Below are 135,490 nucleotides of genomic sequence, written 5' to 3' on the forward strand. Positions count from 1 at the left end.
GTAAATTGTAGTATACTGTAGTAGTATAATAATACTACACTACTACACGCTGTAGTATTAGAAATATTTATAGTAAATTGATAAATTGTAGTAAATACTTTAATACACGTTAATATTTACTATGGTATGGTTTAAAACATTTTACCACAGTTTAATAGTAAATACTAAAATGGTTGGTAAAAATATAAAAAGCTTATTAACTTTTTAAATATTCATATACTGTACCTAACAAAAGTAATCTATTGAAAGTTGTATCAACAATGCCTGCATTACAACTAATATTGGCTAACGTACTTACCACAATGTTGTTCTCTAAGAATAATCACCTCAGAAAAATGTACTCATTAGAGCTTCCGCAAATGCAATACACACACAAACTTGACCACATCCAAAAGACAAAACAATATACAGCATCAAATAAAAAGGCAAAGCTGAGCCACACATTTGTGAACATGCAGCTTTAGGTCGGAGAAGAAGCAGTGGCCGTTTCTCAATCGGAAGGCTGCAGCCTCCGGAGGTCGCATATGCAGGCTACATACAGGTCCGTTATCAAGCCTGATTTATTTAAGTTAACTGCGCGCTACATTCGCAAATCATAAGCATATTAGAACAATTTACGATTTACTAAAATTAATAGTTTATTTTATAATTGCTAGTATATTGAAATAAGGCAGTCTGGATGACGTATGCACCCTACAAATGCGACCTCAGGAGGCTGCAGCCTTCAGACTGCTCGCATGACCTTGCTGGGTCGCGTGACGTGATCTGGCAAAGACCGCCATCTAGAGTTTCTGGCCAATGCAAAACTTTTAATTAAATTAAAATAATAAATCTATATAATTTTTAGTCATTTTAAATTAATTTCACAAGTCTAGTTGTTATAAGTAAATTAAAATAACTGAGATTTTAAATACTTTTACACACTAACGTTAGCTAATACAAATTCGATTTCTTTTCCTTTTCGGTTTCCTTTCACCGCCTTTCGTCAAGAACATTCGAACCTTTCTTAAAGTTTACTTAAAATGAAAGTTATAACATGGCAGGTGTTTCATGCTACTTCAAAATGAATTTTGATCGATTTCATCGCTACTCTTTTGAGCAGGTCTATCTCAATTGTATCGTCTATGAGCTAGTCAGGTCTGAACCAACATGGCGGCCCTCAGCACGGAGTAACGCGGTGGTTGAGAACTACCATGTCAACATGTCACTGTTGAGACTGTGTGCCTTTACAAAGGGTTTAACGCGCAGTTTTGCGGTTGACAGATGTGTGCGACTCCTGGATGCGGATTATTGCCGCCCGTGTCTCAAAATCCGGAACAATGGAGGGAGACAAATAAAAGGTAATGATAAAACGGTCTTATTCGTGACATGTACATGCTGTCATGTGTCATGTCCTTCAGATCATATTAGTAGTAACTTTTAAGTTTTAATTGAAACAAATTATACAATATATTAGTGTATGAGGATGCATATTATATATGCTAAATGTTAGCCGCAAAGATAAGTAACGTTAAACTCAAAGAATGTTTCAAGACCTTTGTTTACAATATTCAAATTATTGGTGTCGATAAGATGTTAGACTGTAACTGTTTGTCACCACAAACGATAACAGACTAGATATATTTGAGTCTTATCAATATATTAAACCTTTGTATTTGATCTATTTTTCCTTTCCAAGGCAAACCATGGGCATCAATTTACCAAAGAAACTATTCTGCCATCCCTAAGAAGGAGGATGGGAAAAGAAGATTGTGGGAACAGTCTCAATTAGTGGATGGTATGGTTGTTTTTCCTTTTGTTTTCTTCTAATATTTCCATACATTTACAGAGGTTTAAGGTACAGTATTATAATCATATTGTCAATTGTCTATTAAAGTACTTGGTTTTGCAAGAAAATTATTACATTTTATAAGGCTTGTTTGGATAAATCTGCGATATGTTATTTCTCAATTAACATTATTGAGTGTTTTGCATTAAAGTAACTTGATAATGTGAAATAAAAGGTTAAAGGTGGCAGTAGCTGGTTTAAGCCGGTCCTCCCAGCCTGGCAAAGTGACAAAAAGTGACCAAAAGACAGCTAAACCAGCTTGCTACACCAGCTAAAACCAGCTCACCAGCTTATGTTAGTTTTTTTAGCTGACATATTCTCAAATTTTTTTCTCACAGTTCTGGAGGCCAGAATCCAGCAGCTGCAATGCGACGTCGTTGTAGACGTCAAACATTCAAAGGTTCAACTTGTCAAAGCCCAGCAAAAAGGAAGGGGGATTTCACATGGAAACAGTCCGAAGAATTTGCCGCCTGCTAAAAAGGGAAGCGCCGAAAGTGGCTTGTCTTTAAAAACCCACGCGAGCCGCTGGATGGAGAAACTCAAGCGTGAAAAATGGAATCAATCCAAAAAACAAACTGCACATACGCCAGCTGTGGGTAAAAGCAGCAAGGGGAGTTTGATGCTTCCTGCTACATCGACAAAGACCATCACAACAGTTAACAAAAGTAAGATGAAACCTAAAGTAGAAGATTTAAAACCTCCAGTAACATCTTCCAAAGCTAAAGAAAGAAGCCTCCAGAAAAAGTCTAAACAGAAGTTTTCAGGAATGCAGAAGGTCTCAAACATCTCCGGCAGTAAAGTTTCGGAAATGTCCACAGAGAAAGAACTAGCATTGGCTGTCGATAAAGAATCGGCGGTGGAGGAGGAGCTAGATTTAGATAAAGAGCACCAGCGACAGAGTGGAACGACTGCTCCAGAAAAGCTCCTGGAGGACAAGGAGGGGAACCGCTACGGAGATCCCCAGCTCAGAGTGCGCTGTTACTTGGAGGCATGCGTGTTCATTGATGATGTCGCTCGAGCTCAGAACTGTCTTCTGTCTCATCATCGACAACTATCAAGACGCAAGCAACTGTCGATCGGAGCCTACAACATCGTAATGAGGATGTGGGCCAAAAAAGTATGTACCTGTATGCAAAAAAAGTATAGCTCACTTTCATTTGAACAAATCCTTAAGTGTTTAACTTTAACTGTTTGGGCAATAGACATGATGAGTGATATCTATCAACCAGAATATCATAGATATACCCTTTAAATGTCAAAAATTTTCTCTATAAATTCTTTTTTTTTCTATCTGCGCTTTGCAGGGTTCCATCAACCACATCCGTCGCCTGTTCATTCTTATCGAAGAAGCAGGTCTCAAACCCAACGTCGCATCTTACTGTGCGGTGCTGGAGTGTATGGGCCGCATGCACGAGTGCTCATCATTGATCATTAACAGGTGACCATAATTTTTATGCTTTTCAGTCATAACCAAGTGTGGGTGGAGCCACCAGATGATGTCCTCAGTCCTCACTCTGATGGATATATGAAGGAGGTTTCAACCTAGATTTGTGTCTTTTTTCTGTGTTATTGATTAAAGGCGGGGTGCATGATCTCTGTAGGCCAATGTTGACATTTGAAATCACCTAAACAAACACCCCCCTATCCCAATAGATTCAGGACCTTCTTTTGATAAACCCGCCCCACACATACGCAACCCAGGCAATGATGTTGGTTAGTAGACACGCACATTACTGCTGATTTGCTACAATGTGTTTTGCTGGTCAGCCCGACTCCCTTTACCAAAATCCAGTTTTTAAAAAAAAATCATGCACCCCACCTTTAATATCCCTATAACTTACAACTTTACACCTCACTTTATAAGCATTTAAATGTTAAGCAGCCTTTAATGTGCTAAGGAGGTTCATGCACAGCATTTAGAAATGTGCATTATAACATAAACATTGGTTTTCAATCATGGTTATTGTGTTGTCGCTCTCTTGGCACAATTTCAGGACATATCACTAGATGTCAGTGTTGCAGCATCAGTTGGAACAAAGACTGCCTTGGGTTTTTGTTATGGTATTGTCACTCACTGTAAAGTCAATATAAAAATTTTAATTGAACTCATAAACATGCAATTTGTGATGGCACTCGCATAAAAGTCTTTCGGGGAATGCATTTCTTGTGCTAATTCTTTCCTGCATAAGATTATTCGAGGCCCGCCTTGACCGTATCTAAAAATAGAAAATGAAATTGTGGTCATTCATCTAAATAGCATTAACTCTGTGCCCTGCCAGTTTCTCTCTGGTCATCTATTTGTTTTGTGAGCTGCTCATCTTTTGTTCGAAGAATTTAGCTTTGCACCTCATCTTGCATTCGATAAGAGCTTGACAGAATGAGGTCAGATCAAACCAACATTATTTTGACTTCTTTTTTATCCTTGTAGCTTAATTTTTTTGTGGTGCAACGTGCATCCTGTATTTTAATTTTCCCCATTATAGAATGGGATTTTTTGCATTAAAAAATTATCTTGGTGCTTTTCTGTACACAACTCACTTGCATGATGCTCGGATGTTCTTGGTCTGGTTAGTAAGAAATTGTAATGCTGTTGCTAAGGTCTTTTGAGGGGCTGCTATCCTATTGGCAAGTGGTTGCTAGGATGTTGCTAAGATATTCCAAAGATATTCCAGGCAGTTGCTTACTGGTACAACCCCCAGAGTCAAAGTCTTTGCAATATTTTGGTTCATAATAATAATTTTACGGTGCTTTTCACTGCAAAAAATGATTTTCAAAAAAAATCGTAGTATTTTTGTCTTGTTTTCAGTAAAAATATCAAAAAATTCTTAAATTAAGATGCTTTTTCTTGATGAGCAAAACGACGAAGAAAATAAGTGTGGTTTTTAGACCAAAAATATCAAATTTAAGTGATTTTGTGCATAAAACAGGAAATAAAATCTGCCAATGGGGTAAGCAAAAAATCTTCATTTCTTGTTTGTTATGCACAAAATCACTTAAAATTGATATTTTTGGTTTTGAAAACAAGACTTTGGGTCGTTTTGCTCATCAAGAAAATACATCTTAAAGGTGCAGTGTGTAATTTTTTGAAGGATCTCTTGACAGAAATGCAATATAATATACAAAACTATGTTATCAAAGGTGTATTAAGACCTTTTATAATGAACCGTTATGTGTATATTACCTTAGAATGAGATGTTTTTATCTACATACACAGAGGGTCCCCTTACATGGAAGTCGCCATTTTTGGGCCACCATGTCTCTACAAAAGCCCTTAACGGACATTTTTTTTTTACTAAGTTGTCTCGATGATGACCTGTTTGTCCGGTGGTGGCTACTGTAGCTTCTCTATGTGTTTCAAAAGCCAGGGGTGAGCAGTGAACTAAAGGGCTCGTTATAGTCGTGCGTAGGTCCTACGGCGTAGCAGCGACGGCGTAGGTTCCGCGTCGGTTTTCATTTATACTTTTGCGTCGTCCGCGTCGACGTGCAAACACACGCGCGACCGCTGGTAGGCAGTATCCACGCGTGTAACCACAGTAGCAGCACAAACGTGAAAGAAGAAGAAGCTTAGCAAGTTAACCCACAAACGAAGAAGAAACAGCAACTTGTTGTGTATAATTTGGGAAGACCAGCAATGATGGAAGTAAATAAACAGCGACTTTTCATGAAGTTTGAGTTAAATCATTGCTCAACTTGCCTCATCTTTGTTTTCACCGTCACAAACGGACATACCTATGACGCAGTTTTTTTTACCTGATGGGAGGGGTTCTGGTGGACCAATCACAGCGCTTGCGGTCCGTGTAGAACTGACGCGCTGTTAAAAATTTTGTGAGGTGCGCGTCAGGCTACGCAGAGCTACGCACAGGCTTCCGATAGCTACGGTGTAGAACCTACGCACGACTATAAATCGCCCTTAAGCCGTTGGTTGCAAGTCGCAACCTCACCAATAGATGCTGCTAAGATTTACACACTGCACCTTTAATTTAAGAAGTTTTAGATATTTTTACTGAAAACAAGACAAAAATGCTAAGAATTTCTTTCTTGAAAATCATTTTTTGCAGTGTTGGTCATTTTGGAACCCCAGTCCCCATTCGCTTTTGTGATATGGAAAAAAACAACAAAATCACCTTTTGTGTTCCATGGCATAAAAAGTCATATTGGAAGCAAGGGTGATTAAATAATGACAGCATTTTCATTTTGGATTTTTGTGGTGAAATATTTATTTGAATTCATTAGTCTGGCTGTTGGTAACACTTCACAATAAGAAAATGTATTTGTTAACAACATTCTGGCATCATTTACTCACCCTAAAATCGTTTTAAACCATAGACTGTAAAAAAAAGTTGAACGACGCCCGTTCGCTCTCTTCCATTGGTGAAAAGTGAAGCCGCCAGTGTCCCAATACAGCGCTGACATCTTGGGTCTTCAGTCTGCGCAGTAGCGATTTCGGGACCAGTCCTGCGCAGTAGTAAGCAGGAAGTAAACCTGCGAAAGCAAGGCCCCGCCCTTGCAGAATGAGCATATCACAGCTGTCAATCATGATGTGACACTACCGTTTTTATAGCATTAAATAACTAACTAAACACAAACTTATTTTAAAAACAAACACTTGAGTTTACATCAGCGTGATAGAAACTACAGTAAATGACAGAGAAAAAGATAATTGAAGTGTAATTAAATTGTTTAGTTGGTCTCAAGTCCCATTGAATAACATTTGGAGGCGGGGTTTATGACCTATACTGGGATCAGTCACTGGGGGGCAATCGAGACATTTTGGCTTCACTTTTCAGGGCTTGTGCGGCCCGCTTGTTTCAAACCTGTATATGCTGAAGATATTCTGAAAAATGTTTGTAACCAAGCAGATCTGGGGCACCATTGACTTCCATAGTAGGAAAAAACAATACTATTGAAGTCAATGGTGCATTAGATCTGTTTGGTTGCAAGCATTATTCAAAATGTCTGCAGCAGACCAAAACCATTTATACAGGTTTGTAGAATTTTTGTTTTTGGGTGAACATTAGTTAATGCACAGTAAAATAACATAAACAATTGTCTCGCTCATTGTTAGTTCATGATAACTAATGCATTTAATCACTAATATTAGAAACTACAGCCTTACTGTTAAGTGTTACCTGATTGCTTGTAAGCCTGCATATGTGCTTCAGTAAATGCTAAAGGTGACAGCTTTTATGGCAGATGTGACAGATGGCTGGGAGATCGATCACTGTAAGCTGATGCTGTAAGCTGCAGTAAAAATCACCTTTTTACAACCCTAATGGAGTCGTCTTTTTGACCCATCTGTCTCTTACTGTCTCTTACTGTTTTCCAGCCCTTGTCCTATTTTTCCGGTTTGTAAGACTGCCATGACTACTTACTGAATAGTCATGGAATGTCTAAAACGTCTCGGTCTGTAGAAAGGCAGGTTTACCTGACCCGATCAGATGGCGGGTTTTGGAGGCGAGCAGCTGTCAGTGTGGAAAGAGAAGCTCAAAAAGCAGTCAAAACTGGAAATTTTGACTTCTCATGTTATACATGTGCAGTGTCTCAACTTGGGACAGACACCATATTTATGCAAATTAAAATGACGCTGTGTCTATATTATTTCTATTGTACTGTTTATAAGTTAAAAATACATCTTTCACTTAGAAAAAAAACTTAGCATTTAGGAACTTTATATAACCTAACAAACTACTTTATGTTGATCCATCACAGCTCTGTATTTTAGTTTCTCGTCCACATTTGTATTTGTCTCCTCAACCTAGAATGCTTCAGGTTTATCATGCTGACAAAATTAAATGTATGCTACATATCCTATCTCCAAATGAGGTAGAGATGTAATTGTACCTCATAACCATATCCTTACAAGGCCTCGTAACCAACCTGAATGAATTCATCAGCTTGTTATGCATCCACTAGAGGGCACAGAGGATTCATTGTCTGTGTGTTTTATTGCCAAAAGAGCCTGTTGCTTTGGACAACCATTGAGACATCACTTACCATTGAGACATACAAGCCTTAGGAATAACCCTCTGTCTTGCAGCCATTGAGAAATGGGAAATATCCCCGCGGGTTATGATAAATAAAGAGGACTGTTTGCAATGGACTGTTCTGTAGACTGGCATTCTTGAATCCTTGATTCTGATTGGTCGACTGCACAGCTTTGAAATAGTTGCAGCTTTGTTGATTGCATTACAATTTCATGTCATGGAGTGTTCATGGTGGATTGTTTTTAGGCAAAATAATTTATTTGTTGCATAAGTAGGTGTACACACTAGAATAGAAGGACGGTCAAATAGTCATCCAACAGCTAAGGTGGATGACTAGTTTGTCAGGTTTTTTTGTTTTGGAATTAATTAATTAAACTGATGTTTTAACAATATCACGTCTCAAGGCTGGGTATTGCAATTAAATTGACAGTTCGGTTCTTATTTGTGCTTTTGGTTCGATATCAATTCGATGTGGGCATTTTATACTTTTTTTTGCACATTAGTAATCAAATCAATAGGGCTGTAACGATTAATTAAATGCGCGTTTTCTCAATAAATTAATTTGAATGAATTACGGTGAAATTCCGGCACATCCGAACGCCAGGGGGCGCTCTCATGCAGAAACTCCCTTTGTGGGACAGAAGTAGCAGCATTACAAACGCTATTCTAGGAAATGTAATATTTATATCGCTGTTCTTCAAATTGTTTCAAGTATTTTCATGATAATAAAGAATATTTTGAATGATTTTTATTTAACGTGTTGCTTTTTCAAATGCACATTATAAAGGACTCCGACTCATCATGATTTTAGATTGATAATGACTTCCTACTGACCAAATGCCGTAGTACACGCACAAGCTGTGCATGAAACAAATACCGTAATCGCAGCCTTGCGATTCAGAATAGGTTTCAGACAGGCATTTTTAATGGGACAAGCGATTTAATCGTTACATCCTTACAAATCAAGGATTTCCTGAATCGATATTGTTTTGTTAAATAAAAAAATGCACATCATTAGTAATGAATTCAAGGATTTCTCAAATAAAATTTTTTTGTTAAAGAAAATATATATATATATATATATATATATATATATATATATTAGGGATGCACCGATCCGATATTCTGGATCGGTATCGGGGCCGATCCGGCCTTTTTTGCTGGATCGGATATCGGACTAACAGGACCGATCCAGTTCCGATACTGCGCGTTACGCATGGTTGTCACTGACAAGCGATTAAAACGACAAAGTATTATAAAAGCACCATAAACGTTTTTATGTACTATAATCAAAGTCATCTTACACTCAATAGCTTCATATGAAGGAACAAACGCACATTTAAAGAACCAAGATATTAATGTTCACAGAAACACTGTAACTTACATGCAAACTGAGTTAATCCACTGATGAGAAGCGGATGGATGAAAACGCGTCATTCAACACACGCACACACACAAGATAACTGTAACGTTAGGCTTTATTAAAGATCTGATTTCATAAAGTCTCAGTAAGCTGTTGGATGGATGCAATTCACTATGTGCTGAGTTAATGCACAGGTGAAGCGGACGGATGAAACGCGTCATTCAACACACGAACACTCAATAACTGTAGTCTGTTTTAAAGATCTGATTTTATAAAGTCTCAGTAAGCTGTTAGATGGATGCAATTCAGTATGTGCTGAGCACACGATGCCTCTAATCTCTTTGTTTTAATAGTTATGAATGTAACTTTCCATTGCGGTGCGAGGATTCCCATGTGAGTGTGAGGACGCTTCTAGAGCATCAATGCTGCACCCAGGAAGCACAGTATTGCGCAAAATGCGCACTCAATATGATTTAGGCGCATCAATTCTGCACCCGAAATGTGCATAAAAGGTCCGGTTAAGTGCATACTTCCCAAAATAACCATCTGCACACTAAAGCTTTTTCACTGTGACTTTTTGCGCAATTAAGGAAAATATATTTAGCATACTTATTTGATCAAACGTGCCTATTTTATTTTCTCCTAAACACTGCCATGGTTAATATAATTACTAATGTTCTTGTAACTTGTAAATCATTTTAAATTATTGGTTTTTACTTTAAAATTATAATTATATATTATATAATTATATTATGCTAGATTTAGCAGAAAGCACTATACACATTTATATTGTGTGTGTGTGTGTGTGTGTGTGTGTGTGTGTGTGTGTGTGTGTGTGTGTGTGTGTGTGTGTGTGTGTGTGGGTCTGTGTGTGTGTCTGTGTGTGTGTCTGTGTGTGTGTCTGTGTGTAATTTAAATTGCTCGAGAAAAATACAGTAGTATCGGATCGGCAGGTATCGGAATCGGCCGATACTCAGAATTCGGGTATCGGAATCGGATCGGAGATGGAAAAAGTGGTATCGGTGCATCCCTAATATATATATATATATATATATATATATATATATATATATATATATATATATATATATATTGATATTGTTTCGTTAATTTAAAAAATATATATTAAAATTGCCCACTGGTATTCAATTCAAGGATTTCCCGAATGATAATGATCAATATTGTTTCGTTAATTTAAAAAAATATATTAAAATTGCCCATTGGTATTCAATTCAAGGATTTCCCGAATCGATATTTTTTTGTTAAATTAAAAAATATATAAAAATTGCACATTGGTGATCAATTCAAGGATTTCCCGAAACAATATTGTTTTGTTAAATTAAACCAATATAAAAAATTGCGCATTAGTAATCGATTCAAGGATTTCACGAATCGGTATCGTTTCTTTAAATTGTATAAAAATTACGCATAAGTAATCAATTCAAGGATTTCCTGAATCGATATTGTTTTCGTTAAATAAAAATATAAAATTGCACATTAGTAATCAATTCAAGGATTTCTCAAATTGAAATAGTTTTGTTAAATAAAAAATATATAAAATTGCACATTAGTAATCAATTCAAGGATATCCTAAACCAATATTGTTTCGTTAATTTAAAAAATATATTAAAATTGCCCATTGGTATTCAATTCAAGGATTTCCCGAATCAATATATATATATTTTTTAATTAAAAAATATATATAAATTACACATTGGTAATCAATTCAAGGATTTCCAGAAACAATATTGTTTTGTTAAATTAAACCAATATAAAAAATTGCACATTAGTTATCGATTCAAGGATTTCCTGAATCGATATTGTTTTCGTTAAATAAAAATATAAAATTGCACATTAGTAATCAATTCAAGGATTTCCAAAATCGATGTTGTTTCGTAAAATTTAAATTGTACAAAAAATTGCACATAAGTAATCAATTCAAGGATTTCCTGATTCGATATTGTTTTCGTTAAATAAAAATATAAAATTGCACATTAGCATTCAATTAAAGTAATTCTCGAATCGATATTGTTTTGTTAAATTCAAACGGTATAAAAAATTGCACATAACTAATCAATTCAAGATTTTCTTGAATTGATATTGTTTTCGTTGAATAAAAAAATATAAAATTGCACATAAGTAATCAATTCAAGGATTCCCTGAATCAATATTGTTTTTGTTTAATAAAAAAATATAAAAATTGCACATTGGTCATCAAGTTGTCTCTCTTCATTCATTGCCATGTCATTTTTCTAATTATTTGTAACCTAATATCGTGCTGTGCAATAAAAGTGCAATACATTTTGTTTTCTTATTGAATATCTGTCCGTGAAGGCGGGCTTACATCAATTATTCTTTATTCGCACCAACTACACCACTTTTTTTCTTTCCAAGTGATTTAATTTATATTCTGCCCACAACTGGAACATAGCTTTACTCCACAACACCCAGCAGTCCAACTGCATGGGTATCTGACTTTATATACTTTTAAGGTGAGTAAACACAGACTTGTAATTCTTGGATATATGGCCGTGGCCTATCTGACAAGACCAGAGGTAGCAGAACGTTCTGTTCAAAATTGCTCCGTGTCAATGCAAATATTTGATATTCCACTCCTGCACCCTGCCAGTCTCAATGCTGTGAGGCCAGGTGCTGCGACCGTGGACGTTTTATAATGTTTTCCTCTGCATTTGGATTATCAGTGTCACCATTTTTTTTCAACAAATGACTTACTGTATTTGCCTACTTTTGCAATTCATCCTACAATTGAAACGAACTTGAAATGGAGTGGCTTCATGGTCCAAGAAGACCACGGAAATCTTAAGTGCCCTTTGTGAAGGTTAAATAATCACCATACATGATAAAGCTTTGAGTGAGCTGCATACTAAGTCATTTAAAATTCAAGACTATCTGAGCATAAAACTGGAGGAATGGCTTTTATCTAGTGTTTGCTGTACAGTACAGTATATTAAAGCTGAAGTGTGGCATTTCTGTGGCACTGAAATGACCAATTAAAACTGCCAGCTTTTCAGGCAGATTTCCTAAAGTCACATGATTTGTTAAGCTGGTTGAAATGCTCACACAAACAAAACAATGTTTTGAAAGCGTAATAATCCATGGCACACTTAGCCCACAGCTTTAATTGTTGTTGACCAAATGATGTCTGTTCTGGTCCATATAGGTGCCTGGAGCAGATGGCGATGGACGGCATATCAGTGGATGACGTGTTCAGAGAGTGTGTGTTCAAACAGGATGAGAGAGATATGGTTCTGAGAGCAGTTCGATTGGTGCAACCCGAATACCAACCCCACTTATCCAAAGATCAGCCGCTCTGTTCCCTACCACTGGTGAAACAGTTCTATGCTAAGGTAACACTTTCTTTGTTATCTGCATTCTGTCGGTTTATTCTGTTGCTGTTATATTCATTTTGTCTACTTTGCTCTACTCTATTATATTCGGTTAAACTCTATTATTTTTTTTATTCTATAATATTCTATTTATTTTATCTATTCAGTTCTCTTCTGTTGTTCTCAATTCTCTCCTCTTTTATTTTTCTATTCCTCTATTCTATTCTACTGTATTGTATTCAGTTAACCAAACACTATTCGGTTGTGTTAATTTTGCCTACTCTACTCTACTCTACTCTACTCTACTCTACTCTACTGTATTGTATTCGGTTAAACTCTACTCTGTTCTGTTCTGTTGTATTCTGTTCTATTTTGTTCTATTCTGTTTAACTCTATTATGTTGTTTTCCTTAAGTCTATTCTATTCTATATTATTTTATTTGTTTTATCTATCTTGTTCTCTTCTGTTGTTCTCAATTCTCTCATATTCTCTCCTATTCTCTTCTATTCTCTTCTATTCTATAATATTTTATTTGTTTTATCTATCCTGTTATCTTCTGTTGTTCTCAATTCTCTCCTCTTCTATTTATCTGTACATCTATTCTATTCTATTCTATTCTATTCTATTCTATTCTATTCTATTCTACTGTATTGTATTCGGTTGTGTTTATTTTGTCACTTTAACTCAACTTTACTCTACTCTACTCTACTCTACTCTACTCTACTTTATTCAGATAAACTCTATTCTGTTTTGTTCATTTTGTCAATTCTATTCTATTCTGCTGTATTCTACTGTATTGTATTCAGTTAAACTCTATTTTGATGTGTTAATTTTGTTTATTCTACTCTACTCTACTCTACTCTACTCTACTCTACTCTACTCTACTCTACTCTACTCTACTCTCTTTTATTCTGTTTTACTGTATTCTTTTAATTCTATTATGTTGTATTCATTTATTCTATTCTATTCTATTCTATTCTATTTGTTTTATCTGTCCAGTTTTCTTCTGTTGTTCTCTATTCTCCCCTCTTCTATTTTTTTGTTCTGTTGTGTTATTTTCTTTTCTATTCCATTTTACTGTGTTCTGTTTAACTCTATTATGTTGTATTAATTTAGTCTATTCTGTAATATTCTATTTGTTTTATCTATCCAGGGTTCTTGTGTTGTTCTTAATTCTCTCCTCTTATATTTTTCTGTTCTGTTGTGTTCTATTCTTTTCTATTCTATTCTGTTTTACTGTATTCTGTTTAACTCTATGTTCATTTTGTCAATTCTATTCTATTTTATTCTATTCTGATGCTTACTAAATTATTCTATTCTATTATACTGTATTCTGTTAACCTCTATTACGTTCTATTCTATTCTATTCTATTCTATTTTATTCTATTCTGATGCTTACTAAATTATTTTATTCTATTATACTGTATTCTGTTAACCTCTATTACGTTCTATTCTATTCTATTCTATTCTATTCTATTTTATTCTATTCTATTTGTTTTATCTATTCAGTTCTCTTCTGTTGTGCTCATTCTCTCCTCTTCTATTTTTTTGTTCCTCTATTCTATTCTGTTATACTGTATTATTTTCTGTTAAACTCTATTCTGCTGTGTTCATTTAATCTATTCTATTCTATAATATTCTATTCTATAATATTATATTTGTTTAATCTATCCAGTTCTCTTCTGTTGTTCTCAATTCTCTCCCCTTCTATTTTTCTGTTTCCCTGTTATGTTGTTATGTTGTTGTGTTGTGTTGTGTTGTTTTGTGTTGTGTTGTGTTGTTGTGTTGTGTTCTGTTCTATTCTATTCAGTTCTGTTGGACTGTATTTTATTATGTTAAACTCTATTCTGTTGGGTTCATTTTGTCCATTCTATTAGATTCGATTCTATTATATTGAATTCTATAATTTTCTATTTGTTTTATCTATTCGGTTCTCTTCTGTTGTTCTTATTCTCTCCTCATCTTTTTTTTCTTCGTCTATTCTGTTATATTGTATTATTTTCTGTTAAACTCTATTTTGTTGTGTCCATTTAGTCAATTCTGTTCTAACCTATTCTATTTTGATGTGTACTATTTAGATGCCTCTATTCTATTCTATTATATTCTGTCATGTCATTTCCTGTCATATTTTGTTCATGTCAACTCTATTCTGTTGTATTCATTTTGTCAATTATGTTCTACTATTCCTCTATTCTATGCTTCTACTGTTCTGTTCTGTCCTGTCCTGTTTTGGTTTGTGTTGTGATTTATATTTTCTTTTTATATTAATTTCTATTTATGCGTTCAGTCATTTAGCTGGAGCCGTTTATGATCTACATATATCACCCAAATATCCTTAGACCATGCACATTTTATCACTCATAAAAGACCTTGTTCTTCTTCACATACTGTTCTTTTGGGAATATAAATCCTGTCTTACACAAACACCATCATCTTTATCATTCAATTACTGTAATTACTTTGTTAGTGAACCGGTCGTAAAAAACGTAATTGGACCGCAAAAATGTCGAAACTAAGACCAGGGAAATAAAACACCAGATGCTTGTCACCTGTCATCTTGGGTTGCATTAAAAGACCTGCCTAAACATGTCTGTGTGACAAAAAGCCGAGTCTTACAACCATGGCAGCTGTCATCTGCTATGAAATTCCTCCAGACAGAAGTATCCAGACTATTTTTTTGCCCCACCGCATATTGTTATAAAGCCAGTCTACCCCACAACCAATTTCCCACTATGCCCTTTTTCCCTGTTGATTCATTACCGCAGGTGCACATGAGCCCATTTGTAACTTACACCTACAACTTTTTATTTGAATACAAACTTCCTGGGAAGTTGGCAGAAATTGGGTCATCTGAAGGTCTGAGCTGAAAGTGACCAAGCTAGTTGATGTGATATTAGTTTATCACAGTCTCTTAGTCTGTTAGCAATGCTACTTTACTGTATAGGCATCTGTATAATATAGTACAGATTAGAATATGGTTACAGGTGACACATTGCCCTTTCTTGACCCTTAGTCTTACAGAAGCCCACAGAAGCATCTGCGTCTACATTGGGATCAAAATGACACAGAGGTCCGCACGTGTTCCTGTCAGGCGGCAGTTTTGTGGAAATATGGGCCGTCCCTGTACACAACACTGAACCTTGTGTTCCTCCTGGCCGGGTTGTAGTAGTCATCGCCGCCGGCATTATTTATCCTGCCATAACCTTTTGCTTACTTTGGCCGCCGTCCATGTGATCTCTGTCGAGGACAGATTTAGCATTCTTCCTCTCCGTTCCTGCTTCCCTGGCGAATATTAATGCCCAGACCGAGTTATCCTATCGAAAGTCTTCCATGATTTGTTTGACTAATTTTCAGATGTCTGTGCAAACCGCTGACTCAAATAATAAACGGCTCTACATGTCAGCGCGCGGTTCGCGTTGACGTATTCTCCGTACCGCTTCACAGGCTGTTGCAGTAATATATGCTTTAGTTACATATACGACCACCCATTTGGCTGTCAGCCAGACCGCTCCATGAGTTTGTGAGATCATATCACGAGTCCAGGGCCGCCACTAGAAACCATAAGGCCCAAATGGGTTTAATCACCCAGGAAAGCTTTACAGGTTACTAACAATGATTGGTTATGCTAGTAACTCATATATGCACTTGCTCTGCTCGTATTTCCTCTAGGCCTGGAGCAGTTTCATATTTTTATTTATTAATGAAGTGTAAATAGGAATTGCATTAGTCTGTTGTATGTTTGTGTTAATGAGTTTTAAACCCTTTTAGGCTTCACATGCAGTTATGCGTAAGCAAGCAGTAATATTCAGTATAAAGCCTTTGGCTGTTATCATTCCCATGCTCATTATTTAGCGAATCGTCTAGGGTTCACTTATAGTATCACTACACACGCACAGCTCACTTGATCTGCCAGGAAACGTCAAAGGATTTGCTTTTCTCATAATGTTATGCAATCTGATACAATGTTAATAGTAGTTCAGCTTACATACACATCAGTGGGATTCACATGGTCATGGCAAACGTATTAAATTAAAACTGTATCTTGAAAATACTGCCAATTCATTGGAATTTCTTTAGTAAATATAGATTTTGCTAACTGTGGTATTCAAATCGAATTTAACTCTTTCATTGCTTTCAGCTTTTTTTTAAAAAAAAGTTGCCAGCCAGCGCCAGCATTTTTTATATTTTTAACAAAAGTTTAAAGGTCACATTCTTCCTGATCCCATTTTTTAAACCCTAGTTAGTGTGTAATGTTGCTGTTAGAGCATAAATAATACCTGTAAAATGATAAAGCTCAAAGTTCACTGCCAGGCGATATATTTTCGCCTTTCAAAGCCTACAGCAAACGGCTGGTTTGGACTACAGCCCTCTACTTCCTGCTTTAATGACGTCACTAGAACAGTTTTTTGACTAAACTCCGCCCACAGGAATACGTCAGTCGCCAGCTAAGCTAACGGCAAGCTCTAAGCTGCTATCGAATCACAACACACTATACAAACTACACAATCAGAACTCGATACGTGTTTCTGAAGGAGGGACTTCATAGAACAAGGAAGACATCAGCCCGTTTTTAGGACAGTGAAAACCGCGGTATACAGATAAGTCAATTGTGTGAAAAATACTGTTTTTTTCCATGTGAAACATGAACACATGTTATATTGTGCACTATAGACACAATCAAAGCTTCAAAAACACAGAAAGGACAGACCCTTTAATGATTTACATAAATGTCTTTTTTAAATATATAAACATACAATATATCAAAATAAACAGACCCTCTGCTTTAAAAGAAAAAGTTCATCCTATCTTCATTTGTTCTCTTTTTATCACCTCTCAAATATGGATAGGTTTCTTCAGAAATACCACATTTTGAGAACAAAACTGAGATAATTGCAGTTTTCTAAAGGACTTTTGTTAGAAATTAGATTCAGAACGATGATCAAAACATACACAGAGTTTTTACTGTTTTTGGATCAGTGGATGCTTCAATGTTTTATAAGTTTTGTGAGAGCGCCACCAGTGTTTTGGGTAACGCATTACAAGTAACGCGCATTACGTAATAATATTACTTTTAGTAACGAGTAAAATAACGCATTACTTTATAAATGTACATTAATATTTGAGTTACTTTTTAAAAAGTAATGCAAGTTATTTTTTAGTTTAATTCATCCAATTTGAAAAATAAAATAACATACTGAATTAAACTGAACATATTAACGTAGAATTAAATTTTTGCGATCATAAAAAACACCTGCAAGGCCTGAAAGAGATCAAGCCTCAGCCAAGTAAGAAAAAGTAACGCAAAAGTAACTTAAAAGTAACGTTAGCATTACTTTCCATGAAAAGAAACCAAGTAACGCAATTAGTAACTTTTTTGTAATTTAGTAACTTAATATTGTAATACATTACTTTTAAAACTAACTTTCCCCAAAACTAAGCGCCACCTAGTGGATAATAGCGGAAATGGATTGCTGTAAAAACTCATTCATTGGCAGGGAAGCGTTTTCTCGCAATTAATGAAATAACTCCTCAATGGCGGGGAAAGAGTTAAAGGTGCACTGTGTAGATTTTAGCAGCATCTCGCGGTGAGGTTGCGAATTGCAGCCAACGGCTCAGTCCACAGCTCAGCCCTCCCTTTCGAAGCACATAGAGAAGCTACGGTAGCGTCACAGTTGTCTGACGCTACCGTTTAGGACTACTGTAGAAACATGATGGCACAAAATAGCGGCTTACATGTAAGGATGTATGTAGATAAAAATGGCTCATTCTATGGTAATAAAAACATAATGGTTCATCAAACCAGCATGGACCAGCATGGGAATTATGCTGGTCTATGCTGGTTTGATGCTGGTTTATCTGGTGGTCACTAGCATACCAGCACCAAAACACAACATATGCTGGTCTTGCTGGTATGACCAGCATGAGATGCTGGTGCTAATGCTGGTTTGGTGCTGGTTTAGCTGGTGATGATGCTGGTGCTGGTTAAGCTGGTGTTCACTAGCAAACCAGCACTAAAACACAAAATATGCTGGTCTTGCTGGTATGCTGTTTTTTCAGCAGGGATTGTGTATATTATATTGCATTTCTGTCAAAATATCCTCCTTAGACTTACACATGGTACCTTTAAATCTCACATTTGACTCTAATGGCTTTCCTCCTTCCTATTGTCCACCTCATTTGCCAACCCTTTGTCTTATAGAGAGAAGGGGTCACGTATCCTAAGTTGGACTTCAGCCTGGCAGAGCTGCAGGATCGGTTCAATCATCAGCTGGCTATGGAGTCGGCAAACACTGTCACCATCGACTCCGTGGAAGCCATAAAGCCTGTCACCAGCCACATGGCCAAAATGGTACGAAACCAAGATGCACCAAACATTTTTAAGAGCAAAAGCACATACACCAAATATTATATACTGTAAATAGACTGTATAGTAGTTAAGTTTGTTTTTATATGATAGCGTATTGTGCAAGTATTAGGCCACAACCAGCTTTGTTGTTTTAGCAGAATGTCCGTCTACATGTGTTTTTCACTTAATTTATTAATATACTAACAGAAAATACAGGAAAAGTACACAATCTACAGAACAAAAATGTTTCTTTAGGCAAAATGTTGTATTTAGTAAGCCAGTGTTTCCCATACATAGGCTTTACTTGGGCGGTGCGCCCAGGTAAATTGCGACCCGCCCAGGTAAAAAAAATCACTTTACGAATTTCCGTATTTTCTGAACTCGACTGGATGACCCGTGTTTTGGAGAGAGCGAGAGAGAGAGAGCGCGCGCGCGAGAGATAGAAAGGTGGGGGCCGGGTGACCGCGTGAAGATGATGCATGCGTCATAAACTCATCATCCAGCGCGGCAAACTGGATCAACTGCAGCACATACTGAGGTAACTGAGCAGCCAGGGAACTACACTGCGACCAAAATGGTCGCATATGCTTATGTGCATATGTGTTTATAGCATCCAAGTTGGCTTCATTTTGCGTGCAAGCACGTTGTGTCTCTCCCGTTGAGTGTCCGTTCACGTGCTCTCTGTTTCTCAATGAATTGGGTGCGACGCGAAGCAACCTCAGTGTGTCACATTGTATCCTTTCATGTTTCTGAACTTGAGCAGAGTTTTACCATTAGAGGTCTTTCTTCACTAAGGACGCGGGACCCGTACGGTTCCGGGTTTATATTTTAAATGGTCAGCCGGGTCGGTCCTAGTTCATTACTTCGGGTCCCAAGTCTGATTAATATTGTGTGTAAAACCCGAGTCGATCGGAGAACGGCCGCTAGCGCAAAGCTCGAGTGCTGTTTCAGCGTGCCTCCGGTTTCTTTGGCGATAACAGCTGGCTCTTGTCACGACCACGCGCCGCTTCAGTTTTTCTTTATCCCATTTTTTTATAATCTTACAATTAATAGACCATATCTTTACTAAAATCTAAACAGTTTGCACAGAGATTGTAGCAAAAAGCAGTGCTAATACTGAATGAGCAAAGCTCTAGCTGACTCAGGATATAAAAAACGCAAAGCTGTAATGTAAAGTCTGTCATCGGGACAGCAAGTAGACTTTTAAATCTGAAATAATGAGAGGATTAAGCTTTTTTAATCGGCAAATGAGAAATAGAAAGCAGAAGCAGTAAAAGTGCCTAACTAATAGAAATTATTAACATTATAACATCAGTCACATTTATAATCTATAGACCTGCACTGTCTATTAATATACTGTACATAGTATTGTATATAATTGAGTTTGATAAAAGGGGTCATCAAATTGCTTCATATATCAGTGCAAAAACATAAAGTTTTTTCGTGGTGCTTTAACAAACAGTGTCAGCTTTGTTTATGGCAAAGAAAGTTTGGGGTGGTTAGATTAATGAACTATAATGTGAAATTAATATTAATGTTTAATAAATCAAAGTATTGTGTTGTGTCACACATTATTAGTTTTTTGTCACATGTATAGTAGACCATTTTTTGTCGGTGGATATAATGATTGCCCTTTTCACGAGCTACCACCACAAGTAAATTTCAGATCTGTGGGAAACACTGTAAGCACATGTTAAACTCTTTTGATTAAACTGAAGTCATTAGATTAGATTTCACTTCATTAGGTTTAAAATGTCCTCCATGTTCCTGTGTTTTTTGATTGTATTTTAATAAAGAGATTATTATATATGGTCATTATACCATTGCAAAAACAACAAATCTAATTGTGGCACGTGGCCTTAGACTTTGCACAGTACTGTACCTTTATATATTAGTGACTGTTAGCTTTGGTTTTATATTGTATGATTAATGCTGGTTCGTGGGCCAGCATTAATATTTGGTGTGACATGAACTGAAATATACGTGGCGTGAATCCTCAAACATAGGAAACTATTATAAAAAGGCATTTAAAGGTCTCATACATGTGTGGTGACTCCCAGATGTTTCTTGCAGTAGTCAACACATCGTATTTTTTCAAACATGCACCTACGCTGTCATACTGTACGTTGTCTAAATGCAGACATGTGTGAAAGTTTCCACCTTGTGCGTTGGCATATTTTCGCACAGTCCAGTTTTTTTCTGCGTTGGCATTTACCTCCACTGCCATCCTCTGCCTGTTTTTTTTTACTGTAAAGAGAGAAAGGTCCCCGGCGGTCCTGCAACATTTGCAGTAGAGTCTAATGAAATCGAAATGCATTGTAATGCGTCCCCCTTGAGCCTGGTAAAAGCGTCACCCTTGCGTTGCGGGGTCATCGTGTCTGATCCGTGTCATTTCTGAGGGAAAGAGAAAAGCACCCCATTAAAGAGATGGCCCACTTTCGCTGGGCGGCAACGCCTGCCTGCTGGACCCAAAACTGTATTGCATCTACATATACATGAGATTTTAATTTAAAGTCGCAATTTGTATGAATGGAGAGTATGTAGAGTATGGAGAGTATGTGGTATAATAAATATGCTGCAGACAGCAGCTGCATAGAGTAAATTTTACAAATTATTAAAGGGCACCCATCATGGCCTTTTTGCAAGATGTGATATAAGTCTCAGGTGTGCCCAGAATGTGTCTGTGAAGTTTCAGCTCAAAATACCCCACAGATCATTTATTATAGCATGTCTAAAATGCCCCTATTTGGGCGGGAACAAAAATGCACGTTTTAATGTCTATACCTTTAAATGCGAATGAGCTGCAGCTCCTCAATCCCTTACAAACATACATTGAGCACTTTCAGTTCAAATATATCAGATTAATACAGTCTGAGACAATAGTATCTCACTATTGAGATACTGCGAACAGCGTAAAAATCTCTGAGGGCAGAAACTATGGTAATGCAGGACTGTAAGTGGGCGGGGCTTTATCAATGTGACCTTACATTGATAAGAGAATCAAAAGGCATGTCTACTGAGATTGCTTTGGTTAAATGAGGTTTAAAAATCGTAGGTTGGTTGTGTTCACACACTGCCAACACACATCATGTCCAAGCACCTTATAAAAGTGGATTTTGTACAATAGATGCCCTTTAAGAAATATCTGGGTTGCATTTTACATTAAAATGCAATTTAAGCACATTTCCACCCCAATTTTCAATTGTTATTTGAATTTTTTCCCCGTTATGCTACAAAAATATATTTTTTAAATATATAGTTTTTTTTATAAATATTGCTTAACTGTACTGTATATAAGATGGGGTAAGGTACCGTAGTTTGTTATTAATAGTGAATTAATGTCTATTATTAATGTCTTCTGTGCTCAGTGATGTTTTAAATGGTACTAAAAATAGACTTTATTATGCAAAATATTATTTTCCAATTTAACCACCCATCCATTGCACACATCCAAACATCTTTTTTCCAAATCCCTGTGCAAGTCCAAATGATGCAAGGCTCATGAATTTTGTACTTTTGAATGATGTTACACGTATGCAATAAAGCACAGAACATCAATGTATATTTACTTGTATATTTGTACAGAGAGAATTATTAGCCACGCAGCGGACGCATTGGGAAAAAGTTCTGCTTCAGGCTCTGAAAGACAGGAAACAGATTTTAGCCAATAACAGCCAGAGGTGCTGGAGTACCTGTATATACCCTTATATGTGTATCCTGGATGACAAAGAGTATGTGAACATCATGCTACAGGTATTAAACTATTTGGCATTTTCAAACTCTTGTTCAGTATGATATTAAAGATGCATAATTATTAGGGCTGTCAAAAGATTAATCACGATTAATCACATACAAAATAAAAGTCTGTTTTTGGATAATAAATGTGTATATATTAGGTATATATAAATACACACATACATGTATGAATTTAAGGAATTTAGGTATATTTTTTATTTAAACTTATAATATAAAATATATCAAAATCTATATATTTATACATGTAAATGTTTCTTAAATACAAACATTGTGTGTGTATTTATATATAAAATATATATTATAAATTACACACAGAGCACAAACATGAATTATGCAAAAAACTTTTATTTTGTATGCGATGAAGTGCAATTAATCTATTGACAGGCCTAATAATAATATTGTTGACTCATGTCGGTGTACATAAAATAAAAAATATTTGTCAAGAGTATTAAGCTGTAACCCTATTACATAAACCCTATTCATAAATTATTCATTGCACCTTTTAGACAATGTTTTACTTTAAACATTCTACTTAGTTGTTCTATAGAGATCCACTAACTTCTGTTTTCAATGAATCGTCCTGTTTAGACTTTAGTCAAGCTGTCACCCAGCGGTGAATCTTTACTTGTCATGGCTGAGGAGATGGGAACCAGAGTTCACAATATGTACTGCATCCGTCAAAAGAGCCATAGCCAGATGACAGAGAAACTCAGGAACATCTACAGCTCGTATGCTGAGCTCCTGGCAAACGATTCCAAGGTACAAGCTTCACAATCGGTTCGATTGAAAAATGCATACTTATTTTTAGTGTGTCTACTCCAGCATCAAATATCACTTTATATCGTTATGTACTTGTGTTTGCTCTTATACATTGTCATTTGCAGATCAATCACCTCTTGCCACGGGAATTTTGGGAAAGTCTGGAGATGGAGAGGTCCAATGGCCCTTCCCTTTTAAATGATGACACCCCTTGGCCACAGATGCTAATGGTACAGTTGGGGGGCTTACTGGTTGACATTATGGTGCGTGAGCTCAAAATCCAGTCCAGTATCCTCAACTCCACTCCAGAGGAGAGGCTCATTCCAGTCCTATATCACATGTACACGTTTCGCAGCAGTCGTAAGGTAAGTGCGTCTTGGGACGGTTCACATTTCGCATCTAAAAACGCAACCGCACCACTTCCCCTCCTTCTTTCCAACGATCTTTTGACGCAGCATTCTGAAAAGTTTAAGTATTTTAAAGAGTGCATCTCACCGTGTGTGGTCACGACCGTATCGCTTTCTATTTTAGCCTGCTTGCAGCGCGGCTACATTTAAGATAACGTATTTGCGTGCTCAAAAGACCCGAAATGCAAATGGCCCCTTAAAGTGTCCAACAACTGCCTACTAAATCAAAGCCTCTGACTGACATGAAAAGTGACCAGTGATGTTTGTTTTTTATGTGCCATTTGGGGGCAGGATTATCAGACATATATAATAAGATGGATAGATCAGTCGATAGATAGATAGACATGTAGACAGACAGATGGGTAGATAGATGAATGGATAGACAGATAGATAGACAGATAAATAGGTAGACAGATAGATAGAGATATAGACAGACATGTAGACAGACAGATAGGTAGATAGATGGATGGATGGATGGATGGATGGAAGGGATAGACAGATAGATGGATGGATGAATGGATGGATAGATGGGTAGATAGATAGATAGAGATATAGACAGACAGGTAGATAGATAGATGGATGGATGCATGGAAGGATGGATGGGATAGACAAATAGATAGATAGAGGGATAGACAGACAGACAGACAGACAGATTGGTAAATAGGTAGATAGATTGGTAGACGGATGGACTGGTAGCTAGATAGACATACAGACCGACTGATGGAAAAGTCGATAGATAGACAGACAGACAGGTGGATGGATGGATGGATGGATGGATGGATGGGATAGACAGACAGGGATAGAAAGATAGATGGATGGATGGATGGATGGATGGATGGATAGATGGGTATACAGATAGATATATAGACAGACAGACAGGTAGATGGATGGATGGATGGATGGATGGATGGATGGATGGATGGATAGATGGGTATACAGATAGATATATAGACAGACAGACAGGTAGATAGATGGATGGATGGATGCATGGAAGGATGGATGGATGGGATAGACAAATAGATAGATAGATGGACAGACAGACAGACAGACAGATAGATGGGTAAATAGATGGGTAAATGGGTAGATAGATTGGTAGACGGATGGATTGGTAGCTAGGTAGACAAAAGTCGATAGATAGACAGACAGACAGGTGGATGGATGGATGGATGGATGGATGCATGCATGGATGCATGAATGGATGGATGAATGGATGGATGGATGAATATGGGATAGACAGACAGGGATAGAAAGATGTATGGATGGATGGATGGATGGATGGGTATACAGATAGATATATAGACAGACAGACAGGTAGATAGATGGATGGATGGAAGGATGGATGGATCGGATAGACAAACAGATAGATAGATGGACAGACAGACAGACAGATAGATGGGTAAATAGCTGGGTAACTAGGTAGATAGATTGGTAGACGGATGGATTGGTAGCTAGATAGACATACAGACCGACTGATGGAAAAGTCGATAGATAGACAGACAGACAGGTAGATGGATGGATGGATGCATGGATGGATGGATGGATGGATGGATGGGATAGACAGACAGACAGACTGATAGATAGATAGGTAGATAGATTGGTAGACAGATGGATTGGTAGCTAGATAGACATAAAGACCGACTGATGGAAAAGTCGATAGATAGACAGACAGACAGGTAGATGGATGGATGGATGGATGGATGGATGGATGGATGGATGGGAAAGACAGACAGACAGATAGATGGGTAGGTAGGTAGATAGATTGGTAGACAGATGGATTGGTAGCTAGATAGACATACAGACTGACGGATGGAGAAGTCGATAGATGGATCGACAGTCCAATCGACAGTCAATTCACTGTCAAAAAATGGACAAGTATTAGTCCTTGGCTGTCACTGGGGCAGTACCCTTTAAAAAGGCCCTAATATGTACCTTATAGATGCAGATATGTATACATTTGGTACCAGTAGGTACTAATATGAACTATTTAGGCGCAAAGGTGTACTTTTCGAAAGTGTACCGCCCCAGTGACAACTAGGGAGAATTTTTTTGACAATTTTTTCTGACAGTATATGGTACATTATATCTAGATTCTAGAATCTCAGAGCAATCAGCTTAGTGGTTACAAGAACGAAAAGACATTTTCCAGGTTTCTATGTGATATGGATAAAAAAGTAAGCAAACCGTCTGCTGTTGGTGGTCAGTATTTGTGCTGTCTTAAATCTTTCAACTCAATCCTACTCCCATAACCTCTCACAGTCACAAATGTTTTCATGAATTATAAAATCACTTTTCTTGCGTGAGCGCTCACAGGCCAACAGAGGAAGAATAATTACTCTGAAACTAATCTCTTTTTTAGTGTCTCCTTAATTGCCCGGCAGATTAACCTCCAAGGGATATGGAGTGTGAGATTTTTCCATTTTGTCTTCAGTGTCTCGTTCCAGACATTGCCGTGTAGTCTCGGCATAGCCATGCTCTCAAAAAGTCATGCGCATCTCCTCAGTAAGGCCAGTTCCTGGATTAGTAGTAAATCGGCATCCCCTGCTTTCAGATGGAGCAGCAGTTACTAAACAAAGTCGTAGTTCCTGACAGGCTGGGCCATATTGCATACATGTCGCAGGCAATACATTCACGATAATTAATGAGAAATTGTCCTGATAGTAAATGATGCTCCATCTGAAAGCAGCTGATGGAGATTTATTTCTAATTACAGAACCGACTTTACTGACGAGATGTGCATGACAATCAAATGCGAATTATATTGCAACCCTACATTTAAAGCTATTTCATGCATTCTGACTTATTAACAGTGTTTAAAGGATTAGTCAATTTTCTTAAAAAAAAAAAATCCAGATAATTTACTCACCCCCATGTCTTCCAAAACGTTGATGTCTTTCTTTGTTCAGTCGAGAAGAAATTTACTGCGCTTTACCTTTGTAGAGCAATAATGTTGTAGACCATTTGTGCCATTAGTGTAGGTATATTTGCATTTTGTGTGTTTGTGTCTATGTCGATTTGGATAACAGTGTCTGCCAAATTCATAAATGTATTGTGAATGTTATCTAGCTGTCTAAGCACACATCCATCACCTTTAATGTGTATTTAAACTGGCATCACAGGGCTGATTGAGAGAGCTATTGACAGGATATAGTTATAAGCATAGATCTGTCACACCATGTGCTATTTAATCATGTGTTTATTGTGCATTTTACAACATGCCTGTAAGGTAAACTTTAAAAATATAAAGCTGTTCAAGACACTGTTGTGGGTTCCTCACCTTGACATGGCATCAAGAAGTCATCTTTAGACACAGGTGGGTGTTTCTCCCGAAATTAGACTTATGAGGTGTCATTAAACATTTTTAATAAAAAAAGTAAATGCTATTAAAATAAGAAGCATACAGTTACAAACATCTCTTCATGTACTATTTTGCACATGATTTCAAATGGCATCATACAAACCAATTTTGTTGTTTTTCCACATTTAAGGGAAAAATGTTCATTACCGCAACGCGTCCATGCCTGTATTTGGGTTATTTGACATGGAAATATTTATAATTAAAAAAAAAGCTTCAGTGCATGTTATACTATAAACATTTACCGTAAAGAAACATGTGGTGTTTGGTGATCATTGGTAAATGTAGAGACAATAAGGAATAGAAATGTGTCCAAGACCAATTTTCTCATCCGCCACAACAATTTTCAATCATTGTTTAAGCCTTCAAGGAACTAACATTTTAAAAACAAATTGTTGGAAGGGACATAATTGACTGTGACATTCAAGATTGTTTGTCATAATACCTAGACAACTTTTTAGTTCTCATTACCGAAACATGAGTTTGTAAATGCATATATTTAATGTAATGTCATGTTGCGGTAATGATAATTTTTGATAATGATAATCTAAAAAAATGTAAATAATTCTATAGGAAATATTTTTAAATCATCTAAAAACAATGGTTATAGTAAGTTCAGACCATAATCTTATATGTGCAAAAAAATTGGCTTCAAGGGCTTTTTAAAAATTCTGATGCTAAACACCTTCTAAATCTGGATTTCGTGAGAATCACCCAGGTTGACAGCCAATGACTACGCCTTCGAAGGTTTACTACAGCGTCTTCTATGGGTTTCTCTAGTGTATCATCTTAAGGAACAATTTTAAGGATGTAAGATTTTATTTTTGATCTCCCTTCATATCCATCAGATCGGCTTCATCAAGCCGCACCCTATTGTGACCCAAATGCAAAGGGAGGCGATGGAAACCACACTTACATTCGACTCCTACGTCATGCCCATGTTGTGTCCGCCGGTACCCTGGACCTCCCCAAAAAGCGGCGCGTACCTCTTATCACCCACAAAGCTGATGCGTTCAACCGAAGGAGCCATCCAGCACCAGCTTCTCCTGGAGAAGAGCCGATCAGAAGATCTCCACGCCGTCCTGGACTCCCTCAACCAGGTGGGCAACTGCGCCTGGAAGATCAACAAGCCCCTCCTGGACATCATCATCTCCATCTTCAACGACAAGGGGAGCGACAAGCTCTGCATTCCTCCGCCGTTGTCCGAAGCACCCGAGATTCCACGCTTCAGCCCTCACGATCCTTCGTACACCCAAGCCGAGAAGGCGTACATGAAGCGGGAAGGCATTAAAGCCAAAAAGAAGGTGGCGGAGATGCACAGCCTCCGAATGGATGCACTTTATAAGCTGTCTATCGCTAATCACGTGAGAGATGAGATCTTTTGGTTTCCTCACAATATGGATTTCCGCGGTCGTACGTACCCTCGGCCGCCATATTTTAACCACCTGGGTAGTGACGTGACCAGGGCCTTGCTGCTGTTTGCCGAGGGAAGACCTCTCGGCCCTACAGGCCTTGACTGGTTGAAGATCCACCTGGTGAATCTTACTGGTTTGAAGAAGCGTAGTTCACTAGCAGGAAGGCTGGAGTATGCAGAGAGTATCATGGAGGACATCCTGGACTCAGCAGACCATCCTCTTGATGTAAGTTATGATGTCACGAGACACGAGCATAGGTTTATTATACGCTTCAGTGGTCACAATTTATATAATGGAGCATGTTTGCCTCTGTAGTGTATTTATTCAAATCAATTTAGTCCCATTATGTAGTAGATAATCTGTAGCAGAATGCAAGCGTTCAGTTATAACTAAGGCATATGTTTCGTTAAAATGTTTGTCACACTTCACGGCCCCTAAGATTCATAACTCTTTTTTACAGGGTCGCAAATGGTGGATGAATGCAGATGAGCCGTGGCAGGCACTGGGTTGCTGTATGGAGATAGCAAATGCCTCACGCGCACCCGACCACACTAAATACATCTCCTATTTCCCCGTACACCAGGTAGGAACTGTCTCACAAATCATTGGATATTGAATAAATGCTTTCTTTATAACTACGTCTTCTGTCTCTGCTGGTAAATTATGAGCATTAAACATTAACGTTTTATTTGCCAATCCAATAAAACCCGGCTGCGGTTGCCAGCTTGGTCACTATAAAACATCCTGCCATCTTTTATGCTTTTTAATAATACTCAAATGATGGTTTAAAGTCCCAGATGGACTTTAAAATCAAGATTAAAATTTGTGCCTGTTTGTATTTGTCTTTGTGATTAATGCTCACATGAGAATAATCGTTCTTGTATTCTGCGTCCCTTCAGGACGGCTCCTGCAACGGTCTACAGCACTATGCTGCCCTCGGGCGGGACGTGATAGGCGCGACTTCTGTGAACCTCATGCCATGTGAAATACCTCAGGACGTCTACAGCGGTGTAGCTCAGCAGGTCAGTTGCACTGTGGCACCAGGGGGCGGCAGTGCCAATTAAACAGATGTTTTCAACCTTGTTTATCTTATGTAATACAACAGACCCTTCAGTGGACTCAAGAATCATTGATTTTATGTAGAAATCAAAAATAATGAGCTGTTTTCACAGACTGGGTCACATATTTGTGACCCTGTCTGGACCACAAAACCAAGTCACATGGGTATATTTGTGGCAATAGCCAACAATACATTGTATGGGTCAAAACATTTTTAATGCCAAAAATCATAAGGGGAATTAAGTAAAGATCATGCTCAATGAAGATAATTTTGTATATTTCCTAACGTAAATATTTATAAAAAATGTATTACCGGTAGTATTATGTGTTGTTAAAGCATAAGTCCATTTTCTTAAAAAAAAATCCAGATAATTTACTCACCACTATGTCATCCAAACTGTTGATGTCTTTCTTTGTTCAGTCGAGAAGAAATTATGTTTTTTGAGGAAAACATTCCAGGATTTTTCTCATTTTAATGGACGTTAATGGACCCCAACACTTAACAGTTTTAATGCAGTTTAAAATTGCAGTTTCAAAGGGCTCTAAATGATCTCAAATGAGGCATTAGGGACTTATCTAGCGAAACGATTGTCATTTTTGGCAATAAAAATAAAAATATGCACTTTTATGAAACGCACATTTGCGGACCATTTTAAACATTAAACTGAAACAAAGACATTAATTAGTATCTTGTAAACACTGGGGCGTAGTTTCGATACGTCATCCGTGAGCTCTTGACATGATGACGTATTACGTGAGGTCGCGCTGGCATGTCACAGGACCGGAGGAAGACGAAAAGTTGTGGTTTAAAAGTGCATATTTTTACTTTTTCTTGCAAAAATGACAATCGTTTCGCTAGATAAGTCCCTTATGCCTCGTTTGAGATCGTTTAGAGTCCTTTAAAACTGCAATTTTAAACTGCATTAAAACTGTTAAGTGTTGGGGTCCATTAAAGTCCATTAAAATGAGAAAAATCCTGGAATGTTTTCCTTAAAAAACATAATTTCTTCTCGACTGTACAAAGAAAGACATCGACATTTTGGATGACGTGGTGGCGAATGAATTATCTGAATTTTTTTTTTTTTTTTTAAGAAAATTGACTAATCCTTTAAAGGGATAGTTCACCCAAAAATGAAAATTCTGTCATAATTTATTCACCCTCGTGTAGTTACAAACCTGTATAAATTTCTTTGCTCTAATGAACACGAATGAAGATATTTTGAGGAATGTTTGTAAGCAAACCATTAGTGGCCCCATTTACTTCCATAGTGTACTTTTTTCCTACTATGGAAGTGAATGGGGTCCACGAACAGTTTGGGTAAAACATTTGTCAAAATATCTTCCTTTGTGTTCATCAGAACAAAGAAATTTATACAGGTTTGTAACAACATGAGAGTAAATGGTGAACTATCCCTTTAAGGCAGTGGTTCTCAAACTGGGGGCCGGGGCCCAGGGGGGGGGGGGGGGTGGTTTGTGCGAGATGGTGCCAGCGGGGGCCCCAGTTTTTTGACATTTTATAAAATACATTAATTTATCATGAATTCTGTGTAATTAAACCTAAAAAAAATAAGGCTACTAACCAACAGCACTACTTTGTATAATTGAATATGTTTTGTTGAATGAAAATGTTAAGTTTTAGAACTGTTTTTTGTCATAAATTTTCTTTGGGGGGGCCGCAAAGAAATGTGCCGTACACAAGGGGGGCTGCACACTGTAAAGTTTGAGAACCACTGCTTTAAGGCCTTCATTTGGACAACTTTAAAGACTATTTTCTCAATATTTCGATTTTTTTGCACCCTCAGATTTCAGATTTTTAAATATTGTCCAATCCTAACAAATCGTGCATCAATTATTTAGCTTTCAAATTATGTATAAATTCAAATTTAAAATAATGTTCCCTTACGGCTGGTTTTGTGGTCCATAGTCACATATATCATTTTTGGTAATCACTGGTTGCACTTAAATACAGGTGTAAACAAGGGTTTGTACTGTAATGGGATTTTAACCACGTTCCGAGGCGAGCCAAAAAAAAATCTTTGCACATTTGGTCACAGGAGACGCATTTGAGATGAGGATTATTTATCCGTCTTCAGTGTATAGTTCTGGGAAGACTGTGTAATTTTAATAGAAGATGCCATGACCCAGCTATCGATTTCTCTACATTTGGGAATATAATGTAAGCAAGTAAACACTCATTGCTTTGATCCTAGCACAGTGCTGAAGTTGTAAAGTAGCAAAGTTTGGCCTCATTGTTCTTGAGCCCTTCAGGAGGGCTGTTTCACCGGATAAGCTCTCCAGAGTCCCAGTGAGACCATCAACAACTTCTGCAACTCGTGTGTGATTAATGATGCTGCTCTGTCCTTTCGTGTAAATGAAAGTTCTGTTCATTCATGCCCTTGTGTTCGTGTAGCTCAACTAGTAGGGCGTGGTAGTAGAGGTTGTGGGTTTGATCCCCAGGGAACTCACATGCTGATAATGTATACCCCAGAAGTTGCTTTGGATGAAAGCATCACTTTATGTCATGCGTGTAAACCCTGATCTTTTGACTTTGTCTCATAGGTGGAGGAGTTCAGGGTTCGAGACGCAGAGAAGGGTCTGAAGATCGCTCAAGTGCTGGAGGGCTTCATCAGCAGGAAGGTGGTGAAGCAGACGGTGATGACCGTGGTCTATGGCGTCACCCGCTATGGGGGGCGTCTACAAATCGAAAAGCGGCTGAAGGAAATCGATGACTTTCCCAAGGTGAGGTTTCTCACGCTTCAATGAAGTTTCCATAGATGTAGTAACAAACTCCAGGTGTTTGAAAGTTGGCTCGGTTTTTAACTTGACATGAACCTTGTCCTGTTTGATGTTTGGATGAAGGTGGTCTGTAACTTTGTTCTTGGTCTTTAACACAGTCTGGTTAGCATCTGACAGTATGAACGCTCTGTACGGTTCTTATGGTGCATTCATAGTGCATTCAGGCCGAGGGGCAACCTTTCCGATCTCTCTGATGAAGCCAATACGGAAATGACTAAAACTGCAATTCATTGACTGCCCGCTTGAGGGTGGCTCCAAAAGAGAGTCAATTCCCATATACCTTCATGTTAAAATGCCTAACTTTACAATAGAAAATAAAGTTTACAGCCTGGTACAAAAAGTGTTTTTGGTATTTATAGCTAATTTTGCCCTTCATGACAGCTGTGAGGGGGGTGAATGTTTTTGTAATTCATCCGTTTAAATTATATTAAGCCTTAAACTTCTGAATAATTAAGGGCGTGGCCACTTGAGTGAAGGGTGAACTGCTACTGCTGCCAGTAGAATCGAGCTAGGCGGGCGTGGTTTGAGCAACCAGCCAACTCAGCTTCACCCATGTCCCGCCTCTTAACCCATTTTTGGTTATTCACGAGTGATTCGCGGTGATGCGTTGCCAAGATGGCGACGGCAGGCAACGCCCAAGTCAGGTGCGACTTATATGTCAAAATTAATTCATACTGCCTAACATGAACCAAAGGACAACATTACTGTCTACAGCCATGAGAGGGCGCTATATGTTGCTCCTGTAGCCTACCCCTGAAAAAACTGTTAACTGAAACATTAACTTAAAGACAACGGAGAAAGTATTAGGGTGTCCGCGGATCCTTAAAAAGTCTTAAAACGTCTTAAATTCCGTAGTATGAAAATAAGGCCTTAATAAGCATTAAAATGTCTTAAATCCGGGTATCAAAGGTCTTAAAATGTTGTCCAACCAACACCGCCTAGAAGATTGTAACTGTTTTATACATGTTCGTCTCATGTGTCAGGAAAAACTGAATAGGTGGAATCTACTAAAGCACAAGTTTGCGGGGAGTTCGCTAAAGTGCGTGGACCAGGGTATAAGCAAATGGAGAACAGTGTGAGTTTTAGCTATGGGGAAGTGCACATTTAATGAAAACTGGTTACTTAACCCTGATTTTGCTCCGTGGTAAAGACAAGTTAGCGTACGGGGTCCGTTGTTTATTTTGCAAGAAAGTTTTAAAATTCAGAACAATGGGCATCAAAGCTTTAGTGTCACACATGCAATGTAAGAAACATAAAGCCGCTGCAGAATGCAGAAACCTGTAAAAAACATTCGGCATTTCTCCGTTCTGTTGTGCCTACAGCAGTAGCCCTAAAGAGCATCACGGCATGCTAAACATCTGCATCAGCAGTTTTAAGCACCACGGCTTCTGCTCCATCAGACATCCGATAAACGTTTGGCTCCACTGCCAAGCCCAAAAACGAACGAAACCTGTCTTCTTTTTTTCTTTTAATGGCGGTTGGCATCTAGCTTATAGGTGCATTAGCGCCCCCTCTGCTCCGGAGGGTGGATCTACTACACTCTTTCCCTTACTCCTGGTCTCATCAATTTAATTATTTCTATTTTTGCCATAAAATATTTAACTGCCAATGTTTTGTCTCAAGATGCACACCAGTAATGTATTTTGTAAGTTATATTTAAAAAAAAAAAAAACTCCTTAAATGTCCTAATATAAATAAGACCTAGTCCAGGTTTAATCTGGGTAACCACACCTAATATTTTAACATTGTTGTTACATAAAACCATGTGTTTATTTTATGCACATTATACATTATTTGAACCAATTATTATTGTCTCATCACTATTGTCATCGTAAATGCTTTGGCCCATTTAGCTATATTTTTATTACCAAAAAATATCAGATTACTTGATCATCATCCTTACCAAAATAATTGTTAGTGAAACCCCTAGATTGGTTAAAACATTTTAAAATTATGTGATTTTAGTTAATTATAATGCTTTTTTCTTCATATATTTTATCATTGGGGATTTCTTAAAACTTCGTATGACTTTATAGGTGAAAAACTTGTAATATCAGCAAAGTGTAAAAATCTTGTCTGATCTTATTCTTGTGAACCAGTCTCGTTTCATCTTGCGGAACAAGTGTCTTGTCACACCCCTAGAAAATACTGTTTTTTGTTAATAAAGATAAAAGGTTCTAAAAAACACATGAATGCATTCACACTGGACTATAAAATTGGACTTCATTGTCGTGATATAGGTCTTAAATTTAATTCATTATGGTCTTAAAAAGGTCTTAAAAAGTCTTAAATTAGACTTGGTGAAACCTGCAGAAACCCTGAGACTTAACAAACAAAATGTCCCCCAAAAGAATAATAATTTTCTAAATAAATGCGACTTATAGTCCAGTGCAACTTATGGTTTTTTTCCTCTTCATGATGTATTTTTTGACTGATGCGACTTATACTACGGAGTGACGTATAGTCCGTAAAATACTGTATCTTTTTTCCGAAGCTGCCTTTTGTCATTTACTGTAGTTTTTATCACGCTCATGTAAATTCGAGTGTTTGTTTTTAAATAAGTTTGTGTTTAGTTAGTTATTTAATGCTATAAAAACAGTTGTGTCACGTCATGATTGACAGCTTTAATATGCGCAATCTGCGAGGGCGGGGCCTTGATTTCGCGGCTTTACTTCCTGCTCACTATTGCGCAGGACTGGTCCCGAAATCGCTACTGCGCAGACTTAAAGGAACAGTATGTAGGATTGTGGCCAAAACTGGTATTGCAATCACAAAACTTGTGGCTAAAACGGGTACTGCAATCACACAACTGGTGGCCAATACACAACATGACAACATAAACATCAGTTGAGGGCTGCAATTCCACTTTTTAAATGACAATATTCTGGCCAGACCACTGTTGTGAGTGAAATAAGTATTTGAAATGAAAAGGATTTCTTAATGTCTAGTGACATATCAGGGTCATTTTATGATTCATTGATATAAATTTCTTACATACTGTTCCTTTAAGACCCAAGATGTCAGCGCCGTATCACTTTTCACCAATGGAAGAGAGCGAACGGGCGCCGTCCATCTTTTTTTACAGTCTATGGCAACGCCTACTATTATATATGTTTTATTTTATATATATATATATATATATATAGCCCGGATATAGTCCCCTTGGTAACTTTTAATAGCAGGGGACTATTTTCGGCCACAGGATTATGCTAAACTATGCTAAAAGTAGTACGGCCAGACCCGGAGATCAGCTGAATGGATTTCAAAACGGTAAAAATCAAATGTTTAACTCTAGGGGAACTGGAAAGTGGAGTGTCCCTTTAAGTAAATGATGCGTGGCTTTGCAAAAGAAACTTTGCATTTCTGTGTGGACAGGATTACATTTCTCAGAAGTAATTTGCTTAAAGATTTTCAGGAAAAAAAAACTAATGTGTTTTATTTAGACCGGCTTACAATCACAGATTACACTTTTAAGACCCAGGTGACCTCCTCAGGTCACAATTCCATTTAAAAAAGCATGTCCTCTTTTCTTCCTGGATTGTTTCTTTTAAAAATACCATCTGTCTGGTGTTTTCCTCGAGATAGATTTAAAGCGAGATTAAAGATTTAGGTAGATTATAAGATCAGAAAGTCAACTTTTTTTTTGGTTCGTCATATGGCCTGCTTTGCTTAAGATGTCTCCGCACGTGACGATGTGAACGATAAGGATTTAGTTTTCTTGCACTTGCGTCAGTCTTGATTTCCCAAGTGTGATCCTCTGTGGGCAACCATAGGAACGAGTGATGCTCCTATCCATTTTTCCGTAGGGAGTACAAAAGGGGATAGAATTATCACCTGTAGAGTCAAGGGATCTTATCTGCATACATTGCTTGGTAAAGCAAAACCAATGTTGATCATTTGGGATTATTCGTTGTTTTTAAGGTCTTTCTGTTGATGTTTCTATTATTAAACTCTTTATGGGTGACGTAATTGTAGATTCAACCCATGTTGGCTATGGCTGAATGCCGCTGTCATGTCTCTGACAGTGTGTCTCTCAGGACTGGAGGTCTTACCCAGACTCTCATCCTTCTTTCACTTCTGAATTTAAGCATAGTTTCATAGCTAAATTGTTCCCATGTTTCCATTTGAAATACTTCTGTGTATCCCTGGGTGATATCTAGAGGCAGTAATTTGGAAGGAGAGTTCTAAATATATTGATCTTTGTCTGGGTGGTCTTGTAGCTCAATTGGTAGAGCATTGCATTGACAACCCAAAGGAAGGAAGGATGAAATACTGATGAAAATGTGTAGCTAGAATCCACTGTAAAAGCTACAGCTTAAAGGAAAACGACACCGTTTTTCAATATTTTACTATGTTCTTACCTCAACTTAGATGAATTAATACATACCTATCTTTTTTCAAAGGTGCACTTTTAATCTTTGCACAGCGCTTCGTGAATGTGTTAGCATTTAGCCTAGCCCCATTCATTCCTATGGCTCCAAACAATAGTTTTATTTTGTGCCACCATACTTACTCGTGTAACTACTCGTGTAACAGTCTTTAAATAGGGAAAACATGGTGTGTTTGGTGGCTTCTAAATTCCTCTCTGTTTAGAGCCAAAGGAATGAATGGGGCTAGGCTAAATGCTAACACAGTCATGATGCGCTGTACAAAGATTAAGTGCATGCACCGAAAAAAGACAGGGACGTATTACTTCATCTAAGTTAAGGTAAGAACATAGTAAAATATTGAAAAACGGTGTCGTTTACCTTTAATGCATAAATGTATTAATGTAAAGATGTATGTTATCTATCCACAGGAGTACATATGGGATGCTTCACATTACCTGGTGCATCAGGTTTTTAGCAGCCTGAAGGAAATGTTTACTGGGACAAGGGAAATTCAGGTATATAATATCAAAATATATACTAATATATGACATAATATATGTGATACTGCTGGTGTCTTCTATGTATTTTTCATGTCGGCCATGTGCACCTCATGAATTATAGCTGCAGGGAACTGAGAAACAAAAATTGCAACTGATCAAGAGCCATCCGTTCACCATCTCCTGTTGCACCCCCCTGGGACACAACCAGACAGGCAAAGCGAATATGAAATATCCGCCGCCTCACCTACAGACGCAATCAGCGTCCTATATAGGTCAGGTACTAGAGAACCAGATAAAGTGACTTGAGTTCAGGCAGTTCATCATTCCAGAAACAACCCCACCCACTCGACCGGGCAGGGCATGGTGGGTGCTTTGGGCCCAAGCTGTTGGTGAACGGTCTGATGAATGGATCCACTTCAGGCCCGGCCTGATTCCAGAAGAGCAGGGAAATTTATCTCCCACAAAGTGTTTCCGGAAAACACCGGGGACCTTGCGACTGCGTCTGCCAACCTGCAGAGCCAGCACTGTTGCATTCTCTCCAACAACTTTCCACCTGTGCACCTGGGTATTTACAAATACCTGTAGCAGCGCTAAAGACTTTTGGCTGTGTTATTTGTTACGTGAAGTTAGCACAGCGAACAAATAACATCTGTTTTTTAATCACGGTTGGGGTTTTCAATTTCGTTTTCAGCATGGTAGATTGGTTCAATCTGTTGTGCAAACTTTATCCAATGTCTGAAAAGTCCAGTGCAGTTGTTAATATATGCAAACTGACTTGGGTTGATTGGCTGATGCTGTTGTAACTCTTAATCTTCGGTTCTCAGGATTGGCTGACGGAGAGCGCACGGCTAATAGCAAAGTCTGGGCGAACGGTGGAGTGGGTGACGCCGCTGGGACTTCCTATCGTTCAGCCTTACCACAGAATGAAGAACCAAATGGTAAGTGTCAACACCGAAACATATCAGAGAGAGATTAAGATTCATTCATCACCACTTAAGGCCCTTGTAGTAGACAATTTCCTTCCTTTATACGCTACACTTTACCTCCTAACCAGAATTAAGCAGGGTGTCTGTCCTCTCTCCATCCCTGCTTGCTAAGGGATGTAAGAAAGGTCGGGAGTGAAACGATGAACAAAAATGCAGGGTTTTGCATGCAGATGACCCGTGATGCTGTCAGATAGCATCAGCCACATAGCTGAGGTGGCACAGCGGTGGTCCATAGCGTGTGGGGGATCCAGTAGAGAGCATCTGGCAACCCGTCAGTTTCACAGTCACTGAGCATTTGCTGCTGCTGCTGCTGCTGCTGTTGATGGGTGTGGCCTAATACCACATTATTGCCAGATGAATAGATATTTGGTTTTAATAAAACTCGTTTAATAAAAGTTTGAAGTTGACAAAAGCTTTTTGCTATTGTATTATGATTATGAAATTAAATTTGCGTTGTTGTTTGCTCACCCTCATGTCATTCCAAATGTGTTAGCTATTGTTTGGTGAAAAACAGCAGGAATCATATTTGCCCTTTGGTTGCCTTTAAAAAGTATTTTTAGACAAGGTCTACCATAAAATTTGTCCAAGCAAGTCAGGCCCTGGATTCATAAAGTCATGCAGGCAAGCAAATAAAATGTGGTAGATGGGGTAAGAAAAAAAATCTGGCAATAAGTTAACTGTTTTGTAAACACTTCAAAATCAAGAATACGGAGCCCCTAAGGGGACATAGAGCAAAAATGAAATAAAGTTTAGTTTCGCATGCGCTAAATTTTGCTCATCAAGAAAATACATTTTCATTTAAGAATTTTTAGATATTTCTACTGAAAACAAGACAAAAATACTAAGTCATTTTTTTGACACGTGAAACTTTCATGTGCTCACGCGAAACCTTCATGGGCAGAATTTTTTTACGTTTAGTTTTGCGTGCTCACGTGAAACTTTCGCGCGCGCACGTGAAACTATCACGTGCGCACGCGAAAGTTTCACATGAGCATGCGATAGTTTCACGTGAGCACATGAAACTAAACTTAAGATTTTTTTTACTCCAATGTCACCTTAGGGGCTCGGTAAAAAAATTCTTAAATGAAGATGTATTTTCTTGATGAGCAAAATGACCTAAGAAAATATGTCTAGTTTTTAGGCAAAAACTATATAATTTAAGTGAATTTATGCTTAAAACAAGCAAAATTATCTGCCAATGGGGAGAGAAAATTTCCTTAAATTAAGTGTTTAAGAAAAAAGAAAACTTATTTTTTTTCTCATCCCATTTTCAGATATTGTTGCTTGTTTTAAGTTTAAATTTACTTAAATTATATATTTTTTTGTCTATCAACTAGACTTATTCATCAAGAAAAAGTAGGGATGCTCCGATCGATCAGCCGCCGATTATAATCGGCCGATAACGGCATTAAATGACGCGATCGGCACTCGCTAAATTTGCCGATCTCATGAGCCGATCTTTTTGTTTATTTTTGTCATCATAGCGTTCCTGATGCGGCTGCAATTAGAGACCATTTTACACAGTGCGAGCATTTTGTAACCCGTTGCTCATGTGTGACGTGCAGATTTGGATTTCTCTCTCTGTCTTTACAGAGATATGTGTATTTTCTATGAGGACGCGCTCCGGTCCTCAGCGCGATGCGTCTTCACATCACTATCAAACAGCGTATACAACACATATCTATCGCGGACAATTGCATCCTCATGCCGAAAGTTTATTACTTGCATTCGTTTTAAAGTTTAGAAGGTTTAAACTTCCATTTTCTCACAGCTGCTCTTGTTTGCGGACACCCGCCGCACGCATACACAGCAGCCGCTCATCAGTGCATGTGAAGAGAACGATCTCTTCCGCGTCTTAAAGCTACAGTATCCTAATTCATCTCTTAATAAAATGACTCTCTGCTCATCAGTGAAGAACTGTTGTACTTCATACTAATGTGTGTATATTTAATTCATACAGTAAAGACTGTGAAGTGTTTTATTTTAATGACTTTTAACAGACACAAACCTTTTTAAAGGCATATTACATTTCTCTTTGCAAGAAGAAATATTTGTTGTGCTTATTTATTTGATTCTCTATTAAAACAATAATATACCTAATTTATAGTTAGTTTCATTTCTACAAATGGTGCGAACTCTGCTAGATTATAGATAAAAGATTCCCATTCCACTGCCATTCTGTGATCGGCACTGATCGGCAGATCATGATCTTGGTGATCGGCCCCAAAAATGCTGATCGGAGCACCTCTAAGATAAAGCATCATAGTTTAAGAATTTTTAGATTTTTCTACTGAAAACAAGACAAAAATACTAAGTAAGAAAGTCATTTTTGCAATGTCCCATTGGCAGATTTAATTTTTTTTGTCTAAAAACTAGACCTATTTTCTTAGGTTATTTTGCTAATCAAGAAAATACATCTTGTTTAAAGTACAAATATCTAAACATTCGTAAATCAAGACAAAAATACTAAGCAAGAAAGTAATTTTTGCAGCGTCCCATTGGCAGATTATTATTATTATTAAATGCTTGTTTTAAGCAAAAAAGTGTTTGTTTTTTTGTCTAAAAACTAGACCTATTTTCTTAGGTTATTTTGTTCATCAAGAAAATACATCTTGTTTTAAGTACAAATATCAAAAAATTCGTAAATCAAGACAAAAATACTAAGCAAGAAAGTCATTTTTTTGCAGTACACTGTAAATATAATCTTAGTATTTTTGTTTTGTTTTCAGTAAAAATATCTAAAAAAATCTTAATTAAGATGCTTTTTATTGATGAGCAAAATGACCCAAGAAAATAAGTCTAGTTTTTAGACCAAAAATATCAAATTTAAGTGATTTTGTGCATAAAACAAACCAAAAATCTGCCAATGGGGTAAGCAAAAAAACCCCATTGGCAGATTTTCTGGCTGTTTTATGGACAAAATCACTTAAATTTGATATTTTTGGTCTAAATACTTATTTTCTTGGGTCGTTTTGCTCATCAAGAAAAAGCATCTTAATTTAATAATTTTTAGATATTTTAACTGAAAATACTAATAAATTTTTTTCTTAAATCATTTTTTGCATTGTAATCAATCAAAAATATGTCAGTATACTTAGTTTTATCCTGTATACAGTAATCATCTGGCTGTGAATTGTTTAGTCCCCAACACAATAACCAAGACCTATCAATGTAGGTCATTAAATTTTATGGGATTTTTTTATGGGTCGTTAATCAAAGGCCGGTGCTCCATTTAAAATTCTTCACAGTTTAAGCTCTTTAGCCGTGCAAGAGCTATGAAGGTCTTCTCATATAACCACATAACGTGATATAATTAATGCTCAGCTCTTATGTTTCAGCTTAATTATCATTAGCTTCTAATTGTAATGGTCCACGTGCTAAATTTAGCATGAAAACATCAGCTTAGCTGAAAATTTATGCCGCGTGACCCTTTGTATGCAGCTTTTCATATCCAAATCCCGCTACAGCCCTTGATTTCATACTCTACTTCCATTGAGATATAGATGTATCATAGCAGCTGAAGGTAGTTGATATTGTGATGTATTACATCGACCTGCTCTCTTTCACCTTTTTAGAATAGTTCCCTGATGCGGGAACACCCAGCTTGTCGGAAAAGCTAGGCATGAATCGCACGCCCCTTTATCCTCAACACACGGCTGATGGGTCAAGGTCAGAGGTCAATGATGTGCAGCACCATTTAGAGTATAAACCTTGGTACAGCTAATCTATATTTATTTCGCCCAGTGATGAAGACAACCCTTGCTTAGGCAGTCACACCAGGGGTTTGCGGTTCTCCTGTAAATGTCACGCTGGCGAGATTAATGTAGCACCATTAAGACCTCTATTAATCACCACGGAGCCCCAGCTCTACCTTCACCTGTTTGCCGCACACGGATGAACCGGCACGATGGATCTTAATGATCTGTAATGATGTCGCGTAAGGGGTGTTTTATAGACCTTTTTATACAAACGATATCTGTTAATATCTCCTTATTGCAATTTTTGTTTTATTGTCATTTTGGGTTATTTATGTCTGGTGGTTCCCAAAGTAGACTGTTGGATTGTGAATGTTGTGGTTTTCAGGTGTTTCTCACAATGTGCAGTTTGATCATGAGTATTTTGGTGGATGTGGAATCTGGTAGATAAAGAGCAGTAAGCTTAGCAAAAAAAGACGTTCACCCAAATATGAAGTTTAAACATAACTTATTGCTTGACGTCCTGTAAACACAAAGCTATGCACAAGTTTTTTATAAAATTATCCACCAATTTATTCACATACAGTCAGTGGTGTGAAAAAGTTTTTAGATGCAGTTTTTACATGAAGGTTTTTATTATGAAGTGAAAATAAAATTCAAACCCACATGGCCCTGTGTGAAAAAGTGCTTGCACCCTAAACCTAATATCTGGTTCGGACACCCAACTGCAATTGGGTGATTCTCACGAAAACTTGGTTTTAAAAATGTCAAGCATGAAAATGTAAAAATTGCTTAAATTTACTTTTTTTCCCACCAGACATTGAAAAACAAAGTCTGGAGTAAATGGGAACATTAATTTGAAAACTTTTACTTATCATTTAACACTTTTTGTAACATAATTAAAAAATTAGTCCTAAAAAATCTCATTACCGCAACAGTCAGAAAACATCAACACTGACATATTTTCAAAATGACATGACAAACCTGAAAGAACATAATTTGGAGATTCTGCAAATGCATTTAAAATCAAAGTATTATGCTTCTATTAATTAAATGAACATTTAATAAGCATCTGTTGCGGTAATGATAATCAAAATGTCGTGTAAGCATTCTGACAAGACAATATTTCAAATTAACTGTAAAAAAATGATCTTACCTGGTAGCCAACTTGAAGTAACTGGTCCATGTGCTTGGTCACTCAAAATCAAACTTTATTAAAATTCTGTATGTTTGCTTAAACTGTTCTCAAAAAGTGTTGCGGAGGATGAGAACATCAGGCATGGACACATCATTTTCCTAATTTTTCTTCATTATTATTATACATGAATATTCAGTAAATATTTTTTCTGTCATCTAAAGTAGTCTAGCAAAACATCCATTTATTTTTTTCTTAATATTTTTGTGTTAATTTGATTAAATTACAACATAACACATGTTCAAACACAGCCGGACACATTGCGGTAATGAGATTTTCAGCAGAAATTAGATACAATTTCCAATTATAAATTCTTTTGTTGAAATCACACATTGTGCAAGGTAGAACACAGTATTGTGTTAATTCTGATGCTTTTTAATGTTACTATATTACACATTTTAAGCTAAAATCATTATTGCCGTGGTGTTTCAATGGTTTCGTGAGAATCACCCAATTAAGCATTTGTGATAACTTGCAATAAGTCTGTTACAGTGCTGTGGAGGAATTTTGGTCCACTCATTTTTGCAGAATTGTTTAAATTCAGTCACATTTGAGGATTTTCAAGCATTAACCACCTTTTTAAGGTCATGCCAAAGCATCTCGATAGAATTGAGGTCAGCACTTTGACTAGACCACGCCAAAGTCTTCATTTAGTTTTTTCCTCAGCCATTCAGAAGTGGACTTGCTGGTGTGTTTTGGATTGCTGTCCTGCTACAGACCCAAAGTTCGCTTCAGCTTGAGGTCACGAACAGATGGCCGGACATTCCCCTTCAGGATTTTTGGTAGACAGCAGAATTCATGGTTCCATTTATCACAGCAAGTCTTCCAGGTTATGAAGCAGCAAAACAGCCCCAGACCATCACACTACCACCACCATATTTTACTGTTGGTTTGATTGCTTTTTTCTGATATGTTATACTTTTACATCAGACGTAATGGGACACAGACCTTCCAAAAAGTTCAGCTTTTGTCTTGTCAGTCCACAGAGTATTTTCCCAAAAGTCTTGGGAATCATCCAGATGTTTTCTGGCAAAACTGTGACTAGCTGTTTTTTGCTCAGCAGTGGATTTCATCTTGGAACTCTGTCATGCAGGCTATTTTTGCCCGGTCTTTTTCTTAAGTCATGAACACTCACCTTAACAGAGGCAAGTGAGGCCTGCAGTTCTTTGGATGTTGTTGTAGGGTGTTTTGTGACCTCTTAGATGAGTCGTCGCTGTGCTCTTGGGGTAATTTTGGTCGGCCGGACACTTCTGGGAAGGTTCTCCACTGTTCCGTGCTTTCGCCATTTGTGGATAATGGCTCTCACTGTGGTTCGCTGAAGTTCCAAAGCTTTAGAAGTGGCTTTAAAACCATTTCCAGACTGATAGATCTCAATTACTTTCTTTCTCATTTGTTTCTGAATATCTTTGGATCTCAACATGATGCGTAGCTTTTGAGGATCTTTTGGTCTACTTCACTTTGTCAGGCAGGTCCTATTTAAATGATTTCTTGATTGCGAACAGGTGTGGCAGTAATCAGGCCTGGGTCTGGCTAGAGAAACGGTTTGGGGGGCACTGAGACATGCAGAACCAATGAGATTTGAAGTTATTGATATGTTGCTATATTTAGCTCTTAAATGTGACCCTCGACCACAAAACCTCATAAGGGTCAATTTTTTATATTGAAAACTGAATAAATTAGCTTTTTGAAAATCTAGAATCTGAAGGTGGAAAAATGTAAATATTTAGAAAATTGTCTTTTAAGTTGTCCAAATTAAGTCCTTAGCAACACATATAAATACATCCCATTCCACCACATCCCAAAGATGCTTTATAGGGTTGAGATCTGGTGACTGTGGGGGCCATTTTAGTACAGTGAACTCATTGTCATGTTCAAGAAACCAATTTGAAATGAGTCAAGCTTTGTAACATGGTGCATTATCCTGCTGGAAGTCGCCATCAGAGGATGAGTACATGATGGTCATAAAGGGATGGACATGGTCAGAAACAATGCTCTGGTAGGCCGTGGCATTTAAACGTTGCCCAATTGGCACTAAGGGGCCTAAAGTGTGCCAAGAAAACATCCCCCACACCATTACACCACCACCAGCAGCCTGCACTGTGGTAACAAGGCATGATGGATCCATGTTCTCATTCTGTTTACGCCAAATTCTGGCTCTACCATCTGAATGTCTCAACAGAAATCGAGACTCATCAGACCAGGCAACATTTTTCCAGTCTTCAACTGTCCAATTTTGGTGAGCTTCTGCAAGTTGTAGCTTCTTTTTCCTATTTGTAGTGGAGATGAGTGGTACCCGGTGGGGTCTTCTGCTGTTGTAGCCCATCCGCCTCAAGGTTGTGCGTGTTATGGCTTCACAAATGCTTTGTTGCATACCTCGGTTGTAACGAGTGGTTATTTTAGTCAAAGTTGCTCTTCTATCAGCTTGAATCAGTCGGCCCATTCTCCTCTGACCTCTAGCATCAACAAGGCATTTTCGCCCACAGGACTGCTGCATACTGGATGTTTTTCCCTTTTCACACCATTCTTTGTAAACCTTAGAAAGGGTTGTGCGTGAAAATCCCAGTAATTGAGCAGATTGTGAAATACTTAGACCGGCCCGTCTGGCACCAACAACCATGCCACGCTCAAACTTGCTTAAATCACCTTTCTTTCCCATTCTGACATTCTGTTTGGAGTTCAGGAGATTGTCTTGGCCAGGACCACACCCCTAAATGCATTGAAGCATCTGCCATGTGATTGGTTGATTAGATAATTGCATTAATGAGAAATTGAACAGGTGTTCCTAATAATCCTTTAGGTGAGTGTATTATGTTTCACTTGGAAATACATTGCATTCCAAAAGTGAATACCGTCGAAACTATCTTTAAGGTGTTCCCCATTACGAACGGATGTTTTTCAAGAAAAGTCTTTTTATCTTTTCTGTAATGCAATTTTACACAATGCTTACCCAGATTCAATCATCTCAAAGTCATATAAACCCGCATAACCTCTCAGATATTCCTTCTGACGCAAATCCAAATCAGTATTAATCTCATCCCCCTACTTCAAATGTAATAAAGCCGGCGTTTTATCACGCCGCACCGATGCGACTCCTCAATCGAGGTCACGTCTCTGTGATTTCATCCGTCCAACCCACCATTGATCTTTCTTTACATGGGAAATGGCATATTAATTAGATGCTGAGGAAATGGGAGCGCGACACAGTCGTAACAAAGTCAAATAAATAAACTGGGGTATATTTATTCACTCACTGTGGTCTCCTGATAGGAGCTAAGGAAATTGCACTTGGGAAGGAACCAGACTGTGGATATGCATCGGTTACGCTAACTAATGCCATTGTTTACCGCTAATCACTTTAGGGGTCACTTTTGGATACTGAAATGTTTCTTTCGCAGGCCATACATCATGGGTCTGTTCATACCGTAAGGACGACGGCCAGCGGGGGTGAAAGCCGTGGGGAATGGTGGCGCCTGTGCTTTGGTGGACAAACGCTCGAGGTGCCCTTGAAAAGAGTTAATGTGATTTCCCACAGGGGTTCTCCTGTAGGCCCTGTTTACAGCTTGATCCCTGAAGTATATAAAGCCCTGCTGAAATTCAGTGCTAATGCTCTTATGATCCAAAATGTTACTTTTTGACATCCACATCATGTTAATTGGCTGAGGCTGACGTTTTGTCTGGACTGAAAGAGAGATCAAAAGCTGGGTGCTTTAGCATGCACGCTGCGAGATAATGATTTTGGGAGGATCAGGGCCCTGGCCTTCACTGCGATACATGATGAATCATCCATTTTAATTGATCTTGTAGTAAAACATGCTCTTGTTTTTGTAAAAAGATTGAAAACTGCAATGCATGCTAGCCTTGAAACTTTTCCTACAGTAGTAAATTTACATTGCTGTCAAGATGGTTTTGACGGGGCTTTACTGTATACTGCAAATTTATTTTACATTACATTTATGCATTTGCAAGATGCCAGTGCAGTGCATTCAAGTCATACATTTTTATTAGGATGCGTTTACCAGAAATCGAACTCACAGCCTTTGCTTTGCAATGCTAATGCACTACCAATGAGTTACAGAAAGGAGCTACAAGTTTATGCAAGTTTGCTGGTCGTCTTCTAGTTCAGGATTAAAGAGCACTACAGAATAAGTAAGGGAGATACTGTCCGGCTTCTCCAAAGTGTGTCCTGATCAAGAGCAGGGTGTACACAGAACCAGGAATTATCACATTATAGATAGAAATCCCATCTTCACTGCCCGGGCATTACGCCAACGTAGCAAGACAGCTCGCTTTGGTCTCGAGGCTAGCCCCCCATTTAATGTGAGTTTTAGTTACTCTGTGCAACCAAAAGAAACAGATCAGGAGTATGTAACACGGATTATTTCAGTCTTTGATGTTGATTGGTTAATAATTTACTTACTTGATTGGATTATTTGGTTTATTGCATTTTTACAATAACTTTACAAATACAGTACTGTGCAAAAGTTTTAGGCGGCCACCACCAGACTTGTTGTTTTAGAAGTTTTAATGTCCATCCATATTTATTTTTCAATCAATTTTTTTAAGATACAAACAGAAAATACAGGAAATATGTACAAAAAAATGTCTTCCAGGCATCGTCTGTGTTTAATGTGACCTCTTTTGGCACTAAACACATCTTGAGTGTTTTTGAGCAGAAGGAAGTAAAAAGACAATTTTTTTAAGATTTGAAATTAGGATTTAATTTTATTTAGGTTTAAGAGATCAAGTAAAAGGTGGGGGTTTACCCTAAAAACTTGACACATTGATACATTTCCTGTATTTTTTGGATGTTTTCTATTAAAGGGACAGAGAAACAATTATATATCTGAGGAACAATTGACGACGGGCCGTGGAATTATAAGAAAATAATGCACACCCAATTCGTGTCGTGCCGTTACACTGCGGGTGTGTATTATTTTCAAATAATTCAAAGGACCGGAGTCAATTATTCCTCTTATACCACGGTTACCACAAACATTGCTCTGGTGCCTATTTTTAAGACATTTGACGAGTTAGGTGTGCGGTTATAGAAAAATAATGCATACCCACTTAACATTTCTCAACCAATCAGAATACAGCATTCAACAGACCCGTCTACTCACCCTCATGCTGTTTCAAATTTTTTTGTTCTGCTGAACAAAATATTTTGAAGAATATTTGTAACAAAGCAGATCTGGGGCACCATTGACATCAATGGTAGGAAAAAATAATACTATGGAAGTGAATGGTGCCCCAGATTTGTTTGGTTATTACAATTTAAAAAAGATATATATTCATGTGTTTAGCAGTACAAAAAAGTTCATAAAGGTTTAAAACAACTTGAGTGTGTGTAAATAACAGGGTTCCCACGGGTCCTTGAAATCCTTGAAAGTTTGTGAATCTGGGGGGAAAATTCAATGCACTGGGAAGTTTTTGAAAATATACATACATAGATACAGCTCATTGAAAGTGCTTGAATCTATTTTATGCAAGAAGTTTTATGAAAAAAATCCCTGTGTAGTGTAGGATAATATCTAGACTTTTTAAGCACACGTGCTAAACTGTTTGCTTTAAATGCTTATATCTTCAGTATTCGAATGTTGACTCATACCAAAATGCTTTTTTGCATAGTTGTGTTTGACACATGAAAACGTCTCTGGTTACGTATGTAACTGTTGTTCCCTGATAAGGGAACGAGACGCTGCATCTCCCTTGCCATTGGCAATGTTTGAGATAGCAATATACTTCCTGGCTCCCGCGTCACCCTGTCTTTGTCATTAAGCCTCACCATTGGTTGAATTTGATATACACATTCAGATGCACTTACCCCTAGAGACGTCTCCAAAGTGTGACCGCAGTGACACAGCGCGAGTTCCCTCGAAAGGGAACTTTAACAATGTATCTTAAAAGGTAACACAATGTAACCTTGCTCTCACTTAAAATGTGTCCCCACATTTAGTCCTTGAATTTGAGGCTATTGGACCTGGAAAGTCCTTGAAAGGTCCTTGAATTTGAAGTTAACTAAGGTGTGGGAACACTGAAATAATGATAGAATTTTCTGTGAACTGTCCCTTTAACGTAAGGGAGGTGGTGCTGCTGAGCTTTGCCCTCATATCTTTCTCTGCCGTCAGCTTTTTTTTAATATCTCATGTGAATTTTGTTGTTAATGAGCTTTAATAGAGTCATAAATCTTTGTAATTGAAAGGCCCCGTCTGGTTTCACCCTACACCATTCCAGAAATCCAGGTTGCACATATGAACCCAAAGGTTTACAACCATTGGTCAGCAGAGATGTAGGTTTCTTTAAACTTAGATTTCTCATATATTCAGCAGTCCTGGTGTAAATTTGGTTTATAGTGATAGCAAATATCCAAAATTGATGCTGACTGATGTAGTCCCAGTATGCTTTTGTGCTCAGTGACCCAATTTTGGATGTGATGCACTCAGGTCACAGCGACCCCTGTGGTTCGTCGATGAAATCTTATATCTCACCTTCTCATTCATCACTTTTCTTGTTGTTTCACTTTTCTAATTCAAAAGTGAATGAAGCTCCAAGATCTCTGACAGCTCCTGTACTAAGAGAAGTCATTCGTCTTTTTTACGATTATGTGCCAAAAGTAGCAGATCGTGCGGGTTTATGGGAAAACGTACTTGTTTGTTTGCTGACTTTGTGCACAGCAGTCTGATCATTTTCTGATTGTGAGTCTCCTTCTCAAATTCCTGTCCAATGTCTTTGAAGAAGATCAATAGGAAATTCGAAGGGCGCATTTAGAAAGAGAGGAGACTGACATTTGTATGCATCAGTTCATACTAGAGGTCAAAGTAGGTTTGTTGTAGTTAACCTAGTTCAGTAATATCAGCTTTCATCATGTAACTGATACAGTAATTGCTTGCTTATTTCATTGTTTAAAACTCTCTCATCTCTATTGTTTTCCACAGCTTAAGAGCGCCATGCAGAATCTGAACATCCACATCGGCCATGATGCCAATGAGTAAGTCTTTCCATCACACCATTGATGCTGTCCTGACCTCTCTCCATATTTTAATGGACTCTTGTTAATGTGTTGTGTTTCAACATGCATTATAGAGGAGAAAAAGAGGGCGCTTAATTTTCAGGTTTTGTTCAGGGGACATATTATGAAAATCTGACTTTTTCCATGTGATATAATTGGGTCCCCAGTGCTTCTATCATCCTAGAAAATGTGAAAAAGATCAACCCAGTAACTTAGTTTTGGTAAACCATTCTCTGCAAGCATGTGAAAAAATAGGTAATTGTAATTTGGCTCCTACTGTGATGTCAGAAGGGGATAATACCGCCCCCTTTATCTGCACTATCCAACCACAGCACAGCCATTTAGTGCAGAGAGAAAGTGAGAGAGAGAAAATAATTCACAGCACAATTGAGTTTCAATTGCAACAAACCACCATCATTGTGATTAGTGTTTGCACTTCATCCGCTCATTTGCATTTTAAATGACGCACCCAAAACGGCACACTTTTGCTCAAGCCTACAAAGTGGCAATTTTAACATGCTATAATTAATTATCTGTGTAGTATTTTGAGCTAGATCTTCAATTACGCACTCTGGGGACCCCAAAGATTTCGTTTACATCTTAAAAAAACTTCGTAATATGTCCCCTTTAAAGTCCCCTTGTAGGCATTAATTTTAGACCTTAAAGAGGTAGTTCACCCAAAAAAGAAAGTTTTGTCATCATTTATTTACCCTCATGTTGTTCCAAACAGGTATAATTTTTTGTTTTGCTGAACACAGAATGTTTGTAACCAAGCAGATCTGGGGCACCATTGACTTTCATAGTACTTTCTATATAAATAATTATTTATTTCTAAATGATGCGTATTTGAGCGATTATTATTATTAAAGAGATTATTATCATTTATGCGTAATTTCTTTTGTGTCTCTTCTGACTTGGTGGGCCAGCCGTCAATCTGAGTGGGCCAGTGCCACCCTGGCTCTTATGTAGCCTCGCCACTGCAGGTCACATATCTTTTTAGTTATTAACTTTTGGTTTTTAACTATTTTCATTTGTGTTCAGCAGAACAATGACATTTATACAGGTTTTAAGGAACTTGAGGGTAAGAAAACAATGACAGACTTCTCATTTTTCGGCGAAGTATTCTTTTAAAAGACTTTTTTAAGATGTGAAATAAATCCTTGGTGTCCCCAGAGTACATATGTGAAGTTTTAGCTTAAATACCATATAGATAATTTATTATAGCATGTTAAAGTTGCCACTTTGTAGGTGTGAGCAAAAATGTGCTGTTTTTGGGTGTGTCCTTTAACATGCCAATGAGTTGATCTCTGCACTAAATGGCAGTCCTGTGGTTGGATAGTGCAGATTAAGGGGTGGTATTATCCCCTTCTGACATCACAAGGGGAGCTAAATTTCAATGACCTATTTTTTCACATGCTTGCAGAGAATGGTTTACCAAAACTAAGTTACTGGGTTGGTCTTTTTCACATTTTCTAGGTTGATAGAAGCACTGTGGACCCAATTATTGCACTTAAACAAAGAAAACATCACATTTTCATGATTATATCCCATTTAAAGCTTTTTCCATCATTACATTGACAAGAAAACGTTTTACGTGCAAAAGTAATTAGTTTATGCCTAAAAATAGCTTACATGGAACTCTACTCCACTGCTTCATTTACTGTACATGCATTCATGAATATGCAAATTAGTCCTCGCCTCCATTCGATCACACTAGCTCGGACAAACTGATCCATTTAGTCAAAAAATTGATGTGATTGGTTACAGCATACTTGTGTCTAGTTTAAAAAGCAATTTTTGAGATAGTCTTTGGTTTGCATTTATTTAAATATTCAACAATGGTTTTAACTAATGCATTTGCACATGGTTTGTCTTAAAGCATATTAAAACACCATATAGACATATACATTTTCACCACAGGTGGACTTTAATATTTTCATAAAAGTGCCAGTTTAAACAATTATTTGTTTTGCAAATCGTGATTAAAAGGGTCCTATTTTTAATTGAAAGGGAATTAGATTCACTTAGTTTTGACTTAAACAGCATCCTTTGTCATACAGGTATAGCGAAACATTATTATACTATAATTCAGTGAAAAACAAGTCGTAGTCATACATCAGGCTAATTATGTTTTCTGGCCTTAAGGGATCTGAAGAGCTCATGTATCATTGCAACAAACCCCACAGAGTCCGAACCATTATACAATCCAGAATTAATAGCTGTTAAAAATGTTAAGTGTTATGCTGCGTTCACACCAGCTGCGGTAGAGGCGTCAAGCGCGAGTGATTTCAATGTAAAGTCAATGTGAAGACGTGTTGACGCGTGTATGGAGGTCTCGCAGCGCTTAGCGCAACGTGAATTGTGCGTTGCCGCGGAAAATGCGAGAGTTGAAAAATTTGAACTTTGGCGGAAAAACATGCCACGTTAACCAATCAGGAGCTTGCTCTAGTAGTGACGTGATTACAGGAAGCGAGCGGAGTCGCAGAAGCCCCTCCCATAACGCAAATTTTTGCGTAAATATCTTGATGACTAGAACTCGCGAATGAAGCGAGTAAACTCACAATGTTCAAGTGGCAAACTAGACACGGTAGACGTGAATTTTACACCTCAAACGTGGCTGGTGTGAACCCACAGTTAGGTTTATAGACTGGAAGGCTGTAGCGTAGTCTCTTCACGAAAATATACGGGCAGTTTCCCAGACAGGGTTTAGATTAATCCAGGACTACGCCTTAGTACATTTAAGTCATTTTTACAAACAAACCCTGGTGTGCATCTTAAGACAAAACAATGGCACTGATAGATGTTAAGATATGTTAGTGCAAGATGTTTTTAAATTAAGGCAGCTCAAACTTGCATTTTAGCCTGGGACTAGGATACAAGCAATGTCCAGAAAACGTTTTGTGCAAGTTAAATGAAGTGTATTATTTAATATTTAACAACTATACCACCCCCATCACTTGACTCACATCAATGTGCAGAATTCACATAGCTTGACTTGTTTTAAAAGGGAACGCTTAAATGGCAAACGCTCTGGTGCCATCAGTAGCTGGGCAGCATTCATTATAATATATGGAAGACCCCGGAGACTATGACACAAGCAGAAAGACCCTCAGATGAGACGAGTGGCATTTCGTGTTGAAATGTCACCGCAGCACATTCTCTATGTCATTTATTGAATGGAGGTCTACACAGCATGAACAATGAATTAACATCAGCAGTGGTTTTATAATTCTGTAAACACATGTTTGCATCAGAGACCGAGTATGATTTTGCGTATTTGAGTTGGAGTTTACATGCATTTGGCATAAGCTCTAGTTTTCGATTCATTGTTATTACATGGAAAGTATGACCGGAAAGTACTTTGCAAAGAAGAAAGTCACATGGGTTTTGAAAACTATTATGGTGCATTCACACCAGCCATGGTAGAGGGGGCAAAAACGCTTAACATTTGAGTTCACTCGCTTTATTTGCGTGTGAAAGCTGCGCGTGAAATTCTAGTCATTCCAGACATTGACGTGGAAATTGCATCATGGGAGGGGCTTCTGCGACTCCGCTGAGACTCTGCTCGCTTCCTTTAATCACGTCACTACTACAGCAAGGTCCTGATTGGTTAACGCGGCGCGGAAATCCGCCGAAGTTCAGATTTTTCAACTTGCGCGCTTCCTGCGGCAACACTCAATTTGCACGGAATGCGCCATCCGCATGTTCCACGCCATTCGCGCTGTGCCTACCTCACCGCAGGATGCCTAATCACGTCTTTGCATTGACTTACCGTGCGTTTGAGGTGTCAAAATTGCGTCTATCACGTCTAGTTTGCCGTTTGAACATTTTGAGTTTACTCGCTTCATTCGCGCATGAAATTCTAGTCATCGAGACATTCACGCGGAAATTCGCGTCATGGGAGGGCCTTCCATAGGCTTCTGCGACTCCGCTCGCTTCCTGCAATCACGTCACTACTACAGCAAACTCCTGATTGGTTAAAACGACGCGTTTTTTGGCAAAGTTCACATTTTTCAACTTGCGCGTTTGCCGCGGCATCGCTCAATTCACGCCATTCGCACGGACTAGACGCGCGAATGAGGCGGAAACACATCTACCGCGCCGCCCTAAAAGCCTGTTTCGCGCCGCGAGACCTCCAGACACGCGTAAACGCGTCTTCACATTGACTTAACATTGAAATCGCTCACGATCGACGCCTCTACCGCGGCTGTTGTGAACCCTGCATTAGGGTGAATAAATGACAGCAGAATTTTCACTTTTTGCTGAATTATGCTACGTACACACCAAACGCGGGGCATCGCGTTACTTGCTCTAGATTACTCGCGGGATTTCATTTCGTGTCATGTGAATTTTTCGCTTGGAGTTCGATATTTTCAACTTGGGCGAAGACCCGCTTGAGGCGAATAGCCCGTGTTTTTGTGGAAAACGCGCTGCCCATATCGCTTCATTCGCATCGCTCCACGCGAGGGGCGCATCTTTGCATTGACTTTGTATGTGATCTACTTGCGCAAATCGTTGAACTCGCGTCTGGTGTGAACCCACAGTTATTCATTTGAGCATCACTGGCAATTCAATTCAATGGCTGTCTGTCAAATTTTCATGTATAGACAAATTACTGTCGACTCCATGTTCACAAGAATTAAATCAAACTGTTCTGTACTTCCAGTTGAAACAACAAATGCTCAGTCCATTCACAAGCTTACCGTCGCTAATACCACACCTTAGAAATATCCGCCAAGCCTTCTCTGGGTGCGTTAGATGGAAGCTATATCCGTAACCTTCCCCCAGAAGCTGCGAGGACACGATTACAAACCACTTACAATGGGCCTCGCTTTCGTGCACTTATACTTCCCCTATCACTGCCTCTGATAGACGTTCCCAGCAGAACTGGCTATGACAGGAATCACATTAGCAGAAGCTCGGGTGCCGAAAGGGATCCCCGGCACCACCTGCCCCAGACGGCCTCGCCGGCCAAAAGTGCTCACAGCTAGACCGATAGCCGCCCCTGCAATCGTTCATCTCTCGGAGGCTTTGAGAAATAACAGAGAGCCTGCAGAGAACAGACACAACCATATGGTTTTACTCGAAACATAGCTGTCCTCCTGTCAAAGCTCTCAAGTAATGCTTTATTACAATATACCAGCCATCAGATGTCAGATGTGCTTCGAGGTGATATAAAAGAAGTTACATTATTTCCCAGAGGATTTTCACGGGTAGGATGCAGATGAAATGGTAACCGATATAAAGTGAAGCCCAGTTTCACATCCATGCATAGACATAAACCACGCACTCGAGGAGTCAATCAAGTGCTCTAATGAGAGTCTGAATAGACTCTTATTGACAAGAAGACCTGAAAAAACGCTGAAATTAGGAGGGTAACGGCACTTCTCTTGCAGATGACCTTAAAGTCATCTTTGAAACCAAATGTATTTATTTAAGGCGCATTGTGAAGCATAAAAACTGTTAGTAGCTGTAGATATATTCATTTACATTTATGTATATGGCAGATGCTTTTATCCATAGTGACATAGTATATAGAGTATTCAGGGTAAACATTTTATCATTATGTGTGTTCTCTGGGAATCAAATCCATTACTTTTGCACTTCTAATGCAATGCTTGATTTGTCTCTGGGGAGCAAAACTGACCTCTGGATTTGTGTCGGTGCTTCCGAAGCACATCCCAAACAATTATCTCTATCCACTCCCCATTCATCTCACTTCCCTAAGGAGTGAGAAACTGGTCTGGATGGACCCCGATGCCTTAATGAGCTTGTGCCTTATTGGCTCTGTATTAGCATTTGAAGGATTTCCAACTGACATTATTTACATTTTGCAGATTTTGGGTTTGGGGGCCACACCTTCCATTATTTGTAGACCTTAAAACCATGTGAATACCTAATCATGTAACCTCTTATAATGCCCAAATTGAACATCTACAAGCATCAGCAGTTGTTTTTAACATTACATTTGTATAACTCTTAGCGGTTTGGGAATCACCTTGTTTTTAGTAGTTGGTTTATATATAGGACAGGGTAATGTAATGTCTTGAGCCAGAATAAGCACGCACATTACTCTCAGACTCTCGAGCAGGTGCTTTGCTTCTATATGTGTCTGTGTCCTGATAATTAGGACTGACCTACCTGTTCAGTGATGTATGTCCTTTGGTGCTACAGGTGTTTGGTATAGCCTGTTGAGGACACTGTGACAGTGGCATTAATTACCCAAGTGTGCATGTGTGAGATTGAGAGAAAATGAGACTAACGCCAAGTCTTTTTTCTTGTACCTTATTTAGGAAACCAGACAGCATGAAGCAGAAAAACGCCTTCCCTCCTAATTTCATCCACTCCCTGGACTCCACTCACATGATGCTGACTTCACTGCATTGTTATAGGTGATGAGACAACTGTTGTTTTACATCACACACTCAGAAAGACTTGCTGTGAATTAATAATGAATTAAAGGGATAGTGCAACCCGAAATTCCGTTGTGTACTCTTAATGAATTAAAGGGATAGGACGCGTCAGGCTTCTGGTTTGTACTCGTTATAAATTAAAGGAATAGGACGTGTTGGAATTCCGCCATGTACTCGTAATTAATTAAAGGGATAGGATGCATCAGACTTCCGGCGTGTACTCGTAAAGACTTAAAGGGATAGGACACGTCAGACTTCTGTCGTGTACTCGTAATGACTTAATGGGACAGGACGCTTCGGACTTCCGTCGTGTACTCGTAATGAATTAAAGGGACAGGACGCGTCGGACTCCGTCGTGTACTCGTAATGAATTAAAGGGATATGATGCGTCGGACTTCCGTCGTGTACTCGTAATGAATTAAAGGGATATGATGCGTCGGACTTCCGTCGTGTACTCGTAATGAATTAAAGGGATAGAACGAGTCGGACTTCCGTCGTGTACTGTAATGACTTAAAGGGATAGGAACAGTCAGACTTCCGTCGTGTACTCGTAATGACTTTAAGGGATAGGACGCATCGGACTTCCGTCGTGTACTCGTAATGACTTAAAGGGACAGGACGCTTCAGACTTCCGTTGTGTACTCGTAATGACTTAAAGGGATAGGACGCGTCGGAGTCCGTCATGTACTCGTAATGAATTAAAGGGACAGGACGCGTCGGACTTCTGTCATGTACTCGTAATGAAGTAAAGGGATAGGACGCGTGGGACTTCCATCATGTAATCGTAATGAATTAAAGGGATAGGACGTGTCGGACTTCTGTCATGTACTCGTAATGAATTAAAGGGATAGGACGCGGCGGACTTCCGTCATGTACTCGTAAAGAATGTACTTGTAACGGGATAGGACGCGTCGGACTTCCGTCATGTACTCGTAATGAATTAAAGGGATAGGACGCGGCAGACTTCCGTCATGTACTCGTAAAGAATGTACTTGTAACGGGATAGGACGCGTCGGACTTCCGTCATGTACTCGTAATGAATTAAAGGGATGGGATGCGGCGGACTTCCGTCATGTACTCGTAAAGAATGTACTTGTAACGTGATAGGATGCGCCAGACTTCCGTCATGTACTCGTAATGAATTAAAGGGATAGGACGCGGCGGACTTCCGTCATGTACTCGTAAAGAATGTACTTGTAACGTGATAGGACGCGTCGGACTTCCGTCATGTACTCGTAATGATTTAAAGGTATAGGATGCGGCGGACTTCCGTCATGTACTCGTAAAGAATGTACTCATAACGGGATAGGACGCGTCAGACTTCCGTCATGTACTCATAATGACTTAAAGGGATAGGACGCATCGGACATCCTTCATGTACTCGTAATGACTTAAAGGGATAGTACACCTCAAATTTTCGCCATGTACTCATAATAAATTAAAGGGATAGTACACCTCAAATTTCTGGCATGTACTCATAACAAATTAAAGGGATAGTTCACCCCAAAAGTTTGTCCTTTTCTTTCTACGGTGAAACAAATGAGAAGGTTTATAATATCTGTTTCTGCCTAAAAATAAAAATGAAGGGTGTCCCAGGAAAGATTATTTTTGGGCTAACTATTCCTTTAAATCACTTTCCTGAGATGTTTTTATGTTATGTGCAAGTTCTCTCAGTTTTCTTTAATCCATCACTGTCTTTGTGTCACAGAGCTGGTCTCACGTTTGTATCCGTCCATGACTGTTATTGGACCCACGCTCTAACTGTGGACATTATGAATAAGGTGTGTAAGAATGACAGCATTTATTGCAGGATGTGTTTTCAGTGAATATTCTTTCAACAGCGATGGCTGAGCGGTCCAACCACATCAGATTAACTGCCAGATGTTAGCATGCAGGGTCCACCATATGTTTAATAACTAACCCTGTCAGTGCAGGTTATTTCGGTATTGAATGGCCTAACCTCTGATCCAGTCTACTGAAGCAGTCATTGGACCGTTGCCATCAAACAGACTTGTCTTTATTAAAAAATATATTTTTTAATTTATTTATTTCACTATTAAACAAATTTGTAATTTTGGTAATTTCACATTGCGTACTGTGATTATAGTTTATAGTGATTAGTGTATATTGTTAAAATCAGTATGAAATCAAAACTGACCCTGTGTCTTGCTTCTATACATGCTTCGGGGTTTATGTGAACTATTTATCAAGATACCTTATTTATTGGATCAAAAAACAGCATATTCCCAAACCACACTGTCGTGATTCTGTTTTCTCTTTGTTTCATTGTTGTTTTTTCATCTTTTTCTGCCTTTTCTGCTTCTGTGAGTGGTATATTGTCTGCAAGTATTTTACTAACATGCTTTATAGCCACAGATTCTTCCTAAAATGGGACCATTCAAAAAAGAGAGGGCTGAAGCTCTGAAAGGAGATCCGAGACTGAGATGGCATTCAAGTATGCATAATGATTTACTGAGTGCTCTTTGTCATCCTCAGGTGTGTCGTGAGCAGTTTGTGGCTCTGCATAGTGAACCCATTTTAGATGAACTGTCCAAATTTCTTCTGCAGAAGTATTGCAGCAGGCCTCCGTAAGTCCCTTTGCACATTTGTGCCTTTATTTGCTAAAACACAGGGTATATAGATGCTGTACTGCAGTTGTTAGAAAAAGGGAAAGTTAACATAAAAATGAAAATACTTTATACACCATATGGTGCCCATCAGGCCAGTTCATCCATAAAAAAATTAACAAAAGTATTGTGAAGAAGTGCATATGTACATAACATAGCATACCATACGTTGCAGTAAAATACCATGCGTTTTTCTAACGTACCATACCATTTGTTGCCGCAACATAGCGTACAATGCGTTGACGTAATGTAACGAACTATGCGCTGCCATAACATAGCGTACCATGCATTTCCCTAACGTAGTGTTGCCGTATCAACCATGTGTGGCCGTAACATAGCGTACAATGCGTTGGCGTGACGTACCATGCGTTGCCCAAACATAGCATACCATGTGTTGCCATAAAATAGCATACAATGCGCTACCATAACGTAGCGTACCATGCGTTGCCGTAACGTAGCGTACCATGTGTTGCCGTAACATAGCGTACAATAGCATTGACGTAATGTAACGTACCATGCGCTGTCGCAACGTAGCATACCATGCGTTTCCCTAACGTAGAATACCATGTGTTGCCGTAACATAGCGTACAATGCATTGACGTAATGTAACGTAACATGCGCTGTCGAAACGTAGCATACCCCATGCCTTTCCCTAACTTAGCATACCATGTGTTGCCGTAACATAGCGTACAATGCGCTAACGTTATGTACCATGCACTGTCGTAACGTAGCATACAATGCGTTTCCCTAACGTAACCTACCATATGTTGCCGTAACATAGCGTAAAATGCGCTGTCGTAACGTAACATACTTTCCGCTGCCGTATAGTAGCGTACCATGCGTTTCACTTACGTAGCATATCATGTGCTGCCGTAACATAGCTTACAATGCGTTGGCTTAACATACAATGCGCTGTCGTAACGTGGCGTACCATGCGTTTCCCTAACGTAGCATACCATGTATTGCTGTACTGTAAAATACCATGCGTTTCCCTTATGTAGCATACCATGTGTTGCCATAACATAGCGTACAATGCGTTGGCGTAACGTAACGTACCATGCGCTGCCATAACGTAATGTACCATGCGCTGCCGTTATGTAGCGTACCATGCGTTTCACTTACATAGCATACCATGTGCTGCCGTAACATAGCTTAAAATGCGTTGGCTTAACATACAATGCGCTGCCGTAACGTAGTGTACCATGCATTTCCCTAACATAGCATACCATGTGTTGCTGTACTGTAACATACCATGCGTTTCCCTAATGTAGCATACCATGTGTTGATGTAACAGCGTACAATGCGTTTCCCTAAAGTAGTAAACCATGTGTTGTCATAACATAGCGTACAATTCGTATCCCTAATGTTAACATACCGTGCATTGGCGCAATGTGACATACCATGCATTGCCCTAAAGTGACATAACATATGTTGCCCTAACGTAGCGTACCGTACCATGCATTGCCATAACATAGCGTACAATGTGTTTCCCTAACGTAGCATACCATGTGTTGCTGTACTGTAACATACCATGCGTTTCCCTAACGTAGCATACCATGTGTTGCCGCAACATAGCGTACAATGCGTTTACCTAACGTAACATACCATGTGTTGCCGCAACATAGCGTACAATGCATTTACCTAACGTATCATGCCATGTGTTGCTGTAACATAGCCTACAATGCGTTTCCCTAACGTTAACACACTGTGCTTTGGCACAATGTGACATACCGTGCGTTGCCGTAACGTAGTGTACCGTGCGTTGCAGCAGCATACCATACATTACTTCAATGTGCTTTTAACTGTGTAATGTTGTATATTTACTATAAAGATTAAAATAATGTTATTTCGACCTATCTGTTTTAAATCCCACAGGGATTTATCAAAGCCAAAGAAGTTTCAAGAATATTGGAAGATGGCTGAGGTTTTAGCCAAGGTTCCTCAGACAGGTGAGTCAAATAACGAGAGCCTTCGAGAACCACAGATCATCAGCCCGACCTCATGTTATTGACAGCTCACCAGCTTTAGGCTCTTGCATAATAATGCGTCTTTTTTGCAAAACCGCACGTGTGCTTTTACTGTGTGTTAATTAACGAAATAGATCTCATTAAACTGATTAGAGTTAATTCTGTCAACTGGTTAATCCGTTTACATAACGAAACCCGGGAGGAAACCCACTGGAAAACATAGGCAGAAATACACAGATTGCACACATCTGTCGTATTACAATGGAAACCTGGATATATCAAGCTGAGGAAGGTCATGTTAAAGATTGAGATTAATGTTAAGACTTTAAAGACAGGCAGGGTCACATTTTAAATACAGATTTCCAAAACTGGTTATGATAAATAAAATTTTAAAAAGTCATGGGAAAAGTAATTTCAATAGAAAATATAAATATTAAAGGGCTGTTTTGAGCGTTAAAACAGACACTAAATTATCAACAACATTTATTCACTATTTCATTAATCCGATTTTAAACGTGGTAATTACAGCTGAGTCAGAAGGATCTATTCGATTCAGCCATGTTGTTGGGAGAAACCCAGAGAAGTCACTCGCTCAGTGTTTTTCCAGGATCTCTTCTTATTATCACTAATGAAATTGGCTATCTCAGGGGACAGGTGAAGACTGTGTGTGTGTGGCTCCCACAGGCCTGATTTCCTCTCATCTGTTCTTCAGTACAAGGTGACATCTTGTGATCTGATGAACAAGCAGTAAGACCACCCACAATTCCATGCACGAATCGGTCATCGTTAAAAGTGTTTTATCTATATTTATATATCCTGTGGGGTTCATTTAATATCATTAAGTATGGATAAAATAAAGTGGATATGAATAGGTTAATTAAATGGAGTGACGTGGTATTTGTTTAATGCAAAATGTTTTGATAATGGTCTCTAGTGCGCAACGTAAACTCAAGAAATAGTTTTACCATTCAGCGAAATTCAACGTTTTGGATCAGAATAGGACATTAATGTGTTTTAATGACTGTTTGAAAATGGGGCGGTGAGGGGGTCTGTGAGGTCAAGGTCGCGGTGAATGAAATTATGAAAATCATGTCCTGCATGGCAGGTATGTCGTAACGTAGCGGACCGTGCGTTGCCGGAACGTACCGTACTGTGTTTTGCCGTAACGTAGTGTGCGTTGCCTTAACGTAGCGTACCGTGCGTTGCCGTAACGTAGCGTACCGTGCGTTGCTGTAACATAGCGTACAATGCGTTTCCCTAACGTAGCATTCCATGCGTTGCTGTAAAATAGCATACAATGCGTTTTCCCTAAAGTTAACATACCGTGCTTTGGCACAATGTGACGTACCATACGTTGCCCCAACATAGCGCACCGTGCGTTGCCGTAATGTAGCATACCGTACTGTGTGTTGATGTAATGTAGTGTGCGTTGCCGTAATGTAGCGTACCGTGCATTGCCGTAATGTAGCGTACCGTGCGTTGCCGTAACGTAGCGTACCGTGCGTTGCCGTAATGTAGCGTACCGTGCGTTGCCGTAATGTAGCGTACCGTGCGTTGCCGTGACGTAGCGTACAATACGTTTCCCTAACGTAGCATTCCATGTGTTGCCGTAACATAGCATACAATGTGTTTCCCTAACGTTAACATACCGTGCTTTGGCACAATGTGACATACCATGCGTTGCCCTAACGTGAGGTACCATACGTTGCCCCAACATAGCGCACCGTGCGTTGCCGTAATGTAGCATACCGTACTGTGTGTTGCCGTAACGTAGCGGACCGTGCGTTGCCTTAACGTAGCATACCGTGTGTTGCCGTAACGTAGTGTGCGTTGCTTTAACGTAGAGTACCGTGCGTTTCCCTAACGTAGCGTGCCGTGCGTTGCTGTAACATAGCGTACCGTGCGTTGCCGTAATGTAGCGTACCGTGCGTTGCCGTAATGTAGCGTACCGTGCGTTGCCGTAATGTAGCGTACCGTGCGTTGCCGTAATGTAGCGTACCGTGCGTTGCCGTGACGTAGCGTACAATACGTTTCCCTAACGTAGCATTCCATGTGTTGCCGTAACGTTAACATACCGTGCTTTGGCACAATGTGACATACAATGCGTTGCCCTAACGTGACGTACCATACGTTGCCCCAACATAGCGCACAGTGCATTGCTGTAATGTAGCGTAGCATAACGTGCGTTGCCGTAACGTAGCGTACCATGCGTTGCAGCAACATACCATACATTACTTCAGTGTGCTTTTAACTGTGTAGTGTTGTATATTTACTATATAGATTCTTATTATGTTATTTCGACTTATCTGGATCAGAATAGGACATTAATGTGTTTTAATGATTGTTTGAAAATGGGGCGGTGAGGGGGGTCTGTGAGGTCAGGGTCACGGTGAATGAAATTATGAAAACCATGTCCTGATTTTGGCAGGTATGTCTTACAATATATGTTTGCTGCTTTTCATCGTCACATTTTTTTTCAAAAACTAAGTGTTGTGTTGCAGGTGATTTCGATCTGGAGAAGGTGAAAGAATCTGTGTATTTCTTCAGCTGAGGAGCACATCGCACAGCTGATGGACAGGTTTCATCAGGAAGCCAAGGGCTCTTCACAGACCTCATCAAAATAGATTGCTGCTTTTTACGCCGCCGAGAGCGCGCGTGACTGAGATGGGCTCGGATGATACGGTAGAGAAGTCTGTCTGTAAACGCACACATCCCGTCTATCTCGTCATATTCTCATAAAGACATCAAGTAAGCACTGAAGAAGAGTTCTGGCTAAGGCAAACCACACGATTCGCCCGTGTGCGTGTCTACGAGAGTCTTTCCCAGTATGGAGTGAGAACGCTCTCAGCAGGCCTCTGAACCGAGCGTTAACGCTGGGTTTATTAACTGCTCACATCGATTTCAGGGCAGCCCATCTGAAAGGTCCTCTTTGACATTTTCACCTGCCAGCATCCCCTCTGCTTACAGATTCAGAGCTAGAGATGTTTAATCTCATATGTTCTGTATGTTTTAAACACAACTGTTGACATGTATGACCCATGTGGAGCTCTTTTAAGGACTCGAAAGCTCTTAAATGTGTGTTTTGTAAATAAAGCTTTTGATGGACTTTCTACACAAGAGCGATGTATTATGAACAGATGTCAGAGTATGTACGCTTGGCATTCGCTGAGAAATAAAGTCGATATTTTTTGCACAATGGGACTGCAAAAGGTTAATTGCTATTGAAAATTCAAGACCCAATACATTGCTTCGCTTTTCTGAATTTTGAATTCTTGTTATTGAAAGGGCAAAGTGAAACAAAACCAATTATACACAGAGCTACACTTGATTACACAACGCATTGACAACAATCACCCTACTCATTGGTTGACATCTTGGACTGCCTCCATGAAGGAAGTTACCATAGAAAATGAATATGTAATAGTTGCATTTGTCGTTGCTGTGATGCTACAAAATCAATCAATATTATAATGCCTGTCTAAATATGCCCCGTTAGCTTATCGTGTGAAGAAATCAGGTCCAGGATTTAATTATACAGCGCTCTAATGGTGGTAAAGCTGCTAATCTAAATGATTTTCATGCACTCAAACAGAAGATTGATCAAAGGTGTTACCACAACACGCCTTCAGAGAAGAAAATAGTCCTGTGAAAAACACCATGAGTCCAATTTCTCAATATCTCACCGCAAGCTGAAATTGCTGACTTGCTGTTAACTCGAATAAAGTGAACAAACATATGGGAGTGCTTAGCAAAAGTTGAAAGGCTTGCTTTCCAGGTGTTTGTCTCACAAAAACGAAACATCTCTGCTACAGAAACTGTCAGTTTGGACATCACTAAGGGTTCTTAAGGGTAACATTGATGATAAAAACACAATGGATCCTTAAAGGGTTAATTCAATTTTATCATAAATCACGTACCCCGTGTTGTTCTAAAATTGTCGATTTTCTTCAGAACACATTTTTAGAAAATTTTTATGAAAACCCGGAAGGCTTCTGTCTGTCTTATTGACTTTGAGTCAATTATTTTCCCCATGAAAAAGGTCCATGTGCCATCAGTAGTTCAATAATAATATAAGCAACGTGAACACTTTTTTATGTGAACGTGAATGATTTTATTCAACAATTTGCTCTCCTTCTTGGTCTTTCAGTGGCCAGCGTACAGGTACAGAATACGCTGGGAAGTAATTTCCAATTTTTTTTCGGGCTGTTTTAAGTATTGTTTGCATAATGGCTTAAATAAAAAGCGGAAAAAAAACATAAAATGTTGGCAACTACATCAGCAGGTGACGTCAACAGCATGTGCCATAGTCTGCTCGTGCACACGCACTGAATGATTTGGCGAACAAATTTCCAAATTGAATAAAACTGTTTGTTTTCTTTGCGCACAGAAGTGTTCTCGTCACTTCTTAATATAATTATTAAACTACTAATGGAACATGGACCCTTTTTGCCACGTCTTTCAAACTGAAGTCAATGGAACAGACAGAAGCCTCCCGGTTTAAATCATGTGTTCTGAAGACAATCTGAGGACTTGAGGCATCATTTATAAAGCATGCGTACGCACAGATTTAATCGTAAAAGTGTGTGTACGCAAAAATCAAAGGCAAAGTCCATATTTATATAAACTGTCTTTGACGTGGAAAAGTGCTTAGCGCCACTTCAGGGTCTGAGCAAACGTACGCACCTTTGCTTGTCTGATTGCTGCAGGTTTTTGGAAATATAAGCCTTATATAATATAAGCCTTATATAATCTGGCTGCTAGAAAAGGGTTTAAACATTGAGAAGCGCTCTTTTATATGTCTATGACATTTATTAGGCATTGTGTATAGGCGGAGACCTGAAACTGCTCAGCTGTGCACAAGTTCAAGATCATTTGCGATCTGAAAGAAATGGGTACGTGCGTTTTCTGCGCGTACGTTTGGTTTATGAATCACACGTACGCATTTTTGATAAATGATCGTAAGATCAAATCTAGGACGGTTTCTATGCAGCATTTTATAAATGAGGCCCCTGGTGGTTTAGAACACACATGGATAAATGATTTATGATGAAATTGTCATTTTTGGGTGAAATAACCCTTTAAACCGTAGTAAAGTATCTTTACTAGATGTTTTGAAAATTTATTTAAAGTCAGTCTTCATGTTTCGAATCCTCTACAAAACATAGCTTTTTACACAAGGTGGCAAAGAAAAAAATGCCTACTGCCAAACTAAGAAAGATCAAGCTACAGTATGCGGTACAAAGGTTTTTTACACAAACAGTTTCAGTATATAACAGTATATAATATAATAATATTCATTATTATGTATAGCAAAACGTATTGGTGTATTGTGAAACATAAATGTTAAGGGTAAATACAACTGAAGCAAATATTCCTTTCTGATGGAAAATTTATTTAAAATGTATTGCATCAGATAGTAGTAGAAAAGTAACACTTACCACAAGTTGTATTATATCAATCTCTGTTTTTGGTCAAACATAAATTGGAGCCTTTGTACATCATTAAGTGTACGCTATAAGATTTTTTTTTAATCAGCAATTGTGTCCTGGGCTAGTGTCTAGACCTCATTTACTAGTTTTTGTAAGGTAAAGACATTATAAACAGTTGCATACAAACAGTTTGATATAATTTCAACCAATTATTTTAAACATAATCTACCAAATACACACTTGCCTTTGTCCTACATCAGGATTTTAATACTCAACAGTATAAAAAGCTACAACAGAGCTTATAGTGCGTCACTTTAAAGCAGTGAAACGGTATGTGCTGTAACAGTGGAATATAAATAGGTTTCAAAGATTCACAGACCAAGAGGATCTCGGCGCCTAATTACGTAGCCATGGCGAGCAAGTTATTTAGCTGCGCAAAACAATAGATAGTAAAGAGTCTTGTTGCCTGATGGATGCTGTCACAATTCAAAAGCGAGGGTGTAATCACTGGCAATGTACATCTAAGAAGTGTGATACTACTAAGCAAAGGACATTGCCACAGTTCTTTGAAAATCTGTCACTGATTACGAATAGCTTACGTTTGTGAAGAAAGATACTTCCTGTAAGACCATAAAAAGTCACACAATGTTAGTCAAAATCAAGGCAGTGAAATTATATTTGCTTTATACTTCCATTTCATTTAACACACCTTTACATGTCATCTCATGATAACATTTTCTTTTGGCCAAACTTTGGTTATCAAGAAATATATATATATATAAAAAACAATTACAGTTCCATTCCAGTAAGAATCACAATTACTAGCGGTTAAGAACTCAATTCAGCAGCCATTTATTACGCCATCATTTTTCTCAGTTTTCTATAACAATAATGTGCATAATAGGTTAAATATCTATCGTCTAGCCAGTTTGTGTTAAGAGGAGAGAATCAGCTCCTACATTGTGATCAGAAGCGAACAGCTATTCCCCGGTATTTAGACTCACAACAGTTTGCATCTTTGTACTACTGTATATAAAAGGAGGTGAGTATATTTGTAATCTTTGTGAACAGCTACAACAAAGAAAACCATTTCAAAGAGGCATATTGTGTGGAAGCTACATTAATGTTTATATCATAGGTACGATCTAAAAGTCCAGATCAAATTATACAGACACGTTCTTGGAGTCAAGTCTGAGGGCCCTGCGGCAAGCCACATCGCACACTATGAGAGTCAAATCCAAGGTGTGACTGGGAATGGGAAACGTTCTCGGTGAAGGAAAGTACAGATGTTCCCAACAATAGAAATTGCCCAACAGCTCCATCGTGGTCACAAATTTGATGATAATCTAGATCTGATGTGATGTTCTGTTTCTGGCAGGCTTATTATTGAATCCTTCTTGGGCCGTCCTGAATCCAGGCTGGATCTCATTTGGGGGAGAGAAGCAGGAGGAAATGCGCCGACGGACATTTGGTGTGGCAGCACCATTCTTGGAGGGATGCCACCTCTAAAACCTGCAGGACCTGGGAGATTCTGCAAAGGACCGATGGAAGTAGAGGAAACTCGGGTGGATTGGGGAGGGCTTGGGGCAGCTGGCTGCAGCACATCTTGAGGCAAGGATGGCTGTGAGGCGGACAGAGCTCGGGCATCCTGACTTAAAGAGCTTCTTGGAGGGCCTGGTAGTCGATGTGTGGGGCTTGGAACATGTTGTTGCACCAGGGATAGCTGCGACCCTGTGGGTGCACCTGGGGGGCTGGAGCCATACTGAAATATTCGACTGGCAGTTGGCAGGGGGCTATGGACAGGTGTGCTGGCAAGAGCTGAAGCGAGGGCTAGGGTGGAGTATTGGGACCCTGGAGGTGTCTGGCTCTGGACCACTTGGAAGCGCCTCACCATGCGGGGAGACTGAATAGCCCCAGAACCCACTAGAGGGTTTCCCATCTGGGGGCAGAAGCTCATGGCCACAGCATGTTGGAGAGATGCAATGGCAGAGCTGGTGGAAGGTTGGCTGGAAGGTGCAAACATTCCGCCATGACTTGAAGGAGTCACAGACATGGACCTGGGTCTCTGCGTGTCCCCTTGTTTAACCAGTTGGACCATTTCCCGATCGTACTTTACAATCTCCTGGATCATCTCGTTCTCACGGTTGTTGAAGACACCAGAGTTAAGATCGTGCTGTACCTTGTGCATCAGGATGGAGTTTTTCTTGCCTGAAAGAAGTACAGATGTTGGACAATTATAGCGAAATACTATGAATCTTTTGTCAAGCTTCATTTAAAACATTCAAAACAAGAATTCATTTGTTAACATGAACTAGCAATGAGCATTATACTTTATCAGCATTTATTAATGTTTGTGAATGCCACTAAAGTCGTTCATACCAGTTCACTCAGCCCTGCTGAGACCTAATAAAAAGAAGCTATGATTTCTGTCTCTGGTGTCAGTCTGCTGAGTCACAGCACTCCTAACTCGATCTACGACACGTGCCTGTCACCTGCACCCTGCTGCTAACAGAGTCCAATTTGCAGCTAAAATGACATCCTTCGCACAGCTCCTGCCAGCAGGGCTTCATCATCACCTTTATTTTCTTTCACCTACGTGTCCAGAGCCACACACAAATTATACCCTCAGTCTCACTAGGCCACTAGCCATCTTTCAGATTCACAGCTACTTGGCGTATATGAAAGGATGTGCAGTGCAGGTGTCATTCATAATGTTCAGAGATATCGAACACACCTTGTTTTAGGTATCTTTTTAAATTCTGATAGAAATTAGGCACTGTTTACATCGTACATGACACAGGAAATATTTTGTGAAGCAGATGCAATTGTGAAAGCGGATGTTTTCTGCAAAGAAGCCCTCTATGAGGCGAAGTGATCATTTATGGAAACAGGCTGCCATGGCAACAGCAGTGGAGTGGGATGCATGCATGGCCCATGTGTAAACAACCAAGGTGTTCACGTGACAAGGAGTGACATCATCCCCACACTGACCTTGGAAGATAAGGAAAGAATCCTCAATGGATGCAGAGTGGGGTGGGCGGATAGGCTGCCTTTCTTGGCATATTACATATTTTGTGAAGCCAAGAATGGCAAAACAATTGCATTGAAGACACACAAATTTTGAATGGGACTCAGATTTGTCCATGTGACCAGTGTATGAAAACATGAAATTTCTGTATGTGTGGTGTTGTAAGCTGTGTACCAATCACATTTGTGCCCATGGCCCTATGTTGAGACCCTACTGAAAATGCTATAAAACCCATCACAGAAATTCTAATGGATTTAATGGTTTCAATGGAAACTATGAAAACTATGATGGTATCTTTTGGTCACTATTGGTAATGTGTCGTCTTATATTGGTTGGATGTTATCTGGTGGACGTGAACCAATAGAACCAATATTAAATCATTCTGGAATTAGACACTACATTACGAAATTTGAAATGGTTTTAATGGTAAAGAGCTGGAATTATGGTATTTATAAGGGAAACCTTTTCAAATTTGCATCGTTTTTCTTTTTAAAGAAGGGCACTATCACAATAAAATACGTCTGATTTTAGATAACGGACATACCTATTCTGTCAAGGCGGTCAATGGCTACCGTCTCAAATGCTCTTCTCATCATCGGATACTCTTCCAGGACTTCATTGAAGTTGTCCACAGACAGCGAGTACAGCCGGCAGTAGGTGTCTGCTCGCACGCTTGCAGTTCGTCTTCCACGCGTCAACAGGCAGATCTCTGTAATAGAAATGAGACATACATGGTTGTGTTTTGGTGCCATAGAACAAATATTATGTACATATTATGTCTTTGTCACTTTTACAGAATAATAAAAGGTTAATGTTATTCGGTCTATTTTCAATTTTTGAATATTTTTTCTTACTGCAGATGATCTCCCCAAAATCATTTTTCACAGAACGTTCACCAATCAAAACTATTTGGCCGAAAATAACATAAAAAATTTCAGCAGAATAAGTGAAATTTTACCGAACAATAACGTTTTTGATGCGCGATCAAACAGCAACCAGCGTAGATTGAGAGGACATACGTGCTTTATTATTGCAGCAAACATGTCAGGAGCGTGGAAGTTGTCATATACGTGCATAAAATCAACTACATGTACATGAAACGTGTCATGTCATGATTATGAAGGTGTTATGTCTATGAACACCCCTTCAAGTAAAGTGTTACCAAGGATTTTTACAGTGTACCCCAAACCCATAAAAAAAAACTAAAAAAGACCATTTTGACCAGGATAGACGATTGGAAACGACCTTAAGAACTTGTCTCAGCAGGATGAGTCAGCTTTGGTAGACATCTTAAATGAGTTGTAATTGTTTGTGCCCACATTTCTCTTTGCTTTTCAAAGAACACATCCATCAAATATCTCCTCATTGTATTTCTCTAAGAGGAAACAAGGTCAGAACAGTCAGTATTTCTGTAATATAAGATCTCGGTCACAGACTCCGTATACACACACACACACACAGTCAAAAGGATGCCAGGCAATTGAGATCTACCCAGCTGGAATATGGCCCCACTTCAAAGTGAATGTTGGCACAGCTCTCTCTCTCATTGATGTTGTTGTTACCACCATGACCAAAATGAGTAAAGGGAGTAAACTCTGCAGTGGATTCAAGTAAAACTTGCATTTTGTAATAAATATCAATAAGGCTTTAATTATGAGTAACATTAATAAATAAGACATATTACTGTGCTTTCACACCGCCAATAAATGTTCTGGCTGCCCTACCAACGACCCTATAGAAAAGGTGTAGTGGACGCTCTGACGCTCGAATGCCTTCTCTGGAATCCTCTCAAGCGGAGGTTTCACCTTCCTATTGGTTGTTGCCGAACCACGTCATAGCTCATTACCATAAAGTGGAGCTGATTTCAACTCTCCTCAACGCTCACACCGTACATGACGCGACGCTGCTCACCCGAGCTCGCCGCTAGATCTCATTGAAAATGAATGACTTCCGGCCACCTTGACGCTCTTGCCGGTGGCGGTGTGAAAGCACAGTTAGATGAAAGTGGGCTTCAAATTTGATCAAGCATAACTGCCTTAATCCTCAAAGGCTTAATGCATAATTTCATTCATTTTAAAGAATGTACGCGGGGTTTCAAAATCCTGGCGGTGCATGTACAGTATGCGCGCACTCTTCTGATGATGAAAATTAGGTAAACAATGTACCATATTTTGATCTTTAGTTGTTCACTGGAGGGTTCTCCCAGTATGGTGCCTTTGAGAATTTACTAATTTTTACAGCTATTGAAAAATTGAATGTTTGGTTAACTGCAACTGTATCTCAGAGAAAAAAAATTCAGCAATAACATTAAAGGGACCTTCCACTTTTTTGAAAATATGCTCATTTTCCAGCTCCCCTAGAGTTAAACATTTGATTCTTACCGTTTTGGAATCCATTGATCTGATCTCTGGGTCTGGAGCTAGCACTTTTAGCATACCTTAGCATAATCCATTGTATCTGATTAGACCATTAGCATTGCGCTAAAAAATAACCAAGGAGTTTTAATATTTTTCCTATTTAAAACTTGACTCTTCTGTAGTTACATCGTGTACTAAGACCAACGGCAAATTAAAAGTTGTGATTTTCTAGGCAGATATGACTAGGACTAATAGTCTCATTCTGGTGTAATAATCAAGGACTTTGCTGATGTAACATGGCCACAGGAGGCGCAATGAAATTACGCAGTGCCCTAAACAGTCCCCTGCTATTGAAAGTTACTAAGGGGAACTACTTTCGGCTGCTGCGTAATATAATTGCGCCTCCTGCAGCCATGTTACATCAGAAAAGTCCTTGATTATTACGCCAGTTTTATAGTATAGTTCCTAGCCAAATCTGACTAGAAAATCACAACTTTTAAATTTCCGTTTGTCTTAGTACACGATGTAACTACAGAAGAGTCAAGTTTTAAGTAGGAAAAATATTTAAACTCTTTGGTTATTTTTTAGCGCGATGCTAATGGTCTAATCAGATTCAATGGATTGTGCTAAGCTATGCTAAAAGTACTAGCGCCAGACTCGGAGATCAGCTGAATGGATTCCATAACAGTAAAAATCAAATGTTTAACTCTAGGAGAGCTGGAAAATGAGCCTATTTTCAAAAAAATTGGAATGTCCCTTTAAGTTGTCTAATAAGAAATGAGTTGCTACCCACTGGGTTTACAGGAAAATTATCTGGTCAGCATGACTCCAAACAACCTACTTCCCTGCTATGAAGGCATTTTGAATAGGGGAATGTTTTCTTACCTAACTGGCAATTTAATAAAAAAATGTTTTAAGCCTAAATCGAAAAAATCTAGTTATTGAAGAAAAAACATTCCCAATAGTGTATAAAAGGTAAACTTTAATTCAATATATATGCAAGGAATTTTTAAGTCTTGATATCTTGTTAACAAGATTTTGCTTCTCATATATTATTTTCAGTATCTTCGGGCTCAAAAACTAATCTCAAGTGTTTGTAATATTTAATAATATAAATCTGTGCAAAGACGCATCTAATACATGTGATGCAAGAAACTGAAAAGTCTAAATTTAATAATAAACAAGACTCTTAAACCTAGCACCAGCCTTGCACCAAATCTTGTCAGATTTGTACCTCCAATAATAATCCTGCAAAAACAGCAGCCTGCCAAATATCACAACATGCCCAGTTTGGGTTGATGCATCCCAGCGTGCAAAACAGAACTGTCAAATCTTTGATGAAGTGAATTTTTAAATTTAGCTTTGGCTCTCACTTACTGCATCACATCTGCACAAATGTGATACATTACATGTCAACGGTATGTAATGTTTTCATGACCCAAAATAAAAATGTAAGAATTTGTAATGGCTACCAGCATTACTCTCATTCAGAGAGATGATCTAAACATTGGTGGTATGACCTTCAATTAAAACGTATATTTTTATTATTTCATATGTTGTAAAAAAAAATTGGTCCATTTATTTTATGTTCCGCTTCTTTTTGCTATCTACAAAGAACAGAAATTGCCTGTAAGGCATTGTGAACATATGCTCAAAAATCTTTCTCTATGCAGCATTACATTAATTTACAAACAGCAGGTGTTGAGGATGACGCATAAAATATTAGAAGATGGTAAACATTCCCTACACAGATTTACTTTTGTGCCTGAAGCTATTAATCTTTATTATAAATATACTGATAAGGGTTTTATTGCATGTATATGACGGGTTCAGATGCAAAACTCTGCCTCTGACATGTTTTGTTGTAAATAAGCATTTTTTAATCAGACTTTATAGTCATTTGACTTTAATGACAATGAAAAGGTTATTAGTCAGTAATTGAAATGCCTTATTCTCACAAATACGACTGCAAATATTATCTGCAGAACCATCTGATTTTGTTTTTAGATTTGAACCAACCTACCAATTTCTATCGTAAAGCCAACACTAAAATGACTTAAAGAGCACCTATTTCATTGCTAAAAACAACGTTATTTTGTGTAATTGGTATAATACAATGTGTTTGCGTGGTTTATGGTTCAAAAAACACATTATTTTCCACATATCGTACATTTTTGTAGCTCCAGATTTCACTCTCCTTCTGAAAAGCACGGATTGAAAAGCGCTGTGTCCCTGATTGAAATGTGACGCTCCTTACCATGTTTGAAAGATTTGCTCACAATGCAATGCTAAAAGGAGTTAACTTACAGGTTGTGAGTCTGAAGCGCGAGGAATTTTGATAATGTCGGTCTTGTCTACATCACCAATCCCAGGAAGTAAACTGTTGCCTACAATCCATGTGTTTGTTGTAGTCCAAGAAAAGAGATTTACGTTGGAGATGATAACTCGAGTCATCGTTTACTTTGGGGTTTGTACCTTTTGCATATCGTTAACATGTACTAATACACACTTACACACAAAAGGAAATGTAAAATCGTGAATCGGAAGATAGTTGCTCTTTAAACTGCAATTCATTGACGGCCGCTATGCTGGCTCCAAAAGGGAATCAATCCCCATAGACCCCCATACTAAAATGGCCAACTTTACGGCAGAAATAAATGTGTTTACAGCCTGGTACAAAAAGTGTTTTTGGTCTATATAGCTAAATTTTTCCTTTATGACACCTGTGAGAGGGTGAATTTTTTTGTAACGCATACGTTTAATTATATAAAGCCTTGAAATTCTGCATAATTAGGGGCGTGGCCACTTGGGTGACAAGTGAACTGCCATTGCTGTCACTAGAGTTGAGCTAGGTGGGCATGGTTTCAGCTTCACCCACGTCCCGCCTCTTTACCCATTTTCGGTTATATGCGAGTGATGCACGATGCCAAGATGGCGACAGCAGGCCGCACCAACTATTTGCTTCAAAAAGCTCTTCACGAACCTATGGATGATGTCACTGATACCACGTCCACATTTTTAACATAATGCTGCCTGAACTACATGAATTGCTGGATGCTCATTTGGGATGTTTATACTGTGTAGAAAAGATGTCTTAAAGTTGTCTATGCAAATTAATAAAAGTATTTTAACCTCTAAAAAGCTTCACGTTGTGCTCCTAGTACAACAGAGAACCATTACTCAGTCTGGCAAAATAAATATACCCTCTGTAATCCCTGCATGGTAAAAACAACGGAATTGTTTTGGCCAGGGAAGCGATGTTAAAAATGACTCTGTCATTGCTGTTTTGCCTCACTATTTAGGCATTATTCATTTGGCTTCATTGTTTTTTATCTGTGGCTCTCCATTATATTGTTCATATGGTCAGCAAACTCTGGTCATCGCCCGACTGTGGCCCACCCAGACCGTACTCTACAGACTCTAGAAAAAGCCCTGGCTTTTTTTCTGGATCATCAGCACCTGGCCCTCGATGGTAGCGGGATCTAAAATGGGACAAAGCTCGCTGGAGGGAGAAACTAAAGAGACGTGTTCAAATGTCAGTGATATTTATCATTGTATTCTCAGTGCGAGGTAGCTGTTGGGGTTTAATAGGGAGCAAAGATACAATGCAATAATGTACGAGACTGTAAACATTAAGCATTTTTCATGCTTTGATTTTAATAAGCCATTCAAAGCTGTTGATTAAACACTTGGGGTAGGCATACAGTAAAAAACTCCATAAGGACTGGTCACATATGATAAAAATTCCCTTCAAGTTTTCAAACATTATTATTTTTATTTTTTTTATGTATGGTGTGTTAGGATAGGACAATATTTTGCCGAGATACAACTATTCGAAAATCTGGAATCAAAGGGAGCAAAAATCTAAATATTTAGTAAATCGCCTTCAAAGTTGTCCAAATTACGTTTGTAGCAACACCTATTACTAACAGTGTTGGGGAAAGTTACTTTTAAAAGTAATGCATTACAATATAAGTTACTCCCCAAAAAAGTAAATAATTGCGTTACTTAGTTACTTTTCACGTAATGCTTACGTTACTTTTGCATTACTTTTTCTAACTTGGCTGAGGCTTGATCTCTTTCAGGTGTTTTTTAGGATCGCAAAAATGTCAAGCTCTGACTTGCCATCTCTGTTTCTGACTCAAACTGTTCCCGTTCAGGCGCAAGGAGTGCGTAATTCTACGTTAATATGTTCAGTTTAATTCAGTACATTATTTAATTTTTAAATTGAATTTTTAAACTGAAAAGTAACTTGCATTACTTTTTTTTAAAAAGTAACTCAAATATTAATGTGTACGTTTATAAAGTAATGCGCTACTTTACTCGTTACTTCAGTTATATAATTACGTTATGCAATGCGTTACCCCCAACACTGATTACTAATGATAAATACATTTTTTATATACATTTTTTGGTAGGAAATCTTCAAGGAACATGATCTTAACTTAATATCCTAATGATTTTTTGGATAAAATAACATTTTTACCCATACAATGTATTGTTGGCTATTGCTACAAATGTACCCGTGTGACTTAAGACTACACTTCTAGCAAGATGTAAAATAATGAAATGGTTTCGGTGTGTGGTCCTTACCCCCAAAATAGGAGCCGTCTGAAAGCTTCATGCCTATATTCCCCTTGGTCAAAATGCTGACAACACCATGTTGAATGAAGTACATCTTTTTGCCGATGGTTCCCTCGCGAACGATGTAATCTCCGGGTTGGAAGACCTCGAAGCGGAGCTTGGTTAGCATGGCTGTCACAAAGTTGGGATCCGCGTTTGCGAAGAGAGGCATAGACGCCACCAGCTTCCGACAGTTAAAGTTGACTATTTCCTAAAGGTGGATAAGTTTATTAGAGTCAACTTATTATCAAATTAAAGAAAAAGGGTATCAGTTAACTGGTTCATTTACATTTACGCTTTTGGCTTAAAAGGGGGCATATCATGAAAATCAGACCTTTTTCATGTTTAAGTGCTATAATTGGGTCCCAAATGCTTCTATTAACCTAAATAAATATGATAAAGATCAACCCAGGAACTTAGTTTTGGTAAACCATTCTATGCAAGCATGTGAAAAAATAGGTCATGGAAATTTGTCTCCCCTTGTGATGTCAGAAGGGGATAATACCGCCCCTTAATCTGCACTATCCAACCACGCCCTGCCTTTAAGTGCAGAGATCAGCTCATTTGCATTTTAAAGGACACACCCAAACGGCACATTTTTGCTCACGCCTACAAAGTGGCAATTTTAACATGTTATAATAAATTATCTGTGGGGTATTTTGAGCTAAACTTCACATATGTACTCTTGGGACACCAAAGATTTAATTGACAAATTAAAAAAGTCTTGTGAAATGTCCCCTTTAAGCCAAAGCAATGTACATTGCATACATTTTATCAGTATGTTTGAACCCAAGAACCCAATGGTCTACCAATTGAGCTACAGGTACCTCTCGTAATGGCTCATTCAACTCCTCCAATATGCTTTCCTCGTCAAACATCTTTCCCTGGTATCGATGCTCGTAGTAGTCATGGATCTTCTGCCGGAAATCAGCCGGAAGTTTATGGAACGACATGTACTGTTCAACTTGCTTGTACTGAAAAGACATTAAAACACAGTATAAATGGCAATGTTAAAAAAAAACATTATGCACCAGATAACCAAACTAAAAAAAAAACTACATAAGATCCATATTATGATGAACCATAAGAGTTTACATGGAAAAATACATGTTGATACGATATAATTTTTACAGTGTTGTGTATAAAAAGCTAATACTTGTCTCTAAAGGACTGTTCTCAGTGCAAAGCAACATTTCACAACCACCAACAATTAGCTTGCCATGTCAATCCAACATGCCCCCTTCTTTTGAGATGTGCACGCTGGGATTTAATTGGAAAATGTTGGGCTTTCCTTCTATTTTGGGAAACATCAAAGCGAGTTATTTACAGTGGATGTGATCCACTCAAGACCATATGATAATGTGATGTTCCCATAGCAGTGGTGCAATGAAATAGAAAAGAAACTCGATATATAAAACAGTCTGTGTAGTTAATCATTATCATTGTCATCCTGAAATGTCTGTGTTGTGATGGCTTACTGTTTATATTACAAGAATATATATATAAAAACCCAGCTAAAGTAATTTTTTTGTGATTTACTGTTTTCTACATAAAATCATTCTACATAATGAAGAACATTGTGTGAAAATATAACACTGATATCTTTAATATTGACTGAGTATGGTCATGTCACAACGATTGAAATCAATGTGAATTTGGATTATGAGACTTTAGCCTGGATTTCACACATATGTGACACTGGACCACAAAAGCAGTGATGAGGGTCATTTTTTTTAAATTGAGATTTATACAAGTATACCATTGATGATTGGTTTGTTGGGACAGGACAATATTTGGCCGATATACAACTACTTGAAAATCTAGAATCTGAGCTGAGGTTGCAAAAAATCTAAATATTGAGAAAATCGTCTTTCCCCACCAGCGTTTTTTAAAGTTGCCAGACAGCATTTTTTATGATTTTCACAAAAGTTGAATGCCCTTCAGAAAATAATGTTCTTTAAATATATAAACATACAATATATCAAATGAAAAAACAGACTTGCTGCTTTCAAACAAAAAACTTTCATTTGTCCTCTTTTTATAATCTCTCAATCAGTGTTGGGGGTAACGCATTACAAGTAACTTGAGTTACGTAATAATATTACTTTTCTGAAGTAACGAGTAAAGTAACGCATTACTTTTTAAATGTACACATTAATATTTGAGTTACTTTTTCAAAAAAGTAACTCAAGTTACTTTTTATATTAATTAATTTGATTAAAAAAATATGTACTGAATTAAACTAAACGTATGCACTCTCTGTGCATGTGGTGAAACAGTTTGAGTCAGAAACTGAGATGGCAGGCCAGAGCTAAACATTTTTGTGATGAAATATGCAATTTCTGAAGGCAGAACTTTTCAGTCATAAAAACACCTGCAAGGCCTGAAAGAGATCAAGCTTTAGCCAAGAAAAAGTAATGCAAAAGTAACTAAAAGTAACGTAAGCATTACTTTCCATGAAAAGTAAATAAGTAATGCAATTAGTTACTTTTTTTGGGAGTAACTTAATATTGTAATGAATTACTTTTAAAAGTAACTTTCCCCAACACTGCTCTCAAATATGGGTAGTTTTTTTTTTCAAAAATACCAAATTTTGAGCAAAAAGCTGAGATAATAGCATTTTTATGAAGGACTTTTGTTAGAGATCAGATTCAGAGCGATCCTCAAAACATACACAGAGTTCTTACTGTTTTTGCCCTAAGAGGTTGCTTCCGGGTTTTATAAGTCGGGTAAGAGCACCACATAGTGGATAATAGCAGAAATACAGATTGCTGGAAAAACTTGTCAATGGCAGGGAAAGAGTTAAGATTGTCCAAATAATGTCCTTACTCCTAAGCACTGCATCCACTCACAAAAATAAAAGTTTTGATATATTTACGGTAGAACATTTTTCATAAAACAATCTATAATTTTGACCCATACAGTGTATTTTTGGCTATTGCTACAAATATAGAAGGTGTCATTGGACGCACGTGCTGTGATGCGATACGCGTCTGGTCCGAACTTTACTTCTGGTTTCTGTTTGTTTAATGCCGTGGTTCCCAAACCTTTTCAGTGTGCGGCCCCTCTTTTATACGGTGCATTCCTTCGCGGCCCCTCAAAGAAAATTTGTGACAAAAAACTCAACATTTTAATAAAAAAAAAAAAACATTAAATTATACAAAAAAGTAGTGATTTTGGTTAGTAGCCTTACTTTTTTAGGTTTAATTACACAGAATTCATGATAAATTAATGTATTTCATAAAATGTCATAAAACTGGGGCCCCCCTGGCACCATCTCGCGGCCCCCAGTTTGAAAACCACTGGTTTAATGGTCTGACTAGTTGCTGAAAATGAACTCTTAAACAAATACCTCATTGAAAATAACAAATGTATTGGTTTCCTAGGTAATCTACGTGTTTATTTTGCTTGTTATATAAATAAACTACTTTAAAGTACTTTGTTGTTATTTATTCTTAGCAGAGTTTACCGGAAGTTACGTGTTTTGACCACGAAAGCCACTTGTTTATGTTGTTACTGCTGAAACCGTATATACTTGTGCTACTTAAGATCGGTTTTGTGGTCACATATGTATGTACTTAATATGGTCTTGACCATGTATGCATCATTTTATATAAACAAAAGTACAAATCAACTAATTGATACTTAATAAATGTTTTAAAGTCAGCTCAGTCCTTCCACAAATGTTCACTTTGCTGGTATTACTGAGCCCAGTTAAACCCTACGACTCTGTATGACTACAGTATACTTTTAAAAGTTGGAAATTGAACAGGAGCACAAAATGAAATGTGTTAGATTTTGATTTTTACACCTCCTGACATCCTGAAGCAGGGTTAGATAAACAATCTCTATCTTAAATGTCAGAGTATAGAGGTTATATTGTGTGTTTACAACATCTGCTTTCTAATGCATCACTGCAGAAATACCACACACACACAAACACATGCATGCACGCACACACATAAGGGAAATATCTACGTTCATAACAATAACAACAAGTATTATTTCCTATTACTATATAACAAAGCCCATATCACAATGAAAAACTGAGATGACAAAAGTGCTGAATTAACCATTACACAAACAAACATGATTTAAGGTTTGTGGCACAAACCTTACAGTGGGTGGTGGTCTTATAAATCTACAATTACAGCAGGTTAATGGCTGGAACCTAGTACATTTCTGCGTTTGGCAGACACTATTTTAAATTGGATCGCTGGGATTCAAACTTATAACCTTTGCATTTCTGATACAACGCTGAGCTTCACAGTTGTTAGGTCCCAGTTAGTTTACGATGTGAGGGGACTTGCGGATCGCGCAGTTTATCTAGATGGCAAAATTATTTATAGTGATACCTGGGAACAGCATCTGGAGCGCGTTCGGGCTTTGTTTTCTCGCTTGGCTGAAGCTTGGCTCATGGTAAATTTGTCAAAATGTGAATTTGCCAAGGCAACGGTGGTCTTCTTAGGAAGGGAAGTTGGGCAAGGTAGCGTGCGCCCGTGCAAGAAAAAGTGCGTGCCATAGAACAATTTCCTATTCTGGCTACAAAGAAAGAGCTTTTTGGGTATGGCTGGATATTACCGGGCTTTTTACCCAAATTTTTCATCTGTGGTGTGACCTATATCTAATTTACTGAAAGGCTATGTTAAGTTTGTTTGGTCCTCAAGTTGCCAGCAAGCTTTTGATCATGTTAAACTTTTTCCGATTCTGGCGGCGCCGCAGTTTGACAAACCTTTTAAAATCCAGGTGGATGCGAGCCAGGTCGGGGCAGGTGACGTTCTTTTTCAGGCAGGAGGGTACGGGGAGGATCACCCAGTTAGTTTTCTGGTAAATTTAACGCTTACCAAGCAAATTATTCAGTAATTGAAAAGGAAACACTTGCTTTGATATGGACACAATATTTTGATGTGTGCGTAGGGGGCGGAGCTCAAATTGTCATTTATTCGAATCACAATTTACTTTTCTACATTCCTTACAAAGCCCAAGTCAGCAGTTAATGAGATGGGTGTTGTTTTTACAACACTATAATTTGTGCATCAAACACATTAAAGAGGTGGACAATGTGTTTGCAGACACTTTGTCTCACGCTATTTGCTCTGACTGATTGGGGAGTCTTCTCTTTTGGTTGTATCCTTGCTCTTTTTTTCCTTCCTCCTTAAAAGTGCGTTGCCTCTTGTTAATGTTGCAACCATGAGCCAGTTGTAACACAGTAATAAAGTAGTCACAATATCTTTGAAGCATCATTGTGTCCTCTATGATCTCATATATCAACATTACTTGACTCTTGTGGGTCATACAACAGAATAATGAAAGGGGGGGAAGGTGACGCTCTTTAGAGACCTCTTTGCTGGATAGATGGTGTTAGATGAAGAAGGTATGTGGATAATGAGTGTCAGTATGTGCGGCATGACATATGTTCAGCTTGAAATGCTTTAGGCAGCTACTAACAAAGTGTGAACTGATGTGGAAGCAATAATAGAGATGAGAACATCAGAGCAATTTGGTGGCAAGACACCTCTCAGAACGCCTCGGCAACACCCTAGCAACCACAAAAAACACCTAAGCAACTCCTTGATCATGCTGGAGGGGTTTTCGTAAATATAGGCTGTCTCCCAAATGGCACACTTCATGTGGACTTACAAGTGTCCGTTAAGTCCAAAAAAGCGTAAAGTGTCAATTTTTCATTTTCGGTTTTAAAAGGTTGCTCATGGGCGCCCCCTTTTCGTTCAATATGCGCCCTTGATGTGCACTTTTGTCTTTCCTTGTAGGAAGACCATGAGTGTTTAGGGTGCCATTTGGGACAGGGCCATAAAAATCTATTTGAAACACTTGGCCTTGATGCCATGTTCCTTTTCATATTCTCATTTTTTTTAAATCAAATAATAAAGAAGTGAAGAAAACTATACAGAGGACCATAAACAAAATGTTTGGACAACACATTTGGTTTTCCTTTTCCAAAGAAAAGCAATGAGGAAATGAGAAGAAAATAAGTAACAACAGGTTTCATGTACTTATACTTGTAATAGCAACAGATCTAATTAAGTCTTACACATCCTGACAGAAACCGTTGATACATACAGCAGACACTACAGCGTGTGTGTTTGTGTGTGTGTGTGTGTGTGTGTGTGTGTGTGTGTGTGTGTGTGTGTGTGTGTGTGTGTGTGTGTGTGTGTGTGTGTGTGCATGGACACTATTACTCATCAACGCTTTCGGCAGTGGGTGGGGAACCATGGGAAGAGATGTGACTGACTTTAATTAGCTCATAGAGGAAATCCCATCATGAAGCCATTTCATAAAAACCTTTTGTTTCTGTAATCTGCCCCAAATCCTAATCTAATTCCATTCTTAATTAAATATAAGTGGATAAGGGAATTAAATAAACACACGCCACTGAAAAGAACAGCCGAGGGCCCCATGTTTCATTTGTCCCCCCTTATAGTAAATAAGAAATCAACAAAAAAAATTCACGCCATCTACAGCTGAAAATGCAGAGTTATGCAATATGCATAATATTTAAGAGGAAAGCAATACTCAGTATTCATGATCAAGTCTTACTATTCTTACAGAGTCTGCCTGTGTTTAACACTTATATAGCCAAGCTGTATTTTGCACACCAAAGATTTGTGACCCCCTAAATAAGAATGCCTATTTGTAACTTGCACTTTGTCCCTTTTTATCAACAAACCCTCTTTGTTCTTGTCTTTAGTTCATTTCGATCAGCCTTGAAGTGAGACAATGTGTTTCGCCGAGGACATTACTTGGACCTTGTTGCAATCACGGTTTGAGACAAGTCTGTCTATTAGCACCGGCAAGACTTCAAAGACTTCACCAGGCTTTAGGCTGAAAAGAGGTCTTGCTTAAACTAGGAGGAAAGAAAGAAAGAAATGAAGGAAGGAAGGGAGGGAGGGAGGCAAGAAAGAATGGAAGCAAACAAGGAAATAAGAAAGGAAGTAAGAAAAGGAATGAAGAAAGAACAGAAGGAAGGAAGAAAGAAAAAGAAAGAATGTAAGGAAGAAAGGATGTAAGGAAGAAAGGAAGGACAGAAGTAAGGAAAGAAAGGAAGAGAGAATGGAAGGAAGGAAGGAAAGAAAGAAAGAAAGAAAGAAAGAAAGAAAGAAAGAAAGAAAGAAAGAAAGAAAGAAAGAAAGAAAGAAAGAAAGAAAGAAAGAAAGAAAGAAAGAAAGAAAGAAAGAAAGAAAGGAATGAAGAAAGCAAGCAAGCAAGGAAGGGAGATAGGAAGTAAGAAAGAAAAAGAATGAAGAAAGAACAGAAGGAAGGAAGGAAAAAGAAAGAAAGATGGTAGAAAGGAAGGAATGAAAGAAAGAAAGGAATGAAGAAAAAACAGAAGAAATGAAGTAAAGAAGAAAGGAAGCAAGAAAAGAAAAAAGACAGGAAGGAAGAAGAAAGAACGAAAGCAAGAAAGGAAGGAAAGAAAGAAAGAATGGAATGAAGAAATAACAGAAAGAAGGAAATAAAGAAGCAAGGAAAGAAAGAAAGAAAGAAAGGAAGGAAGAAAGAATGAATGAAAGGAAGGAAGCAAGCAAGGAAGGAAGATAGGAAGTAAGAAAGAAAAGGAATGAAGAAAGAACAGATGGAAGAAAGAATGGAAGGAAGGAAGCAAGGAAAGAAAGAAAGAAAGAAAGAAAGAATGAAAGGAAGGAAGCAAGCAAGCAAGGAAGATAGGAAGTAAGAAAGAAAAGGAATGAAGAAAGAACAGATGGAAGAAAGAATGGAAGGAAGGAAGCAAGGAAAGAAAGAAAGAAAGAAAGAAAGAAAGAAAGAAAGAAAGAAAGAAAGAAAGAAAGAAAGAAAGAAAGGAAGGAAGAAAAAAGAAAGAATGGAAGGAAGAAAGAATGGAAGGAAGGAAGCAAGGAAAGAAAGAAAGACAGAAAGAAAGAAAGAAAGGAAGGAAGCAAGAAAGGAAGAAAGAATGCAAGGAAGGAAGGAAAGAAAAAAGGAATGAAGAAAGAACAGAAGGAAGGAAATAAAGAAGCAAGGAAAGAAAGAATGGAAAAAAGGAAGGAAACAAGCAAGGAAGGAAGATAGGAAGTAAGAAAGAAAAGGAATGAAGAAAGAACAGAAGGAAGAAAGAATGGAAGGAAGGAAGCAAGGAAAGAAAGAAAGAAAGAAAGAAAGAAAGAAAGAAAGAAAGAAAGAAAGGAAGGAAGAAAAAAGAAAGAAAGAATGGAAGAAAGGAAGGAAGAAAGAATGGAAGGAAGGAAGCAAGGAAAGAAAGACAGAAAGAAAGAAAGGAAGGAATGAAGGAAGAACGGAAGGGAGGAAGCAAGGAAAGAAAGGAAGAAAGAAAGGAAGCAAAGAAAGAAAGAAAGAAAGAAAGGAAGGAAGGAAGGAAGCAAGAAAGGAAGAAAGAATGGAAGGAAGGAAGGAAAGAAAAAAGGAATGAAGAAAAAATGGAATGAAGGAAGTAAGCAATGGAAGAAAGAAAGACAGAAAGAAAGAAAGGAAGAAATGAAGAAAGAATGGAAGGAAGGAAGCAAGCAAGGAAGAAATATAGGAAGTAAGAAAGAAAAGGAATGACGAAAGAACAGAAGGAAGAAAGAATGGAAGAAAGGAAAAGAAAGAAAGGAAGGAAGCAAGGAAAGAAAGACAGAAAGAAAGGAAGGAATGAAGGAAGAACGGAAGGAAGGAAAAAAAGAAGGAGGGAAAAAAGGAAGGAGAGTAAGAAAGGAATGAAGGAAGAAAGGATGTAAAAAAGAAAGGAAGCAAAGAAAGGAAGGAAGGAAGCAAGGCAAGAAAGGAAGAAAGAATGGAAGGAAGGAAGGAAAGAAAAAAGGAATGAAGAAAAAATGGAATGAAGGAAGTAAGCAATGGAAGAAAGAAAGACAGAAAGAAAGAAAGGAAGAAATGAAGAAAGAATGGAAGGAAGGAAGCAAGCAAGGAAGAAATATAGGAAGTAAGAAAGAAAAGGAATGACGAAAGAACAGAAGGAAGAAAGAATGGAAGAAAGGAAAAGAAAGAAAGGAAGGAAGCAAGGAAAGAAAGACAGAAAGAAAGGAAGGAATGAAGGAAGAACGGAAGGAAGGAAAAAAAGAAGGAGGGAAAAAAGGAAGGAGAGTAAGAAAGGAATGAAGGAAGAAAGGATGTAAAAAAGAAAGGAAGCAAAGAAAGGAAGGAAGGAAGCAAGGAAAGAAAGAAAGAAAGAAAGGAAGGAAGGAAGAAAGAATGGAAAGAAGGAAGGAAGAAATAAAAGGAATGAAGAAAGAACAGAAGGAAGGAAGGAAGCAAGTAAGGAAGGAAGAAAGAAAAAAGAAAGAAAGAATGGAAGAAAGGACATAAAGAAGAAAGGAAAGAAGGAAAGAAATGAAGGAAGGAAAGAAGGAAAGAAATGAAGGAAGGAAAAATGGAAAGAAATTAAGAAAGGAAAGAAATGAAGGAAGGAAAGAAGGAAGGAAGGAAAAGAAAGGAATGAAGGAAGAAAGAACGGGAGAAAGAAAGGTAGAAAAAAAGAAAGCAAGAAAGAAAGGAAGAAAGAGGAAGCAAGGAAGGACATTTCTTATTTGTGCATCCTTGTTTTTTCTCTCTCAGTTCATTCCCTCACATCTTAGCTCCCCCCTTAGGAGGTGTGGGAAGGATACACCTGTGAAATGAATGAAGGAAGGAAGAAAGGAAAGAGTGAACAAACGAAGAGAGAGGAGACACTCGTCTGGTGTGTGGCGAGATGACAAAACTAGAATGTTTCTTCTATTTAAATCAACAGAGCTGTCTTCACTGGAAGTGTAGCTTCTGGCAAACAATCAGTTTCTATTTTTGACAGACGGATCCAGGTACTACAATTTTCCTGTCATCTGAAATCAATATTTACAAAATAGCATGGGTGTTTTTTATTACTATAAATGTCCAATAATGTCACATGTGGGCGTGGTCAGGTCCGGTTGTATTATTTTCAAAATATTTTAACTGAGGCGGGGATTTGAAACCAAGTTTTTTTCCACAGCTTACCTTGCAGGAAATCACCAAGCTCGGGAAAAAAAATCATGGCATCTTTAAATAGCCAGCTGTTTATCTGCAGTGACTAGCATTAGCCTAGCATCAAACAGATAATCTACACATCTGGCTACCTCTGAAACCTTTAGGTACATATATCAGATTAACAATTATAAGCTGCCTAACAGAAGTCATCATTGTTGTGTAATATATTAAGGACAATCATGTTTAACTTTTAAAATAGCCGACAGAATAAAAATTAATTCAAACCACAGTGGATATAAAGTCCACAATAAAGACTTGGAATGACATAAGAGTAAATATGACCAAAAAATGTTTATTTATGGATTAATTTTAGTACCCTTCGTTCTGTCCGAATGAACAAGAGAATCACTTTTAACCCGGGCCAGCTTAGCTGGTCCAATCAATTTCAAATAAACACATGGAAACATGAGTAGCGGTGCAAATTTCAATGTCATATAAAGATTAAATATTTCCCATCATGACCATCTGCCAAAGCATCGAGGTCATGGTGGTCACGAAGGGAACGGGATGAAAGCTGTTTCATGTGAACCGTATATCAAGCTTCCCTTCCATATGGTCCATCAGTTTATCTACGGCTACATTTAAACCACAGATAACATGATGCCAACTACTGTTGGATTATGATGGTTTTGGGTTAGGTAATAATCAACGTGATATATAAACCTACAGTCCTGAGCTCCTTTATATTGCCATCGACACAAAGATCAAAGCTAACAAAAACCGCTAAAAATGTGCTGAGAACTTAACAAGAGAAAACGTAATTATTACATCAGTTCAAGTTGCGGTTACTGTATCTCCTTTTATAGAGTAGTTACAGTACTGTATGTCATATTCAGTGTGATCAATAATTCTAATACACTTATTTAAGTCCCAATGGTGGATTGATACAACTCCATCAGTACATCTCAGCAGGCCTGTAAATACAACCACAGGTCCCTGGGGTGCAGATGACAGAAAGCTAATGCGGGAACAGTATCGCTGTCTTCTACAAAACAATTTTTTAAGAGGCAGGACATAAACACGTGCCTGAAAGTCAGAGTTAAGAGTAATGTAATTGTCATTACATAATGGATAATATCCGTTCATCTGTTGCTTTTTGGCAATCCACTGGTATTTGCACAGTAGGAGAGTTGGACATGCGATTAGGTGATAGGAGATCTGCACAGGGACACTGTACTGTTTGTGTATCAGGTTGTACGACGATAGAGATACAGTAATGCAACTATGTCCTGCAATTTAGCTACAAACCTAAATGAGCTAATTAAAGTCTGGATTGCTTGAAAATTACCAAAAGTGTGTAAATGCAAGGTGAAAGCCGTGTACAGGACACCCCGCGTCCCCCATGATACGTTGTGGGCCCGCTCCTGTTGTTATAAGCCAATTATATAACGGTTAAAATTGCCAATCTAGAAAGATTTTGCACCATATGAAAACTGTATCAAAGTGGCAAACATGCCCTGCAGAGACAATTGCTGTAAATACACTAAATGTTTATTATTTATTTTTGAACAAAGTGGGCCGGAAAAAAGGCCAGTCAGATGTTTATGAATTGGTTTGATATTTAAAAGCACTAAACCTGCTTTAAATCTAAGAGGATGGATGTAAACACTTCAGAAAAGATAAATATAGTAAAAGTGTTTTAATGCTTGTGTATGCCATCAAAGTGTTTCCTACGCTTGTGCGTGCATGGCCTGAGAGCACTGTGTAAACTGTGCAGGAAGTGGTCCTCTATACATCTATAAAGAATATTTTTGGTCAATATATTCTAAACATGTGCCGACCTTGAGGACAAGCATTGGTGAAATCGACCTGTGAGATCCCCTTCATCTTGAATATGCAGGGAAATCATGAACCACACTCCCCATTCAACTTTAATGTTTGTCACAAAGAAACATCACAAGACGTTTAATGTGGATGTTGAGGATCAAACCATAAACAGTCTATCACATCCTGCTTATCTAATCCAAAGAATAGCTTTTGTCGCGCTGTTACCACACATCAGTTCCCTTCTGCCTTAACAACCTGGTTATCTGACAACAAGCAGCTCTTTAGCTAATGATTAATGAAGAGGAAAGTCTATTGCCTGAAGCAAGATGGGACACTCTTAAAATGGGATTATATCAATATGTCTGCTATCCCAATTTATTCTGCAGTAACAAATACAAGTAAGCAGTTTTTAGGTTCTCCGACAACGTCCGGAAGGTGGTGACCACAACATGGAAATCACGCCAGCCTATGAAGTTCAACCAAATAGTTTTTGACGTGCCACGAGCTGGGGCCGTGGTCTGCAGGTGTAAACAAACACCAGATGCCATGATTAGGAATCAAAGACTGAATTACAGCGGTGGGAGAGGCCGACAACTGATCTGATGAGAGGGAGACCAGATTGCAGCGAACTCCCAGAATCCTCAGCTGTCGGGATAGCTGGCCTGAGCAGTGTCAAACAGACGATGGATACCGACTTTGATCTGGCGAGATCAAACCAACGGTGACACATGAGAAGGTCATCTGCAGGTGTTGCGGGGTGTGTGTGTTACCCACCTTCTCCTGGTACTGGCGACGGGAAGAGTCCAACGATTGAATGAGGGCGGTGGCGTGGCCGATGAACATGGCATAGCAGGTGGCTCCCACAATCATGCTCAGCATGGTCAACCAGATATCAGACATACTCTCAGGTGCCTGGCGTCCATAACCGATGCACAGCATATGGCTCATTGCCTTAAACAGAGCGAAGGAGTACAGCTCACTCCAGGAGTCGTTCTGGAAGAGAAAAAAATGACGAAACTGTGATTACCATTTTAGCATGATGTCAGCTGGATGCTAACAAGTGACATAAACCAAGGAAGGGTACAACAAACCCAAAACCCATTTTCTGCGCTATGTGCCGTGAACTTCTGACAGATTTATTATTCCCTTCACTCGTCTGGCGGCTCTAGCGGCAATTAAGAAGTGGCGGTCTATTTATTACTTCGCCCAGGATCATGATATAAAGTCTCTCCTCTCACAGCTATCTGCATAAGACCTCAGCTGCCGCACTAAGTTGCTTCGTTTCCCTTAATAAGCGGCTGATTTTTCAGGACTGACCCGATGGGTCCCTGCGAAGCGCGCCAATCCTGATTTGCATTCACTCCGTGCAGAGTTTAGACAAAGCTATGAAAATCCTGAATCAGAGAGATAAAGTCAAGGGGGCCGTGGGTGATTTTGAATGATGAAGTAGGGTGAAAAATGCAAAACAGGGTGATGGGTAATCAGTGGAATTACTTTGCAAAGGAGATAAGATGAGGAGTGGCTTGCTGGGGTTGCCATGAAGCTATATATAGTGCATAGTAAAGTCTCAGAAGAACGCGGTGTGTCAGATAGATTTGTCGCTTGTCTGATTCATGTTGGATTAAAGAATTCTCTTTAAAGTCAGACTAGTAGCTAAGACTTAGTTAACAACTTGTTAAAATAGACTAAACTGACACATTTCAGTTGAAACTCCTTAATATGAAACTAAACAATATATTGTAATTGTTTACACCTGTGCTGTTTATTTCGCTATCTAATGGCATTTCGTACATATTTTACAAGATGGCTAATTTTTGTATTTATTCATATGACCACATTCGTAGATTTTTGTACGTTGGGGTTAGGGGTTGAGTTTTTTTTTTTTTTGATAATCATATTTTTTTGCACAATTAACGTCGTATGAATTTATACGATTTAGCCAACCTATGAGATCAAGCTGTTTATTTATGTTGTGATTCATCTCGACCTGTTTGATACATAGCGAACAGTTTGGCAGTTGGCAAACATTTGTTTCTCAAAGCAGAGTATGCAAATAAATACATTAAGTCATTGCCAGCTGTAAAAAAATACATTCACCACCCTGACATGTTCTCGGGTTTCTGTCCGTGCTACGATGTAGCGCTGCTAGCATGATTTGGAATGTGCTAAATGAAAAATTGGCTTAAATTACAACAGATATAGTTAAAGGAATATTCCATTTTCTTAAAAGAAAAATGCAGATAATTTACTCACCACCATGTCATCCAAAATGTTGATGTCTTTCTTTGTTCAGTCGAGAAGAAATTATGTTTTTTGAGGAAAACATTGCAGGATTTTTCTAAGTTAATGGACTTTAATAGACACCAACAATTAATACTTAACTCAACACTTAACAGTTTTTTTCAACGGCGTTTCAAAGGACTATAAACAATCCCAAACGAAGCATAAGGGTCTTATCTAGCAAAACGATTGTCATTTTTGACAATAAAAATAACAAATATCCACTTTTATAGCACAACTTCTCGTTTAGATCCGGTCGTCATGCGCTAGGAGGACGAACACAGAGGACGAACGCGAAACTCCGCCCCAGTGTTTACAAGTGTGGTGAAAGAGGACCGTTCCTACGTTGTTGTATGTCAACTGATACTAATTAATGTCTTTGTGTCAGTTTATTGTTTAAAATGGTACACAAATGTGCATTTTATATATGTAACACGTGACCTCCCTACGTCACTACGCATTTACGTTAGGTCGCGCTGGACCGGACCTAAACGAAAAGTTGTGCTTTAAAAGTGTATATTTTTTATTTTTCTTGTAAAAAATGACAATCGTTTTGCTAGATAAGACCCTTATGCCTCGTTTGGGATTGTTTATAGTCCTTTGAAACTCTGTTGAAAAAAACTGTTAAGTGTTGAGTTAAGTATTAATTGTTGGTGTCTATTAAAGTCCATTAAAATGAGAAAAATCCTTTTTTTTTCCTCAAGAAACATAATTTCTTCTCGACTGAACAAAGAAAGATTATCTGGATTTTTCTTTTAAGAAAATGGAATATTCCTTTAAGGGAGTATAGCAAGTGTACTTACAATGCAAAAAATGACTTTCTTTCTTAGTATTTTTGTCTTGTTTTCAGTAGAACTATCAAAAAATTCTTAAATCAAGATGTATTTTCTTGATGACCAAATGACCTAAGAAAATAAGTCTTATTTTTAGACAAAACATATCAAATTTAAGTGAATTTTTGCTTAAAACAAGCAAAAACATCTGCCAATGGAATAAGAAATTTTTTGCTGAATTTTTCTTGTATTAAGTAAATTCAAGAAAAAGACGTCTTATTCCACTGGCAGATTTTTTTGCTTGTTTTAAACACAAATTCCCTTAAATTTGATATGTTTTTTTTTTTTTGCATTTTTGTAAATTTGATATGTTTTGTAGGGCCTGTGGTACATATTTTCCTTGTTACTTGGCTGCAAGCACTGTGATAAATAAAATAATTCGATTTTTCAAAAGCATAGCGATTGCTGGGCCTCCATACATTTTAATTGATAATTGATAACGAATGCTAAATGAATTGAAAAAAACCTGGACTGGAGCAACAGGAAATAGTATAACAAAAAGGTTTCACTTTGAATGTTTTTTTTATGCTAACTATACTCTTGTGCAAATATTGAAAAATAAACATACACAAGCATGTAACTAAGTCGCACGTGTGTTATTTGGGATTCTAATCGTGCACGGCGGATTTGACGATGCTAGGTCATATGGATCACAGGCCTCAGCTGGATCAAAGGGGATCAAAGGGGTGAGGTTTGGTGCATTGATCTATCAGATGCTAGAAACACAGCGACAGGTGAATTACAGCGAAACCATCTGAAACTTCTTTATGTCAAAATGGACTAAATTTGATAAGGATACCTAAAGTAATAGAAAATGAACTTAAAAAAGAAAAGTGTTATTGACTCATTATCGTGTTGATTTAAACCCTTTGTGAATGAAACACGACTTTGCTCCACAAGAGATGGTACATGAATATCCCAACGATTATCCCGGTTTCCATACAATAAAAGTGAATAATTTGGGCTGTCAAGCATTTAAAGTTACACTAGAAAGACTTGACATTTTTGTCTGTTAATCACACAAAGCTATCCAAGACTAACACTATAACTAGCACATAGTCACAAGGTTCACTTTTAAATATTATAATAAATATTATTTTTCTGTCTCTTATTTTGGACTTCTATAGTTATATAAGACCTACATGCAAGTTTGTTTAAAATAATATTTTTCACACAATATCCTAAATCCTCTATATCATTACTTAAATGGATAGTTCACCCAAAAATAAAATTTCTGTCATCATTTACACAAATAAATAAATCAAGCAGTAAGCAGGATGCTTACGCAACTGATTTCCATAGTAGGAAAAAATAAATAAATACATTGTAAAAAAATGATATCATATCAACATATATTTTTATGTTACTTGAACTTAATAAATGAACTCTTTCACCGCCATTGACGAGATATCTCGTCAATTAAGGGAAAACGCTTCCCCGCCAATGACGAGATTTTCCGTCTTTCCGCAATACCGCTATTATCCACCAGGTGGGCTTCCGCAACTTTTTAAAACCGAAAGTATTGCCCTATGGCAAGCGGCTGCATGTCCGTGTCTGTTTTAAAGATCGCTCTGAATGGGATCTCCATGAAAAGTCCGTCACAAAAATGGAATTATCTCAGCTTTTTGCTCAAAATTTGGTGTTTTTGCAGAAACCTACCCATATTCAAAAGCTGATTACAAAAGAACCACTCAAGGTAGGATGAAACAGGGTTTTTTTTTTGTTTGAAAGCAGAGGGTCTGTTCTTTCATTTGGTATATTGTATGTTTATATATTTAAAGAAGAACATTTTCTGGAAGGCATTAAACTTTGGTGAAAAACATGAAAAACGCTGGCGCTGGCTGGCAACTTTTTAAAAAAATGCTGGCGGTGAAAGAGTTAAACAATTTGAACTTGTTTTTCTAAATTATGTCAACGTATCACAAATCAAAACTCAAAAAAGTAGATTGAATTGTTTTGCATGATAAAGTCGATTTTTACAGTTTATGGTCAATGGGGCCCCAAAACTGGTTACAAACATTGCTAAAAATATCTTCCTTTGTGTTCAACAAAACAAAGAAATGTATACAGGTTTGTAACAACTTGAGAGTGGGTAAATGATGACAGTATTTTCATTTTTGGGTGAACTGCCGCTTTAACAAAACCTCAGCGAATGTGAGACAGGTGCTTTATTGTTGTTAACACCAGACAGACACTTGAAATGATGAGACAGATCATTTAATGCTGAGAGTCACGCAATCTGCCTTTCAAAAGCTGCTGACCTTGATTGCTGAGCAATGCCAGTGACTAAAATAACTGCATTCATAAAACTATCGCAACAACAGAAGCCAATGAAAAATCTGTCTCTGTGTCACGTGGTCTCTGATTAAAGAGCATGTCACCAAGAATATAAAGAAACAGGCAGGGAAACATAAAATAATCTGCATTTATCATAATGTCAATGTTTTAAACTGTACTTGGGTATGCCAGTATACCAAAAAGCAATTAAAAGTCAATATCTGAAACATTTACACTAATAACAAACAATATCCATTAATTTTAGCAGTTTACCGTTATACTTTTACTGTCATTAGTTTTGTGTTCCTCTAGTTTGGAAGAGTTCTTGTGTTGGGGGTTCGAATTTAAGGGAACACACATACATTCTTGCCTTCACTGCAATGCGAGTCACTTTGGTTTAAAGCATGTTCCAAATGCATAAATGTAAATGTCAAATGTAAATTATCTCATTTGTTTCTATTTTAAACTTGAGACCAAACCGTACTAAAATGACGTATAACTAACAACTCTCGAGGTAAAAAGAGCAACGTCTAAGCAATACATAACACACACGCACACACACACAGATATATACATAAAATTATATAAATTTAATTATTTTATTTATATGTTTTATGGTTTAATGTGTTTTACATTTTTTATACTAAAGTGGGTATTCTGGGTAACAACTCTTAACCACCTTTTGCGTTTGTGCTGATATAATATGACCGTAACCAAAACATCAATCGTACAGCAAGCTGAAGTTGCTTGACATTGCACACACTTGACAAGAAAGAGTTTATGATCCCTTACTGTATACATTAGTTTCGCAGACGTCTAAACAATCCTTGCTTTAAGACCAAACTTAACAGCAGGGATGGGTTGGAACAGATGGGTGATGATGGGCAGTAAGGGAGCGTCTAAAAATGTCAGGCAAACTTAGAAAGTGTGAAACTCTTATGTGCCCATGTGATTAACACATTTAAATGCTAATGACATTGTGTTTTGTGCTGGCATTTGATCTAAAAGTAAATTTTTGTTTTTGTTTTTTAGAGTTTTTAAGTTAAATGTCTCATTCAAATTTTAATAATATGTGACACTGTCTGTAAAGTCTCTAATGTTTTAAGGAGTTTGAATTAATCGTTGATTTTACTTTGATCTTTGACATGGTTATTTTTCACAGAATGTTCTTTTCATTATGTAGGACAGAAAACAATAAATCACAAAAAAATACTTTAGCTCGGTTGCACATTTGACAGAAGTTAAGAATGCTAAAATTTTGGGTTACACCCAGTGGCGGCTGGTCACGAAGTTGGCCAGAGAAGAAAGCTACTTTAACATGTTACAAAAAAGTTAAATATATAATGCAAATGAATACAAAATAAAATAATTTAGTTATACTATTTTACTGTTAGTCATGTTATCATTTATTTAAAAAAAATTAAAATCAAATGTTTGTTGTGTGTGTGTGTGTCATGTTTGTGTGTCTGGGGCACGTCCCTAATGAGTGTCTATGTAGGTCAGAAAAAAGGGTAAAAACATGTGCACTGAGGCTGAGCTCTAATTGGCTGGTTTCGGAACCGCCCTGGGGCACAGGACTGTGCACCCCAAACCCTCCCACTTATGTTGTAAGCGAATCAATGTTGTTTTTTATGTCTTTGACCTCATGTGATTGGATAAATTTCAGAGTCTCATAACCGCGTTGCAGATTGCAATGTAACTGCTGGTTACAGTACTGATAAGTGAAAGCAAGTGAAGTACCTTGAGATGAAAGAAAATATGATTTTATCACCCTTTACAAGGGATTCAGTTGAAGAATAAATAAAGGATTAAGGAGCTTGGACCAGATTGAGCAGCAGGAAATTATCATGGTCGAGTTTACATGCTTTTCCAGGAATTATGGCAAACAGAGTTGGCTAACGTTAGCAGGATGCTATGTAAAGGGCGATTTATAGTCGTGCGTAGGTCCTACGGCGTAGCTACGGCGTAGGCTATCCGTAGCCTGTGCGTAGCTCTGCGTAGCCTGACGCGCACCTCACAAAATTTCTAACAGCGCGTCGGCTCTACGCGGACCGTAAGCGCTGTGATTGGTCCACCAGAACCCCTCCCGTCAGGTAAAAAAACTGCGTCATAGGTATTTCCGTTTGAGACGGTGAAAACAAAGATGAGCCAAGTTGAGGAGTGATTTAACTCAAACTGAAACATAAGTCGCTGTTTATTTACTTCCATCATTGCTGGTCTTCTCAAATTATACACAACAAGTTGCTATTTCTTCTTCGTTTGTGGGTTTACTTGCTAGCTTCTTCTTCTGTGACGACTTCTGCTGCTACTGTGGTTACACGCGTGATTACTGCCAACCAGCGGTTTCGCGTGTGTTTGCACGTCGACACGGACGGCGACGCACAAGTATAAATGAAAACCGATGCGGAACCTACGCCGTCGCTGCTACGCCGTAGGACCTACGCACGACTATAAATCGCCCTTAAGTCAAATGCCTTTTATTATTTCCCTGTTTGCTGTTTATAAGTCTGTGTGATATACTGATCGAAATTTTGTCAATCTCCAAAACAAAAGTAAAACTGCGTTGTCTACCTGAGGTAAAAAAACACAAAATCTAATGACAAGAGTCTGCATTTATCTGCCTTCATGTGCTTATTACACAAGATGGTTTCAGATACACAGTGTTTAATTAAATTCAGATTAAAATTAAATTAAATTAAATTCTGTTCCTATTTGATTCGAAATAGTATTTTGTGGTTTGATTTTTTCATATTTGCCTGTTCAGCACAAAGTTTGTGTGTTTTATCGCCTCAGCTGTCTGTCAGTGTGAGAAAAAATTATTCATTAATCTGCTTCATGTGATGTTAAACATATAAAGTGATGCACGGTCTCTGTTCATCTGTTCTCCTCACAAATAAATGAACATATTTGAACTTGAATGCTTGTCTTATAAGTTCATGATTAAAAATGAACAGGTGAAAGAAAACAATTATTATCATTAAAACATGAAATGACGGATAATTGACTATGTCGGGATTTTTAAAGTGAAGTCTAACGCGACCTTTGTGTGTGTGTGTGTGTGTGTGTGTGTGTGTGTGTGTGTGTGTGTGTGTGTGTGTGTGTGTGTGTGTGTGTGAGTGAATGATTACTGTACCTTGATTAATTCATTACTGACAATAAACCCACAATATACTCAGATTAACACATTCATAGTAAAGTTATTTCATGATTCCTTGACTTCAACAGTAACATTTTCAACATTTTAGCTAAGCAGTAATGATATTCATCACCTGATAAACGGCTATTTACTACAGTAAAAGTTTATATTCAAGTTTGTATGGGCCCCCCAATTTTTTTGCACCAGCCGCCACAGGTTACACCTGGTCCAAGTTCAGATTTTGGGTTGCACCAGGTTTAGGTTTGGGTTACACTAGGATCCCTATGGCAATAAAGTTTGGCTTACACTGTTTTAATTTAAGTTAAGAAATGCATTTTGCCTCTAAATTTTTTTTTTGAATAGGAACATGGTACATTTTTATGCTTTCATGTTTACTGTGGAAGAACTTACCACCATCTTATTAAGGGACACCCAGCAGTCCGAAGGGAAGTCCTGCAACATGGGCACCAGAAACTGCAGGCAACCGTCCCAGTGGCACAGCAAAAGCATCATGCCAATCAGATTGATAATGCGCATTACAGCGCTGGCCAGGTCATAGGTCATGTGAAAGATCTGTCAGTCAAGAGGAGAGGAACGTTACATTTGAGAAGCAGAGGGCAAAAAAAATACCAAGGATAAAGCAGAACACATTCAATTATCTGTAAGAGGGACACGGGGTAATCACTCTTCAGTTTGAAGGACAAACAGCTTTAGTGGTTTTGATTTCCTATGAGAACAATTACAATAGGTTTATCTTTTTCATTTTGGGAGAAAATTCTCTAACAAGCAATTCTTTCTGAACCCTGTCGACTTATAGATAGATTATCCGTGACCTCTAGATTTGTTTTCATGTGAATATTACCGAATTAACATCAATGCACCAAGACCAGCTGGACACGGTTTGCCAAACTCTTTATGTAACGGGTAAAACTATCCAGCCCGGCAGATTAGATTCAATACGAACTGTTGGGTCATAACAGTACAAACGTGTTTGTGAATGATGACAGAGGAATGTGCCAAATTGATATCACAGAAACTAGCGACCAAAGAATGAGTCTCTAGGAAACACTGTGTGCAGTCTGTTTGTGGTTACAAAAGTAGAAAGGACTGCTGCCGGAGCGATCTGGCAGCTGTCCAGTATAATGCCTTGTGTGGCTGCGCGAGACAGCATCAACACTTTCTTCCCATACAAGAAACAAAGCCTGTCGTACCTGAGAAAAGCCAAGTGCCCTAAATAGCGACTAGGCCAAAAACAGCAATGCACTGACTTGGCTGAAGTTGTTAAGATCTACACCTGCATGGAGTGTTGTTTTTATTCTACCTTGAGTCAAAGCAGCAGGGACGTGGTATTCAAACCGAGAGGGGAAGAAACATAAAACTGCCAAGAGCGTAAGTATTGAGGAGAAACATCACGCCGAAGGTTGTCAGCAAGATACTTTTTGGGAGAGCTAAAATTGGTGCCTTGTAGTTTTTGCCAATCAGCGTATCTGTCTTTGATCAGGTCTGATGGTTTAAAGCAGCGTGGAAGCATCAAGTTGTTAAATATGGATAATATCAACAACACTGTGTCATCTGGTACTGGTACCAAGTTAATATTGCTATTATTTAAAGCTGCGCAAAAAATAGACCGTTCCCTTAAAGGAATAGTCTACTCATTTTCAATATTAAAATATGTTATTACCTTAACTAAGAATTGTTGATACATCCCTCTATCATCTGTGTGCGTGCACGTAAGCGCTGGAGCGCTCTGCGACGCTTTGATAGCATTTAGCTTAGCCCCATTCATTCAATGGTACCATTTAGAGATAAAGTTAGAAGTGACCAAACACATCAACGTTTTTCCTATTTAAGACGAGCAGTTACACGAGCAAGCTTGATGGTACAAAACAAAACCCAGCGCTCCTCCAAGCGGATTCAAAAGAGGAACCATACTCCACGGCGCAACAGCACTTTTGGGAGTAATTCGACCTGCCTGAAAAGTCCGCTCCCCTTCTCACTCTCATAATGGGAGAGGGAGGGTGTTACTGCGCCGAGTCGAAGTACTCCCAAAAGTGCTATTACGCCATAACATGTAGCTCCTCTTTTAAATCCGCTTAGAAAAGCGCTATGTTTTATTTTGTACCACCAAACTTGCTTGTATAACTACTCGTCTTAAATAGGAAAAACGTTGATGTGTTTGGTCACTTCTAACTTTATCTCTAAATGGTACCATTGAATGAATGGGGCTAAGCTAAATGCTATCGAAGCGTCGCAGCCCGCTCCAGCGCTTACGTGCAAGCACACAGATGATAGAGGGATGTATCAACAATTCTTAGTTAAGGTAATAACATATTTTAATATTGAAAATGAGTAGACTATTCCTTTAAGGTAATGTTTGTAACAATATGTGCAAATTAAGAAACAGTTCATCCAAATATGAAAATTCTTTCTGAAGCGAAATGATATGTATGTAGGAGAAAAAAAATATTACTGTGAGCTTATTTAGTGGTCAAATATGGTGGCATGTTGATCATGTCAAATCTCATTGGTTATTGAAGGACAACTATGCTGCCTTCAAGTAGAGTCGGGAATTACGAGTTTCGTAGGATTGCAAATTATAAACAATTTGCAGAGTTGTGGCGTTGTATGGGATTTCCGACACAATGGAAGTCTGTAATCAAAGGTTAAAGGGAAATTCCGCCTTGAAACGATCCTAGGGTTAATAACAAACGTGTACCGAGTTCGACCGTTCACTGGAGTTTGTTTTCATGCTAGTCTAACGTGACCAGTGTTATTGCTAAACGCAAATTAGCATGTTATGGTAGCCCTCGGGGCATCAGCGCACCAAAAACGAAATCGCCACGTCTACACCACCAACAATGCTCAAAACAACCCCACACCCACACTGCAGCACAACGAGGGCCTCCACATGCAAACCGAAGCACCGAGAACCCCGCAAGTGCACAGGCAGTCCACCAAAAACAAACACCCACCGTTCACGTCTGGACCACACATCCACGCGGGCGCCATCCCGGGAAAACCGAACTCTCGCGCGAAAGCACAACACCTGTTCCGGGCAACAACGTTTCACGCGAGAGTTCAGTCCCCCCAAGACGGCGCCCGCACGGACACGCGATCCAGACGCGAACGGCAAGTGTTTGTTTTTGGTGAACTGCCTGTACACTTGCGGGGTTCTCGGTGCTTCGGTTTGCATGTGGAGACCCTCATTGTGCTGCAGTGTGGGTGTGGGGTTATTTTGAGCATTATTAGTAGTATAAACATAGCGATTTCGTTTTTAATGCACTGATGCCCCGAAGGCTACCATAACATGCTAATTTGCGTTTAGCAACAACACTGGTCACGCCAGACCAGCACGAAAACAAACTCCAGCGAACGGTCGAACTCGGTGCACGTTTGTTGTTGACCCTAGGATCATTTCAAGGCGGAATTTCCCTTTAAGAATAACTTTATTAAGTCATTTTAGTTTTACACATGCTGTATTTCAATAATTTTAAATGTGCAGTGTGTGAAATATTTTAATTCTGTAGCAATTTATACGTTAACGAAAAAGAATAAAATATGAGGCTGACTGTCTGGCCACTTTATAGTCGTCGTCATGAATTATTCATAGTCTACAGGAAAGCTGTTTTTGGTGAATTCTGCATAGTTTTGTTACAATTATGTTACTTCCGTGTTCATTTCCATCTTAAATGCACTACATGTCGCAATAACAAATGCCCGAGAGGTAGACTGGGTTATTTTCAACGCTGGGTGAATAAGGAATGAAGCCAATTTAACCTATTTTAACCCATTGTTGAGTCAAATATAAACATTTTCTGGTTTATTTAACAATGCCTGGGTTTGTTGCTTTTTGACTTTTTTTTAAATAACCCTGCATTTTTAGTGTATGGGATTCCTAGGTGGACACTAATGGGCGGTTCACATTTCGCACCGCTTTCCTCCTCCTCTCCAACCCGCTTTCCGACCATACCTGTCAACCCTCCCGTTTTTGCCAGGATTCTCCTGTATGCTTCGACTCGGCACAGTAACACCCTCCCGCTCCCATTATGAGAGGGAGAAGGGGAGCGGACTTTTCAGGCGAGTCGAAGTACTCCCAAAAGTGCTATTACGCCATAAAATATAGTGCCTCTTTTAAATCCGCTTAGAAAAGCGCTACGTTTTATTTTGTACAATCAAACTTGCTCGTATAACTACTCGTCTTAAATAGGAAAAACGTTGATGTGTTTGGTCACTTCTAAGTTTATCTCTGATTGGTACCATTGAATGAATGGGGCTAAGCTAAATGCTATCAAAGTGTCGCAGCGCGCTCCAGCGCTTACGTGCACGCACACAGATGATAGAGGGATGTATCAACAATTCTTAGTTAAGGTAATAACATATTTTAATATTGAAAATGAGTAGACTATTCCTTTAAGTAGGCGTTTGAGTCTGTAACATATTACTCAAATGACACCGGCCAATGAAACAAAAAGAAGAAAAGCTTCTTTAAATAACAGAAAATGTTATGTTCGCTTGTTTTTGAAACGCGTCTCTCTTGTGTGTGCACTATTTTGGGCACTTAAACGTAGACCGAGGGCGAATCCCAAACAGCGCAGCATAAACAGTCACTCCACATAAAAACGTTATGTTGTTTTTCATTGCTTTATTCGCCAAATGTATGTTAATGGACTACAGTATGAGACACATTAGCGCGACTCTCTCTAAAGTTTACACATCAAGAGTTCTGATCTTTGAAGGGCAGATGATGATCACGTCTGGACCGGACACATTCAACCCCATGTGCCTCTGTGCGTACAGAAAGCTGCTCACTGTAGCGCCTTTTTGCGGTTAAATACATCCACACAGCAGACATGTTGCTTCAGACAAGCACGTGCAGTTCGCGGTTTCTTTTTGCGTCATCACAACATTTCGGCCATATTGTTTCTGTGATAAAAGTCTTTCCTCGCTCTTTTGGGCCATTTTCGGCCGAAAAATTTTCGGTGGCTGAAAATTCGGTGCATCCCTAGTAGGTGCGTATTTGTTTAGGTGATTTTAAATGTCAACATTGGCTTTGAGAGATCATGCACCCCGCCTTTAAGTATTTAAGAAAAAAGTTAACTTATTTCAAGATTTTTTTCTTACCCGACTGGCACTTTTTTTGCTTTTTTTTTGTTTTAAGCACAAATTCACTTACATTTCATATTTTTGTCTAAAAACTAGAGTTATTTTCTCAGGTCATTTTGATCAAGAAAATGTGTCTTGATTAAGAATTGTTAGATATTTGTGCTGAATACAGCACAACAATACTAGTAAGAAAGTATTTTTTTGCAGTGTACTCGCATAGTAATGAAAAGGGGGTGGGTTGTTAGGGTTTGGGAAATATTCCTTATTTTTAAATCCCAATGTTGACAGGTATGTTTCAGACACAGCATTCTAAAAAGTTCAAGTTTTTTCAACTAGCTGCAGTGCCGTTGGGCCTGAAAAAAACGAATAGCTCTGTATTTGAGCGTGCTTGCAGCACGGCTACATTTATAATAACGTCATTGCTCGTGCCAAAGATGCGAAAAATGTGAACCTCCCCTAAGACTGCACTTTGGTTTTATGAATATGCAATAAATTGATCGCTAAATAAGCTCAAATATTAATGTTACAAAATATTCATATATATTCAAGTAAAAAATTAAGTCATATAAATCTTGAAAAAAAAGTAGGATGAGTACAAAAAGTAAGATGAGTTGAGTTGTTTCAACCTTCTTTATTCGAGGGTGCACGATGCGAAGTTCGTCACAACATGTATGTAGCTTGTCATGTGTGTGGTTCGTAATTTCAAAATATGCGTTCGGCGCGTCAAGTGAACCTATGTGCAAAATAAGTGCCTGCTGCAGACGCGTCTAAAGGGTTTATGATAAAAGAAACGATCGCATGTGCCAGATACTCACATAATCTCATGCATAATCAGAGTTTACTGTTAAGAGAGTGTGTATTTTGTGAATGTGAGCGTCTCTTTTATTATAAACGGTTTTGACGCGTGTGCAGCAGGCACTTATTTTGACAAAACACGTGATGCACATGGTTCACATGACACAACAAACACATTTTTTGAAAACAACAGAAACACACATGACACTCCGAACACATATTTTGAATTTGCACCCCTGTGAAGAGCAGTCACGAGCCGCCACTGGTAACAACAACCCAGCATAGGGTTATTTTAATATTTGATCAATGTGTTAAAACAAACAAGCATTTTTAGTGTGAATTATGAGACAATTTTTATATTTGGCTGCTTCAGAAACACTTTATAATTCATACAGCAGGTCCTTCGAATAATACCTAATTATTCCTATGAAATAATTATTAAGGTTTATGTACCTGCAATCAAGAGCTACAGTATTAAGAGATCAAACACTGTGTTCTGAGGGGAAGTTGCACAAGGTTGATTCAGTAATTGAGGACCTTGACCGCCTCACATTACCACTGTGTAATCAGTACTGTAATTGTCCCATTTGTTGGCGAAAAGGACACATATGAATAAAGCATTAGTCAGCTCAAATCCAATCAAAACATCACATCGCTGTCGATCACAACAGCTGGTACTCTGCGTAATCGAGTGAAAGATTTTTAAGAGCTATGTCAAGTGTTTTAAGCACCGGTAGTCAATCTGATGCTGATGCAATGAACTGCTTTTACCATTGTGGTCAATTAGTTGCTGAAAAATGCTGATTTACAAGGAAACATGTCAGATGCACTTTTTTAAGAGTTTTGCATCTGAGCTCTTCATATGTACCCCAGCTGTCACTACGGCAAAAAGGTCCATATGATAATTTGGTCCTAATATGATAATTTGGTCGTAATAGATAAGGTCCTAATACATAATATGACCATTTTTTCCTGACAATTAACAATAAACACAAACAATCATCTTCTTTATCTTACCTCCTCCCATTGATGGATGTACCGAATCAATCTGGACAGTCGAAGGAGCCGCAGCAGACTGAGGATCTTTGTGAAGCGCACGATCCGCAACGCCCTGGCCGTCTTGTAGACCTCAGAGTCAATGCCTTTCTCCACAATGAGAAAGATATAATCCACCGGGATGGAAGATACGAAGTCCACTACGAACCACGACTTCAGATACTTCATCTTGATCTTCTCGGGGTCCAGTATTATCTCTGTGTTTTCTTCGTAGACTATGCCTGTACGAAAGTTCAGCACCAGGTCCATGAGGAAGAACGTGTCGGACACTACGTTGAAGATAATCCAAGGGGTTGTGGTCTCCTCTTTGAAGAAGGTGATGCCCACGGGAATGATAATCAAGTTGCCTACCATAAACATTAGCATCGTGAAATCCCAGTAAAACCTATACAGATAGGGAAGGAAATTGAGATGATTATAAGGATATATTACAGGAAAAATAAATGCAACAAGAGTTATGATTAATGGTAATGTCAAAAAAATGTGTGTTTAAAGGAAAACAACACTGTTTTTCAATATTTTACTATGTTCTTACCTCAACTTAAATGAATTAATACATACCTATCTTTTTTTAATGCGTGCACATCATCTTTACACAGCGCGTCGTGAATGTGTTAGCATTTAGCCTAGCCCCATTCATTCCTTAGGATCCAAACAGGGGTGAATTTAGAAGCCACCAAACACTTCCATATTTTCCCTAGTTTCATGAGTAGTAACAAGTAAATATGGTGGCATAAAATAAAAAGTGGCATTTTTTAAGCGCGTAAAAAATACAACTATATTGTATGGCGGAAGAGCACTTCGTTTGCAGCACTTGGACCTTGGCGCAGAACATCATCAAAAAATTGCCACGTTTTATTTTGTGCCACCATACTTACTCGTGTAACTACTCATCTTTAAATAGCAAAAACATGGAAGTGTTTGGTGGCTTTCAAATTCATCCCTGTTTGGATCCTAAGGAATTAATTGGGCTAGGCTAAATGCTAACACATTTATGACGCGCTGTGCAAAGATGAAGTGCACACATTGAAAAAAGATAGGTATGTATTCATTTGTCTAAGTTGAAGTAAGAACATAGTAAAATATTGAAAAACTGTGGTGTTTTCCTTTAACAATACAAATAAAAGCATTTTAATATCTGAATAAACAATAGAAACCATTATTAAATTGTAATTGGTTTAATAGAAACTTTAATGGGTTACTGGGACCATTTAATTCTACTAGAAAAAGACCCAAAACACACCGCATAAATATATTTGTAATGGTTTTAAAACAGCTAATGGTATCTGTAATGGAAACGACAGTCAAATTTAATTTTAAGAGCAAAAATGTTCACAGTGAAATATTTTAATACATACATTTTTATATTACTACAAGAATGTTTTGGGAAATCCTTCAGTCAGATTTTTCAATGATATGCTGTACGTGTCATGTATTCGGGCACACCCTTATAATAAAGAAATGAGATTCAGTCCTCGTGCGTTCACCGAGACAGGGATACACCCTATAAATAACCTGAGCTTTGACAAACACGCAGCTCACAGACAAGAGCAGAGACGCGATATATAGGGCCATAATAAGACGGCGTCCGTGTGATATAGCGCCCGTTGGATGAGATCAATATTGTGAAACATTATGCCAATAAATAACAGTTACCTAAACCCATGCAAGGTCATTGCAAGGACGCACATAAACACTGAGAAACAGATGCACTGGGAGCATAATGGAATAAACTGGGATGTACATATTGAGCCTGAAATTAAATTGAAATAATGTGAAATTTAGCTCCAAGTGGATTCTTTTAAAGAATAGTCATTTTTGGAGCTGCTGGGGTACTAAAACTTCAAAAGCCATTGTAAGTGAGCTCTTTCAAGCATATATCTAATATTAAGTCAAGGTGTGCTCCACTAAATAAAGCACTGTGGTATATTTAAATGCAATGGCTGGTTTTTCACAGTGAAAATAATCACCAGCTCTAAAAATAAATAATTAATAAATATAAAGCCATGATATAAAAACCATTATTGCTTGCATTGTTAAACTGGATAACTTAAGTGTTTTTGGCTACACTCTTTAAAGTAAAGGTGCTTCACGGTGCCATAGAAGAACCATTTTGAGCTAAATGCAAGAACTTTTAACCTCTGAACTTTTGAAGAACCTTTCTGTTTCAAAAAGATAAAAAAGTATGAAATGGTTATTTAAAGAACCTTTGTGGAACCAAAATGGTTCTTCTATAGCATTTCTGTCCTTTCAAGCACCTTATTTTTAAGAGTGGTCTCCAATTATTGATTAAACTAACCCTGTACCGCAGACGTTTTAGTGTACTTCATAAATATCAAGCTGTGTGTTACTGTATTTTAGGGACACCCCCTTTGCTCTTTGCCCTGGGAGATCATTAAGTGCAGATCACAAAGGAGGATATATTACATAAAATGCTTGCTTAAGAAACAACAAACAGACCGTGAAGGAAAACAATTGATATCACTGAACTACAGCTTTCCCAAATGCACGTTACAGCACGCCGGACGGTTTTGATCAGCAATGATTTGGACCTGAGATCCAACTACTTTCCATACATTTTTAGCATGCAACCTAAAGCACATTGGTAAAGAAAGATTTGGATTTGGTGGTTGTAAAGAAACCTAAAAGCCTATTGTATGCCTATGGAAAAAAAGTTGTATTACTTTATTAGCCTACTATGCATTTATCCAGGAGGCTGGAGGATTTTATCTGGTGTAGTAGACTTCCTTTTTTTTGCAATCATTATGCAAATTAGACACAAATTATACACAGCAATCTGGCGCACTTACTTCATCATTAAAAACTTCATTATAGACTCAAGATCCAAATTAAATGCACAAAATAAAAAAATAAATAAATGATTCATCTACAAATCTGAAAAATCATCTAATTATTGTGTTTAATATTCAGTATGCATTTTAATGTACAATAAAAGCATGCTATCACACTTTTTTGGGGGGGGGGGTCTCACAATATAGACATTTTTTTACCTGAAATCACTGTATGGATGAATAATCCAGTTGCCGGCTGATTTGACTCGTTCCTGTTCCTTCTCCACTGCCTTTTGGCTTCCAAACATACGCAGTGAAAATTTATTGACCCCGGGCTGGAGCATGGAACTAAACTGTCTTTGCATGTAAGTTTGATTGTCTTTGGAGTCTGCATCATCTGCCAAAATCTGTCCATCCTCAAATTTGGGAAAGGTGACAGAGTTGCCCGACAGGTTCGGAGTCGCTCCGTGAGCAGGTGAAGAAGGTTTTCTGCTAGGCGCGTTGGAGAAAGAAACTCTGGAGTCTTTCTTGTCCGTGGGAACGGCTGGGGCCCCTAAACTCGCCGTCTCGGCCCCCGCAGGCGTGACCGAGCCATCCATGCTGGCGGTGGTGGAGTGGCATGCAGATGCTGTGAAGCCTCCACCTGTATGCTTCTCTTGTTTAGAGACAATCGAGGACAAGCTCCCGGAGGTGGCCGCGTCTCTTCTGCAGTCGCCGTTGATTGCGCATCTCATTCCGGTGCCCTCCTCGCCTTCAAATCCCCAAGGTCCAAAGGTCTTTTCCACGGCACCCCTGGTGACCGCGTCTGTAAACCTGGGGACATCTCCGTCCGCGGATTCCGTGGTGCGTCCACACGAGACGGAGGCGAAGTCCTTGTCGTGCGCGACGCGGAGATCATTATTGGTGATCCTGCTCATCGCTGCCGATGCTCCACCTCCTGGTGTTAAATTCTTCATCTTGGAGGAAGAGTCGAGGATGGCACTGCTCTTGGTCCCTTTGTGGTCTTCATCGGCATCCTCGGTTTCGTCCATGACGGTATTGCTTTGGGATGGACCCTGACGCAGGCGGATTGCGAAAGCGCGTGGTCCTTATCTCCCAATGTCACCAGTAGGCTATACAAGCAGACAGCTTACACCAGTCGCGTTGCCATGGCTGCAGTCTCTGTCGCTCACTCCCTTACCTGGTAACCCATCACAGTCACCACTGTCTCTCTCGCGTATGCTTATGAATGGAGAGGTGAGCAGTTAGAACTGTGTAAACAGAACCAATAGAAAGAGATGCCCGAAGGTAAAATTGGCGGGATTGGACAAACTGACTACTTGTAATATATGCCTTTGTTTTAAGGCGGAAATTTAATGCTTAAACACAAACGGTGGTTTCCTCAGTGAAATTTGGCGGGAAATTGTTGCATATTCCAGCAAACTTTACTTATTTTGAAAGCTTAAAGGTTTAAAAGCTTACTGTATTGTTGCTTGCTCCTAGACAGATTGACAGACATCATTTCAGTACAAAACGGAAATCATGTGATAACATAAATACTCAGCATATGTTTACATGCGTAGCTTGCTCCTTGTAAAGCAATTTAACATGTTTAAATGCATAAGTTACCAACCGTGGGATGTATATAATTTTGTTTTAAAGTCTAGTGTCCATTGTGTGATGTGAGGTTTCTGTCACGTACAGTAGTGCCGCTCCCTTGAAATTAATAAACGAGTTAATGCCGCCATCTACCGGTGGTTAAAGAATAGGCTGCTTTCAACCTTCACCTACATGAAAAACACTTGTTTCCCATACTAGTTGTTCTAACGCGTTAGCAACTCAAGAAGTTTATCAAAACGGTTTCCAAGCATCAAAATGTCTGGTTGTTGCGTTTGGTTGCACTAATATACGTATATATCTGGCCACTTAATATTTGACCATATGCTAACGTCTTCTATCCACTTCATAGTACAAGGATCATGTAGTTGTGTTGAAAAAGTTGACAAAGTTAACTTTTTAAAATAACTTACTTTGTCTTGCTTCACTGCTGACTCTTGCCGTACTTCCGTTGCCAATATGCGCGCGCATACGTTACCACGTCATCATTGTGTACAAACAGTAAAAGGGTCTATTGCTATTTACTCACTAATGCAATGTAACAATGTTATGTAGAAGATAAACATTTTAAAAACGTTGGTAGTGCTAATTTTTACATGCAATGAAAGGGAACTAATGCTGTCAATCACTGATATTGTGCAACTTTTGCAATCTGTGTGTTTTAAACGATTTCGTAAGCTACGACATCCTTGCATGTCATCATGTAAATGATATCAGTTATAGTTTGATCTCACAAAATAATAAAAAGGCAAAACTCGAGAAAAAAAAAAGTTAAAATCAAATAGGTTTTATTTAGATGTGCAAGTCAGTACATTTGACAGTGCATTAGATTTTCCTAAAACACTAAGGCAAAATAATTTATACACGTGTATGTCTTTTGAGTATCTTTGAAATAGCAAACATCCAGACACTATACTTCACAATGTATTAAGCATGACTTCTGAACAGTCTATAGGTGAGCAACAAAATAAGCCTTTACTAAATAACACTTCCATTGACTACATCTAAAAAGATCATAGCCATCATCTCATTCTCCTCAGTGTTGCTTTAAAAATTTGGGTAGCTATGCATAATTGATTAACCTAGTAGCAAAGGAAACACCTAGTTAGCACTTGGTCCTCTATGGTTAGTTTGTGGTGGTGCAAAAAATAGACATTGAAAAATCAACATGTTTAATGGAAAATGGTTAGCTTGACAAACTGTGAACTAAAAAATTGGTATTTCACCCATTTAAGTGGAATAGTGCACTTAAAAAAAATAAGAGATCAATTTTGATTACTAGACATTAAGGCTTACAAAATAAAAAAATCTGCTAAAATGAGTAAAGGGGGTCCTTGAAGAACCTCCTAGCCATTGTTTTTAGCTACCCAGCTACACAACCTATCTGCAAAAACTGGACATTGTAATTCGATAATGTTGTCAAACGGTGTTCGGTTTTTAGAAATTAAAGAAGACAAGACAAGAAAAGAAAAACTGTTCCATATCCACATTGAGATTTTCACTAAACACATCTACATCAAGAATACAATCATGCAACTGCCCCACCTCCCCCCCAAAACCACCTTAAAATATCTGCTGGCAGCACAAATACAGTTAGGAATAAAACTAAAAGAAGATCACTTATATCTCAGAACATTTACACTCAAGCATAGGGTTGTTTAGAAATCGCAGGGGGTTTGCACGCACTATGCGCTATTCAGCCACGCTGCTTGTTTTCAGCAGTAGTCATCAGGATACCTGAAACAACATTTTAGTTCAGCTTTTGTTTTTTGTTATTAAAATGAAATATTACAGGAAGCTTAAACGACTGGTTTCGCCTAGACTCACTTTCCTCCTTTCTTAGTTGGAGTTTCTTTGCCGGACATTTTTGTCTTTGTGGTTCGTGGCGGAGTTGCTCTTCCTGAAAAACATGATTTCAAGCAAGTTTACTCTTTGATGTACAACGCAAATTTCCTGAGCATGAGAATCGCATATAGACGCTATTGTCTAGACATCAAAATGCAGCCTTGAAGTTTATAGGAAAAGCATTTCAACTTCTTGGCACACATATAAATGAATATGAAAGAAAGACTTACAGTGGGGCAGATCCTGAGTCATCATCTACAGGCATCAGGAAAAACACAAGGAAAGAAAAATAAGCATTAAATACAGCATTTTAAAGCATATAACATCTCTAAAATGTAGCTTAATGTATCATGATGTGCTTAAAACCTTAATTTGATGACATGACAAGTATCGTACACTAATTTGGGATAGCGTAAAAACCTTGTTTATATTTTTGATTTGCTTACAGCTCCTGCATGTTTGGTGTATAAAGAGCGACTGTACACTGCTACATGTATATATAACCTCATCATTACTACTAATAATGACCCATGCAGATGCAATAACCATGCAATCTGACGTTTTCTTAAAAGGATACGTTCAGTGGTTTTCAGCCCATATGTTTTTCTTTATCAATCGTTTACTTGAGTATCATTGTTTGTAATACAAACTCACCTACAGCAATAGTACATGCAGTTCCTTTGCTACATCTAAAAAAACGGTTGCCAATTCAATGTGGTTGCAAAGTTGCCAAGATGTTCCGGGTGGTTGTTTCCACAAAATAAAGTCTGGCTCTTGGGTACTATCTGTGTTTTCCTCAAAGCCTAGGGGATTTTTTGCCCATTTAATAATCCAAGAGGCTAATCGCTCAGAGAAATAGTGTTTCAAGCTATACAAGGACTCCTATGTAGCTTTAACGGTGCATTCACATGGGGATCAATGTCAACGCTTTATACAGGTGCTGCAGCTCCCCCTTGTGTTTTTAAGAGAGATGTGCAATCATTGCGGTGATCTGAAATCATCACGATGAGGTCAAACAATTGCGATGAGACGATTATTTAATCATTGTGACAGCCCTAGCGCCGCACTTCCATTGGAAATAGTTGAAAACAAACACCTGCATAAAAGCTTTGGTGTACACGCTACCTAGAGCAAACATAGGGATCAGCCAATCAGATGGCTAGCTTAGTGCAGAGGCTAGCCAATTACATTTATGCAAGACCGGAGAACAGGGGAGCATAAAAATGGAGTAAAGATCAATCATGGCAATCGCTAATGCAACCAAATCAGTGTCCATAAGTTGTCAATACAAAAGCCGCCTTTGTGTCGTGTGTGTGGTACACTGTGATTGGCAGTTGCCACTATGATCGCATCAGTGCCAAGCTCCCTCTGTCAAGCATTAACGCTGACACCACATGTGAATGTACCGTAGTGTTGAATGCTACCTTTTAATTTCTTTATATCAGCCAAGTAATGGTGATTTTTACCAAAACTGGTAATGCTAAACTGATATTTGAGGAGTTTTGAAGAAGCAATAAGCTTTAACATAAAAAAAAAAGAAATGTTTTAGTCTAGTACTACAGCTACTGGCAAGGTTGTGTTACAGTCAATTGTATGCAAATGTTTTAAGGGCGGGCTACAAAAACGTATTCTTTAAATGAAGAATTGAATGTGTAAATAACACCTTTGCCCAGTCGAAGGTTTCCATGCACACACTCAGAACAAGCTCATAGTGGTCAAAGAAAAGTGAAGTTATATAACGCGTCACCCTTTGTGTTATGGGCACGAACTCTCAGAAACAAATGAAACCCAGGATGAAGCCACTGGAGTAATGTAGTACTTCAGATTCCCATGCAGAGAGCGAAAATGACGCAGAGAGCATGCAAGAATAATACAACATGATCCTTTTAAAAGGTCACCTTAGTTGTTATGTTTAATACTTTGACATGTAAAACCCATTTTGAACCTCAACATGTCAGACTCCGCTAAACCCTTTCACTGGCCAAATGAGTTGGGATAGAAAGTTCAAATTTAATGTTAAACAAACGTGTTTATTTTTAAATCATCCGTCTCAAAGTGCCAGTGAAGAAGTTGTATTTTTCAGCCCATGTGGGAGTGCATTCCAACTCCCCAAACCACCTGTTTAAGCAAATCCACTTCAGTCTGACATGCAGTTTTTGGAGCACTTACCACAACGTAAAAGCAGCAGCGAACAGAGAAATAAACAATGTAAATCATAATAATAGACGCAACTGACAGCCAAACAATACAGCCAAATAAAACAGTACAAAATCAAACTAAAACAGGATCTTGCAAAATTAAGAACTGAAAATACAATTATATTCACTGAAACATTGTATGTTTGCAAAAACAGATGGACGCACCATCAATGATCTCATCAGGCTTTCTCCTCTTCTCATAGATGAAGATGATGGCGACTAGAACAATGACCTCGGCGACGATGCCGAGGAAAGGCCAAAGAGCGGCCAGGCGGCTGCGCACACGCAGCTGGATCTTATCCTCGGCTTTTCCCTGATCACTAAGGCCTTGGCACATGTAGGTGCCCATGTCTTTTTCCATGTCCAGATTGTGCACATGGAGCATGGTCTTGTTGGGGGTGTTCTTGATCTCATACTTCACATCAGTGCCATTGATTATGGGGATCTGTGTATTCATGAGGGTACGCAATTATTACAGCCCTTAAAAGAAGCTTGCATACAATAAGAGTTTTAGTCTTTACATGTGATACATTTTATAGAAGTTATAATGTTATGAAGTTATTATAACCCTTATAATACACCAAGTAAAATGTTTTGCAGAGGGTTCCCACAACCTTAAAATAATTCACATATCATTTGAAAGTCACTTTGTATAAGGTAAATGTGATCAAAAAAATCCTAGTTGACTTTATTAAAGCTTCAGAGGTTCTAGATTCATTTACAGATTTTCCAGCAAGCAAAAATTCCTTGATATTCCTAGATACTTTATAATTGTTGGAACCCTGTAATCATGCTTGTCATGCATTCACAACATAAGACAACATGACTTGTTCTTTAACATGCAAAAGTCAAATTAAGCCTCTACCTACCTCAGAATCATCATCTTCTTTATGTTTATACCAAAGCCAGTCTGTCGGAAGTGGGTACCCATGTGCCACACACACTAGAGCGACGTTGTCATTTTCATTTCCATACTCTGAGTGTTTATATGCCCCTACATGTGGTTGAGCTGACAGAAATAGTGTAACACACTTGAGCAAAGCAGAGTCAAATTAAGGGCCAAATACAAAATATTGCAAAGTTGAAGTTTGTCATTTCTTTCAATGTCTATAAGCAAATAAAAAATAAAAAAAGAGCTAACATCCTGGAAACGTGCAATTACTGTGGTGCTTTTAAGAGCATGGGGTGTCTTAATTCTGACAGTGTTATATTGTTATTATATTATGATCCAGTAAAATTATCAAGATGCAATAGATCCTTAACCCACAGATGGCGATAGCAGTATTAAATGGAAACATTTCCATGAGATCAGATGTGTGGCCTTTCCAAAGTCATGGCGTAGCAGTCTTTTAAAGAGGTTTTTACGTAGAGATGTAGTGTGTGGAAATTATACACTTCAGCTTTAAATGACTAAGGTACTTGTTCAGTGTCTAAGCCATTTACATTTTATTTCCATTCCAGAGATTACTGTATAAAGTTCTTACCTTTGACTTCAATTGTGGCATTAACCTGTGGCTCTGTTAAGAAGACACAGGCATATATGCCAGCAAAATGGTAATCAATCTTCTCAATTCTGTCATGGGAGGACATAAAAACAATAGTGAGAGGCACAAATTAAGCCACACCTACTTGTCAATCCTTTTGTTTCATGGGACAACAGGGAGCCTTTAATAAAACAGCAGCATATACCATTTAAAGGATGATTGGAAGAAAAACACAAAATAGATTTTTCGATATGCAGCTCAGACATTCCCATTGAGATTTTCTCCCGACCAAACAGTTCGGTCTCTTTTCTCTGCTCCAATGGAAAACAAGGTCAGCAAGCTAAGTGCCACAGGGTCTAAACATCGCTAAAGTTGACAATCACACATCAACCCTGTCTGCACTGTATTCAATGACTAAATCTTTCCTAGATTATTAAATAACTGACATGAATGGCCCAGATTCACAGAACATGCTTAGCTTAAGCCAGGACTATGCCTTAATTAAATATAGGTTATTTAAGTCACTTAATAAAAAAATACCTTAGAAATAAACATTACATGTGTGCATTTTAAGATAAAACAATGACATATTTTAAGTAATATGGTCAGTGCAAATTATGTTCAGTTAAGACAGCTCAAACATTCATTTCAGTCTATTAGTAGCCTAAAGCCTTGTCTGTGAGAACGTGCATATGTTGGTCACATGTATTTATTACACTGTAAGAAACATACGTGTATTGTGTGTAGGGTTCAGAAGTCTTTGAGTTAGTAGTATCAATGGGCTTGCCATTCTTTGCCCAATAATGGCCTTTGATGCTAGTAGAGGGGTTGGTAAGGTTGCAGCTGAGAGTGGCAGCGGTCTTGTTGGTCACTTCCACTGGTTCGGTAGTGATGGTTGCATCTGCACAGGCACAAAGTTGCAAAAGTTACCCCAAAACACTGACAACTGTAAGCTTTGTATATCTCAATGCATAAAAAAATCTAATGTTTAAATTCCCTTTCCAATCCTTGCTTGCAATTCATACAAACCATTACTGACACTAGGGCTGCACAATATATAATAATTGCCGGAAAATACCGCAGATGCACATATTGCAGTAACAAAGATAATTAGAAAGAATGTGAAACATGCATGATTGTTATTAAAATATATAATTTTGATTGTACAAACTTAAAGCATTATAGTATTGCATTTCATTTTTCCAATATTGTGCAGCCTTAAACTTCAATTAAAAATGAATTTACCAACCCATGGATGAAGTGCGACTCCTAAATAACACTGGTCTTAAAATAGATGACAAAACAATTCAGAACATTCCCGTTCAGATGTTCACTACAATGTGCACTTAAGAGCACATTGCACAAGATGACACTACCAACGGAGTGTAGGAATGTTTGGGCGCTAAACTACAGGGAAACTTTAAGGAGAGAGGTGTTTATAAAAGACCCAAGTCAGAAAAAGAAAAAACTCCATCCAACAAATGGTTCGGAGACCTTGATCTAACCAAATACAGTTGTAGCTCTAGTTTTAGGGCAAAACATTGGGTTTTCTCAAATGCATGCAAGAAAATGTGCTTTGAGTTTTAATTTTTGGAAAGTTACGGTTCTTAACGTAAGACTTGGGCACAAAAAGATTAAGCCCCATCTAAAGAGCTTTCTGAAGTTCCGGAACAATTGGAACATTCACTGAAGGAACAACATGTTAATGAGAAGTAATCTGAGCCTTTATCAGTAAGACATGCCAGTTAGGACATCTTAAACAATCTGATCAGCATTACCACTAAAGACAATGCCATTTCAGTAAAAAGACTTTACAAGTTTTAGTCCTATATGGTCAAAAAAGGCATCAGATAACAACGAAGTAAGAGACAGTGCTAGATTAGAGGCTTTTTAAAGATGCATGTTAGCAGCTGTTCTTGGTCTTCTTGGTTCAAGGAAAAGGTGGACAGAGGGTGAGGAAAGGGTGTCTGAATCTACAGGGCTGTCGTCTTCTACACTAGCGTCTCCACAATGTCACTCACGTTCAAACACTATAACGTTTGCTTGTGAGCGAATCCACTTGACTTTAGGTGGGGTCCTGAGGTCATTTCGGTCTGGGTCGTTGGATGCACGGCACTCGTAAACCCCCGTGTCGTTGAGCGCTAGGTCGGTGAGTAAAAGCGTGCTGGTGGCATGGTGGATATAGGTGGCGTTGATGCGTACGCGGTGCTCCCTTGCGCCATCAAACAGCTGTGAAACGATCTCATCTGGCTCTTCGCCCTCAATGAACCACCATTGAATTTCAGGGACGGGGTTGCCTATGACTTCGCAATGCAGCTCTGCACCGTCTTCGATCAGTTTCATCTGAGACATGGGCGATTTTATGAAGCCCGCTGGATAGCGGATTTGATGGAGGAATAGGATTTGGGTTTAGTGCGAACAGTTCATTGAGATATGAATAATGATTAGAAGCAAGCAGGCAACAGCAAAGAAACAGCAGAAGAGAAAAGAAAAAGATGTTAGAATGGAAGACATAAAATAGGCATACATAAGAAAAAAAAGGATTTTGGTATCATCATTTCACCACTTTATGATACCAAAATCCAAATGTCAGTGGCGTGCATTTAAAAACAATGAGTTAAAGCATGCATTCAAAATCAATTAAGCTTAGCAAATTAAGAAATGCAATGAATAACGAAAATATGAAATTCACATGAAATGAATAGATGAGGTGATGAACAGCATGTACTCCAAACAAAAAGAAAGTTTGTGCCGTGCTAGTCCCCTATGGAGATCGTGCAACGGGACTCTTCTGATCATCTTAGAACAATACACACCCTGGACAACACAAGAGTACATGCGTAACCGCTTGGAAAAACAACTCTCCACATCAATGAAAATAAACGTTTGAGATCAGCCACAGAGCCGTCGCTCTTCCTGTAGTACAGCACGTGTGTTTTCGGAGTAAGACGCTCCCATTTCGATTCAATTCTTTATCTTGCTGCCGAGGATGTGATGTTTATTCTGTTAGCAAGGGAGGGGTAAAAACAGTGGAGGTCCACATGATGTACCGGGACTCCACACATGCCTTACGCCTGAAATAACACGTGCCCTTTCAGACCATACAGGCTTTATCCATTTGACCACCATGAAAAGGTCACCTCCATAATGTTAAAAGACAAAATATACATCCACTCTAACTTAGTCTGTAAACTAAACTCTAACAGCAACTTAGATGATATATACATAAGTACTTAGGATTTATACTCCTGGCATACTGGATATACATTTAAAGCCTGAAATGGGTCACCAATATAGCGAGGTCAACTTCAGTACAGTGACGTGGTACAAAGTCTGCCAAGACTAGATAAACTTTTTGTATCTGCAGTAGTAGACAAGTCAATAAGTTGCCCCCCTCACATTTATATCACTGGCTTAAGGTCACCGTTTCATCAAAGTAGCTTCTCAGCTCATTTTTTATTAAACAAACTTAAATGCTAACAACCGTTAAATCCTGAGGAAGATGCTTTTGTGATTGTTAACCGTAAATTAATCTCACTTAAAGTGATAAGCAAACGTGTAAAAAGCCAGTTTGTCAACTGAAGCCATACTTGCTATGGCATTCAGGTGGCCTTTAGATGATTTAGCAGGGTAACAAAATCTATTTCTGACTGTTTTAGCTACTGACGCATGCATTGCAAAGCAGCATTAGCAGAGTAATTACTGGTTGATCCTAAACACTTGGCGTGGTTAACAAAAACATTGAGTTAAAGGGATAGTTCACCCAAAAATGAAATTTATGTCATCATTTACTCACCCTTAATTTGTTTCAAACCTGTATGCAATTTCTTTGTTCTGCTCAACACAAATGAAAGTATTTTGAAAATTGCAACCAAGCAGATCTGGGGCACCACCGACTTCCACAGTATAGTTTTTTCCTACTATGGAAGTCGATGGTGCACCAGATGTTGCTGGATCACAAAGATAACTCAAACACATTCATGTGTGTTGATCAGAACAAAGAAATGCATACGAATTGAGGATGAGAACAGATTTTTTTCATTTTTGGGTGAACCCTCCCTAGGAGAGGAGGACCCTCATCCAGTCACATACTATGGAGCCTGGTTTCATGCTGAGAAACAGTCTTTTTAGGCATTTTCCACAGCGCAAAAGGGCTGGTAACAGCATAGGAAGTACAAAACAAATATCCCTATTTACCTGAGGGTAAATACCTGTCTGGCCTCTCTAGCCCAATTTAATGAGCAAAGTCGTGCTGGAGGACTCAAGGGAAAATCTAATTTTAATTCAGATCCAAGACGACTATGGATCCCTGCATTGAGAAATCAAAGGACTTGCTAAGCAATCGTGCCATTGGGCAAAACCCGTTTCTCAAACACCAACCTGTTTCTACGATGGAGGGGCAATAGAGGAACTGCTAATTTCCGGTTGTTTTGAGGAAGTGTTGAGGCTTATATGATCAAACACTATTTCTATCTGTGTGCTTGAAGACTATTACGTTTGGATTTACTGATCTTAACACTCATTAGAGACTGAAGGCTAAAACGATGTAGCTAAACCATAAAAAAACACCATTTTTATTGGCTTACCGCCGTTACATTTTCATTTTGTGCGCAAACACGCATTAATTCAGCTCAGGGGCTAAAACAAATAATATTAAGCCCAATACAAAAGAGCTGTTTTAACAAAGCTTTTATTATTTAAAGAGCGATGGCAACCAACAAGTTTAGCAGGGATTTCTGTGTGTGGGCCATTTACGGTGATGGAACATTATAATGAGCTTAAGCTAAGCCTTTTATTGAACAAGGATAGACTAAAAGACTGAAAATTGCAGCCCAGTTACAGGCTGGTATTTATCACTATTATCAAATGATTGAACAAAACACTTAATGCTTTACTGCCCTCATCTTCCATTACATGATTACAGACGATGGTCAGCTGAGCAAGCAATGACCTAAATCTAAAAAAAAAAAGTGTTTTCATAACTAATGTTTCACTGGACTTAAAAACTAGTCTGCACCAGTTTTAATGGTTGCCTGCTGCTTACAGTGTCTAAAGCATCAGTCACGAGAGTAAATGACTTGCCAGCAAAGTGCAGACATATATTAACCGGTGTAGCTGGTCGTTGAGCCCCACTGAAACTAAACAATCATTAAATATCAACTAAGAAACCTTAGAGAAAGATTCCAAATTTAGGAAATGTGTTCGTGTACTTACAACACCTCTGAATAATGATTAAAAGCTTAAAAATGTAAAACTACGGAAAAAAAGAGGTTGTACTTTGCCTTTAATACGGCACGTTATGTGCTGTCGTTAACACATATTTTCATACGTCATTTACACAATCATAGTCCTGAATACATTTTATAAATCTTTGATAAAACTTAAAGGGAAAATATCATATATATTACTAGAAAACCGTAATTGAAGATAAATAAATTAAAAACCAAATCTAAACGCATATAGCTGTTGCGATAGCTCGACAAGCTCGAGCAGCGTCCCCGCGAGCTCGTTCGTTGACAGTTTTGTAACAGCTATTTACGCGTCTAAATATTTTAAAACGTTCGTTATTAACATTTCGCTTTATTTTGAGGTAAAAATAAAACGTGTACAAACTGCCTCCTCGTCGTTTGAGGCCTTGTCCATCTGAAAGGCCTGTGGAAAATGAGCTCGTGAGCTAAGTGATCAACAGAAAAACGAGACGCCTTACCTGTCGAAGCTTCAGCTCGGTAAAAACACGACAGCACGACCAAAATACCGGCGAACAGCCACGGGTTCCCCCTCCGTTTCATGGTTATGGGTTTAAAAATTTGTAACAGTGTAACTAACAGTTAGGTTTAAAGAGGTAGAGACAACCAGAAGCGAAGCCTTCGATGAAGCCCGTCGTCCTCTACTTGTTCTAAAGTGCACACGAGAACGCGCACGTACGCGGGCGGGACCTTTACGTCATCACGTCCGGTCTTCAGACGCAGCGCCGCTTCGTCTGCCTGCATGTTAATTATTTACTTTAGCTTTACAGTGTTAAAAGATCTATTGCCAATTTCATATTTTTATTTTTTCCCTACCCATTTGTTTTATATTTGTCCAACAGATTGTTGTAACATATTTTGAAACGCGATTGTTGCTTTATTTGGCGATTTTAATGTGAGTGTCAATAATAATAATATTAATAATAATAATAATAATAGTAATACTACTACTAATAATAATACTAATAATAAATTATTTAATACCCCGCACACCACTTTATATGGTTTGTATTAGGCACTGACTTTGCTACCTACGATCATCCTAAAGTAGCAAACAAACAAATGACCGTGCTAAAACTAGTAAAAAAATATTATCCATAAAGTTTTACTTGATCTCGACCATGAGGGTGAGTAAAGTCAATAAAAGGGTATTTTATTAAAATCTTTACTACAGATATCGGCCACGGATGTTTAGTATGATAAAACGATAGTTTAATATAATGAACTGCACAAATGCAGAGTTGTACGTTATATCTGAAGCATGCGTTTCTCAGTTTAAAGATGATCAAAATAATGATCTGCTTTAATGACAAAAGTTCTAATACTTGAGCAGGTGACAGATAATCGGTGAGTAGTTGTTTGTTTAAAGTTTGGCAAAAACCTGTCTATGCATACCTAGACTAACTAATAAATATCTAAGGGACATTACATAACTGGCTATGTTGGATAGTAGCACAAACTGTTTATACAGAAATTAAAGACATTTTTCAAAGATTTTTCTCAATGTTTTATATTCATCATCATCACAGCGGAGCTCATTGTTTGCCTGTTCCGTTTATTATGTAGCAATTGTTCACTGAAGGTCATGAATCTATGTGAAGATATTTAAAGTTACACAAAACTAAATAAGAAATGCACAAAAATGGTCTACATTAAACCTTTGGCTAGTTTCTTAAAATTGCCATGTTGAAAAAACAGACATTTTAATGGTTTCCATTAAAATACCATTAGGTCTTACCCTTAGCTTTTACTGTTAAAACCATTACGACATTTCTTTGTTTAGTGTGTTTTGGGCATTATTCCAATTGGATTTAATGGTCCCACTAATAGAACCCAGCATATACCACTAGAGACACACAGAGACCAATAAAATTCCCATTAAAACCATTAATTTCAATAGTGTGATGGTTTCTATTGTTTTCTTTTAGCGGTGTAGTCTCTGAACTTTCCCTCGCTATGTATTTTAAAATATTTAAAAAAACTATATGATTGACACATCATAACATTAACAACAAAAGCACAAAAACATTACTAGTCCATAACATGAGGCTTAATTTCTATTGCTTATCATACATAACATTTTGAAAATTCTTCCCCAGCCATTCTCTGTACTGAAAAAAATGATTTGTTGGTTCAACTTAAATTTTGAGTTGATTTGACTTACAAATATTAGTTGACTAAAATGTCAACAAATGTTTTTTTTAAGTTTAATTAACAGTCCTACTAATATTAACCACTTCCAATATTTATCTTACAATATAAACCAACAACCCTCAACAAACCAATAAACAAATGCAAAAGTAATCAAGTACAAACACACAAATCAGTAATTCAACACACTGTAAAAAAATCCAGCATAAAGTTAAAACCACTTGGTTGACAATTCAAGTCAATTCAACCCACTATTTTAAGTTTAGACCTGTGGTAAGTTGATATAACTTATAAAAACAAGTTGAAATAGTTAAAAAGTTAAAGTAACATAAAAATATATGTTGATTTGACAAAAAAAATTTGCATTTTTTACAGTGCACATTTTAACATCAACATTTACACAATGTCAGGAAGGTCGAGGTCCAATTCAGGCCATGACCAGCACTTTAAATAATCACGTCTCATCAAACCAATCACAAGACAGATCGATCAAGATGTTGCCCAATCCTGGAGACGCATGACAACATTTACATTTATTTAATTAGCAGATGCTTTATCCAGATTGAATTACAAATCAGAGAGCGTTTAACATTTTGTTAACATTTTGTTTTGTCCAGCAGGTAGTCTACACAAAGATAGATAGATAGATAGATAGATAGATAGATAGATAGATAGATAGATAGATAGATAGATAGATAGATAGATAGATAGATAGATAGATAGATAGATAGATAGATAGATAGATAGATAGATACTCATTTTTATGGATACCTTGGCCTAAGTATCATTTTGTGGGTTATTTAGTTGGTTATTTATGTGTTTCTCAATTTGGAATTTAGTCACATTATAACCAGCAGGGGGCGCAATTGCTTAAATGTTTGTATAAACATAATGGTTACGAGCAAAAATGGGGCACACAAAACTTAAAATGTATAATAAAGACTTTCTTTAAGGTATACAGCCTTTTCTTGTAGATGACAGAACAACATATTTCTCATAATAAAGTTTTACAAGATCTGTTCAAGATTTAGCTGAATATAGCATAAACATCAAACCATCACCTGAATAACTACTTAAACATCAGTAAATGAATGATTAGTTTGTCATTGCGATGAATTTCAAGGGACTACTAATGCATCTGCCTTTAAAATTTTGTACTTGATTATTATTTCATATTTAAAAGAAATCCTTGAGAGGTTTGAAAAGAAAGGCAGTAAATAATTTCCCTGGACCCTTTTTTGAAAGGTACCTTGAGCACAATCCCATGACGGCTGTAAAAATTAAGATTAAATGACCTCTAGAGACATTTGCTAGACATCAATCCAGACCTCGTGGCTGTTCATTTTGTGCGCTACCTATTGAAGTGCTTCCAGTTCGCAGAAACAGATCAGAATCTTGGGGAGTAAGTAGGAGTTTCTGCATAATTGTCTCTCGGCCAATCCCTGCGCCCAAAGGGTGTGCATTCAATATGGTGATCTGGAATAACACTAGGAGAAAAACATGGGCTGCACAGTTTTACCACTGGGAATTAGTTTGATAACAGTTATTCAGAATGAGTTTTTATTGGATAATGATTTCAGCCGCCCAAGGTATTTCAGTGCTTACTAAGCATAATAAAAAAGTTTACAGTTTTTGAACAGAAGACAATAACGTAGCGATATAAAACAGTTTTGCTCATAGTCTTTGTTAGAATTTCATTGCCAATGCGCATAAAAATACATGGCCACTATAAAGTAATGTTACTTGGATCAAATCAAAATAACTTTGAAAAACCTTAGTTTATGTCTACAGATACTTTTACAGCTAATTAGCTTAATTTACTTAGGTTAAAGGAAAAGTTCATCCAAAACCTCCTGTGTTATTCACCTCAGATCATTGAGTTAGTACTGGATCATTGAATCAGTACAGAATCATTGAATCAGTACAAAATCATTGAGTCAGCAGCACTGGATCATTAAATCAGTACACAATAATTGAGTCAGCATTGGATCATTGAATCAGTACAGAATCATTGAATCAGTACTGGATCATTGAATCAGTACAGAATCACTGTGTCAGGTCTGAATCATTAAATCAGTACAGAATCATTGAATCAGTGCTGGATCACTAAATCAGTAAAGAATCATTGAGTCAGTACTGAATCATTGAGTCAGTACTGAATCATTAAATCAGGACAGAATCATTGAATCGGTACAAAATCGTTAAGTCAATACAGAATCATTGAATCAGTACATAATCACTGAATCAGTTCTGGATCACTGAATCAGTACAGAATCACTGTGTCAGTTTTGAATCATTAAATCAGGACAGAATCATCGAATCAGTACATAATCATTGAGTCAGCAATGAATCATCAAGTCATTACTGGATCATTGAATCAGTACAGAATTATTGAATCAGTACAGAATCATTGAGTCGGTACAGAATTGTTGAGTCAGCACTGAATCATTGAATCAATAAAGAATCATTGAGTCAGCACTGGATCATTGAATCAGTGCATAACCATTGAGTCAGCAATGAATCATCAAGTCATTACTGGATCATTGAATCAGTACAGAATCATTGAGTCGGTACAGAATCGTTGAGTCAGCACTGGATCATTGAATCAATACAGAATCATTGAAAGAGTACAGAATCATTGAGTCAGCACTGGATCATTGAATCAGTACAGAATCATTGAGTCAGCACTGAATCATTGAGTTAGCACTGAATCATTGAATCAGTACAAAACCATTGAGTCAGCATTGAATCATTGAATCAGTACAGAATCATTGAATCAACACTGGATCATTGAATCAGTACAGAATTACTGTATCAGTACGGAATCATTAAATCAGGACAGAATCATTAAGTCAGCACTGGATCATTGAATCAAAACAAAATCATTGAGTCAGTACTGAATCATTAAATCGGGACAGAATCATTGAGTCATCACTGGATCATTGAATTAAAACAGAATCATTGAGTCAGCACTGGATGATTGAATCAGTACAGAATCATTGAGTCTTCACTGAATCATTGAGTTGTACTGAATCATGGAATCAGTACAAAACCACTAAGTCAGCACTGAATTATTGAATCAGTACAAAATCAGTGAGTCAGCACTGGATCATTGAATCAGTACAGAATCATTGAATCAGCACTGGATCATTGAATCAGTACAGAATCACTGTGTCAGTAGTACTGAATCATTAAATCGGGACAGAATTATTGAGTCATCACTGGATCATTGAAACAAAACAGAATAATTGAGTCAGTACTGGATCATTGAATCAAAACAGAATCATTGAGTCAGCACTGCATCATTGAATCAAAACAGAATCATTGAGTCAGTAATGTACATTGAATAAAAACAGAATCATTGAGCCAGTACTGGATGATTGAATCAAAAGAAAATCATTGAGTCAGTACTGGATCATTGAATTAGCACTGGATCAGTGAATCAGGACAGAATCAAACTGAATAATGAACGAATCATTCAGAAAAGTTTTAACTGGCGATTATTTAAAAAATAAAATGACACCTACATAACATTATATAAAGTATTTAAATTCACATTATACAAGATTTAAGCATCAAAATACAAATAACTTACTAGTACAATATTATGTTTTGTTCACATGTAAACTTGTAAAACAGCAAATTCTCTCAATTGTAACATTGTTAAAAATAGAGGGTTTTGCCCCTCTCAATGGTGTCCGGACGCACTTTCCATGGTTTCTTTTATTATAGCAGAAATCAAAGACTTGTTGAACTTCATGACATCATAGTATTGCAAGAGTGATCCAAAAGCAGCATTATCGAGTAGCTCTCACGACATGTGCTGCATGTGGAAGTAATATTGTAATGTCTGGCACGCCATGTTATTGTTGTTTGTATCAAGCCATTCTTTTGGCTTTCGCTATAACACAACGGTTATAAAACTTCATTTTATTACATCATTCATGAACATTCCACTCGGCTTTAGAGGTAAAGATTCCCATGATGATTCCAAACCTAACGCCTACAAGTTGTGATTTTGTTTATGTATGGCGACCTCTATTGGTGAAAATGACAGATTTATGTTAAGATTATGTAAAGATTTACAGCTCACATCCCCATTTACTGTCATTACATGAAAAAGAAAGTTGTAGGGGTTCAAAACAAAATATATAAATCACAGATTTTCTTTATTAATATTTGGGTGAACTGTTTCTTTAAGTACAAAATGCTGAAGTCATATTTGCTCTGTTAACAGGGTTGTTCAGTTCATGATGTATTCAGTCACTGTAGGCCCATGGGTAAGCTTTATCTGATGTGTGTGGGTGCCTCGACTGGAGGAATCTGACAGCACAGACGCTGCTATGTTTGCATCCATTAACTCAACTATTGTATCCACTGTTCCTCGTGCGACACCCCCACGTCTCAGTGTCTCAGTTGTTGTATTTGTGTCTGGAGAGTACTAACAATTATTCATGGCTATTGAAGTACGTCTGTGCACTGGATGTGCCCTCTTCTATTGTGTGTTAGTAATTTATTGCCTTGCTTGGTCCACTTCCACTTTTAGTTTAGTTGAAAAAATGAAGCGAGAAAGTTTTCCAAATTTAATTTAAGAGAGAACATTGCATCCATGCATGTTGCTCTTCCGCCAAATGGCCCGGTCTCTAGATGTGCAGATAGTGAAAGCTCATGGATTTTTAACCGACTCCGTTGTTTAGATTAAGTTGTTTATATTTCATAGTCACCTGTCATATTTACATAATCTGGATAATGTTTAAGTAAAACGCACTTTCCTTTCGTCTGCATGCAAGACACTTGGACACTGGCTTCATGAATCAGGTTTTAGTTTAGAACAACTGGACTTTATCATCAACACTTGTCTGCGACAGAGAAATGTCCAGTAATACGGTGTGTTGTCCAACCTTGCATCATACACAACATATTCCAGATGGAATAAATCTTAAAGGTACAATTCCCTCAACAAGGAAAATGATGCCATCATTAGCTCATGTGTTTTGAAACCCAAAAGAAACAGAAGTTCATAGAAACAGAAAACCTTGCGTAAGTAGGAGCTTTCGCATAATTGTCTTTGCTTTTCTCAGTATAATAAAAAATTAAATGGTGACAACCGCTACTGTTAAACATGCGAGACTGTAATGGCAATACTATAAATATAATACAACTTATCACTGGATGGTTTAAATGTAGAGGTCACAAACTATGTATGGGTTTCCATCCATACATTAGTTATTACTTCACTTTCACTTAACATAAAGTTATTGTCAGTGTGGGGGAAAGTTGGTTTTAAAATGAATACATTACAATATTACATTACTCCCCAAAAAGTAACTAATTGCGTTACTTAGTTACTTCTCGTGGAAAGTAATGCTTTGTTACTTTAAAGTTACTTTTGCGTTACTTTTTCTTACTTGGCTGAGGCTTGATCTCTTTCAGGCTTTGCAGGTGTTTTTATGACTGAGAAGTTCTGCATTCAGAAACTGCATATTTCCGTCGCAAAAATGTCAAGCTCTAGCCTGCCATCTACTTTTCCGACTTAAACTGTTCACACTCTGCTGCGACGCATAGAGTGCATAATTCTACGTTAATATTTAAATTATAATTGACGACGAGCTGTTGAATTATAAGAAAAAAATGCACACCCAACACAGCAGAACCAGAGTCAGCTATTCCTCTTATACCATGGTTACCCTAAACATCGCTCTGGTGCCAATTTTAAGACATTTGACAGGCTAGGTGTGCAGTTTACAGAAAAATAATCAACACCCAAAGAACATTTCTCAGCCAATCAGAATAAAGAATTCAACAGGCCTGTGGTATAAGTTCAGTTTAATTCAGTTAATACCGTTTTTAATCAAATTAATTCAACTTAAAAGTAACACGCATTACTTTTTAAAAAAGTAACTCAAATAGTTAATAATATGTACATTTATAAAGTAATGCGTTACTTTACTCGTTACTTCAGAAAAGTAATATTATTACATAATGCAAGTTACTTGTAATGCGTTACCCCAACTCTGGTTATCGTTATAGGGGCTGTTTATACTTGGTATCAAGATGCGTTTTTGTCAATTGGATCACAAGTGGACGAGAAAGACACATCACGTTTACACCTGGTATTTAAATCTGTCTCTTTTGTCCACTTTCGACCATTTATGCTTGCACAACTTTCCCACGCAGAATGAAACAAAGATAAAAGAGGCAGAGGGCAGCCGTAGGAATCGACTGATATAGATTTTTTTTGTGCCGATGCCGATACCGATTTTTGTTTCATCTGCCTTAGCCGATGACTGATACTGGCTGCAGATTTTTTTTTTTTAGACGATACTGCTTTTACTCACTCAATTTACATCATAAAAATTACACAATGACGATGCCAATTGTTACTAGTCTCAATTTAAAAAAGTAACATTTATTGAACTTAAAAAAAAACTATATTTAACAAATAGTACAAACAGGTGAGGGTGCTATGGAACCATGAAATGCACTCTCCACAATAAGGAGGAACTTTCAGCAAAGCATATTGATTTCTAACACTTCACTTCTACAAATATATATAGAGAGATGAGAAATAAAAACCCGCTTTGTCCAGCTGTGATCAGCCGTTAGGCCGAGCTTTCGATGTTGTCATGGAAAGGTTGGTTGTTTTAGTCACATGACCTGCAATCGCTTGCGGCTTCCAGCACTCTGTCTGTAAATAATGCAGAAAATCTGCGAACACAGCCGCTACATATCGGCCGATACGATACACATAACTCGCAAAAATCGGCCCGATATATCTGCCTATCACTAGGCAGCCGCTTCAGTTTTATCAATAAAAGCCTAAAGATCGCGCTAAACACTGTTGGTTTGCGCTAGAAGTCATGTCCAATGTAACATTGTGCTCGGTACATCAGATCAAGAGGCAGAGGGTAGGCGGTCTTTTGTGGCTGCTTGAACACATTAGAACACATGCACGTTTACACCACAAAAGCAATCTGGTTGAAAGTTTTTCGACTACCTCTGAATGTGGTCGAAAACCTTTTGAAAACCATTTACAACTGTGTTTAGCGTCATCCACTTGTGATCCGACAAAAACGCACCTTAAAACCAAGTGTAAACAGCCCTTTCGACTACCTCTAAATGTGGTCGAATGTGGACGTGCTGTTTACAACTATCTTTAGCATTGTCCACTTGTAATCTGATCGACGAAAACACAGCTTAAAACCAAACAGCCCCTTCGACTACCACTACATGTGGTCGAAAGTGGACAAGCTCAAAACTTTTTGAACACTGTTTACACCTGCCTTAAGCGTCGTCCTCTAGTGATCCGATCGACCAAACGCATCTTAATACCAGGTGTAAATAGCCTCGTTATCATTATAGTCAACGTTGTGGTTATCGTAATGCTGCGTTTACACTAGCCGCGGTAGAGGCGTCAAGTGCGAGTGATTTCAATGTTAAGTCAATGTGAAGATGCGTAGATGCACGTCTGGAGGTCTTGCGCCACAAATGAGCCGTTTAGCGCGGTAGACGCGATTCCGCCTCATTCGCGCGTCTAGTTCGCACGAATGCCGCAAATTGCCGTTGCCGCGGCAAACGTGCGAGTTGAAAAATGTGAACTTTGGCGGAAAAACGCACCACGTTAACCAATCAAGATTACAGAAAGCGAGCTGAGTTGCAGAAGCCCCTCACATGACGCAAATTTCCACGTGAATCTCTCGATGACTAGAATTTCACGTGTGAATGAAGCGAGTAAAGACAAACTGTTCAAGCGACAAACTAGGCACGGTAGACGCGATTTTGAGGCCTCAAATGCGGCTGGTGTGAACCCACGGTTAGAGTATGAATGGCCCTTAAAGGGACAAATTCGGTATTTTACACTTAAAGCCCTGTTTTCAGATTGTTTATGATGAAATAGAATGGTTTTGACTGAAATTTGGACATATGATGCTGGCCGAGAATTTGCGGGTGTTTGTTCTATCACCTCCCACGTCTAGAATGGGTTTATAGGTGCACAGGAACAATCCTTCCTAAAATGCATTAAACTTTAATTTACAAAGACGTGATACTCACCGAGTGGTATATACTGATATGCTCACACAAAAATTGCTGCAAAAGACGCATTCCAACAGGTTTTATCGTAGTTTTGTCCAACTCCATTGACTTGTATTTGATGTGCTGTGAGGTACGGTATTACTCCGCGCTGGGAACCCGTTTGTATTCTTGCAATTGGCAAAAGTGGATTATCGCCACCAACTGGGCTGGAGTGTCTATTATTCAAGCTCTAAGCGGAAGAATGTACAGGTGTGAGGTGTTTGGAAAAATAGGTCCACAAGTTCACAACGAATGCTAAAACAGCTGTTGGAAAGCATCTTTTGCAGCGATTTTTGTGTGAGCATATCAGTGAACACCCCTGACCACTCGATGAGTTTCACGTCTTTGTAAACGAAAGTTTAATGCATTTTAGGAAGGATTGTTCCTTTGCACCTATACACCCATTGTAGAGGTGGGAGGTGAAACAACGATCACACGAAAATTCTCAGGGGCAGCCGCATATGTCGAAATTTCAGTCAAAACCGTTCTATTTGATCACAAACAATCTGAAAACAGGGCTTTAAGTGTAAAATACCGAACTTGTCCTTTAACTCCAAAATTCAGTAGGTACAACATTGTTTAAAGTTATTGTAGCGTGTTTCAGCAATACATTTATAACATTAAAATGTTTTTAGAAATAATTCTCTAAATTGACTTTAAAAAAGGAAGTTACAGAGTTGCCTTACAATTTTGAGTTAATTCAACTTAAAAATATTAGTTGACACAACAATTTTTACCAAAAAAAACTTTTAGTTAACTAATATTTTAAAGTTAAATTAACTAAAACTTACTTTTTAAGTTCAACCAACGAATCGATTTTAACAATGACCACGTTGACATGCACCCTCATAATGAGGTTATAACGGGATTATACTTTACCTCATGTAAACACAATACTTTGATAAAAATAATGCGATTCGGTCATAGTCGCAGTAAGTATAATCGTATCTAAACAGGTGGCGTACGCTGTTTTTAATCGCAGTATGCATCCATGTAAACGCTTTAAACGCATCTATACCGCACTAGTTGAATTGCCGTGTTTAGTCATGCACCTTAACCTCAAATTACTTTTAAACTTGACATTAGGAAGTTTTCACTGAACTCTGTCAACATGACTCGCTGTCAGCAGTCTGCCTTCATCCAGAAACAGCTCAAATAACACCACAGCAGCGTATGAAATCGTTACAAGCACTGTCTTCATAACGGTACAGAATAACGAAATACGTCCAGGAGTGAAGAGCTCCAGTTCTGTCCTGCGATTAAGTCCTTACTCTGATTATTGGAAATAATCCCATTATTGGTGTACATGTGGTCATCATATGGCTTCAGAAGACCTTGGGAACCAAATCTACTTGATGATGACGTTTATGATGACAACCCCTGGTCCCCATCCAGTTTCATTGTATGGAAGAGAGCAGGTCATATTGCGAAATACTTTTGGTTTATTCACCACCAGTCAGATTTGAATGACATGTGCGTGAGTAAATGATGGGAAAATGTTTATTTTTGGGTCTCTTTAACACATCCGAGAGCCAAACAGGCTTTTTGCAATCCGAGAAGACTTCTGTCTGGAGTATTTCTCAATTTTCACCTTTCTTCCGAAGTTGTCAAAAGTGTTATTTGCTAACACGCCACGGCAGAAATGAGCCAGACACACCAGCGGCTGGGTATTTCTTTCGACGCCTCAGTGGTTTTATGATTGATATGTTATGACTCTGATTGACATAACAGCGTGTTCTTACATGTTTTATTTATAGCTTGTGCCGCCTTGCTCCCGGAAACATCCATCGTTGGTGGCGCAGGGCCATGGTGAAGCTAGATTGCTATCGGTCTTTTGGGTAGTATTAACCAGAACAGATCGGCCAATTGGACTCAGTCAAGCCTCAGTACATTAAAAACAATACAGTTGCTCTAGACTAGAAATGAAGTTGATGGTGGAGATAAGAGGAAACGCATCTGGCTGTTTTCGTGCACGCCAGACGTCAGTGGGGAGGGGGGGTCACTGTCCAGCTCATGTATCCTAAACTGGGAAGAAAATGGAAAGATGAGAACGAAAATGGGACAAAAAATGATTTTGACACACAGTTTGAAACAAGGTGGTTTTGATTAACTCCAATTACGCTGCGATTGCTTTATCAAAACAGAAAAATCTCGGTGACCTCCGTGTTTGAAAATGTAAAGAGGTGTTGATGTGTGTGTTGTTTCAATTCGAGGCAGAATAAATTGTTTAATGTAACCGAATCATTGCAAAGCCAAAGATACACAGACTCAATGTCAAATCGTAGTGAAGTCTTAGACCACACAGAGTGAGAAATCAGGCAGTCAATAGATACCATCTCTGTTCGGTCCGCAGTGTGCCACATTTAAACGGGACGTTTAGAGATTGCATACCTTCCCATGTTTGTGTTGCAGTCTATACTGCTGTCTTAATCTATTTCCCTCCAAGCAAAATGCAATTGCCTGCACTTACCAACCTTAAACTTATAGTTAATTGGAACTTGTAGGTTACAATTATGGCTGGGTGCAGGACAAAGTACCAAATTTAAGGAAGCTGTTTTGGATGAATAAGTTCAGACAATCCGTAAAAAACATATTCACATGTATATACAATATGTAGCGTGTGTGTTTGATGCTCAAGTGTGATTTTAATTTTTTAAGGAAATCAAAAGTAACCCCTCTGGCTACCTTCTCTTCCCGTATTTATCAAGGAAGTGGAGGTTGCAATACTTAATGGACTTCAGGGAAGACCCCGTTTCATGCTGACAACATATAGTACTTAACTTTACTGCTGTCGGTGTGCGTCACAACACACACTTAGTTACTAATGCTCTGGATTGCACATCCTGAGCATCATATCCGTTGTGAATCAGCAGACAGGATTGTAATGACGCGTCATCAACAAATTATTTACAATGTCTATGACAGTGAAACCGATGCAGAAGTGTATGGGGGAAAGAAATCACACATGTGATCTTAATTGTGTCTAGTTGAGATTTAAAAAGTGTTTATGGAGAGTTTTTCAGATAAACTCTTTCTTCTGTGAAATAGATTATAGTAACAAATCTAAGATATCTCAATATAGATTTCAAATTGATCTTTGACATGATCTTACTCAGCCAATATATTAAATATATCAATGCTTTTTTTACAGAATGTTCTTTGCATTATGTAGGATGATTTTATGTAGAAAACAATAAATCGCAAAAAAATGACTTCAGCTGGGTTTTCACAGACTAGGCACATATCTTATCAAAACCCCCTAAGACCAGCTGTTTCAAAAAATGTTGCATTCACATTTTTAAGTATAATTAACCAGTCATTTTAACTTTTAAACTTAATGGTTTGTCTTGACTTCCTATAACTTAAAATAAAGTTGAATTAGCTTAAAGGCGGAGTCCACGATGTTTGAAAAACGCTTTGGAAAAGGAGACGGGCCGACTACCAAAACACACTTATAGCCAATCAGCAGTAAGGAGCGCATCTACCAACCGACATCCTTGCCGGGTTGCGTATGTGTGGGGCGTGTCTATCAACAGAAGGTCCAGATTCTTTTGGGGTAGGGGCGTGTTTGTTTAGGTGATTTCAAATATCAAAATTGGCTTTCAAACATCGTGGACTCCGCCTTTAAGTTATTTCATCTTTATTTATTAAGTTACAACAACTTATCACTAGTCAAGATAAAAATCAAAGTTGAAATAACTTGTAAAACCAAGTTAATTACTTGAAAGGACACTCCACTTTCTCCCTAGAGTTAAACATTTGATTTGTACCTTTTTGGAATCCATTCAGCCGATCTCCGGGTCTGGCGCTAGCACTTTTAGCATAGCTTTAGCATAATCCACCAAAGAGTTTTGTTATTTTTCCTATTTAAAACTTGACTCTTCTGTAGTTACATTGTGTACTAAGACCGACAGAAAATTAAAATTTGCGATTTTCTAGGCCGATGTGGCTAGGAACTATACTCTCATTCTGGCGTAATAATCAAGGACTTTGCTGCCGTAACATGGCTGCAGCAGGTGCAATGATATTATGCAGTGCCCGAAAATAGTGCCCTTGGTAACCTTCTATTGCAGGGGACTTCACGTCACGTGTCTTAAAGGGATATTTACGGTATCTGTGTAAACGCACACACAGATTCCGGCAAATCATTAGCAGTGTGAATGAACCAAAAATCTAAGGATCCCGTTTATTTTCTAGGGATGCACCGAAAATTTTTGGCCGAAAATGGCCCAAAGAGTTTTATCACCGAAACAATACGGCCGAAATGATGACGCAAACAGAAGCCGCGACCTGCACGTGCTTGTCTGAAGCAACATGTATGCGGTGTGGATGTATTTAACCGCAATAAGACGCTAAAGAGAGCAGCTGTCTGTACGCATAAAGGCACATGCGATTGAAAGTGCCTGGTCCAGACGTGATCATCACAGTGAGTACGCCCTTCAAAGATCAAAACTCTTGATGTGTACACTTTAGAGAGAGTCGCGCAAATGTGTCTCATACTGTAGTCCATTAACATACATTGGCCGAATAAAGCAATGAAAAACAACGTAACGTTTGCATGCTGCGCGGTTTGGGATTTGCCCTCGTTCTCTGTGTGCGCGTGCGTTTAAGTGCCCTCAATAGTGCACACACGAGTGAGACGCAAACAAGCGAACATAAAATCTTTGTTATTGACAGTGCACATATAAACAAAATTATCTCCACAGTATTCTTTTTCTGATAAAAACATTTGTTTATGTCTTAAGTGTATGTATAGATAACAGTCAGAACCAGTCTCTGCTTATTTAAAGAGACAGTAACCTCAATTAAGCTACTTAAGTCTGTTTCATTAATGTTAATCAAACAACCCAAGACAAAGAGAAAATCACTTCTGTAGATCTAAAAATAGTAAGATATATTTAATTTATACAATAAAGAAAGTGTTATAACTCATTTAATTTGATTTCTGTACCTAATGTTAGCCCTTATTAATGTGCAACTTTGTTCTTTTTTTATACATTTCTTTATTTTATTTTTTATAAATTTCTATATTTCGTTATTTTTTTCAATTTCTTTATTTGTTATTAGATTTTCTCCACCCCCTAAATCCGATCTGTGCCTCAAAAACTGTAATGTGATCCGTCACACACCTCTAGTAAAGTTAGTACACAGTGATAGCCATAAGGGCTTTATGGTCTCCATCTTAAATCTCTTTCTTGGACTACAACAAACACACGGATTGTATGGATTGGGCCTGTTGACGTGGACATCACGGTCATTATAATATTTCCGCCCGCTTCTGACTCACAGCCTGTTAGTAGTCTATGTTTTCATATTTAGGTAGTAAAGACGATATTAAGGGTGCATCTCATTTCTCTGTCTTACCTCTTCCCCTTACTCATACCCCTCGGTTTTGCGCGTTCATGTGAGGCGAAGTGGCATCTCAATTCTCAGTTTGATCAAGGGCTAGGGCCAACGCGTAGGGATACATAGCTGAAACGAAGTGTGATAAGGACCACACTTGAAAGAGAGGGGTAAACGTTAACGTAGGAATTTCTCAGGAGAGCTGGCATCAATATGTTTTATGGCTAAACGTCGAACTGTCAAGGAGTCGCATACATGAAAGTAACATTATTTTCAGCAGTTTAATTGAGATTATATTATGACACTCATGCTTTAAGATACTTTTAATAAAATGTTGAAGCGGTTTTAATTGTAATGTTTTTGTTTTGAATCGCTAGTTAAGGCGCTAGCAGCTAAGTTTTGCGCTATTTATTGAGCTCAGCTCAGGCAATCGATACCACAAACTGAGACGACGGCATCTTCTTTGTTTATGTGAACGCTTGTCTGTTTACGTAGCAGCCAGTTAGCGGCAAGGGAAGATGGCGCAAACGGTAATCGAGTGGTGTCTCATTTTTAAACGAACGATCTGTCTTACCCCTTACACTTCACTCGGTTTCGAGGGGCAAGGGGAAGACGAAGACAAAGGAGAAGGGGTAAGACAGAGAAATGAGATTGGCCCTAACTCCTGTCAGTATGCTGATCTTTCAAATATGGGAATAATAAGGAGCGTCACATTTCCGGTTGATATTATTATTCAGGCCAATCACAGCGCACAGGTTAGCTGGCCAATCGAGGACACATCGCTTTTCAGAACGATGAGCTTTGTACAAAATCAATGTGTTTTAGGTAGGCAGGGCTTAGAGGAGCAACAATAATGTATGTAATGTGGAAAATAATGTGTTTTTTAACCACAATCCATGTGAACACATTGTATT

At 38.2% G+C, this 135,490-nt stretch overlaps 3 protein-coding genes across 4 annotated transcripts; 1 reads left to right on the top strand and 2 right to left on the bottom strand.

The window, feature by feature from the left end:
- The first annotated feature begins 1,031 nt into the window (after positions 1-1,031).
- polrmt (polymerase (RNA) mitochondrial (DNA directed)) lies at positions 1,032-64,370 on the top strand. The gene is made up of 21 exons (XM_055217599.2): positions 1,032-1,340; positions 1,679-1,777; positions 2,167-2,945; positions 3,133-3,266; positions 12,357-12,543; positions 18,722-18,871; positions 22,454-22,621; positions 23,213-23,383; positions 23,509-23,748; positions 27,991-28,782; positions 29,018-29,140; positions 29,457-29,579; positions 32,176-32,355; positions 37,211-37,297; positions 38,107-38,220; positions 50,094-50,146; positions 56,461-56,559; positions 58,289-58,361; positions 59,077-59,168; positions 61,083-61,156; positions 63,676-64,370. The coding sequence occupies exons 1-21, from the start codon at positions 1,037-1,039 to the stop codon at positions 63,723-63,725; spliced, it is 4,092 nt and encodes a 1,363-aa protein (XP_055073574.2). The 5' UTR covers positions 1,032-1,036; the 3' UTR covers positions 63,726-64,370.
- Positions 64,371-66,545: 2,175 nt separating this feature from the next.
- Positions 66,546-108,030, bottom strand: hcn2b (hyperpolarization activated cyclic nucleotide-gated potassium channel 2b). The gene is made up of 8 exons (XM_055217954.2): positions 106,860-108,030; positions 103,810-104,233; positions 97,306-97,467; positions 89,143-89,361; positions 77,439-77,585; positions 76,582-76,822; positions 70,176-70,340; positions 66,546-68,811 (listed from the first exon to the last, which is right to left on the bottom strand). Exons 1-8 carry the CDS (start codon positions 107,669-107,671, stop codon positions 67,931-67,933), a joined length of 3,051 nt encoding a protein of 1,016 aa, XP_055073929.1. The 5' UTR covers positions 107,672-108,030; the 3' UTR covers positions 66,546-67,930.
- Positions 108,031-109,007: 977 nt separating this feature from the next.
- bsg (basigin) lies at positions 109,008-119,693 on the bottom strand. 2 transcript variants are annotated; one of them, XM_073862210.1, is made up of 9 exons: positions 119,471-119,693; positions 115,785-116,135; positions 114,496-114,664; positions 113,764-113,852; positions 113,149-113,288; positions 112,445-112,724; positions 110,312-110,336; positions 110,064-110,136; positions 109,008-109,973 (listed from the first exon to the last, which is right to left on the bottom strand). In XM_073862210.1, exons 1-8 carry the CDS (start codon positions 119,550-119,552, stop codon positions 110,076-110,078), a joined length of 1,197 nt encoding a protein of 398 aa, XP_073718311.1. In that variant the 5' UTR covers positions 119,553-119,693; the 3' UTR covers positions 109,008-109,973; positions 110,064-110,075. The 2 variants fall into 2 exon arrangements, with proteins under 2 accessions (XP_073718311.1, XP_055073215.2); XM_055217240.2 differs by lacking the exon at positions 115,785-116,135 and having other exon boundaries at positions 119,471-119,687.
- Between the last annotated feature and the right edge of the window lie 15,797 nt (positions 119,694-135,490).

This window comes from Misgurnus anguillicaudatus, chromosome 23 (assembly GCF_027580225.2).
Source record: "Misgurnus anguillicaudatus chromosome 23, ASM2758022v2, whole genome shotgun sequence".
Lineage (NCBI taxonomy): Eukaryota > Metazoa > Chordata > Actinopteri > Cypriniformes > Cobitidae > Misgurnus > Misgurnus anguillicaudatus.

Excerpts from the sequence above, each read along its gene's own strand:
- polrmt (XM_055217599.2), top strand. The coding sequence starts at position 1,037 with ATGGCAGGTGTTTCATGCTACTTCAAAATGAATTTTGATCGATTTCAT. Across the intron at positions 23,749-27,990 it reads CGTTTCGCAGCAGTCGTAAG|ATCGGCTTCATCAAGCCGCA; the intron begins GTAAGTGCGTCT and ends CATATCCATCAG. Across the intron at positions 29,141-29,456 it reads CCTATTTCCCCGTACACCAG|GACGGCTCCTGCAACGGTCT; the intron begins GTAGGAACTGTC and ends GCGTCCCTTCAG.
- hcn2b (XM_055217954.2), bottom strand. The coding sequence starts at position 107,671 with ATGGACGAAACCGAGGATGCCGATGAAGACCACAAAGGGACCAAGAGC. Across the intron at positions 104,234-106,859 it reads CATCCATACAGTGATTTCAG|GTTTTACTGGGATTTCACGA; the intron begins GTAAAAAAATGT and ends CTATCTGTATAG. Across the intron at positions 76,823-77,438 it reads TGAATGAGCCATTACGAGAG|GAAATAGTCAACTTTAACTG; the intron begins GTACCTGTAGCT and ends ATCCACCTTTAG.
- bsg (XM_073862210.1), bottom strand. The coding sequence starts at position 119,552 with ATGAAACGGAGGGGGAACCCGTGGCTGTTCGCCGGTATTTTGGTCGTG. Across the intron at positions 112,725-113,148 it reads AAGAAGATGATGATTCTGAG|ATCCCCATAATCAATGGCAC; the intron begins GTAGGTAGAGGC and ends ATGAATACACAG. Across the intron at positions 110,137-110,311 it reads GACTCAGGATCTGCCCCACT|GAAGAGCAACTCCGCCACGA; the intron begins GTAAGTCTTTCT and ends CATGTTTTTCAG.